The following is a 124,541-nucleotide window of genomic DNA, read 5'->3' on the forward strand; positions in this document are numbered from 1 at the left end:
TCTGCCTACTCCAAAGGTTGGGAGGAGCTAAGTTTTTTCTATCTCTGGTTTGACCCAGAACCAAGGTTCATGCCTTCCACTCTTCCACATACGGGTAAGTCAGGTTGTAAAAATACAGTCAGAGTCTCCTTTGAGCTACAAACTGACTCAGACTATCACTGCCTGGTATCACCACTTGGATGCATTTGAGGTGTCTCCAGTTTGGCATGGTCAAAATTAAACTCCTAATTTCCCCTAATTTGAAAAGAAGCATCTGCACACAAGTCTTTTCTCATTTCCAAGTAAGAAATTTAGAAATGGACTGTTCTCCAAAACAGTTCTGGAAATCTACCCTCACCCATCTTGACCTCCCAGGAGGAAAACCTGAGGGCCTGACGGTCAGGCACAGCATAAGATGTCTAGGAAAGTCTGGCTAGGAGGGCCCCGTGCTACTCACTCACCGCTGGGGAAAAGTCTGCATCCAGGAGAGTGATGGGGGAAAGGGCAACCTTTAGGATCTCCCTCATGTCTCTTTTTCATGGGTAACAAACCCCAAGAACTTTCTCAAGCAAAAAGGGCAAGTTTATGATGCAAAGGAAGAGCTTTTACCTGGAAGGATAATCAAATCATGACAGATTATTTGCAGATGACTTTGGCAGTGTTTTAAATTTCTTTTCTGTGGTGTCTATTTCTTTGGGGATTTTTAGACTTTGTTAATTGCTGGAATTTAACTCTATTGGAAATAGAATAATTATAAAAGAGCTTTGCTAGGAATTACTGCTGGCTTCTATTCTGGAGAAAAGTTTGGAAGATTTCTATCACTGGATTTGCTAGAAATGCTACTCCACTGCAGAAACCTTCTTTCTTTCCTGTTTCTCAGTAACTATGCAAAGTTCAGGAAAGGATTCTAATTAATCCTTTTGAGTCAACACCTATCCCTTAGAACACTGTTACTAAAAGATCCAGTTCTCTGATTGGCCAGTCATTTACACATGCTTGTCATGATTGTAAGAATAAAAATAAGAAAGATCTCATGGTAGGTTTTAAAATCTTTTTTTAAACAACCATTAGTTTTAACCCCTTTGTTATTGGATTTCCTTGAAGATGATGATGGCTAAGTTATTTATGATGATGATGATGATGATGATGATGATGACCATGATGAGGGTGGTTGTCATCTATTCCCCAAATTCAATGCCTGTGTGAAGTATTTTTTATGCATAATCTCATCTGGACAGTGCAACCACACTTCAAGGCAGGTACTGCTTACAGACAAAACCAAGGTGTAAAGAAGTTAAAACATACCTAATATCACACTACTACTAAGCAGGTGAAGAGTTTGAAAAATCACTGAGTTAACATTTGCATTAATTATAAAGGCCTACCTGGCAAGCACAAGGTTCTCTGTTTCATTCCTCATACAAAAAAAAAAATGCATTATCTATTGTTACATAGAAAATTAGCCCGTTATCTCTCAGTATCTATGCATCAGAACCAGATATGGCTTTGCTGCCTCTGGGTCCTTTCAGAGTCTGTAATCATACTGTCAACCAGGGCTGTAGCCTGACTCAGACACTCACCTGGCTGAGGTTCCATTTCCAAGTTGACTCATAGAGTTGTTGCAAGGTTTAGTTTCACATGAGCTGTCAGACTACGGGATCTATCTCTCACTCACTGTTGGCTAGGGATCTACTACCATAGTCTTTGGCCACAAAGGTCTGTCCACTGGGTGGCTCACAGCATGGCTGCTGGCTTAGTCAAAGTCACAGGTCAGAGGGAAAGTGTGCAAGGTGAAATTTACCATCTTGGTATAAAGTACTCTTCAGTGTGTTATGTCATCCTTTTGCCTTATTCTGTTGGCCAGAAGCAAGTCACTAGGTAGAGTCTACACTTAATGGAAAAGGACTGCATAAAGAGTTAGAGACCCTCGAGACTGTTAGACTGCCCACTGGGTATTCTCCTTTTTTGGGTAAGCAGAATGCCTTTATCTGCAAACCACTTAATATTGTGGAGGGACTTTCTCTTTCAACTCTCCAAATTCACTGCTGGTTTGTTTTGCCCCCATGAGATCTCCTGATGTATTCATTTCCAAGTCTTATCACAGTCTTCCCCAGTGCTTTTTTCCCTCCTCATCTCTACCACCTCTGAAATATTTGAATCTGAGAGGCATCACATACTGTGATTATCTAAGAAGAGCTCATCCAGTCCCCTCGTTTTGCAGCTAAGAGCACTGAGGCACAGCAAACAGAATGGGTCTTCCTGAAATCCCTCAAGAAGCCAGAGGCAGGGATGGGACTCTGAACCTCATCTCGGCATATCCCAACTCACCAGGAACCTTGCTGGGAAATCAGTCCAAACTAGGCACTTGGACTCTAGGGAGACTGCTGGCATTTCATCAACATACAAATGAGGGAAACATTTAGGCAGCTCTTCTCTCCTTTCCCCGTGCTTTTCTTCACAGGGGGCTGACTTCATTCCCTCCTAGGAGCAGAAAGGACTTACTTGTTAACTGAGCAGCAGTGAACAAGTCTTTTTGTGTGAAAATCTAAGGAACGCTGCACTGTGTCTGATGTGGTTTCAAGGTACACAATGCCCTCTAGTCCTGAGTCCGGGTAGTTCCAAGAGGAAATTTTTGAAAGTAATGAAGGAACACAAGGTGTACACACATACACACACACACACACACACACACACACACACGCACACGCACACACGCACACGCACACACACACACACACACAACAAAAAACCCAATACCAAATTTAAGTCTTCAAAACAAAATTCTTCAAGTTGATAACCCTTAGGAGCCAGGAGCTCCCAAAATTCTGTGTAAATTATGAGTACAATGTAAAACTTTCTATGAAGAGTCTAAACCTCTTACTGGCTTTTAAGAATAACCACATCTATGTTACTAAAGAAAGAGGTGAAGACCCACTAATTTGAACTTTCAGAATAGCTAGAACACTTCCACTGGCTCAAAACAAATGTCCCAAACATCAACAGAGCCTGAGTTTCTCCTACACATTTGCACACACACACACCCAGTCTGAGGGATAGAAACCAGGACCTTTACGCCAAGCTATAATTCCATCCCTTTTTTGTTTTGCTTTGTTTTTGTTTTGTTTTGCTTTGTTTTATTGAGACAAGATCTAAGTCACTAAGATGCTTTGGCTGGACTCAAACTTGCCACCCTCCTGTCTCAGGCTCCTGAGAGTAGCAGGATTGGGTCACTATGCCGAATCATGCTTTTTTAGATATAAACTAAATTCAGACATCCTCCCTATTCATCCTACCTTTCAAAGTATTTTATTCCTTCCTATGGGTTGTAAAACAGAACCTGGTATTTATACTTCGGGGTTCGGTAGTTCAATAAATATCTACTAAATGCCCTGCACCGTTCTAAGTATTGCACTAACCAACCAAAGTGGATGGTTGTTAATTTTGTGCCATTTGATAACCATCTCCCATGCTTTTGACATCACTTCAATTTCCTTCTAAAAACCATTCATTTTCCTATTTCTCAGCCATAGTCTCTGGGGTTAAACCAAACCTCACTCAGTACCAGGGATGAGGTTCACCCTTCCACCCATAATTATTGCTTAAGGGAGAAATATGGTTTACTTGCTAAATCCATCAGGAGAGAGGGCCTGCATTGGCTCGTCACTGGAGTAGAACCCTAAAGCATACAGAACAAATCTACAGCAAGGCCTGAGACTTGGAACCAAAGGAGAGAAAGAAATGAAGCTTAAAGGAAGCCACATTGGAAATAGCTCAAAATCTAGACAGAGATAAACTGGTTTTATGTCCCCTCAACAGTTGCTTACTAAATAATCTGCCTTGAGGAATGCATAATTCAGTAAGATAATGTGTATAAAATATTAAACATTATGCAACAATGCTATCAATACACACACGTATACATATATATTTCTTGGAAGAAGGAAGAAGGAACATTAGACTTCCCCTGTAGATAGTTGGTATTTTGCCATAATAGATTAGAAGAATTTTAGAACACGGTTAATCAATAGGAGGAGTTTCCATAAGAAAAGACCAGTGAGATCCAAGAACACAACCAGGGAAGAGTCTAAGCTTTCAAGCAGGAAGGTTGAGAATTCTAGAAACTGATTTTGTACGTTACTGCAATTCCTCAGATCTCAGCTTATTGGACCACAAGATAAACTCATGTTTACTTCTTTAACTCTTTGAGATATAATTGACATATCATAAAATTTACACTTTCAAACTTTATGACTTGGAGTTTGGACATATTTTACCAAGTTCTACAATTATCACTAAGTAATTCTGGAACATTTTTCTCATCCCCAAAAGAAATCTTATACCCCTCGTCAGTCACTCCCCATTCATTCGTCTTTAGTTCCTAGCAACACATACTAATGTACAATACTAATGTAGTTTCAACTAATATAGACATTGCTTAAAAGTGAAGTCCTATGACATTGTAGCATTTTGCATCTGGCTTCTTTCACTTAGCATCATGTATCAGAGTTTCTCCACGTTGGGGCATGTATTTGTACTTCATTTCATCTATGTGTGAATAATATTCCATCTGATGTACAGACTACATTTTATCTATCCATCCACCAGTTAATAGACATGTGAGCTGTTTCTATCTTTTGACTTGTAAATAATACTTCTACAAACATTGGTGGACAGGTTTTTGTGTGGCCATGTTCTCAGTTCTTTAGGAAATCTATAGCAGTAAGTCTTACGACTGTCATCCCACCCATCTTCTCTTCAACCCTTTCTCCTGTATCCAGAATAATCTTCCCAATGTTGAATATATATTCTTGTTAAACCTTTACCATAGTGCCCCATTGATCTTAGAATAATGACTAAATTCCTTATTATGACCAAGGAAAGGTATATTTTCCAAAACTGTTCTTTAAAGTATAGTAGCTCACTCTACACACAAGACCCCAGAAACTCCACCAAAAGACTTCTATATTTAATAATCAAATTGAGTCACATAGCTGGATACAAAGTCAACACTCAAAACTCAATAGCATTCCTGTACACAAATGACAAACTCATTGTGAGAGAAATAAGGGAAACCACATCTTTCCAAAGAGCATCCAGAAAAAACTTAGTAATCTATTGAACAAAAGAATTAAAGGATCTATACATTGAAAAATACAGTATTCTGAAAAAGGAGATTGAAAAGGGTATCAGAAAATGGAAAGCTATCCTTGCTCATGGATAGGAAAAACCAACGTGAAAATGGTCATTCTCCCAAAATTGTTATACAGATTTAATGCAATTACAATCAAACTATCATTAGTAAACCTCAATGATCTAGAGAAATCATCCTAAAATTCATTTGGGATCAGAAGAGAACTAGAATAGCAAAAGCAATTTGGGACAACAAAGGCAAAGTGGGAGGCATCACAATCCCTGACTGGAAGATACACTACAAAGCTACTGTGATAAAATCAGCATGGTACTGGAGTAAAAACAGACCTGAAGATCAGTGAAATAGATGAAAAGCTACAACCACAACTACAAACACACTCAGCCACCTTATCTTTGACAAAGGGCCATACAATACACATTCACTGGAAAAAATATAGCCTCTTAAACAAGTGGTGCTAGAAAAACTGGCTTTCAATATGCAGAAAACTAAAACTAGACCCATGCCTCTCACCATTCACTAAACCAAAGTCAAACTGGACCTAAGATCTAAATATTAAAACAGAAACACTGTCTGCTGGAAGACAATGTAGAAATCTTGGAGATACTGAGGTAGGCAGAGAATTCATGAACTACACACATACTACACAGGAAAAATTTCAAAGAATCAACAGCTAGGATCTCATCTTATTAAAAAGATTTTGCACATCGAAAGAAACCACAAACAGAGTAAAAAGACAAGCCACAGAATGGGAAAAAATTTTAGCCAATTTTCCCTTAGACAAAGGACTTCTATCTAGAAAATGTAAAGAACTGAAAATAATCATACTCCCCAAATTCAAAGGCCTAACCCAAAAATGGGCATTTGAAATTAATATGCACTTCTCAGATGAAGAAACACAAATGGCAAATAAATATATGAAAAAATTTTCAACATCATTGGTCATTTGAGAGATGCAAATTAAAAAACACCGAGATTCCATATATATCACTCCAGAAAGAATGGCTATCATCACAAAATCAGCCAATAACAAACACTGAAAGGGGTGTGGGGAAAAAGAAACCCTTCTCCACTGTTAGAGGGAGTACAGACTGATGCAGTCACTGTGAAATCAGTGTGGGGATTCCTCAGAAAACTAGGATTAGATATACCTTTCAACCTAGCTAATTCCTTTTCTGTAGATTTTCCTAGAAGACCTGAAAACATCATACCACAGTGATATGTATGCACCCATGTTTATAGCAGCACAACTTGTAACAACTAAATCTTGGAAACAACGGAAATGCCCATTAACCAGGGAATGGATAAAAAGATATGGTATTTTTATATAATGGAATACTATTCAACTATGAAGAAGGATAAACTTGAGACTTTTAGAGGTAAATGGATACAACTTGAGACAATCCTCACATGTGTAAATATTGTATTACTTTTGTAGTGTAAGAAACTGAAAAAGTAAGTGAGATCCAAAATGTACAATAGATATTATGAAATGAGAAGAAACTATTCAAAAGAAAGACAGGCTTCTGGGAAGGTGGTAGAGTAGTGAGCAGTAGAGGACCTCTCCAGATTTGCTGTTCAGATACTGGAAAATAGCAATGTAAGAGAGAAAAAAATAAGGGAAGTGGGTGCCCTGGGCCCAGGAGGGGTCTGAAGTGAGAGTTGAAGCCCATAGAGAGAGAGAATGCAAGAATCCCGCAAAAATAAGAAAACTAGGCCTACCACATCCCAAGGAGAAGAAACCATACTCCTTGGTGAGTCAGCTACCCCAGCCAGAAAGACAGGAGGCCACACCCCAGAGAGCACCAGTGGGTCACACCTCTCACCACCCTGGGAGCCTTGGATCAGGGGAACCCAGGTGCCTGGGCCAATCCTCTGCACCATGGTGGGCAGTCAGTGTGGGAAGTACCTGGGACTCGGCAACCGGCTGATTCAGGGGAGTATGGGAAGTGTCAAGATAAAGGATCGACACGCAGTTGTAGACCTCCAGCCCACCCAGAACAAGTCCAGGAGACACAGACACAAAATGAAATGGAAGTCACACACCTGAAGTTTCTGAGATGATAGCAGCTGAAGTAAAGAAACAACTTAGTGCTTATATTGTTTAACTAATTTCGCATGCCTATAACTCACCCAGAACAAGTCCTGAAGACATAGACATAGAAGAAATTCGAAGCCACACTTCTGATTTCTCAAATGGTGGCAACTGAAGGAAAGCAATGACTTAGTGCTTGTATTGCTTGACCAACTTTGCGTACCTGTATCTGGTAGTCTGAGCAACTATTTCGAGGACAGCAATATGCAATAGAGTAACTATTACTGATTTCTCTACTATCTTGTTTTTTGAAATCTAAGCTCATTTTCACTGTTTTGTTTTGTTTCATTGCTTTGTTTTATTCTCTATAAAACAGATTTTTTAAAAACAAAAGAAGGAAAAGGAAAAATATACTCATATTCAAGGTAGTTTTATATATATTCAAGATAGTTATACTACTAGTTTCTATTAGTTCATTGAAAAGAAAAGTTTGTGATTACATTGTTTGATCATTTTCCATGTCTATAGCTTGTAATCTGAGTAACTACTTTGAAAATAACAGTACACAGTGTATCAACCATTGTTGCTCTCTTATTATCTTGTTTTGAAATTTTGCATCATTGCCTTTCTTGTTCTTTCTCTTTAAAATAAAAAAAGTATAATGGCTAACAATAATTTGGAGATCCCATATGGTCATCTAGTACCCCCAACAACGTGTGCACAACTCCTCCCCACTGAGGTAGGTACAAAGCTCTTCTATCTCAGTGGGTAGAACATGGCAGAAGTAATGGCTCGTGACTTCCAAAGCTGGATATAAATGACATTCTGGTTTCTGCTCAGTTTTTCTCTCTCAGAACACACATGTTTGGATTCCTAATCTATTGTATAAGAAGTCTAGCTACCTTGAAGCTGCCACGCTAGAGAGACCACAAAGGGATATCATGTACAAATTTTGCTAGGGGAGCCCTGTCTCCTTCTGCCTACAACTGAATCTTTCCAAGCCCAGGGAAGATAGTGACTGAAGGATCTTCTGATATTTCCAACTCCAATCACACTATGATTTGGGAACCATGGGAAAGACTCAAAACAATAACCACCCAACTGAGCCTGATCAACGCCCAAACTGCGAAATGAATTGGCACAGTTGTCATTGTTTTAAGTCACTGCTTTTGGATGTTCTGCTATAAAGTAACACATAGAAAACAGATTTTGGTCTCAGAAGTGAGATATTGGCCTAAAAAAAAATCCAGAACACAGCCATGGCCTTGAAATAGTACAAGTTACAAGGGCTTGGAGGCATCAGTTAGTACAGCCTTTGTGTCCTCACAAAACTCCTGGTGAGGGCTTGCTAATGTCAGGAAGATGTTATGACCCACGTTATGCAGTGACAGAAAGTTCAGCATGTACAGTCATCCAAGGGGAATGGAAAACAGAAAAGGTACATAGAAACTGAGGGATTCAGATGAAGACTTTAGAAACCCAGGCAAAATGCTGATACTGGTTTAAAATGTAAAGGATCCTTATTTGCATGTTTTAAAATAATTGTTTCTCATTTCTAGCCTTTCCACACAAGAAAAAAAATCTTAAATTAAGAAATGAACTTAAAACAAAACAAAAAAGAAAAAACTTCAGACTGGACTACAAGATCTTATTTTAAGTTCTCTGGAAGATTTAATGTAATTCTCCACAGAACCTTTCAATGCGTCAAAGGTCTCTAGGATCTTACAAGCATGCCTAGCAGATATTCTTCACTGACATCATTAAACTTAGAATAATCAACTTGATTCACAGCAGTCTGACTTAAAGCCCTAGATACAGAATTGTTTTCACTAACAAAACTTGGAAGGAGGGATTCTAGCTGATTGAACCAAGTAAGACTCACAGGAAATCTTCTAAGTTTTTTAAGAAAATTACGTTGACAAAAACCACCAGGTTGGAATAAAAGAATGTAGAGATTATACAAAACAAAAAGAGCTCCTACACACTCCTCAAAAGATACTATGGATTGAAATCGGGTTGAATAAAACTATTCAGCTACAAGCATCAAACTGTGTTACAAAAAAGGACGTAGAATTCAAAAGATAGAACCAAAAGTCCATGCCAAGGAGAATCATTTCCTAGGAAATAGTACCAAATATTATTAATAATAGGCACCTGAGTGTATCTCACATTTTTTATATACTTGTGAACACAGTATGACCCATATTTTCCTGCTTTCTGAGTGGGAATATCTATGATGATATCTCTATATTTGTCCCAACATTATATGTTAGGTGTTGGTTGGGCAAATAACTTTTCAGAAAGCTTCATTCTCACCTGAACGTGACTTAAATGACAAAATCTCAAACCTCAGGTCTGAGGCTGCTAACGTGAAATAATGTGATACAGAAGCATCTTGAAAGGGGTGAGTGTAGTTTGCCAGGGGGGAGTGATATGTGTGGTAACAGCTAGAAGGCAGACTCTTACGATTATATTTTGCAAAAATGTCTGCAACAGTGTTTCTGGCTATTGTAGAAGAGACTAGTCACCAGCACCACCCAACATAAGTTGGTGTCTATGACCTTTTTTCTTGAATTGATGTTGGCCTCCATGACTGCACAATGAATAGAACGTGACAGGCTGGTGTTTCATGATTTCCGCAGCTCAGCCACAAAAGTTGCCACAGCCTTGAATCTATACTGCATCCTTCTGTGGAGCCCAAAGCTGCCCAGTAATAAGCCTGGCTGTCTTAGAGCCACCATTCTAGAGAGCCACATAGAGAAAGGGAAACATCTAAAAGGTCAAGCCATTCAGTCCCCAATTGCTTTAGTCTCACAGACTCAGGTACCAGAAGTACAAATAGGCCATCAGATGATATCAGCTTCAGTGAAGCCCTGACAGAACACAATATGTCCTTTAGCCACACAGATCACCCCAGCTAGAACCACACAGAGGAGCCAAGTCTACTCCAAAACTACAAGAAAAATAAGCAATTGATGTTCTGCCAATACCTGTGGAGTCATTTGTCATAATGATGATCAGAGTAATGAAGTGTCAGGTTTCCTGTGGCCCCAATCCTACAAATGTCTCCTGAGTCACCTTGATCTCATTCCCTCCTCTCTCATCATACATTAGCTAACTAGCTTCACCTAAGTGTTTTGTTTTGTTTTGCTTTTGTTTAACATACTGTTCTCTCCTTCTTCTACAGGGACTACATATGCAAAGTTCCCTCTGTCTATACTAATCTTACCAGCTTTCTCTAGTTACTTCCTACTCAGCCAGATTTGCTATCTTCAAAGAAGTTCTCTCAGACTAGGCAAATTATGTTTCACATGACCAGTGTGTGCCTTTCCTTGGCAGGACTTTTCTTTTCCAATGCCAGTTTGGAAGTATCATGAAGTCACAGAAAGTGTATTTTTGGTTCATTGTTCTGTCTCCATTGGCCAACACAGAGACTAGTTCCCTGTAGACAGTCAATAAACATTCTTTCTGAAAAAATGAAGAATAAAATATTATGATCCCTAATTTCCTCAGCAGTAAAAGTAAACTAGAGAGAATCAATATCATGGTTATAAGGAGGAAATAAATGGTAACATCATCCAATAGAAGTTTAACAAATGTCACTACTTAATAAACATCAGTTCTCTTCCGACTTGTCTCACGCCAATATATCCAGTCAAGTAGACCAGCTGCCCGTTGCATTCAGAAAAAAAGAAATGACTAAGAGGGAAGATTGTGTTTTTTTCTTTTACCTTCAGCTTTTCCCTTCACGATCACAAGGCTGCCTATCTGAAGTTTTTGCCAACACATCCTTCGCTCTCAAACTTCTTCCGAAGTACCATCTGGAGACTCTTTCCAAGATATTGGACTAAATGAGAATCAGAGGTTGAGGTGACACCAGGAGATGAAACCGAAGCTGGACAGGAAGCAAGGCTGTGGTACAGAAAGAAGAAGCATCAGGTACAGGAATTTAGAGACTGAAGCTCGGACTCTGTGCAAAGAAAGCCTGAATCAGCTGAAAGACTTCTGTCTTCCCAGCTTATGTAGGTGGAATCCTGCGTGCATTAACTCTTCCAGGAAGCACCATTCCCTTTTGAATATAGCTGTGTATTGGCTGTGGAATTCCTCCCTGTTCAAATGCCATCAAAGCCATCTTTTTTCTTAGCTCAATTATAACAAACATCTTCATTGGCATTGGATAAATAAAAATGGGAAAATTAAATAAAAAGTTGAATGTTTTAAATTTTAAATTATCATTGTTGAAAGAGATTGGTACAATTTGATATGACTTCTTTATTTTTTAAGGAAGAAGAAAATGAAGAAATCCTCAGGATAGAGATTAGGGTGTGGGATGGGCTCCCAGAAGAAGCCTGGAATATTACTGCTGTCAGGCTAAAGCTCATGGGTATGGGGGGAGTAGAGATGGTGCCAGAGCCCTCTTTTTCCCCCTTCCCTTTTGGTAATATTTTTTCAAAGTGCATGCCACACTACATTATGCAGCTTTTATTCTTTTCAGTAACTCAAGATAGTGACAGCTAGATTAGTCTGTCTCAGTTTTTAGCATGCCCTCAAATCACCTCAAATTCTTATTTTCAGAATCAGTCTATTAGGCACCATCTCCAGAGATTCACAAAGTCTCTGAAACAAGTGGTCTGAGGAACAGACTTTGGGAAACACCAATTAGAAAAGCTCTATGATTCAGACTTGACAAATAAATCTCCATTCACAAATTAAGTCTGATGGATTGAGAGTGTCTGCTGAAGCTCTAGATTGAGACAAACTCCAAGCCCCCGCCATTGATTGGTGATGTCTGCCATAAATAGGAACAGGAAAGGTGAAGCACATGGGTTGTGTGCTTCTTATCCCACTCCAGCCATTCTTTGAGAACATGTGGACAAAACATCTGGACCAGGAAAATTAAGATATATCCAGCCCACACTGTGATAAACCATGTGAAAATGTGGTTTATCACAGAGGCATGAGCACAGTGCAATGACAAGAAAATAAAAGGGAGAAAGGAACAATGGCCAGACAATCAAGGAAGACTTTGTGGAACAGATGAAATTTGAGCCTGACCTTGGAGAAGGAATGGAAATTTTCCAGATGAAAGGAGGGAGATAGGGGTGTGCATCTAAGATAGAAACTATTGTTCAAGTGTCAGGGTCAAAGCTACAAGGTAAGTACTAAGACCTGCCTCTCTACATAGTTACAGTCAGACATAAATCCAGGCGGAAGCCACTGAGCTAGCATAATCTTAGATTTTATTGGCTACATACTGAATTTCCAAAACTGAACCACAGATCAAATATAATTGGGAAACTATACAATAATTTCCACAACCCATTCTCTTCCAATCACAGAAATAAATCTAAAAGAAAAAAAAAAAAAAAAAAAAAACTTGTTTGTTTGAGCTTTACTTTTGTTCTGAGAGGCGACCAGATAGTTAAATAGCTCATCTGTTTTATTTTGCTTTGCTCTGCTCTGCTCTGCTGTACTGGGAATTAAAACCAGGGTCTTGGCACTGAGTTATATCCCTAGCCTTTTTAATTTTTTATTTTGAGACAGTGACTCACTAGGTTGTTAAACTGCCAATTAGTACAGGAAGGGCTCAAACTTGTGATACTCCTGCCTCAGCTGCCCGAAGTGCTGAGATGTATGTACAGAATTATGTGCTATCTGGCCCTGCTCTCCATGTTTCTTTAACACTGGGGCTATGCAACTGGAACTATGCAGGTTTCACTTTTTCCTCTTGAAAGCTGTTTACCGAGGTGCTGAAACCGCTCCCCTGCCTGGAGGCAGGTTTGTTTAGCTGAGGTGCCCTAACTCAATTAACTATAGACAAAGGAGCACCATTATGCAAACAACAATTTAAAGCCATCCAACTTAGTGGTTTCCCTCCAGTTGTTTCAGTTTATCTGATTTCTTTGCAGTTGTTCTCTGATAATAGAAGCCAAGTTAAAGCTCTTAGAACTACTGGAGACAAGATGGGTTTTGGAAGTCACCAAGAAGCAAGGAGTTCTAGGGAAGAGAGCCATTCAGAAGCCACACAGGCCTGAAACAACGCTCAACAAATAGAATGTTTGGGTGATTCCCTAAACCAACACGGAAGCTCTTTAAATTTTTATGTAAGTAAAACTAAACCACAGAAAACAAAGCAAAGAAAATAACGATGGAGTTTTGTTTTGCCTTTTTTTTTTCTCCTGAGCACCTTGAATATATCCTTTCCTTTGTTTATTTCACAAATATTTGCTATGCATCTATTATTTGCCAAGCCCTGTTATATGTACTAGGGATGTGGATGTGAACATTCTGGGCAAGATTTCTGTTCCAATGGAGCTCAAATGAACACAGGAGACACAGTAAACCACAGGTAAATGTTAATGGCAGCCACTGTGGAGAGAATAAAATTGAGTTCCTTAGGAGAGAAAGACAGAGGAAACAGAAAGAGGAGTCACCTGTATCCTGGTCAAGCAGGTGGTAACATTTAAAGTGAAGAGATGACATTTGAACTGAGACTAAAACCAGTCTTGCAAAGATCTAGGGGGCAACGTTGCCATGCAGGAGCAATGCTCTAAGGTAGGAATAAGTTGTAAAGTGTCGAGAAACACAAAGAAGGTTCCTGGTGCTGGCACACAGGGTGGTTAGGGAAAAAAGCTAGGAAATACGGTTGAAGTCAGGGGAAAGAGCAAATGAGGAGAACTTATTCAAAAGCAATGGAAAGTCACTGATAATTTTTGAGCAGAAAGGGGACAGAATCTGATCTGTGTTATTAATCATCACAATGACTATCAAATCAACAATAGAATGCAGAGTATAAAACAGGAACCAGAACCACTGAAGTTGACCAGGCAAGAGACAGTGGTGGCTTGGACTTGAGAAGACACAGAGGAAATCATGTCACTTAATTTGACAAAACTTACATAGTAAGAACCAGAATACCCATATACATTTCTTTAAAATTGAGAATTGTCGTGATTTACTATGCAAAATGGTAAAGTCACAGCACAAAGGACTAACAGAGCAAGATTCATTCAGGTGTTTAAGAACCAAAGTCATACTTCCTTCAGCATTCCTCTCTGCAGGAAGTAGAGTTGAGGGTCATTAGGAAGGTCGTGAGAATTCAGAGACACGGACTCCCAGGCCTTCGAAGTCATGATCAGTGGTGCAGCACTAGAAAGTGGGTATTCTGAATCTCAACTCCACCAGCTCATGAGGGAGAATTCCAGGAGACAGACACCCAGGATATTTGTGGGCTCTAGGTCACACTGGTAAACATGAAGCGATCTTAGAAATGTCAGTCTGAAAAGCCAGAACGTATTTATTGAGCACTTACTATCTGCCACAGACTTAATTCTTCCAAGTGTTTTGCATGTTGAATTCTCCAACAACCCTAGTTCTGGAATTATTTATACTTTAGAGATGAGGACTCCACTGAGCTGAAAGATTGAGATCTCTGATTGCTTCTTTGTCTCCCCAGTGAGAATAGGAAGTCCTTGAGTTAAAGCCCATGTCTTAAACCCTGTAAATCCTTAGATCTTGTGGTAATGTTGGTAATGCTTGCACATAGTAGGTACTACACAAGTACAGTGAATGAAAAGGTATTAAATTCTCTCTCTGTTTCTTTCTGCCTCTCCCCCAGTCTCACTGACCAAATGTCCCACATTGTTATGGATTAAGAACTAACAGTCAACGCCAGCTGGATTACATCAGCATGGTATGAGCAAAGATGCTCCACCTGAGGAAAGTTGCCAGGTTAAATAGGTGGAGAAGAAAGGCGGTATTGAGGGTTGAGGTGTTAAGGAGGCATTGTGGGTTCTCCTACGAGTTGTTATCTGAGCTGTTGGTTCTCCTGGAGAAGCTTTGGTCCTCATATCAAGCATTGCTTCCTGGCTCTGGAGGGAAGCCATGTGCTGCTTGGTCTCCAGGATGAACTCGTCATGCTGCTTCCTGGCATGTACCTGACTGTGCTTGTCGGAGGAGGAGCTCGGGGCCTCCGTGTCACTGAAGACGGCTGTGGTGTCTTTCAGGATAGCCCTGGTCTTTGTTGTGAGTGTGACTTCTCAGCTCCAGCGTAGAACCCTCATCCCACTAGCACAGCTCCTTCATCCTGCTGGCATAGACTTTCTGGCTTCCACTGCTGACCTTTGGGTTTTCCCGGCACGGATCCATAAAAGAGACTGGCGTGAGTCCTTCCTGTGTGCTCTGGACCTCCAGTTGGCTCATGGGAGGCATTGTTCTGAGCTCTGGATTTTTATCTGGACTCATGTGGGACATTGCTGTGGGATTTAGGCTCTTGACTAAATAATCTATGTCTGTGGTGTTGCGGATAGATTTCCTGTATTTTCCTGTGTTAACTCCCAGTGACCGTTAAAAAAATAATATTATAAACTCCATATCTTGATCCTAATTGTTCTCTGTGTACAACCTCTGACTACAACACACATCAATATACAGTTCTCTCTCTCTCCTTTTTTTTTTTTTTTTTTTTTTTTTTCAGTACTGAGGATTGAGCCAGAAGCTTTCAAACTGAGCTATACATCCTTGGTCCTTTCTTGCACTTTTCATTTTGAGTTGCCAAATTGTCCACGCTCGGCTATCATTTGCGATCCTCCTTCTCAGTCTTCCATGGAGCTGGGGTTAGAGGTGTACCACCATGCTCTGCTCATGGTACCATTATTTCTCACAACAACCCTACAAAGTCCTCTTCCTTCTCCCCATTTTGTAAATGAGAAACTGAGGCTTCCAGAGGCTTCATGTTTTAACTTTTTTTTTTATGGGTACCAGGGATCGAACTCACGACTGCCTGCTTGCAAGGCAAGTGCTTATGCCGCTGAGCTAAATCCCCAGCCCCAAGGCTTCATGTTTTAGAGCCAATGCTTTTGTTCTAGTCTCCCCAACAGTGAACTCACATATTCTACTCAAAGATGCAACTCGACTCACAGGACGTGTGAAAGGAAGTGGGTAGGTCCTGAGCTGTATCCAGGGACACAACTGCAGGACTATATCAATGATATGAACTACCTTGTGCTTATGCTCCTCTAAAGTCACAAGTGGCACTGTTTATTTAAAAAAGAAAGAAAAGAAGAAAGAGAGCGAGAAAGAAGACTTATTGTCCAAGCAGTCACTGAGTCTATGACACAGCTGTCCTGTGTCGAGGGTCAGCATTCGGATGGTTCTGATATGGGGAAGAGTTAAGCCTTGAGTTATTATCAGAATTAGGGCACTTTATTGGTTCCCACAGTCCAATCTTCTCCAGCCATTATGGTTTTGCTGAAACATTAAACTACTTTAAACTTTCATTTTCCTCTTAAAACTAAATTAGTTTGGAGGAAATTGTATTTCCCAAGCTCTAGTACCAGCCTCAGGCAGAGGGAGTTACAGTACAGTGCACAAATAAACAACAATCACAGCCTAATTACTAACTGGTAAGAGTGGTGTTTCTCAAGCTACATGTGCCTTGGAGTTTCTAGGGTGCTGGAGGGAAGCACCTCTCAAGAGGATTTCCTCAAGAAGTCTTGAGTCATTTCCCCGGCCATGTTCTCGATTCTCTGGCCATGGAAAAACAACAAAGGAATTCCTGAAACACACACTATGTTTCTGTACCGTTAGGTACTAAACCACGTTACTCTATCCTCGCTACTACTATTATGAGATTTCATTTTATCCATAAGAATCCTTGAGCCAGACATGGGAATGTATACCTGTAAACCCAGCATTCAGGAGGCTAAGGCAGGAGAACTGCCATGAGTGCAAGGCCAGCCCAAGTTACATAGTGAGTTCAAGCCCAGCCTGAACTACTGCCTCCAAAAAAATCAAAAGCAAAAAAAAAAGAATCCTTGACTGGGCATGGTAGTGCACCTCTATAACCACAACCCTCAAGAGGCTGAGACAGAAAGACTGCCATGAGTTCAAGGCCAGCCTGAACTCTGTAGCAAGACCTTGTCTCAAAAAATTAATGAATGAATAATAAACAAATATTTGAAATGAAGACTAATAAAGGAAGGCTGATTTGGTGAGGATCATTGTGTGCCAGAAAATATGCTGGGTGGTGGTGGTGGTGTTTTAACTATAACAGACATCTATTCTGTTGATCTGTCTACCTCCCTTCTTTGGGAAAATTCTTCTTTGTTCTAACCATACATACAGTCCTCAAGAGTGCCCATGTGATTGAAGCTGAGCTCACTTCAGAACCTCAAAGACTCATATTTTAAAGCTGGGCACAGCATAGGACCTCAGTTGTGTGGTTGAAGCAGAACCTATCATAGGACTTTGGTTGTGTGCTTAAATCTGAGCCAGTCATGGGTCCTCACATAGTATGTGATTAAAGCCCATTATAGGACCTCACCGTTCCAGCCATGATGACTGGTCTAAGGCACAGAGGCATGGTGGACTTGAAGCCAATCACACTCCTCACTAGGGGAGAAGCTAGAAAGATCTTTTACCTAGTCATCCAGGCAACTAAGAGTCATTCCCAGAAAGACAGAAAACAATTTGCTGGATCTAGAGCAGACAGCAGACAGGTGGAAAGAGCCAGAACACTCTCTGACAGTGTGCCCATCCTGCCCACAGTTGGATTCCTCTAGCCCATAACCCACTACCACCTTTGCCTCAGCTGAGTTTAGGCAAGATGGTTCCTCACATTTGCAACAAGAGTGTGATGAAGATTGTATCATCATATCTAACATGTACTGGGCACAGATTACATATCAGGCCCTGATCTAAGATTATTGTTTGTAGTGACTCTGTAAATCCACAAAACTTTATATGGGAAGGACAAATGACACTCCTGTTTATATTTAAGGAAACTGAGGCACAGAACTATCAGAGTGACTCATCCAAAGTCACAAACCTCGAGCTTCTTTAACTGAAAGACATGAACTGTGTAAATGTCACTTTTACCCATGCTTACTGATCACCTATGATATAGGGACTAAATCTTCCAGTTCACAGACAGAGAAAACAAGTCTTAGAGCTGAGGAGTCTGAATATGGTGGAGCTTGGATTCAGACCCAGTTCCAGAGTTAATGCTCTTTATCTCAACCCTTTATTACCTCCACACAAAAGCTTCCTGTTAGATTCTCTCAGCTGCTTCACTAGTTCACGGTGCTGAGCCGATCTCTTTTTATTTCTACAAATGGAAATATCTTTATTGTGTTTTCTTTTCCGCTGAATCTGAAGATGATACATGCCGCCTGATGTTATTCTCATCGGCAATGCCCCGGCCCACAGATGGCAAGGACTGAAACTTACTGTTATACAACTGTTCTGAACTTCCAGAGCTGATTGCCCCTGGCAGAAGCAGCCCCAGACAGACCAGAGTGTTTGATGCTGAGAGAGCTTGTCAAGGCCGCCTAGGCATTTGCTAGTCCCTTTTAATTTTGAGAAAGAGCAAGAGAGCCTGGGTGTGCAGAAGTGAGGGGAAGCCAGGGAGACAAGGAGAAGGGCAAAGTGAGATGAAATGGGGTTTTCACAAATCAGCCAGGAGTGAAACCAATGCCATGATTGTTCATTCCCCGGACTTCTGATGAGACAAGGCATTCTGGGATTGCTCTTGAAAATAGGGGTTTGGGCAGGTCAACCTTGTACACAAGGACTCTTCCTGATCAGGCACTGCAGTAGGTGTGGTCCGAGAAGAATTCCCGACACCTCCTGCACTCTACCATCCAGTCCTCATCTCATGAGCGGGCTGTGAAACAAATTGTCTGTCAAGCATTTCTACAAGTAGCATCTTTGGGATAAGAGGAGGTGGCTTCAGTATCCATAAACACATGACTGGAGTCTGGTGTAAAGATTATGAGTTTATTTGCAGCAAATGTTGACCCAATATACTTACCTGCTGCCGCTAGCAGCCCTACCACTGAGCTGTCCTCCTCCAGCCTCCCATTCTACGAATTCCATAAAACTGTGCTCAGAACAGACTCCACTCTCTCTGATGGGGGCTAGGAGAGGGGCTTTTGCATGGAGGTTGTACTAGGTTCCTATTGCTACTGTAATTTAGAGACTTGAAACAACAACAAAAAATTACTTCGCAACCTGTGTGTCTGGAATTGGCCTCACAGGGCTAAAATCAAGATGTGAACAGCATTGCATTCTGATCTGCAGATCAGCTTCTAGAAGTAGCCTATATCCCTTGGCTCATGCTCCCTTCCTTGCAGTCAAGTACTTCTCATGCTATCTTGTCTCTGCCTTGCTGTCTCTTCGGTACTTACTTTTAAGGGTCCCAGTGATTACAAGAGACTCATCTCAACTGTCCAGAACACTATCCGTGGATCATTGTCTACTGATGAGAAATCTTCATTTCTCCCAAAGCCACAACTCCCCTTTCCCATGTAACTTGACATGTTCAGGGACTACTATAATTAACATAGGTTTTTATCAAAATTCTTGAAAATGCACTGAATGCTCCTGCTGTTTCTAGAGATGATAAGAAGACTTGAGCAAAGAAAGCCAGAAATTACAACATCCACTTTTTTTGGTGCATAAATGTAGCTCTCATTGTCTGGAGAAATGCTACCAGGTATACATACAGAGGCACATGTGTGGTAGTGTTTGCTAAGCACTATTGATACAACAGAACAGTGGAAAACATCTCACTAGTTAGCAATGATGGTATCCGTTTACATGAATTTGTATGTAAGAATTTCCAAAGCAGCATCCCCTTTAATAATAATAATAATAATAATAATAATAATGCAAGCTTTCCATGCACACACGATCACCACACTCTTCTGTCCCAGTAATAACAAATACTTGCTTACATTGTTGTTGTCCTCCCAGCCTCTATACAGTCATAATGTGGGCACGGGTCACAGTTGGACCACCAGCATGTTGGCTCAAAAAAAGCTTCAGAGCTGTCAGGGCCACCCTGCCGGGAGTGGCTGTGCGCTGAGATGCATCTCTGCTTGGACCAGTGCAGAGTGCTGTTGGATCCCTGGGGTGTCTGCCTTTGGGAGCATTTGAGGCTTGCAGACCATGACTAGCAAGGATCAACTGGCCAGGACAGTGATTCCAGTTAGTGCCTTGTGGCAAGGACACCACTGTAGATGTCCTGACGCTCTGGAAACCAATATGCCACTGGGCTGTGGGTGGGCTCACAGTGGACGTACCAGTGTGCTCCTTCTCAACTAACTTTCTGGACATATGAATTTTTTAAAGCTTCATATTGAGGGAGTTAATTTTCCCTGTTTCTCCCGTTGAATGTCACAATTAATGTCACTAAAAAGGTTCTTTACCCAACTCTTTCTGTACTATGCATTTCTCTCTGCACGCTCCCTGTATTTCTTGTTCCCACCTCACTTTTCTCCCCCGCTCTTTCTCTCCTCTATTTCCTGTTGCTGTTTCCTCATCTCCCTCTGTATCTGTCTCCATTGCCTTTGTCTCTTTGTCTCCTTGTCTGTTTATCCTCTGTTTCTCAGTATCTGTCTCTCTGCCTCCTGTCTCACTCAGTGAATACATATGTATCTCTCTTGCTCTCTGTCTCTCTCTGTTTCTGTCTGCCTGTCTCTCTCTCTCTCTCTCTCTCTCTCTCTCTCTCTCTCTCTCTCAGTATTTGGTGTCCTCATCTAGAAATACAGTCTGTTCCTCTCCTTAGACCCCTCCGTACCTCCAGCCATTGATCTCTCTCTGAGCTCTGGCTTGGGAATCTCTCTTTTTCCTCTTTGTTTGTTTTCCCCTACTAATACTTCTGCCTGTTAGCTCATCTTTTATTTCTGTTTGATACACCTCTCAGTGACTCATTGTACACCAAAGGGAAAGAGGAGAGAGAGAGAGACAGAGACAGGGAGACAAAGAGAGAATGCATACAAACTGAGCTCTTTTTTTTTCTCCTTCCCCTCCATTGACCCCAGACCCTCAGCCTGAGTCCTGGGCTCGGCCCACACAAACCATACAGTGAGAGCTCCAGCAGCTAAATCAGTCCCACACAGAAGGGAAGCAGAGCCTTCTCTTCCACATCTAAAATGCCAGTGCATTTAGTAGGAGCTGTCACTGTTTTTAAATAGGCTGCAATGTTCCCAGTGATGGCCTTTGATTTTCCTCCAGAAAGGAGGAAAAAGAGTTTCTCAAGGTCCCTATATGAGTGCCATGCACCCGCTTACAGTCAGCATTTTTATTGTTAACTTTCTCCACAGGAAATTCTTCCACTCCAGAACTGTTTGGGAAAAGGACTAGGGGAGAAGAAAAAACTAATAATTATAAACCCAGCTCTTGCGGGTTGCAGATTTTTTCTTCCCATTTTATGTATATAGTCATAATCTTGCACACATAAAATTTAAGCACCACTGCATTGTTAGCATTTTGCAAAGAGAAATTTCCTACTGCAACATCACCAAGTTACTTGAAAGAGTTGCTGGAGTCTGTATTTACAGCCAACAGGCCCACACTGACTCATAACGCTCCAGGCAGAGCAGTAACAAATATCCTGGTTTCCTATTGTTCCATTCCTCATCTGTGTGACGTGCTGACTTATAAATGTGCTGCTTCTGTGACAGGGACTAAAGCCCCACTCTTGGACAGTTGTCAGAAAAGGTAGCAATAGTATTGAAGACCATTATGGGATGAATTTAACGTTGGAATTTCCCAGAGCTAGGATTACATCTAGCTCTTCACTTACTATATGAGTTACTTTTGAGTAAATCACTTAACCCCTCTGAGTTCTACTGTTAATTCCTTACATGTGAGATAGAAATATCAATCCTGTTTTTCAGATTTTAAAAATGGCATCAAATACTGTAGGCAAATGATCACAATATATACAATGCACACACCTTGCACAGTGTGATAGATGTCCATTCCTACCTTCCTTCTGGGTCTAGAGTAGGGTCTGGCAAGTATTTGGGACTCCATAAATGGTTGAAAGAGTATGGGGCTTGGGTGAGTCATGATCGGGATTAGCCTCCCTGCCTCTGGACAGTGATCAGGCTCCATAGAGGACTCAAAGCTAACACATTGAAAGGTCCTTCTTTTTTCCTACTTCCTAGTTATTGACAGGCCTTTCCAGCTCAACAAATTTACAGTTTTAGGGCTCTGAGAGCAGACTACTGCAGAGGATCTATATGAGTCAAGAATCTTTTTGATAACCAAAAACCTATTTGAAATTGCTTTAAGCAATAAAAGATAATGTTCGGTGACATAACCAGCACATCTACAGAGAGATGCCTTCAGGTGTAGCTAAATCTAGCTCAGTAGTTATGGTCACAATCACGCATTTAGTTACATTTCCTATAAGATGGCTTCAAAATGGCTCTCTTCACAAGGTGGGACCTACACTCCTAGATTCTAACAGTTTTAATTCAGCATAAGGATTGGCAATGGGCTCAATCCATCCTACTGCCTGTTTATGTAAATAAAGTTTTTTTGACCACAACAATTCCATTTCATTTTGCACTGCATAGACAGAGCTGAGAAGCTGCAACAGGGACACAGTGTACAAAGCTTACAGTGTTTACCACCTGCCCCTTTATGGAAAAAGATTGGCAACCCCTGACCTCCAACGAAGATTCCTACTTTTTGCCAGGTGCAGGTGTAAACTCTCGAGGGCCATTCTTTTCTTGAATCATATCACTGTGGCCAGAGATGATGAAGCTCTGAGTTGCTACTTTGATTAGAAGTTCCGCTAAGACTGCCAAGAAAAGGAAAGGGACCCTTCTTTCCTATTAAGAGAGAAAGGGGTAGAGACAGACAAAACAAAGGACACTCATTACCGAGCTGCAAATGGATTCACATAGGCACCCAGCCCAGGTTCACAGACACAAATGGCAGACTCCAGCTTTGCAAAAGCAGCCAGTGCTAGAAGATTCTCTTTGATATAAGTTTTCAGTCTATGCACATGTACTTCTGCTCTGGAGGAGGGACTCACATGGATCCCTGTGATCAAGAATTCCAGGGCTGTCTTCTCCAGTGATGATTCAGCAGAAGACAGAGAAAACAAAATGAAACACTATTGATTCTTCATCTGGAGATACAGCCAAGGGCGGAGGCTGAGTTGTTCAGGGATCTTAAAGCAGAGCTATAATCTGAAGCTGTAAATGACCCTTTTAGATGCTGCCCAGGCACTCCCTTGGTGCCAGTTACAGGACTAAAGATTCAGTTCCTTACTCAATGGGGTCATGAAAGTAGCCCAAATCCAAACACACTGCAGCAAGAACTCAAATGAATGGCAGGTGTCACTCCTCCCCACTCCTCCAAGAGCACAGAAGACAGAGCTAATCAATCACAGAGCTCTTTCCCCACAGCTGAAGGCAATGGCCATTCACTCACCACCAGCTGATAGTACAGTAAAGTCAATTTATTTCTCCTGATTACACAGACCCTGCTTCTTCATCTAGCCACAAAGCAAAACCTGCAGAGCCTCCCGTATTTTAGACATCTCCTTTTCTTCATTCTTCTATCCATGTCTAGATATGATAGTCCCCTATTCAAACATACTTTATGAGAAACTAACTAAATGTCCACCAACAGGCTGACAGAAGGTGCCATATACACAAAATGAGATATTATTTAGCCTTAAAAGGAAGGAAATTCTGACACATGCTATGCAATATTATTTTAAATAAAATAAAGCAGGCCCAAAAGGATAAATATTGTACAACTCACATATATGAGGTCCCTAGAAGAGTCACATTTATAGAGAATGAAGCAATAGAAGTTATCAGGGCGGGGGGGTGGCAAGACTGGAGCGTTCATGTTCAATGGATCCAAGGTCTCAATCTGGAAAGATGAAAAGTTCTGGAGGTTGATAATAGTGATGGCTGGAGAACTATATGAATGTGCTTACATGCCAGGAAATGATACACTTGAAAATTGGTTTTATATTATGTGTTTAAAGAATTAAATGGCTTCACACATGCAATATGACATTTAGGTTCTTTGTCATTCCTATCTGTAAATTCTAGCTCTTAATATGTCTCATATTTCCATTGCTTTTACCATAGGTTACTTCTCTAAAATGGAGTGTGGACTAAACAGTAGTTGCTATATCCACTCCCCCATTCTATAACCTTTTGGGGTTTTTGTTTCGTTTTTGTTTGTTCACTTGTTTTTCTAATTCTTTGAAGACTCATTTTCTACTCCACATGAACTCAATATCCTGCAAACCTCACTCCGTACCCACCTTTCTCCTTTAATCCTTACTAGTTCCAACTGGAGTAGAATTTATCTCACCGCCCACGCTTTCCAACAGCACTTTGTTTTATGAGCTCACCTCTGCTTACCTGCTTCTAAGCTATGCTGGGTTCCAGTCTCTGTCCTCTACCACTTCACCTTGAGTTGCACCAAGTCAGAAGTGCAACTCTTACGAAACATGTTCCCAAGCTTCCCATGCACCCAGGACATTTTTTTTCATACATTCACACACACACAAGCTCACCAAAGAGTGTATGTAAAACATAGGCTCTGGCCCAGGAATTTGGGTTCATTTATGCCCTGTGATCATAGTTACATTTTCCCAAACACTGCTGTAGTGAGTCTTAAACTCTAGCCTGTGATAATATCAGCCTGAGGTTGAATGAAATAACAACTGACATTAAGGAGAATGCTGTAATGTGTACCTTGGTATAACATATCTTCAAATTGCATTTCTTTTTTTATTTTATGTCTAATTTATTTTTACTTAGTTTATGCAAATTACTGTTAAATATTGTCGTTGTATAGGTTGATTTCCCACAAACAGCATAATTATGAATTCTTATCAAGCATTGTCCTTTTCTATTTAATTAGCCAAACCTGGGCTATTTGAACCAGTGAGATTACAAACCAGGAATAGGTTCCGTATACATGTAATTAAAGCGACATGATTTTCAGGCAAGTTGCAGGGAAGGTAACACTGATCCCCCATCCATTCATTCTAATGAGTTCATCCCCTCCCTCCCAGCACCATGCCATGCAAACAGACCCTGGGGACTACACAATTAGATTAGATGACCTGCCAATTAGAATAGTGAAGTTGATAATCTGGGAAGCTAAACCAATAGTTGTTGATAAAATAACTGTCAAGTGGTACAAACAAAAGAAAGAACTCTAATCCACTAATTACCCCTGGTCTTCTCCTTATTTATCTGCCTTCTCCAAATCCTTATTTAAGAACCTCAAGACTTTCTCTTTGACCATCCTGAACTAATCACAGTTAACCAAAAGGAAATATCCCAGATGCAGGCCATGCTTCATCCCCGGGCTGAAAAAGGAGGCTGGGATTGAGAGCTCAGCAGGCGTGGATCCCCAAGGTAAAATTCCTGCTGTAAAGTTAGGGTTAATGCTGGATAACCCCAATAGATCTTCTTTCCAGAGCTCTCTCTACATCCCCCGCTTGTCTGAGTAATCCCACTGCTCCCAGGACTTCTCATCATTCCCAGCTTCCTGGGCTCCACACCCTGCCCTGACATTTCTCAAACGTGGCATGACAGTATGAGGAATTGGGGGCTGATTGCAGATGACAGGAGAGCCAGAAGATCTCTGCCTATCCCCATAACAAATGGATACCTTAGGAAAAGATGTGGTCTCTGAAAATCTCTTGCTTGTAGACCAAAATTTTCTACTGTACCCTGGAATAGCTATCAATTAATATTATTAATATCCTTCATTGAGATGGATGGGAACACTAATTGCTTTTTGCCCACAAATCTCTCCAAAGTCATACTTATCTTTAGACAAATAACAACCTAAGGCTTTCAACATTTAGCAGTCATTTGGTTAAGTGGATAAGGAAGAAGGCAACAAGTTTAAATTCTGTGATTGAGCTTCCTATGAAATCTACTTGCCCCTGTGCTGAGACACCTTACTACTGTTCTCCATACTCCTGCCTCTCCAAATCCCCATTCTCTTCTCATCTTTCCCTTCTCTCACATCTGCAGCCACATGATTGGTTGTTTGGTTGGGAGCAGAGAAAAAGAGAAATCCCTTTGAAATGAAGTGTGGCCTGGTGGAAGAAAAGTAGCCCATGATGTCAGACACACAAGAAAGACCAGGCTATTCCTGAATGGGGTGACACTGAGATGTTGCCACTCCCTCAGAGCTGCCTCCATTTGGAGGAAATAAAAATAACTCCCCAAACTTAAACACACAAAAGCTGTTTACTCAGAGCTTGCTACAAAAGCAGAGTGGCGACCATTGCTTGTAGCTGATAGAGACCCAGAGACAAGCAGAGGGATGTGGAAGGACACTGTGTGCCCAGACTGGAGGTTGCTGGCCAGGGATACAGCAGACAGGCTTGACTTTCCAGTGCAGCATACTATGAGATTGGCTAAGGGAGTGCATTTGACTTTCTCTAGTTGATCCCAATTTGGAAGTGAAAGCAAAATTTGACAAGGTCATTCACTTACCAAGTCCTGAGTGCTCAGGACCAATCACTACAGAGACTTTGGTCTAGTTTCCCTGGCTGATAGCTATAGAGGTGGTGAGGCAGGACAATGTGATATGAGGTCTGGCCATTGCCCATCCATTTCCTCAGTTTCCTAAGTATCATTCCCTAATAAAATGATGATGAAAACAGTCCCTAACTGATCTGATTATAAAGAGGAAGAACAAGACATGATATTAAGAACCCAAGGCTTGGGGCTGGGGATTTAGCTCAGCGGCATAAGCACCTGCCTTGCAAGCAGGTGGTCATGAGTTCGATCCCAGGTACCAATAAAAAAAAAAAAAAAGAACCCAAGGCTACACATCAGGCATATATTCTTGAATTCAACAAATGGTCTCAAGCACCTGTTCTTGGTGATGGGAACACCATAACACACAATCAAGAAAGCTCCCTAATCTCAGAAAATACCTCTTCTACTGTCAGTGGCAGCAAATAATGAATAAAATAATTTCATACCAAGATAAATAGGAGGAATACAATAAGGGAGACATGGTAGCATAGTTTATCAATGAGTGAGGACAGCTGTTACTTAGAAAATGTGTCCAGGAAAGGCCTCTCAATGAAGATGGGACCAGATAGAAAGGAGCCAGCCCTAGTCATCAAATGACCTGGGGGAAGAGGAGTCCAGGCAGGGGAATAGAGAATGTACTAGCTCAAGGCATGACATTTCCAAAGAATGGGAGGAAAGCCAGGGTGGCTGTAGGGGGCTGAGTACTAGGGAAAGGGGAGGACAGACGAGACCTCAGAGAGGAAGTACTCACAGCAGGCTGGTGGGCATACTTTTTAGTTTATCTTTTACCTTAGAAGCAAAGGGAAGCCACTGGTGAGTTCTAACAGGGCAATGAAAAGTAACCTGATTCACACATGTAGCAGATCCTCCAGAAAGAAGAAACTACCATCAGGGTATGGACAAGAAGTGGAGATGGTTTGAGCTAGGCAAGCAGCAGAGATGAAGGGAAATTACCAAATCCCATGTGTATGTTCCAGGCAGAGCCAAAATTGTGAGCGAGTGCATGGGACTTAGGAGCAGAGAAAGAAAAAAGAGAAAACACAGATAGCTTCTGTGGTAAAAGTGGAGGAAGTCAGAGTTATTAATGACTATGCTGGCCAATTTGGGGAGAGGAATAGGGGTGAAGAGAAGACAGAGAAGAAAGGATTGTGGCTGGAGGAGAAGGGAAGAATCAGGGTCACCCCATTCTCCAGCCTGCTTGAAGATACATGGAAAATAACTTTGTGGTTCACAGTTCTGTGTTCTGTGTACACACAGACTTTTTTTTTCTTTTCCTGCTCTCTCTCCCTCTTTCTTCTGATCCTGATGTGGTGATTTGCCTCCCTGCTGCTCAATGCTGGCAGCTGCCTGGAAAAAGAATCCCCACGCCCTTCACAGCCCCTCCCTTCTCTTCCATGAGAGGGGGCCAAGGGTTTCTAGGACCAAACTTTCTTAATTACCTTCACAGCAGATCTCAAGTCCCTGGCTGACTCTCCTGAAAAAGAGAAATCGCCTCTAGATGTGGGGCCCAGGCAGGGAGCTGGCCGGTGATTGGCCGCAGATAATTGGGCCATTGTCTGGGTCTGTAGGAATGGGCTGTTCAGGAACATTAGCTAAGTCCACCGGCATAGTGCTGGGCTGAGGCTTGCAGAGAGACAGAATGAGCCAGGCAGGAGGCATAGTGGTCATCAGAAACTCCACTGGGGCCCTGGTTTCCCTCCAGGTCTCTGGGGATGCCAGGGAGAATAGGGACTCTTGCTTGTAGGAGCTACCGCATGTGTCCCTTCTCTCCCTTCTCCCTTCCCCTTTGGAATGAGGTGCTCAGAGCATTGTGTTCTGGGAAGCTCTGGACAAGTTCAACTGCCCACTCTGATACTTAATCCAGTTCACCTTCATGAAACTCCATTTTCTCACCTGTAACATGGAGATAATGATGCCACCTTGTCAGTTTGTCCTAGGGTTAAAGGAAGTTTTTATATAACCAGATCTCAAAGAATCTCTGAAATGTAACAGAGGCCCAATAAATGTGGCCCCTCCATCCTCTGCTTTTGATAGGACAACTCCTTAAGTGCTTCATGCCCTGGCACACAATTCAAGCCATCCAGGTCCTTCCTAAATTCCTGAAACAAGAAGTGGCCTCCCATTCATATGATCTAGCTCCCCCATCTCTGCCCTCCTGACTCCCTCCTGTCTCCTACTGAAGCCACCTGATGGGTTACTAATATGACCCTTTCTTCAACAATATAAGGTAATATAATAGTTGTTTCCTGTACACCAGGCGCTATGCTGAGCATTTTCCATACACTCTCTTGTCTTCCTCATATCTACCCTATGAAGCAAGTGTTATTAACACCCTCACTTTATATATAGGGAACAAAGGATCAGAAAAATTAAAACGCTTCCCAAGGTTGCGTAGTGAGTAAATGACAGTGCTGGGCTTGAAATCCCTGTCCTAACAGCAGCAAGTCCATCCCAGTCACCATGCTGTACAACAGTGATAGCATCCTCTGCTATGTGCTCCGCACTTCCTCATAACTTATTTTCTCATTCGAGTCTCATTATAACCTAGAAAACCCTCTTCTCTGTGACACCCATTTCACATCCGAAAAATATCCAGACCAAACAAGATAAAGTAATTTACCAAATACCAAGAGCTATAAAATAGCAAATAAAACAAAAACTTAGCTCAATTTATGGATTTTAACAGAGGGGATGTGGAAATGAGGGATGAGACCCATGTGGGAGTATAACCTTTTCCCATCAACAGAAACTCTCCCTTGGAGCACAAAAATTCAGTTATTCTAGACTCACATTGCTGGATGTAAACTCAAAGTTAAAGCCCCATTTCTAACTCTGGAATTAAAACATTCACTCTTGTGCTTGGGATGGGAGAATTAACAGCTGTCTATTATTGTCCAATGTTTGTCACATTCATTCTGAAGGATGAAAGTGAAGATACCTTCTCCGGATGAACAGTGAAAACCCAGGAGAAAAAGGGCTTTTTGGACTGTCAGTCAAACTTCTGTTCTGCTCTCTTATGTGACTGGTGATTCCTAAACCAGGAGATGAGCTGGGTGCTGAACACATCAAAAGAGCAGAAGACAAGAAATCATGGCCCTTCAGAGCACAGTGTGTCTGTCAGTCAGGGATGAGCTAAAACTCCTGGTGGGAGCTTGAAGTATGACCTTGGACAAGTGACTGTAGCTTTCTGAAGAGGAGCATTATCATATAGAAAAATGGTAGAAATAACACTTTCCTCACCACTCTTTGTGTGTGGAGTGGAACATCATGTGCAAAACCTTTGACCAGCTTCTAAGGTTTAGTAAGAGCTCAACAAACAGTAGTTTAACTCCAGATACTTCAGGGTAGAGGAAAGGTCCCAACAACTGAAGAATTAGAGAACTTGGACAAAAAGGTTTCTTTCTGTACATTAAATCAGTAGCAAGGGAGAATCTTCTGGTCATGCCAGTACTATGACAAGCAGACCTATCAGAACAACATCACAGTCATGAAAGGATTTGTATGAGAACAAAATAGAACACCACAAGGAAGCACCCCAGCATAGAGCAGGCTATTCAGTAAATTCCAGCATCTGTCCCTCCACCAGCTACATCATAGCCCGGTGTACAGCCGTGGGTACAGGAGACTTGTCATCACCCCACAGCCAGAACCACTTCTTCTCTGAAGGCTTCTCTCCTTGCAGCTTTCACTGTCCTCATGTACACCCAGACCTAGTCCTGGCCACCCTTCATCCCCTGCCAAACTCATGGCTCCCTTGAGATTCAGACTCCATCTTTCTCATTGGCTCATTTCCTCCTTACAAACCCAACTCCATCACCTTACCCAAACACTATCTCTGCAGCCTCTCCAAGACAAAGATTAGAATGTTTTCAATATGACCTAACTGTACTCCATGGTGCTTTGCCTGGGTCGTACCCCTCCCTCACTTCTCACTGACAAATACCAGCTCCTTGATTTCTTCCAGAACCCCCATCTTGTTGCACCCAGAAAGAGACTCCTTCTTTATTCCTGAAATCAGGCAACTGTCTCTCCCACTTGAAGAGCCTTTTGTGCTTTCTCAGCCTCTTCGTGTTAGTCCTGATATGGAAGTATTTGCATGGGTTTATAGCTCACTTCTCAGCTTACCAGAGCATTGAATACTGCAAATGCCCTCACACTCTTGGGAGTGAGCATCTCCACCCACAAAGCCCTGCGTCTGGCTGAGATGTTACAGGAGTTACTGTAGAAAGCTATCTGATTTTCAGTATGAAAGTAATTTTACCAGGGCTACCAGGTAAGAACTGAGCAGCATGCTTACTTGGAAGTGAGTATGAATTGTGGCAAAAATCAGAAGTCAGAGGCAAGGTAGTATCCAACAATTAGCCTGAGCAAGAGCAATCCGAGTTGGAATACTGGGAACAAACTGGAAATTAGAGTACAAGCGGGGTTAGGTGATTAGTTCATAGAAACGTTTAGGGGGTTAGCATCAAAGCCAACATGCATACCATTCCTTAATTGGTAGCCTGAAATGAATCATGGTGACAATATTTACACCACAATCATTAGAAGACACCACAAATCAGAGTTTAATTTAACTGTTTGTTTTAGAAGGCTGGTTCTTAAACATTTACTAGCCCACCACTGGTAAGTGATAGAGAGGTTATGCGCACAAGCATTGTAATCAGGAAGAATGGGGAATCTGAGTGAGTTATTTAACCTTGGTCAGCCTGGATTTTGTGACCTATAAAATTAAAACAGGTTGAATAACCTTGAAGGGATTCATTCACATTACACTATATTGGAGCACAATATCCAGCACATTGAAAATCTTCTGTAATGTAATAGCCAAGTTTCAAGTGTCACACCCAGGAGGCCAAAGATTTCTTTCCTTGCAATCCTTTTCCTATTCAGGCTTGATTAGCTTAAAGGGGACAGGGCAAGACAGGATGCTCAGGAGCAAAATGAAGTTGAATATATACATTTATTTTTCAGAAGTAATAAGTCAAGAAAAGATTTCTACTTCTTCTCATCCTTGCCAACTTATTTTTTGGATGTTTGTAACCAAAAAAATAGAATTCAGAAAGCCAAGTCATTCTAGGAGGATTTTTCAATAATTGCCTTTTTTTCCTTCAGATGTTCAGAGATGATTTCCGCCACCATCGAGATACAGATAAAAAGAAAGTCAAGTGTTTCGGTGCTGAGTCCCAGCCTGCCTCACGAGCAGGGAGGTTATAACAAGAAGATAGCTGTCTCCCAGAAAAGCTAATCCGTCGTTTTCATGTCCAACCTTTACAAATTGTGCCCGTGTGGCAGAGTTTGAATCACTCTCTCTAACAGCCTCTGAAAACAAATGCAAAACCTTTCAAGTTCATTCAAAGTCATTACAACACTTTCCAGAACTGAATCAATTACCGTAACCTCTGTGGGTGTGTAAAATATGAAATTATCAGCACCCTTGCGGAGCCACAGAATTGGTAAATTAGCAGAAATTGATTATGGGAGCTCTGGGAGCAGCCCCTGGTGTATTAAGTGTCTTGATGACAAACAGCAATATATTATTTGTGAGATTATTTTGATGAAATTGTCTTGTCCATTAATGGCGCTTTGCCTCGGTTACTGCTGATTTTGCCATCTAACAAATTGACAGGGGGGGTTGAGCTTCCCATGTTGAGACTGACAGAAACAAGACAATCCAATTGTTCTGATAGATCTAATATTCTTTTTATATCACAATCAGGAGAGAGTTTAGTCTTTCCAAATGGGCTCACTGTGTCTTCTCCTTTCTAGATACCATCAATACATTTCAAATAGATTCCTGCTTATACTCTTTGGTATGAGGAGAGCTTTTTGTCCTTTTCATTTTTTTATCCTTCTTATATCCTATTCTTACTGTCCTTCCTCTTCCTTGTCTTATGTACCCACTTTTTGAGACAGGTTAGTTAGGGTGCAGGATCACTGTATCCTAAGAGGTCAGTGTTCCTAATATAGCCCTCTCCCCTAGTTCCTGCTCTCTTGGGTTACATGTTGATCTGTCTTGAAGCAAGAAATTTGCTCAGAGTTGTCTTTACTATACTGGGAATGGAAGCTGAACTACCAAGGAATAGGGACAAAACCTCCCAACATGAGCCCTCTGAATTCCTATGAGGCTCACAATGAGGGCTCTTCTATAAGATCCTTGCCTTGTGTCAACCCATAGCTGGAAGATGGCAGCTCTGAGCACCTGACCAAAGCTAAGAAAGTGAGATTCCCTCCTGGGAATGTGACATTACAGGGCAGAGATTTAGAAGCTATATATCGCTAAAGCTGAGTCACAACATTCTGCTGACAAGCATCAAGGATTCTTGAGTTCATTTCTCCAGAATATCTCTGCCTCTTGCCTTATTTGGCTCTTGTTTATGCAGTATTTTCTGGGGCTTTTTGTACTATTCCAGTACTTTTCCAATGAAGTATCACTCCTTTTTTCACCTAAGTTCACTGAAGTCCATTTCTATTATTTACGAACTAAATAGCTTCAACACTGTAAATTCAGAGATGGTAAAAGCAATCAAACTGGACTGAGTAACCAGTAGCTTCCATCCTGCTTCTAGTTTGCATGTGTTGAGTAGAAAATCTGTACTTTGAAATCAGACGCAAGTTTGAATTCTAGCTCAGCTGCATGCTGGCAGAAGAGTTAAGAATCCTCTGCCTCATGTCTCTGTGTCTTGATTTCCTCCTCTATAAGATACAGATGAGGGCTGGGGATTTAGCTTAGCAGCATAAGCACCTGCCTGCCTGGCTACCACGAGGTCATGTATTTGATCCCTGTACCAAAAAAAGGTGCAGATGAAACTGCAAACTTCTTGGGGACATTTTGAGAAGTCCATGAGAGATAGATAGGTGCAGAGTAGGCATTCCACAGAGCTCTGTAAGTGAGAAGATTAAGGCAGAATTGGTCATATCTTCTGTGATCTTGCTGGACCCAGGAATTGTTGTGGTGACATAGGTGGTGACTCAACCTAACCTGACCCAGTTAAGGGTGCACCTTGATCACTGTCCAGTGGAGCACTGCTTAGAAGACCTCATCTTCAGGAGAATAGCATGACCAGCATGGGGAAGTTTGGTCTTACTCTCAATCACTCACGCATCCCTCATAAGAAAGCAACTTGGCCACTTTCGAACAAGCACCAAAAGCAGAAGAAAAGATTGGATTTGTGAGTCCCACATCACCACATGCATTCAATGCCTTCAGATTATGGCCTGAAATCAGTTCATTGTACCTACTTCCACACCTACTCCAACACAGTGACTAAATAATATGATCTACTAGTGCACAAGAAAGTGAATGGATATGAGTTAAATTAGTTTCCCACCAACCCACAACTGATCGCCTACCACCAACACTTTGAACTATGGATCTGAAAATATCCTAAGTCAAGACTGACACAAAATGCACCATATTGTCTTTGTTTGGTTTGGTTTGGTTTCGTTCCCGAGGATCAAACTTACAACCTTGTGCTTGCCAGGCAGGCACTTAGGCTACCGAGCTAAATCCTCAGCCCAAAGTGCACCATATTGTATGGTTCTATTTATATTAAATGTTGGACTATGGAAATCTATAGATGCAAAGAGTAGATTACTGGTTGCCAGAAGCTGAGCATTTGGGAATAAATGAGCAATGATTACTTATGGATATAGAATTTCTTCTTGAGGTGATGAAAATGTTCTGAAACTAATGATTATGGTGGCACAATTTTATGAATACTAAAAACTACTGAACCATACACTTTGAAATAGTCATTTTTATGATATGATAATTATATCTCAATCCAAAAAGTGAAAGTAAATGGTTTGAAAATAAGAAATAAGACAGAAGATAAAACGGAAGAAAGAAAGAGTTGGTGATAGTCTATTAGAGTGGGAGTGAACTCCTAGGAAGAGGTGGATATATTTAGTATGGAGATTAAGAGCATGGACTCTGCCAGGTTTGGTGGTGCTTGCCTGTAATCCTGGCACTCAGGAGGCTGAGGCAGGAGAATAACCATGAACTTGAGGCCAGACTTCCTGGGTTCAAGTCGCAGCCCTGCCCAGACATTGAAGAATAGTATTCCTAAGGGAGAACAGCAAATGCAAAGGCTCTAGGGTGAAGCTGTCTCACTTTACATGATGCAAATATTAAAAAGTTAAACAGATCTTCCTACCTGAGTCTAGAGTTATAAAGGATCATGTTTTGTAGATGACCAATTAAATGAGTTCGGAAACTGTGCCTTCCTGTGATTCAGGGGCATCCATGCAGATGAGAATCAAGAAGCCAAACCACACCTTCCCATGAGTCAGCTGGTGCATGGGCTGGGAAACAAGAAGAATCCTGAGGGCTCCCTCTGCACCCCACCCCACCCCCAAGCAACTGACTGATTTGGAGGAACTCAGAGTGAGATAACAGCAACTGAGGTGAAAGAAATGGCTTGATGCTTGTATTGTTCCATTGACTTTGCAGGTCTGTGTCTGTGCATCTATTTGGAGTATGGTAATGTGCATTGTGGCAACTATGGGGGATTGATTTCCTCCTGTCTTGTTTTTGACATCCAACGTTTTTGATCCATTATACTATTTTGTTTCATTCCTGTGTCTGGTAACCTGAGCAACTATTTTGAAGATAATAATATGCAATATAACAACCATTGTTAGATTCCTATCATCTTGTTTTGAAAATGTTGTGGTTTTCATTTCACTTTTGTTGCGTTTTTTGTTGTTGGTTTGGTTTGAGTTTTTTGCTTCTTGGTTTTTCTGTTTTTTATTTTTTTTCTCCTTAAAATTAAGAAAAATAAAATGACACTAGAAGTTTCAACAAGGCCAGGGGTCACTTGTGTCCCAATCAACTGAATTCAAAGTCAGCATTTCTATCTTCTAGGTTGTCCAATACAACCTATATCTAAACTTGAAAAATGAAATAGCTATGCAGCCAGCTTGGTGTTTTACTCACAGCAGGTGCACTCTGAGTGCTTAACACGTATGTGCCCTTCACTGTCTACCTCATAGGCCCTCCCATTTCCTGATGCCAGGAAACCGTGAGGTCATCCCTCCAAGGAAATAGGCATTTATCTCTGTCTGTTGGTGTAGAGTCAAGGGTATTAAATGTTTGCCAGCTGACTCAAAGAGGAGGCAGCACTGGAAAGTGGAAAGGCCCCACTTGTGTTGTGAAAGACACACAAATTCAGATCCTGACACTTCCTGTCAGTGCCTGAATGACTCCAGCTTCATCAGCTATCCAAGCCTCAGTTCTCTCCCCTCAACTGTGAGAGGGAAAGGAAGTGGACACTTCTCTTTGGTTCACCATGGTAAGCACAAAGTAAGGTGATGCATGGAAAAAGCCCAAACAGAGGATAAGTTTAAGATTTTATAAATAAAACATGGAATCTTGTGCGGTCTTAGCAGACCTACACTGAGTTCTTTACACTAAGCCCTTCTCTGGTCTTTCTTTTTACTCCAGTCATTAAGTGAGATACTGATTTTGCCCCTACTTAAAAAAAAAAAAAAAAAAAATCTATGCCCAGAGATGTTATGTTATGCTGTTTTCCCTAAGTCCCACCACCCATTACTGTCTCCTCCCAACAAGGGGTGGGGAGTGTGAGTCTGTGAGGTGTTTTCAACAAGTTATTTCTTTCCTTCCCCACTTCCTTTTCCTTTTCACAGACACATGAATGCCCTTTTCATTTGAAGGATTCCATGAGTTCTGATAAAGAAAGAAGCTGCATCTCATATCACCCTGCTAGCCCTTCCACTGGAGGATGTACCCCATGCTGTTCTAGTTAATAGGCATCAACCCCTTCCCCCAACATGCTCCTCACACACAGCAAGTCCTCCCAGAACATCCAATCACTGCCGGCCACCACCTGTCACATCACAGGGGGCAGCTGGCAGAGGCTGGGGTAGGCGAGCAGTGCTCTCATCAAGAGCCACACTGCAGGCTGCTGGCAGGTCAGAGGCAAGGGCTCTCTTGCACAAGCTCTGTTAACATAATGAGGGGATAACCTGATATTTAAATCACAGCCACAGTGGTAAATCTGCATTGTCAGCCTTCAACGTGATTTACAAAATAATTTAAAAATGCATGAACCTTCTTTATAAAGCACAGGGGTGCTAAGTTAACTTCTAAATATTTTATCAGCCAAGGTGAGCTCTTTGCCTTGCGGCCATCACTCACTGAGCCCACTCTCTGTGTGTGAATCTGAAGACCCTTCAGTATGAGATGTGCCCGCTCTCTTAGAAGGGGATATGGTTTACTTTGCCTCGTGTCATTTGAGTGATGCTTTTGTGCACCATCTTATGGGCAGTGGCTACTTCCAGTATTCCTGGCTGATCCTAGCCCTCCCTTCCTTCACTAGAACAAAGTAAGAGCCCATGGCCTTTGGGGGTCTCTCCTGCATGGTAGGGTAGGAACTCCCAGGAGAGAGCCTCATAGAATAGTCTGGAGAAGACAGCAGTAGCCCTAGCATCTTTACTCCCTGGAAGAGATCGCAGCTGGCATTGAGCAGCCAAGGTTGAGCAACCACCACTGAGATGGAGGAATGATAGGTGCTTGAATTCCTGTGAATTCATATCAGCACTTGTTTTGCACCTCTTCAAGTGATGAGGTGCTTCAAAAGGAAGTCCGTGCTTATTGCAGAGCCTTATTCCTCTCTAAATACACTGAAATTTCACTTCCTACACATTCTCATTGACGGTCCCGTCTACTTGAAATCAATCAAGTCATTCTAATCACAACACTGTACAGTTGACGGAATTTACATTAGTTTTGCCCAGCTCTAAGGTTGCTATCTCTTTCCCATCCTCTCATCTCACCTGGCAGCCTGTGCCTTAATTGTTCTCCTCCATGAACGTCTGCCCTCAGGAATATATCCGCCATCCCAGCATGACTGAATCCAATCGAGAAATGAGTAGCAGGTACCAGAGCCTGGCTCCTTTGGCTCTGCTTCACCAAACCTTTACCAAGATACTTTCATTCACCCATTGGATCTCAGAATTTTCTTTTCTGTCCCTACTGGGACTGGTTTAGATTAGTTTTTAGGACTCTTCCCAACTCCTGAAATCTAATCTAAGGAGGGATTGGGGAAGGGTCGGAATAATACCTAAAGTAGTTAGTCAATGGAAAATGCTGAAGAGGGGGAGAGAGAGGAAGGGAGAAAAGAAAGAAGGAAAAAGGGGAACAGAGAAGAAGGAGAAAGGAAAAACAGCCCATTACAGTCTTTTGAAAACTTTCTAATGCACCAAGCAGAAGTATTTTGAAAATGTAGACAACAACACTACTCTTTATATAGTTACTTATTACACGGTGCTGGTGTGCTGTTTGAATCACAAATTGCATGCTAATGGCCTAATTCATAAACCATTGACATTCTTTATGAGTCCTTAGCATTCAGAAATGAAGAATTTGTGTTCAAAATATAATTTGCATTGCAAAATTCAATAATTTAGTTTCTCATATTCATTAATGCTTAAAACCACAACACATAACTTATCCCATTCCAACTCCCTCCTTAGGACACTGGAAAAAGAAGTGCTTCAGCTGGGAAATCAAGTGCTGCTTTTATGGCCATATTTGGAACTGCATTGAGAACTATCATGAGGGGAAGCCACGCTGTTTTTCTCAAAGAGTAGATACTAAAAGATTTTGCCACAATAAGATAACAGAATTAAGAGGCTTCTCAAACCTTTCGCAGAAGTTTATTTAACCTTTCAATCTTGGAAACCTCATTTGAAGCCAAAAAAAAAAAAAAATCCTGCTAAAAGTGTACAATTTCGAGGAAAATGGGGAAAATTCAGTGGGATGACCAATGTAGCAATTGGATCATCTATGGGACTTGCAGTTGAATAGTCAGTGGAGTGATACACAATTGAATAGTTCATGGGATGCTCAACTACGTACTCTGTGAAACACCCCAAAATAAATTGTCAATCAGATGCTTTATGATAAGGACTATATAATATTTTGTGAACTAGAAATGGAGTCATTCTCATAGCAGACACCTCCCTTGTGAGATAGGAATCCTGCTTCCTGAATGTTAAGGGTCCAGGTTGGGTTTATGGCATCTCTAACTGATTTTGGTTCCTAGTAGGAGACAGGCACAGAAAAGTGATTGAAAGAAAGAACAAAGAGGTAGATTGCTCATGGCCAGGCTATTGGGTATATGAATATGCTTGTCTCCCTTGGCAGCCAGTCCTGTGGCAGTACCTGACTTCAGCTCCAACAAGCCTCCTTTGGCTTGGTAGGTTTTGTTGTCATATGTCAACACATATCTTTTCTTTTGGGATAGTGTGTAGGTGCCTAGGTCAAACCAGTAACAGATCTGAGTAGCAGGAGGTTGAAATTGACAAATGCAACTCCAGAGCCCAAAGTCCTGAGTTTCTTTCCATTCTTCTTCCAACCTCCTGTGTCAATGTAACCCAGTCATGCCCTCTCTTATGGAGCTTGTACATAGAGAAGTTTTAATGTTGTGACCTCTAAAATTTAAGACCACTAGGAACTAAGGTCTGACTCTAATATCATAGCCCTCTTTGGGCACTAGTTTCTGCTGTGTCCCTCCAAAAGCTGGTCTCTAGAAGACAAATGCCTAAGGTCGACCAGTTTAGGGCCATATTTCCAGGACCCAGGACAGAAGCACTTCAGAAAATAATCACTCATTCATTCAACGAATGTATTCTGAGCACTGACATTATGATGAGCTGTTCCCAGGCAGTAGAGGCCCAGTGATAAATAACCAGAGGAAGTCCCTGCTTTAATGAAACTTGCTTAGATTCAAAGAGACAGACAATAATCAAGGACACATAAATAAACAGAACAAGTTCAGAAAATGATTGGAGTAAAGAAAATAAGGTAATGAGTTGAGTAGCAGCTGAGACAAATGACACTTTAGGTGATCAAGACCATCTTCTCTGTCTTTTGATGGAAAATTTGAGTTGAGACCTTGGTAACCACAAGAAGCCAGCCACAGGTAGATCCCAAAGCAAAGCTTTCTAGGAAGAGGGAGGAGTAAGTGCAAAGGTCCTGAGATACAAACATGCACTGTGTATTACAGAAGATGAACAATAGCTCATGCAGTTGGTATATTGTGAGTAATGTGCCATAAATGGGTGGGGTGGTCAGAGGGGAGTGGGTCACGCAAATCTTTACAAGGACATTTCAGAGTTAGGGTTTCCTTCTCGGAGTGATAAGAAACCACAGGTGTTTTCAGCAGGTAAACGTTGTAATCTAGTCCATAACTGTGAATGTCCACTGAGTACTTCAGAGAAAATTAAATTGTTGGGGTGTAAAGCACCAACTGTGGGACCCTTGGAATGAGGTCAACCTGAAAATGCAACACCTACCCCTAAGACAGACACACTGAGGTATTTCCAAAAGCATTTTTATTGCAGTCCCTGCCACAGGGGCAGCTGGTGGGCCTGGCACCCAATGCCTCTTTATGAAGTTTGAAAGCAGCTCGTTTCGAGATTTGCTCGACTTCTCCTCCTTTTGTTCCTGCAAACCCGGCAGCCTTGTCGTAAGACCAAGTCATTCATCAGCAAATCTAAAATATTTATTGTGCATATTTTAAAGGCCGAAGTGCTACATCATCGAGCTCTGCCCAGATGGGGACAAGGTTTTGCAGTGCCAATGACTAGGATGAAGACGTGCCAGACAAAATTGCAGACAATTAATCTGTGCAAATGGAACTCTCCAAAGGGGACTGGAGGACGACTTAAGAGCCAAAGACAAACCAGCCCATAATAACCACCATTAGAATTCAAAATAATTTACTTATTTTTTAAAAATGGAAATCTTCATGTCCTTCATAGGTATCAGTTATCCTGCTCCCATGGGGAAAAAAATTGAAAGGTGGAAATGTAAGAGGTGAGGTAACAAGTGAAGGAAGACTTTGACCGTGTCTCTTGAGCCAAATTCCTATAACCAAGTCTCTTCAAGGCTCCTATATCCACATATGCTCCTCAGTCTTGCTCTCATTGCTGTCTTTCCATTGGCAGCAATGGGGTGATGGCCAGATGGAATCATTTGCGTTAGTACTCAGTGCATGTGTTGGAGGTAGAGACACTGGTAGGACATGTGACAAGGTGGTGATTGTTTAAGACTTGGAGTGAGTCCTTTGATCTTCAAGATCCTCATTTATTAAATTAGAAATGGGGTTAGATGTGGTCAACATTAGCTTCATGTGACTGTCACCATCATTATTATTGCTGCTATTCCTACAGATGTTTTCCTATATACTGGCAGTGGGACCCAGGTAAGTACCTAAGATTTCCATAAATGCAATTATGGTAGTGTCTTCCCCACTGGATTCTTGGGGAGATTAGAGAAGTTTATATATAACAGGTGCTTAGGTCATGTTCAGGTTCAGTGAACAGCTACTCCTATGATTCTCATCACCTTCAACTTCAATCCATTATTCAGTATTTGTCTTTGTTTCAGCTCTTTTTTATGGTTATATGGATTAATGGGTTTCATTTTGACATATTTTATAAATGCACATAACATACTTTGATCATTTTCAAATTTCCCCCCACTCTTGCCCTCCCTAGTTTCAACCTTCCAGTTGGGAGGGTTGCAATGTACATAATATATTATGCTTGTATCCACTTCCCTATTACCTGCCCTTAAATCCACTTCCTTTACATCTTATTCTCTCCAGAGCTGAGGCTGGGGCACCCATGCTCTGTGGCAGAAGATGTTGCTGGAGTGAATGAGAGCTGCAGCATCCCACCATCTGGTGTCTGCTCTTGTTTAATTCCTGAGCCCTCTGTGACTCAGTGTCCCTCATTGTCTTACCTACCTATCTTGTTGCTGACACAAAATAGCTGACATCCACAGATAAGGGAGAAAGGTTTATTTAGCTCACAGTTTGTAGAGGTTTCAGTCTATATTGGCTGGTTCCAAGGCAGGGTGGCACATGGTAAGGAACACTTCATGGTGGTGGAAAACAGCAAAAGCAGTAAAGAAGAAGAAAAGACAGGAGAGAGAGAGAAAACACTTTCTGTCTCTTATATTGTATCCAGTCTAATAGGTTCAGGGCACTACCAATCCAATCAGTAGAATGATCTAGCAATCACCCACCCTTAATTCCAGCACCTTTAATCTCAATATTGCACTACAAATTTATCACACACTCTAGATTAAACAACTTCAAAAAAACCCCCTATGACCACATGAGGCTTTGAGGGGACATCTAGACACAAGCTATAATGCTCATCAATAAATTAGACAATACATTATGGTTGTATATGTCATTAAAACACTGTTTTAAAATAAACTGCAGTCATAGATACTGAGGTATGAAGAAGAGTTAAACAGCATTATGTCAATATAAGGTGTTGATGGTTATTGTTTATTTAAGTAGAGTGGAAATTTTTTATTATTGTTTTGGTTCCTCTAGTCCTGAGATAACAGATAAATCAGAAAAATGTCAAGTCAGAGTGAAGCATGGATCTACAAGAACCAGGGTACAGAGTTTCATCGGGATTTTTTTTTCTCCTTTTGCAATCTTTGCTGAAAGACATTTGAAGTGAAGTTAATAATTGAAACGTAATGAATAATTGCAGTTTGGGGTCCATAGCACAATCATAATTGCCAGTTTATTACTTTTTTAATATATTTGCTGAGTATTAATAATATTGAAATAATGCAAGAAGATCATGGGAAATAAATGAAATATATCATTTGTCAAGGAAAAAAGATTTCCGAACTGGAGGCACTGCTCTTATGAGCTCAATGATGAATGCAGCTTTGCACTGAATCCTTCATCATAGGGACATCACCTGCAAATTTTGGTTCCTGCATAATTCTCATTCAGTCAAATAAAGATGACAGTATGGAAGACTTGCCATGCAGAGAGCCTTGTCATCATTTATGTACTTCTTCGGGGGTGTGAAACACAATCTAGTAAAAAGTTCCAGAGCCAGGGATAATAAGACCAAGGTTTCAGCCCTGGCTCTTTGACCAAGTCCTTTCTCCTCAAGCAAGCGTGGTCCTTGCTGTAGAATGACAACAAAAGGGATTGGTGGAGGTGGGGAGTCCCTCCCCTTTCATCCCCAACTGCCCATTCTCATTATTCTTCTCTGGGGCTGCATGTTTTGAAAGCTCATCATACAATGGAGTATAAGCAGTGAATCCCCAGTGCTTGTAATCTCTGGGTGCTTTGAGGGACTGAACATTATCATCTGTAAGATGAGAAGTTTGACCTTGAAAATAACTCCCAGCCTTCACATCTCAGTATTAGCAAGCCTTGATCAGGGCTTCCCATCCCTTGATCAGGGATGGGAAGTCATGGTTAGTTTATTACTAAGATTAGCAACAGTCGTGGAGTCTGCAGGGAGTTCCTAAAACATACACAAGTGGATTCAAAGGTCCCATTGATGAAGCCCTTCTTGCTTCATATGTTGGGACTCTCGTCCCTTCACCTACTGATTGTCTTAAGCATTTATAATGTGCTGGGCACAGAGCTAGAGAAAGGAGGGCCAGAGATGTTGAAAATGAGCTGAGTTGCATAGAATGGATTACCATTCCCAGCTGCTAAACAAATTTGTATCCAAACAAAGGTATTGTTTCCTTTTTTTATTGTAAAAACAGAACACTTTCATTTTTGCTAAAAATATATAGTCAAAATCATAACAAACCCACCACCTGCAGATCTCTATAGATATCTAAATTTCACTTCACATAAATGTGGTAGTATCATATAGCGCCAGACTCTCCTCTGATTCTCTTCTTCATTTTATGCTATACCAGAAAGTTCTTTCTAGGACAACAAAGCCTTCCAGAAGTTTTCTCTTGTATTGATTTACCGTTAATAATTCACCATGGACATCCAGACCACTATCAAAAAGCAGCTGTATAAAAGAAAAGAAAGCTTTTTGTGTGCTGAGATGGAACAATCTCCAAGATAGGTTGTTAAGTGTAAAACAGCAAGGTCAGAGCAGTGTCTACTTCACTCCCAGTTGGAGGGAGAGAGAAAAGGGGAGAGAACAAAGTGTGGGGGTGGGCAGTGTGCCGGTAGGGGAGTGGAACACGTACACATATTTTCTCTGGAGGAAAACCAAAGGAATTGGTTATGCTGGTTGCTTTGGAGGAAAATTCAGTGGCTAGGGTCCAACGTAACCGGGAGAAGTTTCATTACTGCACCTATAAAAGTTTCATACATGCAATTGAATTAACTTAAAACGTGTGTGTCACGCTTATGTTTTATGTTCTTCATGGGGTGTGTATATTTTTAAAGTGATTGGTAAATTTGGGTTATATTTAAATTATATCATTTGCAATGTACACATTTATCTATTTAAAAGTATTTCACCATGTCCACCCCATTGTGCACCCAAGTACCTGGAATATAAGGAAAAGATTAGTAAATATCTATCAAATAACTTGAGATGTTTGGATGAATAAACAAACTGATTATTATAATATCCTATTCCTGAACTGAATTTTTCTGTGACTCTTCCTATTCTTTTTTCAGTTTGGGTTTTCTGTCATGATCTGAGTGCTACTCAGAAGCATCCCACATAAATGAACAAAGTCCCCTGTGCATGGTGACAAACAAATGTCTGAGGACCCCTGGGAGGATAGCATTCAAGGTCCTGCTGACTGATATGATGCAGAACTCCAGGACAGCATCAGAAAGACATAAGATTCAGGAGTCATCCCCTCTGAGAAAGAATTGGAGATCCTGAGGTAGGGCGGATGGGTAGACAGGTGGGGAAGTTCTACCCTTGGCCCAAGCCTTCTTGCAGGAGTGAACATCTGCCACTCACTGAGCAAGACAAGGTCCAGAAAGAGGGGCCATCAGGGCAATGAAGTAGTCCCAAGTGCCAGGACAGATGTTCTGAGAAACAAGGTATACTGAGGTTCTGTTTTCAGGTTCTCTGCCTTGTTAGGAGATTCAGATCCTACTCAGTGAGGAACAAGAGCTCTGGGGCCTAATCTCCAGGGTCACGCACCCACTGAGTAGTGTTCCCTTAGCCTGTTTCCCCACATATAAAATAGGGAAATAATGAGCACACAGACCCGGAAAATCATTGTTAGTCTTGAATGAGGTAATACAAGCTAAAAAACTGGCACACCATAGCCACTCAGAATGGCTCAGCTAGAATTACAGTTGCAGAAGCATCACCGATTTCACTCTAAATTGGGGAGCTGGGGAGAGATCCAGAAAGAGGCTTGTGAGCTAACCAGAGCAGACAAAGCAAAATTGAGAGCCAAGAAGTAGTGAGGGTAGCTGGTATGATGACACATGACTGTAATCCCAGCACCCTGGGAGGCTGAGGCAGGAGGATGCTGAGTTTGAGCCCAGCCTGAATAACTTAGTGAGACTCTTCTCAAAATGAAAAATCAAAAAGGGGTGGGGGTGTAGTTCCATATGAAAAGATCAAATCCTTATGCCAGGCGGAGGAGGGAGTTGAGATGCCATTCCCCCATGCCAGCCGATGCCACTGGCCACTATCTGTATCTCAATATTACACAGGCCAGCAGAAAAGGACACAGCTCTACCCTCTTGGAGTTTTGGAATTTGCTGTCTGCTGGGAGGGGTGCCTGGGACAAGTGAGTTTGGCGTGGTGATGCATATCCATAATCCCAGCACACAAGGTAACTGAGGCAAGAGAATTGAAAGTTTGATCTCAGCCTGGACAATCAGCAACATAGTGAGACCCTGTCTCAAATATTAAAACAATTTAAAAATTAAAAATAATAATTTCACATACATATAAATATGGATGTAGCTCAGTGTGAAGATCCTGACTTCAATCTCCTATGCTGCAAAAAAAAAAAAAATCTGTTACTAAGGATTTGAGCCAGTTACATCTAACTCAAAAGTTCTTATTGTCCCAAACACAGAACACAATGCAATTTGTCACGTGTACAGTGACATTGAAAAAGGATATTATTAATAGGGCTTAAGGAAGAACCACCCCAGGCTTTAATATCTCAAGATAAAGGAGAGGAAGGTCCTTTGTAAACAGAGACATCCTCTAAGAAATCAGAGATAATCAGCTGACCAAGAGGATCAGGAAGGGAAAGGGTCTCATGCAAACCAATTTGTCCCTCTGTTACAATACGCAGCTTCCTTCTATCAGTCCCACTTCTTAAATATATTTGACAGGTCGGAAAATAATTAATTGTGTCAGTTTTATTAATGTTTTGAAATAGAAATTAAAAATGTGACAAATGAATGAGAAACACCGGTCTGTTTTAATGAAAATTTCATTCTTGCTATCAATAAATCACAGACCAAAGAGAACTCAACATGGGCCATGATGTTCCTTGCCAGACTGTATAGAGTGAACAATTCCACTTGGGAGCAAGGAAGATCTGGAATTCTTCAGGATCTAGGAAGCTAGACTTAAGGGTCTGAAGGGGCAGCCACCCTGGAGATGGCTTGCAGCGATGTGGCACCATGGCCTGATGTGGATTTACCTACTAAGGGATCCACCTCACTGCAGGCAGCTTCCACCAGAACAACAAGGTAATCAGAGAAAGGCACCTTAATGTTGTGTTGAGATACGGCAGAACAGAAGCATTTTACAGCAGGAGGAATCTGGCACAGGTGTTGGGGACAGTTCAGGGCAGGGTTTCCTGCCTAGAAAAGAGGTAAAGCCTAACAGCACTGCCCACTTCTCTACCATACAGGACCCATTCCCAAACTCTATGTCCAGTCATCTTCTAAAGTTCTGGTTTTCTTTTTTTGAAATATTGCAAGGGATACCCTAACCCCACCATGGAGAGAGATAAAGCAATTCATACACATGTGTGTTCAGTTTCACTGCTGTGGCTGCCCTGATGTCCTGAGCTGATACAAAATATCCTGATCATTTTGACTTTGGGGAAGAGCCATAAGTCACACAGTGCCAGGCCTGGTGAATAAGGTGCATGAGGACACACTGGCATTTTTACCAGGTCGCCTTTCTGCTGTAGGGCACTGGGTACCAGCACTCCTCACATTTCTGACCACACTGTGTAAAGACACTCACGAAAGCAGACTTCCAAAACTGCTTCAGGAAATAGCAAGAATGATGGGGGTAACTAGGTTTCAAGCAAACAGGAATGTTTTGAGAGGCATAAATGGTAATGCGTCTTTACTGTCATTTTTTTTTATAATTTTCTTGTAAAGAGAATAAAACCAAGCAGAATAAAACAGAATAAAAAAAAAAAACAGGGTAAGTGATACAGGGTTTCAAAACAAGATAATAGGAAATCAGTAACGGTTACCGTAATGCCTCTTCTCGTCTTCAAAATAGCTGCACATACCATCAGACATAGAGAAAGCAAGCAAGAAAGAACAGAATAGAACCAATAAAAACAAAGCAATCAATGCAATACAGGACTTCCGAACAAATAATAGTAAATCAAAAATGGCTCCCTTCCTATAGCTTATCTTTGAAATAGTTGCCCACAAAGGCAAGGCAGAAGGCATCACAATTCCTGAATTGAAGTTATACCACAAAAGCTACTGTGATAAGATCAGTATGGTACTGGAATAAAAACAGACCTCAAGGTTGATGAAATAGATTAGAAGATACAACCACAACTACAAACACACTCAGTCACCTTATCTTTGACAAAGGGGCCAAACATGTTCACCAGAAGAAGATAGCCTCTTTAACAAGTGGTGCTGGAAAATCTGGCTTTCCATATGCAGAAAACTAAAACTAGATCCATGCCTATCACCATGCACTAAAGTCAAAAGGGATCAAAGATCTAAATATTAAAACAGAAACACTAAATGTACGGGAAGACAAAGTAAGTAGTAATTTTGAAAACATAGGGGTCAGAAAAGAATTCATGAACAAAAATCAAACTGCATGGGAAATACTTCCCAGAATCAACAACTTGGATCTCACCTTATTAAACAGTTTTTACATTTCAAAAGAAATCTCCAACAGAATGAAAAGAAAACCCACAAATTGGGAAAAAAATCTTAGTCAACTGTCCCTCAGACAAAGGACTTCTACCTAGTACATATAAAAAATTTTTCAAAATCAGGCCTCCAAAATTCAAAGACCCAATACAAAAATGGGCATCTGAGATAAATATACACTTCTCAGATGAAGGAATACAAATAGCAAATAAATATATGAAAAAATGTTCATTATCATTGGTCATTAGGGAAATGCAAATTAAAACCACACTGAGATTCCACCTCACTCCTGAAAGAATGGCCAGGATCAAGAAAACCACCAGTAACAAATGCTGGAGAGGCTGTGGGGAAAAAGGAACTCTTCCTGCACTGCTGGTGGGAGTGTAGACTGGTACAACCACTGTGGAAATCAGTGTAGAGGTTCCTCACAAAGCTGGGATTGGAAGTCCCACAGCTGTTCCACTTCTAGGCATATTCCCAGAAGAACTGAAAACATCATATCATAGTGATATACGTGCACCCATATTTATAGCATCACAATTTGCAATAGCTAAATCTTGAAAACAAGCCAAATGTCCATCAGCCGATGAATGGATAAAAAAGATGTGATATTTTTATACAATGGAATACTACTCAGCTAAAAAGAAAGACCACATTGAGGCTTTTATAAATAAATGGACGTGACTTGAGACCATACTCATGAGTGAAATAAATCAAACTCACATGTGTAAATACCATTTGTCTCCCTAGTATAAGAAACTAAAAGAGTAAATAAGAGACAAGGTCTTTAATAAATATTATGAAAGGGTAAGAAACTGCACAAAGAGGAAAAAATAACTCAGGGAAAAAGAAAAGAGAAGGAAGAGAAACAAGATATAAATTTGTCTATACACTTAAGATTACTAATATGATTGTACTACTAATTCTATTAGTTTTTGGAACACAACAGATAACATCTGTAGGATTAGATCAGTTTTACATTACTATATCTGATAATTCAAATAAGACTTATGAAGATGACTGCAAAATAGAAATTATTATGTTCCTGCCACCTTGTTTTGAAAGCCTACATTGTTATTGTTTGGGGCTCTTAGATATAATTATTTATTTGTTGTTTTGCTTTTCCTCTAACAGAGAAAGGATAGATGTACATGTGTATGCTTGTATATTCCTAGAACTTCACCTAAAGAATTTACAAGAATTGATCTTAGTATGTGTGATAGTATGAACAACTACACAGAAGAAAACGAGACACCATGGTAGCCATTGATGACTTCCTATCATTTTGATTCAAAAGACAATAGTTCTTTTATTCTTGGTTTTGATTGGTTTTAGTCTGTTTTCAATTATTTGATTCCAATGTGTATAAAGATATGGACAGCTATTTTGAAGAAAACAAGAGACAATTATGGTAGCCATTATTGATTTCCTAGTATCTGGTCTTGAAGGCCCTTAGGGCTCTCATTCTTGTGTTTTGATTGTTTTTATACTGTTTTGATGTGTATTAACTTATTGTGTGTGAAGGTATGGACAACTATGTCAAAGAAAACGAGGCATTTATGGTAGCCACTGTTGATTTCCTGCAATCTTCTGAAATCCTGTGTTATTTGCATTGTTTTATTCTGCTCTATTTTGTTCTGTTTTGTTTTGGTTTGCTTTGTTTTGTTTTATTCTCTTTTAAAAAAAATAGTTTCCCATGCCATCAGTTATAACAAAATCAAATAAGACAAAACAGAATAAAACCAAACCAAAAAGACAATGAAAATGATACAGGACTTTAAAACAGTAATAGGGAATTAACAATAGCTACTGCTTTCAGGAGATCCCCCCATAGAGGCTATACTGTGCACTGTTATCCTCTAAATAAATGCTCAGATTACTGGCTTCAGGCTTGCAAAGTTAAGGAAACATTAAACACTACAAGCATCAAATTGTGTTTTACTTCAACAGCTATCATCTCAGCCTGTGTTTCTCTGGATCAGCTGGTCACTCACAGGGGATGGGAGAATTTGGCTATTCTTGTCTTCCAGCCCACACACCAGAAGAGGTTGACATCTCCTTCTCCTCTTCATGGCCTACACATGGTGCCAACTCACAGGAAAGTGCTGACATCTGGTTCTCCTTCCCACAGTCCACACATGGTGCTGACTCACAGAAAGGGGCTGGCATCTGGTTCTCCCTGTGGCCCATGACTGGTGCCGACTCACAGGAAGGGGTTGGTGCCTCATTTTTTATTTAAACACAAACCATATTTTTATCAGCCTTTGTATTTATTTCATATTTATAAAGAAATCCAGGAAGAATATTATGGTCCCCCTTGGCATCCAAGGTCATTTTTTAAATTTGTTTTTAATTGACTGATAATAATTGTATAAATTTATGGGAGATAGTGTGATAATTCAATATACTTGCACAATGTATAATGATCAAATCAGGGTAATTAGCATTTTCCTCTCCTGACACATTTATCATTTCTCTGCATGTTGAGAAGTTTCACCCTCCTGTCTTCTGGTTCTTTATGAAATGTACCTTACTATGCTGCAGAACACTGTAACCCAAGATTACTTTTAATTCCAAGTCTGCTCCTCGGTCATCATCTTGGGAAACTCATATTCCATTTCAGATTTGTAAAGGATCCCATCAATTTGCTCAGGAACTGGGTCAAATGTTCACAAACATTAAATACAGAAGAATGCTAGGGAAGGAAGTAGGGGGTTGAAAATGCAAATTCCTCAGGCAGAGACTTTGAAAGCTGATTTCTTCCTCATGTTTGAGTGCGGAGAAGAGGAGTGGGAATAAGGCTTGTTCATAAGCACCCAGGAGCACACTTGAATGCACAGGACAAATGAGCCTTAGCAAGAACACGGGGACAGCAGCCTGGGGGTGGTAGGTTCTTTGGAGTAACTGGGATATTTCAAATCAGAATCACCTCGAATCTCAACTCCCCACTCCTCCTGGCTCTTCCCCGAATCCTCCCCCTGCACCAGAGTGTAGCAAACCAAGTCTTCTGAGGCCAGATTGAAATGCCAGAATGTATGGAGATTAATCACAGAATAATACAAACTGCCGCTTATCATCTCTCATATATTTGACATAATTACCCTACAAGCACCATGAAAATGTTAGACTGTAATAACTCCCAGCCCAGAGAAAAAGCAGCGTTGCTGATAACATGGAAATAGAGAAGAATACAGAACAGAGCCCTCCGAAAACTTTTAATTAATTTTCGCCCTTTCAGCATAATTGATGTCAATTCAGGCTTTAGTGTTTCCAAAGTGCTTGGCCTCATAGCAAAGGAATTTAGGGCTGGTATGGATTGCCTATGGAGCAAAACTGGGCGCTGAAGGGGACTAAGGAGAGGGACATAGGGAGCCCTTTCTGCATCTTTAAACACAAAATCTAAACTCTGTCATTCTCCTTCAAAATTATTTCATAGCTCCCCACTGTTTACCTGGTAGAACCTCAGACCAAGGCCCCTTTGGTGTGAGGGAACTGAGAATCCTCCTTGGTCTGAAACTTCCACGGTCTCTCACTTTCCTGGTTTTTCTCCCACCACCACCATGAATGCCACTCTTACTGAATCACTAGTAATTTCTCCAATGCACCATGCTTTCATTCCTGCATGCCCTGGCACTTGGAGTGTGAGTGTGTGTGTGTGTGTCCGCGTGCACACACACACACACACACACACACACACACACACACACACATGCATTAGCACTAAGTCACTGTGACAAAAATACCCAAGGCATTGACTTAAAGGAGGAAAGGCTTATTTCCAGAGGTTGTGGTCCATGGTCTGCTGGTGCTATTGCTTCTAGGCATTTGATGAGGCAGACACATCATGGTGGAAAGGCATGGGGTTGGGGGAAAGCTGGTCACCTTACAGCAGCTAGGAAGCAAGAGGATGAGCATCCAGAGGGGAAGGGGTTGGAAGCCAGATAGAGTCTCCAAAGGCTATGCCCCCATGATCTACTCCCTCCAATGAGCCCCACTTCTCATTTCTATCACCTCTCAGAATGCCATCAGACATGATCTCATCAATGGATTCATCTACTTGATGAATTCAGAGCCTTCATGACCCAATCACTTCCCCAAAGGCAGTCACTAGAAACTGTGCCCATGCAGTTGAGGGAACATTTTGAATTAAAACGATAACATTGCTCAAAGTATCCAGACGCCCCATCGCACGCCCTTGGTCTACAAACACCATCTAGTCAACTAAACATGTTCTTTAAAACTTAGCTCCAGCATCCTCTCATCCCACATCCTGGAAGCCCTCTCCCTCAAGTGCAGCTGAGGTTTCTGCCTCTGGCTCCTAAAGCCTTTGACCTGACTCCAGCCCTGAGTATACTAGATTATATTGCATGAATTGGGGTGTCTCTCTCCCCTCTGGAGTGGGCCAGTTCTATGGCCCATCTGCACGTGTCTAGAAGTAAGCTTGTCCCCAGAGAATTATATGAAAACTAAACAAATAAATGTCCTCTAGAGCTCCTAGAGTAACCTGATAATTTGTTGATGACCATTGTACATGAGCCCCTGCAGTAACTTCCTCATATGAAACCACTTACCTTTCTTGATGAACTACCACAATTCCATAGTCAAGTGGACTTATATAAACCAGTATTTCCTGTATTACTTCACTGCCAGGAAACTCAAAGCAAACTGCCATGTTGATTCATCAAAATGGTTTTAGCCTAAATATCTGCTGATTTTCACTTCTCACTGTGATTTGTTGTTATTTTACTGCATTTCCAATTTCCTGGCCTCATTTTCTCATTCTATCCATCAGTCCTATTGCAAACACCTTCATAAATGGCAGCAGGAAAGAACAAGTAAAGAGGACATTAGTGGACCACAGGGAAGAGAGCAAGAAATCAGCCACCTCTTATGAGTCGGCGCCATGTACAGGCCACAAGGAGAACAACCAGACACCAACCCCTTCCTGTTAGTCAGCACCATTGCAGTCCACGGGGAGGAAAACAAGAAGCCAGCCACTTCCTGTGAGTTCATGTCATGTGCAGGCTGCAGGGAGGACAACCAGATGCCAGCCCCTCCCAGCACTCGGACTGGGAGACACAACAGCCAAGTCTCCCACTGCTCTGTGAATGATCAGCGACCCAGAGAATCACAGACTGAGGTGATAGCTACTGAAGTAAAACACAGCTTAATCCTTGTAGTGTTTAGTGTTTCATTGACTTTGCAGGCCTAAAGCCGGTGATCTGAGCACCTATTTAGCAGATAACGGTGCACACTAGAGCATCTATCCTTCTGAAAGTGGTAGCCATTGATAATTCCCTATTATCTTGTTTTAAAGTCCTGTGTCATTTTCATTGTTTTGTCTTGTCTTGTTTGATTTTGTAGTATCTGATGGCAGGGGCAACTATTTCAAAGATAACAAGATATAGTATGATAGCCATTTTTGATTTACTATTATCTTGTTCTGAAGTCCTGTATTGCATTGATTGTTTTGTTTTTATTGGTTCTATTCTGTTTTGTTTGGTTTTCCTATGTCTGATGGTATGTGCAGCTGTTTTGGAGACAAGAAGAGGCATTATGGTAACCATTGTTGATTTCCTGTTATCTTGTTTTGAAACCCTGTATCACTTACAGTGTTATTACTGGCTTTATTTTGTTTTATTCTGCTTGATTTCATTCTCTTTAAAATTAAAAATTAAAAATAATAAGTAAAAGATACTTCCTCTAATATTTGTTTTATGTCAGGCTTCACACACAAGCACAATTTTTAAACAAACAGTAGGTATAAGTTATTTAAGCAGTAAAAAAAAAAAAAAAACACTTAGCAAATATTTGTTGAGTTTTACCTGTACGTCAAGCCTTGAAGACAGGTCCAGTGTGTACAGGGAAGTCACGGTCTCCTCATCCAAGCAGTACACTGTCTCTGGAAGCAGAGAAGTGATAACAACACACAGTGGGGATCTACCTTGCCAGGAAGTGGCTTGAAAGAGAAAAGCCCAACCATGAGAGTTCCAGAGAAGTCGCAGGAAGCTTCCCAAAGAGGGTAGTATCTGACCAGAGTCTCAACAGATACACAGGAGTTCACCAATGGAGGACAAAGAACCTACTGAATTTCAAGTATCTCAAGGGATTCAACAATGTTAGAGAATATGTCTGAGCTGTGGGCTTGAGGATGATCCACAGGTTGAGATAGGACAGGACGATCATGCAGCTTTATCCCACGGGCCTCCGGTGCTCTGTGCCCTCTTGCCTAGGGGGACTCCTTTCAGTGCTTAGAAGTTTCATGGCAGCACTTTCACTGCAAACTGACTGAGAAAACACATCACAGCAAAAGCTATGGTAAGTTCAGTGGTGCATTTAAATTAATTTGTACTTTGTTCAACCCAATCAAATCCACAGACATTTGAAAAGTAGCTACATCCAGCAAAACATCCACAGTTCTCCTCAGAGATAAAAATAAAATATGAACAGCCTATTCTGTGCAGCCCTAACCTCCTCCTCTCTCTCCCCAGCATGCAGTATATATGCTATGCCCTTCCACTGTTCTCACAAGAGCTTTTCTGCTTAATTAGGTCCATGTTGCATCTTTCATTTGCTCTTCCCAATTGTTCTTTCTTCTAGTTTCTGCACCTATCATCTATTATTGTGCAGTAACATTTTGACATGTTCATCACATTCGATGACCCTAAAATGCTATAGCAAACAGAATAATCACCTAAAGAGTCTGTTAAAGCAGATGGTTAGGAACTTTCATTGTTGCTTTTCTCACTGGTGGGACAAAATACCCACCCAACACCCATGAGTTACAGGAGGAAAGGTTTACTTCAGTTCAGTTTGTAGCGCGCTCAATCCATAGTTGGCTGACTCCAGTGCAGAGGGGTATCAAGGAGGAAAAACACTCCATGGCAACGGGTAGGAAATGGCAAATCAGCAGCAGCATAAGCTGCTGTTATATCCAGACTGTAAGCAGCAGAAGCTGCTGCTCTATCCAGACTGTAAGCCTATTGATTGGTACCACCCATCAATAGGGTGCCCTAGGGTGGGGCACCCTTAATCCCAGCATCACACACCCTAGATTCAGCCACCTCCGAAAAGCCCTGCCTATGAGTTCATGAGCTTTGAGGAGAGAACCAGACACAAGCCATGCTCAGAGCGGGAATGTGATGTGAGCATTATATCTTCCAGTTAGATTTTGGCATGTTCATCTCATTCGATGGTCCTCAAACTCTAGCAAGCATCAGAATCACCCAGAGAGTCTGTAAAAACAGATGGTAGGGCACCACGCTCAGAGGTTCTAATTTAGTAGCTCTTTCAGATTCAGAGCATGACAATCTGCTTCTCTGACAAATTCCTGGTTTAGGGACCACACTTCCAGAGCACACCTGATCCAAACAATCTCCCTTCTCCTATTTTGTGAGCCCTTTGGCAATGGCTTCATGGGTTTCTTACGTAGTTTCACCCTTCTTAGAATTTCCAAACCCTTGAATTCCCAGAGAATTACTCAAAATGAATGAAATAATATTAGAAGCCCACATGCCTAGGCATGTGGCACAATCCTTACAAACACGGTACACACCTCCTGCTGTTTAAAACAAAGGGCACACATATCTCATTATGCTAACTCCTTTCAACCTGTTCCATAGTAAGTGAATATAATTTCTACTGCCTCTAATTGTCACCTGCCAGCACACGAAAACATCTATAAATGAAAAATCTAGACTCACATTTGTTTACACAAAAAATCAAATGTATAAGCTATGACCAGAGTTCTGTATAAACGGAGAACTGTGACTCACAGTCTGGCAGAAACAACCCAGAAACCAACCTGTTACCTCTAGTGATCACCATGTCTCACAGCCATTTATCCAGTCAACCCCAAATGGCCAGGATTTAATTAATTACTGATGACCTCCCTAACTTAGTCTACTATTTGTGAGTGTGTATGTGTGTGTTTGTGTGTGTGTGTGTGTGTGTGTGTGTGTGTGTGTGTGTGTGTACTACCAGTATTTTTGCACTGGTATCTTTTACATTTTCTTAAATTTTGGGGACAGGAGTTCTTGACACTTTTGGAAACAGTCCTGGACGTCCTCTTTTTTGAGTGTTGCACTGTCCTGGCTGCCTCAATGTCCTGAATTTATTCAAAACGTTGACCTTTCATGGTCATTTTGACTTTGGGGAAGAGCCAGAAATTGCACAGTGCCAGATTTGGTCAACAAAGTGAGAGGGGACGCACCGCCGTGTATTTATGAGCCTGCCTTCCCACTGAATGGTGCTCAGTGGCAGCATTCACTGTAACTTTTTATCACACTCCATAAAGACACTTGGAGACGAGGACTTTCAGAAAATGGGCAGAATGACAAGCCAAGTGTATGCAAGGTGGGCAGGAGTATTGAAGGGAAATGAACAGCAGTGTGTCTTTAACTGTAATGAATTTTTTAAATTTAAGCATTCGTCTTATTTTTTTTTTATCATACTTCATTTAATGATTGTGGTCCTGGGGCCCTCAGGCTCCTTTTGGTAATTCTGTTGAAAGCTTATGTGGCCTCACTGTCACCTGGTGCTGGGGCAAGGGAGAAAGGGCACCCAGGAATGAACATGTGAGCCAAACTGGGCCAAGAGCCGGGCCCTGAGACGTCACCGAGGGCTGTGTGGAGGACGAGGAGTCGGGAAGCATGGATCCCCAATCCCAGGGCTCAGTCAAGGGGTGATGCTGTAAGGGGGTGACACTGTACCCAGTGGGAGGCTCTTTTGTCCAACAGCACTTCCCATCACCCCTGATAGCCTGACTGTCTTTCCCGAGCACAGGAGGAGGCAGCACTGTCTTTCCAAGCCGGCAGCATCCTTCCGTGGCCTCCCGGTGAAGTCACAGTGCAGCAGCGGGCCACAATCATGGTTATTTAATTAGCATGATAGACTCGCATCAGGAAGCCAAAGGGCAAGTTCACAGCTGAGGACCCACTCTTAATTGCCGGCCTTGGGAGGCCCATCAAGCCTGTGACGGGCCTGTGGCTTGCTCTTTTGACCACCGACATCTGGATTTGCTGGGGCTGTGGAAAAGATTCCCAGTCCGGGTAGTAACAATCCCAGGAACAAGGTTCTGGCCAGAACATTCAGCCAGCCAGACTCCATTAATTTCATGAGGAAGTGGAAATGCACATTGCACCCTCACTGAGCGAGACACCCACTGCCTGGTGTGCAGATGAGCGTTGGACACCCTGAGTCTAAATCCAAAGCCCAGTGCTCAGTCATAGGCCTGATGGAGGAAGTGCCTCGGCCTCCCCTCTTGGCCACAGGTAGGTGCATCTATGAAAGAGACAAAACACCAGCACTGCTTCTCAGAGTACTAAAACAATGCATTTAAAGGGCTTGGCGACATGCCTACGGCCAGCTCTGACAATTATCACACATGCAGTCTTGAGTGGCAGGTGGCTCTTCTAATGCTTCTTAAGTTAAGGTCAGAGATTCCAGATCCTCCCCTCAGGGGGATCTGCTGCAGGGCTCCATGACCTCTTATTCTTATCTCCTTGGTAAACAGTCTTTTAAACTGTTTTTTTTTTCCCCTAACCACCACCCCCACCCACAAAATTTTAATAGCATAAATAAACTGTGCTTTGTGACTGTTTTTTTTTTATTGTGACCCTTTAGGGGGCCATAAGCTATTGTAATATCCAAGATCTCTTTCACCCTTCAAGAGCCAATTTTCTGAGCAAAAATAAAATCTTATATGTATCTCTTTGTCATGCCCATTAAAAAAATGCACTTAAATTTCATTGTGCATGTATGTTTATGTGTGTATAAAATATATACAAACATTTATGGGCTATGGTTAGTTTTACTTTAATTGATGGGTGTGATGATGTAAAATATTTACCCTTTCATAATGGAGGAACTAGTGTTAAATAAAGTGTATTAGTCAGCTTCAGTGTTGCTGGAACACAATACCTGAAACTTACAATTTAGAGGAGGAGTGCTTTAATTTGGTTCATATTTTAAGAGAATTCAGCCCACGGTCATCTGGCTGTACATCATGGCAAAGCTTCTCAGTTCATAGCAAGGAAGCAGAGCAGGAGAATAGTGACAGAGAGAAAGGGGCCAGGGATCAGATGGAATCCCCAAGGCCACCTGGCCATGGTACACACACACACACACACACACACACACAGAGGAACGTGCCCCACCAATCCCCTAGGCAGCTCTCAGACCAATTAAGTTGATACCCTCAAGCTGAACCATTGCATCCAACTTTTTCTAACTTGAAAAAAAAGGAGCCAGTAGTATCCCCAATTAAGAACACAAAATCTCAAGGTGAATGTGGAGTAAAGGGAGGAAAATGAGAACATACAGGTATCTAATTTAAATTTCAATCTTTAATCTGAAGAAACACATTTCACTCTAGGTATGCACATTTGAGAGACTTGATGGTAGCAGGAAGTGGTACCGCATGTTTATGTGCGTGTGTGGTTTGAGTGTGAATGTGTGTGAGTGTGCATATTAGTGCATGGCATCATTGTTACAGGAAACAGTAGCAACAGTTGGTGCCTGAGGTTTGCGTGTGTGTGTTTAGGTGGTGGCTCAGTTGATGACAAACTTTGCTGCTGGTGTGTTCTCTGTGCCCTGTCCTTGTGCTCCGGCTCTCAGGCCCTGAAGGCCCTCCTCCCACACTGTGACATCCACACCTATCGCGGCCCCTGGAGACACCTGTCCTCTCTGTGTATATGGGTAGAATGTCCCCAGCTCTCCCTGTGGAGGGACCGTGGGGAAGAGGAGGAGGACGACCTGCATGTCTGGGGCATGGCTGGTCCACACCTGTCCTGGTACCAGCTTGTGAGGCACAAAGATGGTCAACTCATAGTCCTGCTGCTCGGGAGCCTGCGGTTGAGCATGGTGGCCAGGACCCTGCCCTGTTGCTCATCCTTCTCTTGTTCTGCTGAGACCCTTCTATGGTTCTCCTGAGAAACAGGCCCTGGTCATCATTTTCTCTCCAAAGAAGAATTCCCTAGAGTTCTGGTCAAATTTCCCACTCTGCTGTGCTTAAATAATATTCAAGCTTTGAAAAAAAAAAGTCAAAGTTTAGTCAAAGGAACATCACACAAAGTCAAAACAGATTTTTCACAAATAAATAGTAAACCCCAATCCCAGTTTCCTGGTGGCCAAAGCAAGAAAGAGAAACTCCATCCATGACCATTCATACTGACAGCGCATGAGGAATACAGTCCAGCATTTGTTTCCATCCTTGGATGATGGTAGAAATTCTTCTCATGGCCTCTCACAGAGTAAGAACACCGCTGATACTACGGGCTTGCAGAAGCATCTAGAACAACACCTTTGGGGCTGGGATGTAGCTCCGTAGTGTAGCACATGCTTAGCATGCATGAGGCCCTGGTTTTGATCCCTAGCACCAAAAAATAAATAACTACATACTCCTAAATCTGATGTAATAGTGTGTTCCTTAGAGGTGTTTTGTTGAGCCTGAGCACTCACGTTCACATATCATTCAGTAAAAACAATGGTCATAATTGTCAAACTGTAACCAAGGCCAGGCACGGTGCTACATGTCTGTAATCCCACTACTCTGGGAGGCTGAGGCAGGAGGAGCGTAAGTTTGAGCTCAGCCTGGGCAATCTAGTTACTCATTGAGAACTTGCCTCAAAATAAAAAATATAAAAAGGGCTGGGGATGCAGCTCAGTTCGAAGGCTCTAGGTTGAGTCCTCAGCACTGAGAAAAGAAAACTGTAATCAAATGTCCTTCCACAGATGATTGGATAAACAGACGCACTACATCTATGCCATGGAGTAGTACTCAGTGGTGAACAGGAATGAACTCGATGCGTGGTTATGTGGATGAGTCTCAAAGACATTGCACTACAGACTGAGCATCTGGCTCAGGAGGTTAGGCGCCCAGTCCGCCCGGCCGGAAAGTGGGAGGTCGCTGGTCTGATCCCTGCATGCCCTCTAAACTCAAAGACATTGTACTAAACGAGGGAAGCCAATCTGTAAAGATTTTGTACTGTAGGAGTCCACTGATCTCACATCCTCAAAAAGATAAAACTGCGGGGACAAGCGAATTGACGAGGGGTTCCAGGGTCAAGAAAGGCTATACAGCGCCCCCTAAAGGTGAAGAAACGGTTCTGTCTCGATTTGGTGCTGGCAGCGTAAAATGTACACTCACAACGCATGCGCACACGGACAAGACCTAAGAGGTGTGAGGTGAGTTCTTTGCTTTGATAACAGACTGCCCCTATGAAAGATGTTACCACTGGAGAAAGATGGGTTAGGATTTCACAGGACTTAGTGGGCTATTTTTGGCCACATCGCGTGAGCCTGTAATTATTTAAAAATGAAGATAAAAAAAACAAACATGATGGCTGTGATCCAGGGTCCCTCCTGCTCCCAAAGATCTCCCTCCTCTGAAGACAAAGCCTGGTTATGTTGGTGAATCCCTTACCTCTTCCCACAGCTCCAGGTTCCTGGCGCCAGCTGCTGGACACCTGATCCACATTCTGAAGTCGCCTTTGATCACTCACTGCAGGTCTCTATGGCCACTTACACTGTCGGTATTTAAATACCCCCTGAGGGAATCTCCACCCCTTTATCCAGGTCCTTTGATGGTTGGTTCTGGTCATTTGCTAATCTGGTGGGATCCTTGCTCCCTGCCAGGTTTTCTCCAGACTTATGTCTGGCCTTGTTACCCACCCTGTGTCTGGCTGAGACACCGGGATGGAAATACCTGTGAGAGCCCAGGGGCACTGCCTGCTGCCCTCCCGTGCCTCCCTCCTGAGAAATACACAGCAGGCCCTAGGGCGTGGGCTCATCGACCCTGCTTTTCAGCCAAATATCGGGACCTGCAGTTTTATTAGCATCATTTCATGGTAATTTGTAGCTTGAGTTCTGGAAAATCTAGCAGCCGATGGTCCCTGTGGGCGCCAGTGGCTAGAGAACATGAACAGGAGAAGGGAAAATCCATGGAGCTCCAAGGAGCAGGTATCACCGTGCAACCATCAAGACTTTTTCTCTGCTTAAGGTGAAGATAACTTCCCGCTTGACCTCACAGATGCACAGTGCCTCTGAGGAGATGCCAGCCCCGAGGGATGTATAAATACAACAGTGCTCTGCACGTGAGGCTTGAACACGCTTCCCTGTTTCCTTGTTCCTCCGCAGATGTCACGTGTCCTGTCACCATGCTGCCCAACTCCTTGGTGTATTTTTGTCACCACTTCCCTTGATTCTAGGTATGTCACTTGGGTGTGCAGAGCAGTAGGAATTTTAGTCAGTCTCTGGATGCAGCCCAGAGACCACAGAGGACAACTAAGGAGCCAGCATCCTCTGTCCAGAAAGTGCCAGGGATTCTGGGATGCTGGGTGAACCTCCTTGAGCCCTGCTACGGGCTAAGAAGGTTCTGGGACGTGACTCCGGAAAGCTCCAGGTGAAGCTTGGGAGCCAAGAAGTGAGAATGGAGGCACTAGAGTGGGAAACTGAGGCTCAGCCCCATGAAGGAGCCTTTGGAAATCACCTAGGTGCCCTCGGATTGTCCCATCTGAGGACAAGAGGGCCAGGCGCCCTGAGGGCACCAGGATTAGGAGCTGCCCCCAGGCACACGAACTGCCCATGAGCCACTCCTGCCCCACTACCAGCCAGGCAGACTCCCAAACCAGAGGAGGCATCATGTGGATGGTCAAGGATGTGGACGGGCAGGTACAGCTGGGAAGTGGTGAAGGCCAAGAGAAGAGGGGCGTCTGCTGCAAATATCCCACTCCACAGCCACACTGTTCCTTTTATGAGAGGTGTTCCCTGACAAACCACCCACAGCTGAGCATCTTAGCACAGTGACAGCATCTCTTTTGCTCCCAAACCTACAGGCAGGCAGGGTTTGGCCCAGACAGTCTCTACTCTGTGCACCATCAGCTGGTCCAGCTCTCAGGTTGGGGTCTGAAGCATCATCTTGATGCTCTCTTATCACACATCCCTAAAGTTCTTAGGTACCAGAGTTACAATTTCAATACTTTTGGGGGGACAGGCTTGAACCCACAAAAGACCCTACGTGCCACTAAACCACTGCTCCTGAGCAAGGCACCCATCTCCAGGGCCCCAAATCAGGTCTGATACAGAACCAGGACCAAAGTTCCAGGAATGGAGAAAGAGCCAGGGGCTGCCCTGAGAGCTCCAGGTGAGTACCCAGCTCGTCTCTGGAGTTCTGAGAAGCTGCTACTTCTGAGCAAGGAGCCAGAAACCCAGCAGCTGGAGGAAGGAGGGAACCCCACAAAGAAAGGAAGGTCTTGCGGGGGACTGAGGGAGCTCTCTGCCTGCATATTTGTTCCTCTTCTGGGGTTTTGAGCATTCTATTAAATTAAGCGTTCCTAATTGAGGAAATAGAAATGAATGTGGAACGAATGTCAATATGCCGACAAAACCCCATGCTGTGCTCACCAGGATGACCTGCCTGAGACCAGGCAGCCCATACACAAGCAGTCAAGTGTCATGTGCTCTCCTGAGACCCTAGAGGTGGTAAGTGGGCAGCACCAGGCTGTTGATGGGGAGACAGGAGTGGGTGGGTTCACCCTGCAGTAGGAAGACCAGCTTTAAGTCTTGTCTGTGCTGCTTGCCACCCATGCGCTCAGGTACTCCTTCTCCTTACTGAGCTCCAAGGCAATGAGGTGGCTGTCCGTCCTGCAGGACTACAGGAGGACTCAGAAGAGACATGGCACAAGCCCTGGAAACTCCAAGATGCTCTGCACAGGAGAGGCACATGGGCCAGGGCCACCCATCCTAAAAGTGTTCCCAGAGAGCAGAGCAATCACAGTGACAGTAGCGGGCAGAGGAGACACCTCCTGAAGATGGCAGAAGGCAGGCGGTAGCAGCCCCCTGGAATTTCAGAGTATGGGTACAATAATGTCACTCACAGGTGCTACACCCGCCCTCCGGGGACATGGGCGTGTCTCATTGGATAGGTGAGAAGCTGAGGCTCCAGCCAAAGAAGGAGCTTTCCCAGGAGCTCTTGAAGGAGGCAGAAGGTAGCCCCTAGCCAGCGCCTGCCCTTATTCCATGGAGCATATTTTCTCTACTGCCAACGCCAGTACCACTTAGCAAAATTCTCATCTTATTCTGGCCCCCCAGGCTGGGGCCCAACACTTAAAGAGAACTTGTGATGAGAAAGCCCTGACTGCCAGAGTGCAGCATGGGATGGTAACGCCTTCCCCCGAAGAGGACCCCAAACCATACACACAACTGCTTCCCTGCTGGGACCCTGTAACAACCTGTCTATGTCATCAGTATTGCATCCCTGGTAGCTGGTGGAGGGCGTGGTTCAGGAAAAGACCTCGGGAGACGCCCATGGGAATGAACCTGAGGGAACAGCTTGGGGAGGTAGACAGGACAGAAAACCAGGGGCCTGGTTTGTAGAGCAGAAGCCCAAGGTCTAAGAGACGAGGACTTCCCCAATGCCACACCACTGAGCTGGAGTCCAGCAACCCGGAAACCTCCTGCCTGGCTGCTCATGGCTCCCAAGGCTCAGCGAGGCTGTGAAGTTTGGGCAAAGGTGACCAACCAGTGGTTGGCACACGTGCCTTCCCCTTCCTTTCATGCATCTTGGACAGAGGGCTTCCTCCAAGCCCCTGGGCCCACTCAGCCCCGTGCACGGTGGCCTCTAGGCTGCTCCTCAATGTCTCAGAGGCATGAGGTGTCAGGATGGCCCTGGGCAGCAGGGGTTGGGCTGGGAGGGCACAGTCCAGGCTCAGCCCTGCCCTGGGTGTATGGCGCTGGGGACTCTGCTGCAGCTCTCCCAGCGCAGCTGCCTCCCAGGCCTGGGGGAACCAAGCTGCTCCGATGGCCTTCTTACTGTTGTTTTATTTGGCGTGTGCTCCTTGTCCTTAGTAAAGAAAAACATTCGATAAAACTGAGTCACGGTGACACTCAGCTGTGCCACCCATGTTGACTTTGTCTTCTGGCTGCATCTTTTCTCCTGGGCTTGATTTAATCTCTTCTGGCCCCAGGAGTGGCAGCCTCTGCAGTGTGTGAACACTAGGGTGCAGGAGGCCACACCATCCAAGGCCCGGTGCCTGTGCTCTGTGACTTGTCCACCGAGATGCATTTCTCACAAAGCCTCCCCACCGCGGGCAGTGCAGACGGTCAGCGTCTCCTGTTTCCCTGTGTGCGTCTGTCCAGGCTCTCATTCTCTCCCCAGCAGCCCACCCCTTCCTCCCCCTGCTCCGGAGGGAACCTCACTTGTAAATATTTGAAAAGGCTCAGGCTGTTGTCGGGAAGAGGCAGAGATTGAGTCTGTGCCAGTGCTCGCAGAGGCTGATATCAGTGTCCAGCTGTTGGGTGTCATGTGCTGCGAAGGTGACAAGCTTAAATTCACTGAGAGTAGAAGCCAAGGCCACGGATTGCTCCCTGTCCCGCTGTAAATTAAACCCAGGCTGTTTGCTCTCCAGAGGGGGCCGGGGTACTGGTGCTGGGGCAAGGACTGGGTCACAGCCCAGGTCTCCGGCCTGCAGCATCTGCCAGGGCCAGCCTTTTGGGGCCGTTAGGTTCCTCGCCAGTTAGGCAGGCAGCAGGCCAGCTCTACAGGCTTCGGGGCAACCTAAGCTGTGCCAAGATCCAGTGTCAGCCCCAGCTCCCCCTCCAGGACAGGCACCAAAGTCAGCATCCAAAAGAGGCCAGACTCGCACTCTGCCCCTGACCATCAGCCCCAGGGAGACGCCTCCCCTGGCCCTCGCACAGAGGCCTGGCAAACACTGAATGGGCGAGTCACAGTGAAAGCGAGCTACTATTGTCTGCAGGTCTGTTCAGCAGAGGAGTGGCCAGGAAGCCACATCCACTGCACTGTTCACGCCGCAGTCCCCTCCCCTCCATGTCCACTTCACAGAACTTCTGACCAAGACACAGCAGCAAAGTTTATTGTCCGAGTGTCACACACAGATACACGTAATCATCAGGGTGTTAGCTTCACAGGGTAGGTTTTAAGTCATTTTTGTTCACTTCTAAATCCCTCCCTGGGGCCAAGGGTCAGGGGCAGAGTGAGGGTCTGGTCTCATTTGGATGCTGACTGTGGACCCTGTCCTGGAGCGGAAGCTGGGACTGACACAGGATCCTGGCACAGTCCAGGGCCCCGAAGCCTGCAGAGATAGCTGGCCAGCTGCCGGCCTGGCTGGCCAGGAACTCAAAAGGGCCCCAAAGTGCTGGCTCTGACAGATGCTGCAGGCCAGAGACCTGGGCTGTGACCCAGACCCTGCCCCTCAGTGCTTCAAAGACCATCTGGCACATCAGGCCCAAATAACTTTCTGTGGATGCGAGTGAACGTGTGACTGAAGGAGTGACGGTGCAGCAGTGGATGAATGAATGAATGGACAGATGCACGGATGGAAGCGCCCAGAGTGAATGAGTACATGAGCGAGCGGATGAATGGATGGATGGGTGGTGTGAGTGAGTGGGTGGGCGGATGGATGAGTGGCTGGACAGGTGGATGGGTGAGTAGGTGAACAGGGAGTGGGTGAGTGGGTGAGTGGACGGGAAGATAAATGGACGAGGGTGGCCATGCGCCTCCATGGCCCAGATGTCGCAGCCTCCAGAGCCTCCCGCAGCCCTGAGTGAGTAGGATGCTGAGCCAATGAGCAAAGTAACCAATGGCTGAGTCTATAGTGAACAAGTGAGCAAATGCCCATGCCAGGCCGAGCAGCCTCTCTGAGAGGAGAGCTGGACTGGCTCTGCGGCACACAGGTCCAGCCAGGGGAGGGCTGCAGACACAGACGCAGGCTGAGTCTCTCCAGCAACTGGACAGGTGCCCTCGGCCCTTTCTCTCTCCATTTATTCTTTATGAGTAGAAAGCTCTCCTCTGAGCACCAAGCACACCGCAAACAGCACCACGCCTCCCCTTGGCCGGGCCCTCCCATCTCTCACCGGACTTCCTGCGGGCACACCCACCCCTGCCCTTCAGTCCTCACACAGCAGGCTCAAGGCTTTCTTTCCACGGGCTCCTCTGAGCGCCACGTGTTAGGACTTCAGGGTGGGTCCAAAGGTCTCAGATCATACGGATGAGAAGGAACCACTGCCTTCAAGTCCGCACCTCAGACCCAGCTGGCCCTGACCCTGGTTCTCAGCACCAATCTCCTGGAAATGGAACCAAACGGGACCTCGGGCCACTAAGCACCTGTGCGTCACCTCCCCTCTTCTCCTCCTCCACTTCCCCTTGCCTCTCTCATTTCCTTCAAACATGTACAGGGGCCTCTGCATTAGCATCCCTTCCCTGGTCTGCGTTTCCCTGCCCGCAGTGCCTCTGTCTGGGCTTGGGCGCCAGGACTCCTCCTCTGAGAGGTCCTTTCTGGCTGCCCTTCTCCAGCGGCATCCCTGCCAGCCACTTGTCTCCCCCCACCCTGACTTGCTTTCTTCCTCACCCTATCCACTGCCTTTCACTGGTTCGTGTGCTATCACCTGTTTCTGTGGGAGCAGTGCAGGGCTGGGGTCTCTCCGCCATCCCCACCGCTGTGTCCAGGTCTGACGCGCAGCGTTCTCCAGTAACACCTCACTGGGTGAGTGGCTGAGGGCCTTCTCTGTGATTCTAACCAGACCATGGTGCTGAGGGGCCTCCATCCTCCAACTTCTGCCAACCTGGTGCCAGTTGTAACGCTCTCCTCCAGTTCTAACAACTGGACCTGCCTCTTATATAGCCAGGGGTCTTGGTGACGGCCCTGTAGACCAGGGCTGGGCGCCCAGAGGTTGAACCCAATGTCCTATGGGCTGATTGACAAGCAAGTCGGCCCTCTGACGAAGTTCCGCCATATGACCGGCAGGTGGCAGCAAAGACCGTCTTTTCTCAGCATGGCCTTCTCGTTCTGCAGAAGCCTGCACGGGTGTTTCTAGCCAGACTCAGCACTATGACACCTGCTTCATGCGTGGGTTTCCAGATTAAGCAAAAAAGCTGCCGCGACGTCTGGACCCTAGGATCAGATGGTGGTGGCCGAGTGGTGCAGGTGGTGATGGCAGAGGAGATAGAACGGTCTTGGAATTAGCCAGTTATAAATTTTGCGCCAAATTGCTCCTCTCCTTGGGCCCTCAAGCCAGTGCCTCTGCCTAAGCTGGTGCCTATGTCTCAGTGTCTTCCTCTGTGCCCTGTTCAGATTATTTCCACATGCCTCTCTCCCCCATCCTGTGACAACCCAGAGACCAAGGATTGGGTCCATAGTCACTGATCCTGGTTGCTTCCAAGTAGATAGTGCCCATCAAATGTTTGTTGAGTGACTGTCTAACTTACTCATAGTGAGGGTACACGTTAAGGGCTGAGCAGGTGTCAACTGTAATGGTGACGTCATGGTGAGGAGAGCAACTGATGACACAGCAGTGAGGATGACAATGTCATGGAAGGATGGTGGGCCAAGTGTTGGTGTCACAGGGTAATGTTGTGGAGGCAGCTGCATCACAGCAATGTGGGGTGTCATGGCGATGATGATATCACCATGACTGTGATGAAAACGACAGTGTCATGACATCAGTGCTCCCAGACTTGCTGGCCCAGGGGAGCCACCCAGGGAGCCCCTAACCTAAGGTCCCCAGCCTCTTACACACCCAGATTGTGTCGGGAGCTGGTCTCCCCGCCACTCCCACCTGGGAACCCAGCGCTGCCCACACTGGGAAAGTGACCATGCAAAATCACCAGGCCAGGAGCCACTACTTGACCTGTAGACAGAGCACGTGCTTGGGTTGGCAGCCCAGGTGGTGTGGTGGTGGATTTGAGGTTTTCTCCTCTCACTGTGGCCCTGACTGCCCTCACCTCCTGTGGGCAGCACCCCTGGGAAAGAACCGGTCAAAGGCCATGCTGGGGCCCCACTCATCTGACAGTTAGGAAGATCTCCCAACAACCTGGAGGGACCCTCACTGCCCCCCTAAACGTTCGCAGGGTCTCCTGTCTTAGGAATCACTGCACCAGGCAGAGTCCTCACCCTGCAGTGCCTCTGCCAGGAGGCCCAGCACAGGAGGGAGTTCCAGTGCCCAGAGTCCCGCTGCACCGAAACACCCGCACTGCGGCCTCATGAGGCAGGAGCCAGGCTCAGGCCTCCTCAGAGGAGCTCGGAGCGGAGCAAGCACAGGCCTGGGAGCCCAGAGCACAGCTAAGTGGCTGCTCGCCGCCGCACAAGTCCCTAACTCGCTGACCATCCCGAGCACTTCCTAACGAAGAACAGCTCTGCTCCAAAGGGCAGGGGAGGATGTGATGCGGGGAGGCGGCCCGGACCTGCAGTCACAAGACCTCGTACACTGCCGAGGGCAGCCGCGATTTAGGTCGGGCGGTGTGGGTGCAGCTCTCTCGCGCCCTCTCTGGCCTGCACAGACGCAGTACACGCACTCAGCACACGCACTCAGCAAGCCCGGCTTGCAGATGGCAGGAGACGGCGGCCCAAGCCCGGTCCACTGGCGTTCCGAGCTGTCCCTCGGCCTCCACCGGCGGCTTTGCCCACAGGGAAGAGTCCCGCCTGGTCCCAGTCACGCAGCCCACAGCCGGCAGCCGGCTCAGATGGCCTGGTCCCGCCCACGTCGCAGGCTGAGCACGCGCGCCCCCGCCAGGAAGGCCGCCCCGGTGAGCAGCTCGGAAGCAAAGCTGATCCAGCCCAGGGCCAGCGACCAGCCGAAGCGGATGTCCACCTGGTCCAGGAGCGCCCTCTCCTCCAGCAGACACAGTGCCTCGTGGAAGGCGGCTGCCGAGTAGGCGATGTAGACGCTGATGCCAGCCAGGGTCACCATGGCTGTGGGGAGAGCAGATCGCAGGAAGAAAGAAACAAATAGAACGGGAAAGATGATCAGAACCCAGGAGAAGGCCTGTGGGGGGGAAGGAGGGGCAGGGGCTGGGGAGGAAAGGGAGAGAGGACAGAGGAGGGAAACCATCAAGTCCGAGGTGTGATGAAAAATACGACGGATGCTTACTCTGTTACAGTAAACCACAAATTGCCATGGATCCCCTCAGAGGCCCCGCCTCGCCTGTGAACTGCACCGACCCATTGTTGGGGCTGCCTACATCCCCACCCTGGTTTTTATTTTGCTGTCCAGGCTGGCCTCAAACTTTCAGGCCTCCTGTTTCAGTTTCCCTAGTAGCTGAGATTATAGGCTTGAGCCACCATGCCCAGCGGCCTGCCTGCCTGCCTGCCTGTCTGTCTGTTTTAATAATAAGGAATCATTTCCGACACCCTAGGAACTCAGGAAGCCTACAGCAGCCATTCTTCTAAAACCACTGGTTCCTCAAACAGTTAACCCAGCCAGTATCGGTCATGCCTGGCTTTTGTTTTGCTTTGCTTCTCCGTGCTGTCCTTTTGAAGGGTAAAACTGTACATAGTTACAGTGCTGCCACGGGGCTCGGCTGGATGTGCTCCTTGTGGGCTGGCTCTGTCAAGCTGGTGAACATATCGCCTCCCACACTTGGCTTGTTTTTGTTGTTCATCTTGCCCTCTGTTGTGGACAGAATGCTTGAAGTCCACCCTCTCGGCAGTTTTCCAGTCCACGGTACTTCGGTGTTAGCCACAGTTCCTGTGCAACAGGGCTCTTGAATTTATTCCTGCATCTAGCTACAATTTCATTTCTTTGACTAGCATCTCCGGTCCTCTCTCTGCCTCTGGGAACCCAGTTTTATTCTCTGGAGCGGGGAGATGGCTTGTTAGACTCCACGTCTGAGTGGCTATGGCTGTGTACACTTGATGATCTGTGCCTGCGATGTTGGGGAGTGAGGCTGTCACCCAGGGGCCTCTTGTCTGCGGTGCATGGCCCTCAGCTGGAGCCACCCTAAGGCTGAGGTCAGAGGTCAGCTCTGCTGGGAAACCCAGGGAGCCCTTGGCAGCCGCCCATCCCGCTTCCTCCCTGGAAACTGCTCACCCCTCTTGACTGATACAATGGTGGGGAAACTGAGTCCCAACAGGAGATGGGGATCCCTTTCTCTGCTGAGGCTTTATAGGCAGCATCCACCGCCCAGTCTCTTCAGCAGCCTGGCCCTGGCAGGGTCAAAACTTACCTCCAAAGAGGAAAAGCGTCCCTGTGAGCAGGAGGAGGAGGTAGGCACGGAGGAGGAAGCTCAGGAACCCGGTCATTCCTCCAAAAACCATCAGGATCAAGCTGAGTGGAAGCAGGATCACAAACGTCCCATGCATGGCTTGGAAGAGATACAGAGAGCACCAGCATTCAATCAACAAACATTTCCTGAACACTCTTTATGGAGCAGCCTTGGAACGCTAGAGGGAAATATCCACACTATTGCCACCACTGCTCCTCACAGTAGCAGCAACAGAAAGGCCCAGGCTTATTGTGTACAAGGCCTATGCCCCCAGGCTCAAAAAACCTCGAGGTAGGTGGCCCTATTGGTGGTTAGTTTATAAATCAAAAATAAACCTTCATGGACTACCATTATGGTGGGCAGACATGTGAATGACAACATTGGGAGTAGATGACACACACCAGGGACTGAGGAATGAAGCTTAGGGGACACAGGCCAGCGGCATCCCTGGGGGTGTCGTCTGAACAGGAACCCGGGGGGACGGTGGAGGCAGTGGCCATGCAGACCTGGGACGATAGGTGCAGGAGCTGAGAGCAGCACAGGGAACCGCAGTGTGACACAGCCACTGGGTGGAGGGCCACTATGTGGAGGGGAGACCCCATGGGCTCTCACGCTGTCACCCTGGGGAGACTGCAGCCTTCCCACTGACTGACTTAGGAGCCACTGACACAGGAGTCAAGGGGTTATTTTGAGACAGGGTCTTGCTAAATCACTAAGAGGCCCACGCTGGGCTCAAACCTGTGATCCCCCTGCCTCAAACTCGCAGGAAACTAAGGCTACAGGTGTGTGCCACTATGCTCCCTATTAAGTCTTCAAAGGATTTCTCTTGTTGCTAGGTTGGGAGTAGATTGGGGTGTAGTGGGCTGATGATTCATGTCCACTTGGAACTCGTGAAATGGCTGTGCTGGAGAGGACCTTTGCAGATTTATTAAGGAATTTGAGGGGCCAGGGATTTAGCTCAGCAGCATAAGTGCCTGCCTGGCAAGCACTAGTACCAACAACAACAACCACAATCCCTGGTACCAACCAACAACAACAACAAAAAAAAAAAAAGGCAGGAGGAAGATGGCAGATCAGTAAGTAACAAGGTACTTGTTTGAGAGAAATAGCTCAGACATTAGAATTTACCACCTTGGAGAAGACCCGATGAAAGGAGAGGGATTCTCATGACCCAGGAAGAAACTAAAGAAAAAGAAAAAGAAAAGAAAAGAAAAACAGAAGGCTGGTGCCAGACACGCTCTCACTGGAGCCGCAGTCGTGCTGAAGTCGGGATTGGGTGAACCCAACAGAGAACAGAGCTGGCGTGGAGACTTGCACTAACCCACGTTGAGTGCTTGGAATTTGGTCCTCCCGCGGGAGGGGGCTGACTGGACAACATATTGGAAATGGGCAGGATGGGCCTGAACAAGGGAATGGCAGTGACTTCAGTTGGCTGCTCCCTGCCCAGAGCAGATTGGTGGGATCTGCTTGGGCTGGGTCACGACACTGGCTGGGACCCAGTAGCCAAGGAAAAAACTGTCCCCAAAGTTGTCTCAAACTGGTTCCCTCCACGCAGCACACATTAATGTGGTGAAGACCCCCACTGGTGGACTGGCTTGGAGGGGAGGGCCCAGCCTACACCATCCCTGCGTGCACCTCAATGACCAAGAGCAAACTGGAGAGGCCAGAAATCCTAGCCAGCGTGCTTCAGAAGAACCATAACCAAAAAGAAAGCACTGGGACCTCCACCATACACCTGTATGGAAAACCAGAAATATGACAGGAGAAAGAAATAAGAAAAAGCCTCCAGCCTGCAACCCAGAAAATATGGATCCAGGAGAGGTAAACACAGAAGAGATCAGGGGCAGCAAACATAAAATATCATACACAGCATCAGCTGACATAAAGAAATATCTTCATGACATTATAGATGAGCTCAAAACTAAAATAGCAATACAAGTAAAGCAAGATATAAGAAGATTAATAAAAGAAATGCTAAGCACTTCCCAAGAAGACAGATGGAACAATGGAAGAACACAAAAAAGGGAGAGAAACTTTCAATGAAGAATATTATAAAAAACTAGAATACATGAAACAGGTTCAAAGAGATTACTAGGAAATTAAAAACTCCATTTAAAGCTGGCAACATTGCCTGAAAGAAACTAGAGATAGATTAACAAAACTTGAAGATAGGTTTGCAATGTGTGAACCCAAAAGGAAAGATCTCTTAAAAATAACAAGGAAACAGACAATAACAATACAAAGGCTAGAAGACAACAAGAGGATCTATAACTTAAGAATAAAAGATTGAGTGAAGAAGCAGGGATAAACACAAAGGAAATATAAAGGCTATTCACAGAAACAATTAAGGAAAACTTCCCAAGCATAGGAAAACAAAATGATATTCAGATGTATGAGGCATACAGAAATCCAGCCACCTACAACTAAAACAGAGCTACACCCAGACATGTAATAATCAGGATCCAAGAAATTCATCACAAGAACAGAATATTAAAAGCCATCAGAGAAAAAAACAGATCACCTATAAAGGAAAACCCATCAAAATCACGACAGACTTCTCAACACAGACCATCAAATCAAGAAGAGCTTGGAACAAAGTATTCCAAGCTTTGAAAGAAAATAACCTCTAGCCCAAATTGATGTGCCCTGTAAAACTATCTCTCAAAATTAATGGAGAAAGAAGATGCTTCTTTGCATCATGACAAAGAGGAACTGGGGGGATTTGCAACCGCCAATTCAACCCTACAAAAAATACTGAAGGACATTCTAGAGAGGGCGAAAAAAACCACAAGAATTTCAGGAACAGTGCCAGAGAAGCATCAATGAATGGAGCAGACAGTGGAATGAAGGAGAAAAGTAGACAACCAATGGCAGAAAAATAGCATAGCAGAGATGAGGCAGAGAAGGTTGGCTATAATCTCTAACATAGATGGCCTTGACATACTAACAAAAAGAAACACAGAGTAGATCAGGAGATAGGGTCCATCAACATGCTCTGTATAGGAAGTATAATTAATCTGAAAGCGGGTTAAGTCAAATATGAGAAAACAATGCTCTATGTGACGGGGAATCAGAGAGAAAAAGGGCCAGCCCCTGCAGATAGGTTAGAAAGACATAACACTTTTGTGCAGTGGAGAACTACTCAGCTAAAGAAAAGCTTGAGGCTTTTGTAGGTAAAGGAATACAACTTAAGATCAAGCCCAAGGGTAAAAGGTTCAGAACCATTTAAGTAATAGCAGGTTGCACCCCTAACCCAAAGACTAAAGGAGTTAGTGGGACCCAAAATGTACAGTGTGCCCTGTGAAAGTGAAAGAGGAGGAATTGTCTAAAAAAGGAAGGCAGAGGACATTGTTAATAGAGTACCAGGATTTAAAATCCACATATCCACATAGCTATTATAGCTCTATTTACTTTGGTTATATTCTGTTCCAGTCTGTGTACTTCTACTAGACTTGAGGGCAAAATTTTGCTATTCCAAAAATAGCAGGATATACTATGGTAATCATCCTTAATTTCCTATTATCTTAATCTGAAGCCCTCTATTACTTACACTGTGTTATTATGAGTGATCTTATTTGAATCTGGTTTGTTAGGTCAGTGTTTTGTATTGACGGATTTTATTCGAATCTGTTATGATTGATAGTACAAGTCTGAGAGTAGAGGCAAATACTCTGAAGATGACAAGATTCACTAGGATACCCACTCTGATTTGACTATTACCTGCTTTTAAAGTTTTATAATGTCTCCAATGTTTTGTTTTTATTAATTTTGTTATGTACTGCTATGTTCAATTATACTATGCCTGATGCTATAGACAATTCTATTGAAGATAACAAGAGACATCATAGTAACCATTGTAGATCACCTTGTATTGTGATTTTATATGACTTTTTCATTTTGTGTTTTTCTAGGAATTTGTTTGTTTTGTTTTGTTTTTCCCTCTAATACAGAAGGAAAGATATACATGTAGAGACCCCTGCATGCACAGAACATCTAAACAGTTTATGAGAACTGATTATATAATGCACGATGAAATGAACAACTACTTTGAGAAAAAGAGACACTAAGGTACCCAGTGCTGATTCCGTAGTGTTATGATGTGAAATCCAGCAATACTACTAGTCTTTGTTCAGAGTGATTTTAGTCTGTTTTGTTTTGTTTGATTTGAACGTACATGAAGGTATGAACAGCTATTTTTAAGAGAATAAGAGACACTATGACAGCCATTGTTGACTTCCTTATTGTCTGGTCTTAAAGACCTGAAATGCCTTCATCATCCTGTTCAGATCAGTTTTATACTATGTTGTTTTGTATGAATTCACTGTATGTAAAGATATGGACAACTATTTAGAAGAAAACAAGAGACAATATAATAGACAGTGAAAATCTCCAGTTGTCTTGTTTTGAAATCTGTGTCTCTTATATTGCTTTCCTATGTTCTGTTTTGCTCTGTTTTGTTATGTTTAATTTTACCCTCTTTAAAGTAAATTTTTTTTAAAAAGGAATTTGAGAGCATTGCACGGTAGAGGCTCCCGCACCCCGTGAGCATTATCCTCAGAAAAGAAGAAAAGATAGGAGGAGGCAACGTGACAATGGAGCCTCAGGAGAGGCATCTGAAGGCAGGGAACCCCCAAGGACTGCTGCCACCACCAGCGATCAAGAGAGATGTGCTGAGCAGATCTCCCTGGGCTCCAGGACCAACCCCTAAGGGCCCCTGGGTTTTGGGCTTCTGGCCTCAAGAACTGCATGAGAATGCAGTGCTCTTAACCATTACCTTGGTGATTTGCTGTGACAGCCCAGGAAGACTCAGCAAGGGCCAAGCTGGAAGCAGGGAATATTTGGGGGACTTTTGCAACAACTCAGTGTAGGTGACAGTAGCTGCACCAGGATGGATCAGTTTTATAGTGCTAAGGAAAAGTTATATTGAAAGTAAAATGGGGTTGAGAAAAGAGAGAACCAGGATGGGACTGAATTCAGCGCTGAGCCCCTGGGTGAGGGGGGAAGAAAAGGGAGGAGGAGGTTGGGGTGGGAGGGCATGGGGACCGGGGAGTTATAGGTGCCCATCAGACTCCAAGCAGAGGCATCAGAGGGACCACTGTAGAGGCGCGCGGTGTAAGCTTGCATGTTGACGCAGTGGATGGGGAGCACATCCCCCCCCCCCACCCAGCCACGGGGTCAGGCCCTGCCTGACACTCTCCATGGCAACCACCCCCAAGGGAGGAGTTAGAGTTGCAAGGACATTTGAAGTTCAGTTGCCTGGGCAAATGGCAAGTGACAGCCTAGGACAGCGACGGGTGGGACTGGGCTGGTGATCAGCTGAGTGGATGAGAGAGGCCAGGCAAAGAACAGATCATAAAGATTTGTGCCCCCTTCCCCCAAATCATAAGTGTCCCCAGAGACTGAGGCACAAGCCAACTTCATATCAGGGCAAGTTAATCTTACCCCAAGGTCCAGAGGCAACAACAGACCCAAAACCTCAATGATCTTAACAGTAACATTAATAAAATATATACTATACTCAACTTATGATGGTTGAACCAATGATTTTTATTTTATGAATGTGCAAAAATAAACAGTACTCATTCATTACTGTCAGCTTTGAACTTTGATCTTGTCCTGCATTGATGCTACTCAGTCCGACAGTGAGGCATAGCTTCCACCTGTGACCATATATGAAGAGGTATTTAGTGGCTGGAAACAACCTCACTCTGCAGTGTGCGGTGTACCTGAGCAAAAGTGTTCAGTGGTTTAGGTATGTTGAATGCATTTTCGATGTATGATATTTTCAACTTCCAATAGCTTTATCTGGACATAATCCCATTATTAGTTGTGAAATATCTATCTATATACCTATATGTAATTATAAAATTGTAATAGTCTTGGGAGTAAAAATAGTGACAGAGATTTCCTGGATACCAGGCCCTGCCTTAAGCATTTCCTGTGCTGTAATTCATTTTACCCTCAAAACAATCTTCTGAGGTAACTACTCATGCCCCAACTTTGTAGATATGGAAACCGAGGGCACGAAAATTTAAGACACCCCAAGTCCCGGAGCCAGAAGACAAGAGCACCAGAGTTTGACCCCAGACTGTTGAGTAGGAGACTCCTGGGTGGAGAAGTTGAAACTTTATAAGGTGCCCACGGCTACATCACCCCAAAGTCAATCGGCTTCTCCACTGCAGTGTCCCACGTTGTAGCTGCAGCAGGAGCTGCTAACTTGTTCCCACAGCATTAGAGACCGGGGGTGAAGAAATCTCAAGGGTCACCACCATGGAAAGATGCTCCAGGTTCATCCTCAGCGCCTGGCACAGAACTCCTAATGCCTGCGCCTTCCTGGTGAGAGAACCAGAGCACCTTTTGTTCTGGCTAGAACTGTCTGTGGTGCATCCCTGGGCAGCTTCAGGATGGGGACGGATGAAATAGTTACAGGCACAGAACTTTCCCCGGACCTTTGCAAAGCAGAGAGGGCCCGGAGCACGCAAAGCCGAACATTTACCCCACCATGTTTACACGATGTAACCCCCCTTAAACCCAAACCCACTGGATCTCAGAGATCCCCCGCTGGTGAACTCGTCCCGGGCCAGCAGAGGGCGAAGGGGAGCCACACGCCCTCTCCTGCCCGCAATGCCCTCCCGTTTGGGGGCTCCTGGCTCATACCCTTTACAACACACCAGGAGAGCTAGGAGTTGGACTGAGAATTCTAGCAACTCTAGAACGCGAAGAGGGGGTGGCCCCGGGCTGGGCCTTTCTTTACCTGGATATACTGATCCCCACTAGGCGGCGCCCGATGCAAGCTCTCTGGTTTTTGCTTTCTTTAAAGATGAGGTATTGCCCAATTGCCCAGGCTTGAATTTGAGATCTCCCGCCCCAGGATCCGGACTAGCAGGGATTAGATTTGTCCTGCCTTAATTACAACTGTGCGAGCTTCTGGGATGGAGCAGTGGGGGTCTACCGACCAAGGACTTCAGCACTGAGAGACCCGAGAAGGCTGCAGTCATCCTCGGGTTTGATGACCAAAGGATTTGTGGGATAAACCGAAGCAAATTGCAAGAGATGCCCCGCACTCGGTTGCTGAGCCAAGAGGACTGTGAGCAGAGTCCTAAATGGAAAGTACTGTTTATCTGTCCTCAACTCTAAAAGGATCAAAGGCAATTTCCAAATAGTCAAAGATAAATACACCTCTGGAATGGGAAAGCAGAAAAGAATGAGCTGCAGAAAATTCCAGGCAATAGCAAAGATGGATAGGAAAGGAGGAAGAGAGAAAGAGGAAGGCTGAGGTCTCAGGTCTACACAACCACCCCCAATCTGACTCTGAGCTTCCTGGCAGCCAGAGCAGAAAGGAAAACAGTTGCAAAGCTCTTTTGCACCATGTTTGCCTAAGATGTATTGGTTTTTTACCATGAGCTGGGCACACAGCCGTTTACATCCTCTGACAGCAGGATGGGTATGAATATGAATACTCTCCCCTCAGCCTGCAGGGCTGGCCAAGTGTCATGTCATTTGCTAAGTGTTCACTCACACCACCCACCTCCATCTAGGCGGTCAGGTGCCTCCCTGTGTTCCCTCAGATTCCCATGGCCACTGCTCCTGACATTCATCATGAGTCTTCTCTTTACTCGTCGGATCCTGAGCTCATACACACTCGTTTCCCAGAGTTTTCAGCAGACTGGGACATGGTGTGTGTTCACATGCTGTGTGCTGATCAGCTGAATGAATGGATGAATAAGATTAGGGTTTTTTGATGAATAAGTTTTGATCCATGATTATAAGGCAAAAAACATGGGATTTTGCAAGGAGTAAGAAAAATCGAAGCTTGAAAGATGACTTTATGGTAATTAAAATATAGACTTTAGGGCCAGATGATGTCAACCATTGACTGAGCTCTGACTTGGGACTTTGGGAAAGTCACTCAGTTCCCCAGACTCAAATTTGTATATCTGTGAAATGGGGGCAGTAGTATGGGGCTCCACGCAGCACACGTGTGAAATTGCAGGCCACCTGGGGCCATTCGGCAAGATGTTCAGAACTGTGTCCCTTTGCACTGTGGTTTGATGGGATTTTGAGTGGAACCCAAGGATTTAAGTGCTGAACTGTAATTCCCATCTGGGATATTAAGAGGCTGGAAATTTAATCTGACTGTGGTGCTTAAAGCTGGCACCATTGGGGTGGTAAGGGTTAGATAAGGTCATCGGGGGATTTTATAAGAAGAGGGAGAAGGCAGTCGTGGTGGTGCACACCTGTGATCCCAGCACTCTGGGAGGCTGAGGCAGGAGGATCCCAACCAAGGCACAGGCTGGGCAACTTAGCAACCTAGCAAGAGCCTGTTTCAACGTGTAAACAAATTTTAAAAGACCGGGGATGCAGCTCAGCATGAAGGCCCTGGGTTCAGTCATCAATACAAGAATAGAAAGGAGGGGGAGAGGGAGAGGAGGAGGACAGGAAGGGGTGGGAGGGACCAGAAAACACAGACACACACATGCATGCACACGCGCTCTGTCTCTCTCCATGTGACTCCTGGGCCATCTCAGGACTCTGCCATCACTGGAGCCCCCTTGACCTTAGAGATCTAGACTCATGAGCCAAATAAGCCTCTTTCCATTACAATGCACCCAGGCTAACAGTGTTATTGGCAGTAAAAATGGACTAATTCATCCACCAGTGATAAAAACAGTGAAGACAATAAACTTTCCACCTCTGACCTCATGGTGACCACATCAGCTTGTCTCCCTTGTCTCCCTCACCCCAAAGACCTCCAACTTGGCAATTCAAGGCAGTAAGACTGAACCCCTGCCAGGGCAGCTAAAGAATGAACCGTGATCATGGGCCAGGCCTGTGGTCTGTGCTCCGCCTCCTTCCTCTCTCATCAAAGAGAAACCTCAGGAAGATGAACAAGAGTTGGTGTGGGAGCCTGGCCCTCCCATGGCATCCAACCCACATGGTGCCTGAGACAGGAGTTTACTCCTTCTGTAGAAATTAGTGAGGTTCCCTGGTGGCTCCTGGTGAGCCCCCAACCACAGAGTAGCCAACTTGAAATTCATGGTCAACTAAATGTCAGGGTAAGAACAGGCTCCATGAGAGAGTTGTAAAACTTCCTGCTGAAATTTGGCTTAGCTGCATGTATGCATGCATGTGTGTGTGTGTGTGTGTGTCTGTGTGTGTGAGTGTGCACGCGTGTGTGTGTGTCTGTGTGTGTTTTTGCCTTATTGTTATTTTTCTCTTTTTCAGAACTGTGACATTAGAGCATGAGCACTGATCCCAATTCTGTTCTACCCAGAAACACACGCATCTCCAGCATGTCTGCGGATTCAGGTAAGACGCTCCTCTTTGGGGTACGGATGTGATGCAGTAGTAAATTTCAGGAGGCTGAGTATTTGGAGGTGGCGGGTTTGTCACCATGGGGTTGGAATGAGGGTGAATGGCACTGACATCCGAGCTGTGTGACTTTGGACAAACTAGATCACTATGGGCTCCACCAACTAAACAAGGAGACTCCTGCCCAGAGATCCCTGAGGACTTAATAAATCCGGTGAACATAAGGAACTCGCTGCCATGTGCCCAGCTCCACGCTGAGTGCTGGTGCAGAAGGGATAAGTCACAGATAGCTGCTCCTTCATGGACATATGAACAGAGCACCCACAGGCCGTGACATCCAAACCACAGCCCCACTGAGAGACAAACAGCTGTCAGTATTCATTACACCACCTTCCATGACCGTCAGTACATTCCAGGACCAGTCAAGGCAGACTGACAGCTGTCACTCACATGTCTACCAGATGTTTCTGCAGCTGTTTATCCCAACCCTGCCGCTCACACTTCCTAGGGGTCTAGTTCAGCCCCAGCACCTGTCAGCTGAGCAGCCCAGGGCCAGCTGGTATGTTCTTTTGCAGCCTCAGTTTTCTCATCTGTTAATGGAAATGCCAAGCACGGCCACTCCCTGGGGTTGTGTGCTGAGGATCAGACACACTGAAACAGCCAACCTGCTGGCACAGTGCTTCCCCCATGCCCACCCTGCATGGTGTTAAGGTCATTATATTATTGCTTTCATCTCCGTCCTGAACTACCAAGAGGAAAAACATGCATGCAAGTGTATAAAGCTTTCAGCAACCTGGAATTCTGTTACAACCAAATGCATACCTGAGACCTGATTCCCACTCAGCCTCCAGTGAGCCCTGGATGGCAACAAAGGAAGAAAGAGTCTCCAGGGTCTGGGAAGTGGCCTGGCACCCACAGCCACACTGGCTTCTCCTGGATTCCATCGAGGTCCTCAGAGAGGCAACACGGGAGACAGACTACTTCCAGGGTTGTTCGTCACCCCCAAAACAAGCTCAGTCACCCCCAAAACACTAGACACCTCCTCTCCCTGTTAGCATGAGCGCTGCTCCTGTATCAGTCATATCTCCAGCCTCGCTGTGTCTGCCTCCCTCAGACAAGATGCACTGAGACACTGAATCATAGAGAGACTTGTTCCCACTCCTTGCACTACCCAATCCTGATCAAGCCCCTGCTTCCCTGGAGCCCCGACTTACCACGTCCTCTCCCAAGTGCAGCAGTCCTTTCTGACAAGTTACCGAGATGCTTGCAACCCCCACAGTGTGTGTTCTCCTGCACTGCAAGGAACGGTGAACCTCACTTGCTCAGCAATGGGGCTGACCCCATGGCCTAAGGCCGGAATGCATGACAGTGGCCAAAGGGAGTGATGCTGGGGGTGGGGGGTCACCGAAGGCCAGCAAGGTTCAGGAATTGTCTTCTTCACTGTTGTTTTATTTTGTTTTGTTTTGTTTTGTTTTGTTTTGTCTTTTTGAGACAGGGTCTCACTATGCAGTTCAGGCTGGTCTTGAACTCACTTTGTAGCCCAGGCTGGTCTGAAACTCACAAGGATCCTCCAGCCTCAGCCTCTCAAGTGCTGGGATTACAGGCATGTGCTGCTAGTGATAGGTTTTTATACATCCTGGAAAACTCAAGGATTTTCACTTACAGTCTAGAGCATATGCTCTGTGCACAAAGATGGCTAAATTAGTACATGAGGGAAGAGAAGCAGACTGGCTGGATGGATGGGAGGAAAGGAAAGGAATAGAGGGCAGGAGAGGAGGGAAAGAAATAACACCCACTGGGCAGTGAATGTGTACAGCAATTGAAACTGATATGACAGAAGGACAATGTTGAATCAAATGTGAATCCTGCTTCCTTAGAATTTATAATGTAGACCAGAAGCTCAGCTGAGGATGAAGTATGTTGAGGATCAGCAGTGCTTGAGGTTGCGGGGCTGGACCAAGTCGAAAGGCCCACAGCCTTTCACTGAGTGCAGTGAGTGAGTCACAGGGGAAAGAGCTGGGTGTTCAGAGTGCAGTGTGATTTAGCAGTGTGAGTCCAGGCTAGCTGCCTCTCTGAGCTACAGTTTTCTCCTCTGGAACACAGGATGAACCACATTCACCTTGGCAGGAGGATTTCCAGTGCCCTGGGCTCAGGCTCCACCCTCACATGAGCCCCAGCCTTCTCCCTTGGCTCACAGAATCACATCCTTCCTCCCCACCAGACCCCAGCAGGGTCCCTGGCAAAGCTCCACTCTGATGGGCCCAGCACATTAGGACAGATCCAGCACCAGACTCCAAAGCAAGGTTTCCAGTCCTGGATTCTAGTCTCAGTCTGCCCTTTCCTGTTGCAAGGAAAGTGCCCCAGAGTCAAGATCAGCCAAGAACACTTACTCTCTGTGTGACCTTGGACAAGTCCCCTCACCTCTCTGAGTCCCATCTGTATCTGTACAAAAGAGGACATGAAGACCTCCCTACAGAGTCACCATTCAGACAGGCCAGATTTTCAAAAGCACTTGACATACCTGCAACATATTAATTCATTCGGGAACAAATGCCTGAGGGTTCCTGATAGGACCAAGCTCACCCTAGAGCATGGGACCACCACTGTGAGCAAGGCCCTCACCCTTCTGCAGCTCACAGCCCAGTGAAGGAGATGGGCCAGCCAGTAAGCTAGGGACATGTGTGATTGTCAGGCTGTGATGTGCCACAAAAGGAGCCCACCAGGAATGCAGGCGAGCAAGTGGCTGAGGGTGTAGCTTAGTCTCCAGATGAGGAGACTGAAGTAGTTTCTTGTGGCTGCCACAAGAAACTACTTTTGGGTGGCTCACAAGCAACAAGAATGTATCCTCTCAAGACTCTGGAAGGCAGAAGTTGAAAATCATGAAGCCAGCAGGTCTGTGCTCCTGCTAAAGCCTCTGGGGAGAATCTTACTCCTGGATTCTGTTAGCAACTTAAGGGCCCCTCAGCTTGCACAATTTCATCCAGTCTCCCTCCACCTTGCCTTCTCCCCTTTGCCCTTCCTCTCCTTCCAAGGACACTCACTGGTCATAGGTCTTAGGCCCCATCCAAAAAGCCCAAGATTTCTCAACTTGAGAGTTTCAACTTAGGTACATCTGCAAAAGACACTTTGCCAAACAAGGTCACATACACGGACTCGAGCTGAGGACAGGGGCACAATGTCCTGAAGATGACACAATGCAGCACACTGTATGTTTTGGAGAGTGTGCAACTATCATGTGTGGTGTGAGCAGTAGCTCAATAGAGGACAGTCGTGATTATCACACAGAGAAATCACAATAGAGAAATGCTAACAGGTAGTCTTTTCATCAGAATAAGCATGCATGCCCAAGGAGGGAGAGCTCTTCGATTCAAAAATGCTTTGCTGCTGGTGAAGGGAAAGGCAAATCCACAAAGAAGAGCAAAGATGTTCCCACCAAGGACAACTATGTCTCTTCCTTTATCACACTATTGTGTGGTGGGAGGACCAGGCTCCTCTATGGTGCTCAGTGAAGTGACATTTGAGTTCATGAACTGAGCAGAGATCACTGTCTCCAAGAAATGTTAGAAGCTCTGACAAAAGAAAAAAGTCCCCTGAACCATTTACCAATGGATAGAAGTATCACCATCTATTTTCCAACCTTGTCAAGTAACTTTAAGACTCCAGAAGTTCTCAGAGAGTGGTCCTATGATCCCAAGGAAGGATGCAACTTTTTAAATTCTTTTTCCTTGTGTCCACCCTTGAAGGCAGGGGCTCTAACATAGTTACTTCACAGTCTCCAAGATACATTGCAGTGACATGAAAAGAGCAGAGGTCAGGCAGCAAGGCCCGCATTCAATCCTGGCTCAGCTTCCTGCAGAGCAAACAGTATCATCTCTTCAAAGCCTCAGTTTCCTCTCTTCTTAGCTGGACTGTCACAGAGTCCTGCAAAAAGTCCAGCCCTTGTTAGGTGCACTGAGAGTGCAAATAAGTGTTTCCTCCTCATCTTCGAGTGGCCCAGTCACCACCGGGGAGGAATATTGAAAGGGGAAACTGAGGCAGTCTTGTCAGTTTCCCAGGATGGAATAGCTAAGAAATGTCAGCTGAACGTGATGATACTGAAGGTTTGCAGACAAGGTGCCCAGTCAGCCTGGAGAGTCACGAGAGGCATTCTCAGGGGAAGAGCCCCAGCTGAGACTCAGGGGTGAAGTGAGACAGTGCGAGCCAAGGGGAGAGGAGACAGACTATGCCAACACCCACAAGCAGGAGACAGAGGAAGGAGCATGGACCTCAGTTCTTGTAGCCAGAGGGCTGGCAGAAGTCACAGAGTCCTGCAAGCCACACAGAAGGAGAACTCAACCACCCAGGCAGCACTTTGGGGTGAAAAGGTTAAAACACAACCCATCTGGCTACCACCAGCCTCTGCTCCTTCCTCTCCTCCCTAGAGGAACCTCCTCGGATGGCTGGAGACACATCTCCCAGGTTTTTCCCCACAAATGTATGTATCGTCTATAATATATTCATATATCTCTCCAGCTGTACAGGGCACACCTGACCACACTTCAGCGTATCCAAAAATGGTGTCGTGTTGAGGCATCCACAGCATCTCACTGGCATTTGGAAGCATTTCTTTTGCATTAATAGCACATAAAATAAACCTGCATCTTCAGTGTTTGTTTTATCCCCATAAGAAAGGCAAAATATTGATACTAATAATTTGGATCCTACCAGTCACCCAGAGACTCATGTTGCAGGCATGGTCCACAGTTTGGCACTCTTTGAAAGTGGTGGTGACATTACCAGATGGCATTCAGTGGGAGGTCTCATGTCATTGGGGGTTCTCCAAGGAGACTGGGGGACCTTGGTTAGTCTACATCCTGCTCCCAATCAATACACAATTTTGCCCCATGACACATTCCCCCCATGATATCCCACCATAGACCCAAAGCAGTCATGGACTTGAATCTTCAATCTCCTCTCAATCTCCTCTCTTTCTCTCTCTCTCTCTCTCTCTCTCTCTCTCTCTCTCTCTCTCTCTCTCTCTGTCTCTCTCTCTCTGTCTCTCTCTCTGTCTCTCTCTCTCTGTCTCTCTCTCTCTCCTTCTCTCTCTGTCTCTCTCCCTTTTTTCTCCACCCCTATCCTCCCCCACCCCCGAAGAGCCTCACGCTAGCTACATCCCCCACCATTACAGACACATACCACTATGCCTACAACTTTCTCTCTTTATAAGTTAATTATCTCCAGTATTTATTACAGTAGTGGGAAGCTGACTAACACAACTTGGGAGCTATAACAAACGCCATCAAATTTCCCATTACACTGTAATTTATTTGCTTCATTCCACAGTACAGCTAGGTGTTCCATTCACATTAGGTATATTGTTCTTACAGGCTACCCTTAAAATAAATAGACACATACATCTATTTCCCTGTCCATGGGCACTCAGCCTGTATCTTGATTTTCTTTTTACTATTTCAAAAATGACATGCTAGACCTTTTCTAAGAAGCACCACATGGACGATGCCAGAAATAGATTTACTTTGAACATAAATGTTTTATTTCAAAATGTGGCCTTGACTTTCAGTGGCAACCTAATCCTTGGCCATCATGTCTTGTATCCCTCCCTCTCCCTGGCCTCCTTGCCCACAGCACTGATGTGCATAAATCACGCGGGGACCTCCGCCTGGGCCCAGGCAGCCTCCTGGGTCCCCAGCCCCTTCTCTCCTTCTGTCAGCTCCACTCTCAATTTGCACCAGGCATCGTGGGAGGGCTGGTTTTAATTTTCCATGCCGCTGCCACAGCGTAGCACCCAGAAAGATAGAAAACCAATCTTGTGAAGTTTCCATCACAAGAGCCGCTGTCTCTCTCAGTCTATGGCCCAGGATCCAGCTTCTGCCGCTGGCATGCTGTGCTGGGCCATGCATTTTACCCTCTGGGTCTGATGGCTTTGTCTGATCATCCTCATGGCCCTTGGCAGAGGAAGAGGCTAGAAAAGGGGAGGGAGCCCAGTAATACTTTCTGCCTCGCCTTCAGGAGCGCCAGCCTTTCTTCTGCCTCTGAAGCACACCTGGCTCTGTTTGTCTTTCAGCTTTGTGCCTGCTGTTCCTTTGGGTGATGCAGGTCTCTGGGTCCCTGTCTGAGGGAGAAGGGCAGCAAGACACCAACCACCCAGAACACTCGAGGAGCTCCTCCTCAAGGCTGTCCTGGCCTCTCATCTTAACACATTAGACTAATATACTATGAAGCATCATTCCAACAAGTGGAAGCAGACTTCTAGGGTTCAAATCCCAAATCTGCCAGGTACTGTATAAACCTAAAAGCTTTGCCTCACCTCTCTGCACCTCTGTTTCAATACCTATAAGGTAAGGAAAAGAGAGTCTGAGAAAAAAGTTCTCTCTGGAGGTGATTTGCAATAAGCATGTGACCCAATGGGACAGCTGGGCTTGAGGACAGAGTACATGATACCTTCTCCCCTTCTCAACTACCCACACAGTCCAGGTGTCCAGGGGGAGTACACAGTGGGGTGCTGCCCTGACTCAGATGAGCTCACAGGAACCAGTTAAGAGTCTAGGAATCTTGTGAACCATGTGTCATCATGTGAACAGCTCGAAATTAGCCACAGTAAAACTATACCACAGACTTGAAAAATGCAATGGATTTTTCTTCCTCCTGGAGATTCAGTTGTTAAATATTTCCTAGCACAGAACTGGACTGTAGCTATCCTTCCGTCCATCCATACATTGATCCATTCATCGAAGTACATATATTACATAATATCTAATATTTGCTATATCATACAGCCTGCATTCACTTGCATCCTTTTTCAGAAAACTTTCATTCATGACCTATCTTACACTAGGTTTTAGCAGGTTAAGACAGACATGATTCCTGCCTTCACAGGGTTCACAGTCTAATGAGAGAGCCAGATTTTAACATTCTCCCTTTAAAAAAGTGACATGTCCTACACTATAAGTTAGAGTTAACCAAGTCAAGCTGGTGGGGTGGGAGCCAGGAGCCCCAGGAAGAAGGAACAGCACGTGCAAAGTCCTGTGGTAGGAGGAAGCTTTGCATGCTCCAGGAACAGCTCCAAGGTCAGCATAGCTGGAGAAGAAAATGCAGAGGAAAAAAGAGCCAGAAAGGTTCTCCCTGTGGACCATGTGAGGGACTCATCTTTATCCTACAGTCTTTAAGTCTCAGTAACCTACCCAAGGAGCTACATGGCTAAAGGTATATGGGGCTCAGTCCTATTTCCTCACCACACCCTCTCTGAGATCCATCTCTGGGCCTCAGTTTCCTCATTGGGAAAGTGAATATAAAATGGAGCTAATACCTTCAGAAGGTGGATGTAAGAGTCCAATGAAGAGATGAGAAGCCCTTAGCTCCTTATCTGGAACAGGACATTTATTTTCCTCCTCCACGAGTGTTCATTCAGCCTGTTTTCTTTCTGACGTGCAGTCCTGAATTTTTACCCAGTGCCACGCATTGTGCTGGGCACTTGGCAACCAGTGACCAATAAGTCAGATGCAGTGGCTCCTGGAGGAAGGCACCCTGCCTCCCTTGAACCAGCCCCCCAAAATTTCCTGCATTTCTATTCCTGCTAAGCCAGCCTGGGGTCCATGAAATAAGACCTCCCCTCTGTTACCCACAGCTCCCCAAACTGATTTCTGAGCTCCCGGATTCCCGGGCTTCTGCATGCTGCTGTGTGCTTCCTCTGTGCTCTCCGCAGTTAATCTGTGAGCTTCTGGAGGCCATGGTCTTAATCTCCAATAAACCAAGCGCCTGGCACATAGAAAACCATCAGGCAGGGTTGGTTTGAATGAATCCTAAACCACAATTAGAGATGGAGCAAGAGGCCTTATTTATCCCCAATCCTTTCTCATTCCTTGCTGTCAGAGGACACCCCAGTGCCCCATTTGGGGAAGGTCGGTTCCTCCCTCCACTCACCCTCCCTGGACTCACTGAGAAGTTGTCGACTTGAGTCGCTGACTGTCACGTTCTCTTGCCAGAAGGGGTTCATCAGCGGGGTGCAAGGACTCCTCACTGGAAAGGATGAATGGAAACTAGTGAGCTGGGGGTTGGGATTCCGAACCCCATCCTGTGGTTCCTCACTATCTCCCTCTTCTAGGGTGAGGGGAGCTCTAGCGCAGGTGGAAACGCAGCTGGGCATCTCCAGAAGAGCTTTGGCAGACTCAGCCCTCACTCCCCACCCCTACCACGCCTCCCTAAACATTGCACTGCGACTTGGGGCTTTGGGGAGGAGTGTATACCAAGCAACAGGTCCGAGGAGAGTTGGGCCCAGCGCAGGGGGCGTTTGCAGCCACTGCCCCCGCCCCGGTCCCCAGTGTACCCTTACCCCGGCATGTCCGCCAGAGGCCAGAGTGGGAGCTCAAAGGTTCAAGCTGGCTGCTGTTGGTTGCCCCCGGCCGGTCCTGCGCCGCCGGCCCGCGGTTTTCCAGCCGCTCGGTGTCGATGATATACCAGAAGTCCGTGCCGATGGCGGCGGCCAAGAGCACAAAGCTGAGCGCCCCAGTCAGCGCCGCCGCGCCGGCCAGCGTGCCAAGGTGCACCCTCATCGCCGCGCCCGGACCAAGCCTCAGGTGCTTGGCCCCCAGCACCTGCCCGAGCCCCACTGGCCAGTACCTCTCCCTGTCCCACCCGGCCTCGCCAGGGAGCTCCGACTGGAACCCTGGCCTCTGGACCTCCGGCCCTGGCTGCGCGCTCACACCCTCGTCTGAGCTCTGGATCGCACGTGCTCCTCTCCCGAACCCGGCGCCCGGGACGCTCCTGCCTGCTCCCTCTCACCTGCGCACAGCGGGATCCCGCCTCCGCCTTCAGATCCTCCCCACCCGCAGCCTAACCCTCCTCCTCCCGCGGGCTGCTAGCCCGCTCGCATCTTCTGGCCCAAACTCTGCGCTGCCTTTCCACCACCCGCCCGCGCCAACCCCTACTCCTCACTTTCCTGCTGCACTCTCGCGGTCTCGCCTTCTCCTCCCCAGCTCCCCTTGCACCCCGCACACCGCCGCCTCGCTCCGGTGCCTGTCCTAGCCCGCTCTCCCACAGCTCTTGCCCGGGCACCGTGTCCTAGCAGCGCAGGAGAACAGAGCTCCGAGTGCGGGGGCAGCCTGGACCGAGGGCGGCGCCCAGCTGGCGCCAGGGGCCGAGGCGCGCGCGAGAGAGGCGGTCTTCCCGCCACCTCTGGGAGTAAAAGGGAAGGGCGAGGGACGCGGTACAGCCAGGCTTTGCAGATGCTGCTGTGGCACCCTCCCTCCACTTCCAATCACCTTGCTTCCAAAATCCACTTTCCAGTAATTCTGAGCTGGCTACTAAAGGGAAAAGGCGATTTGTTTTTTATAAAAGTTCCTTAAAGTAATCCTAGAGTAGGCTTAGAGTAGGTTCTCTGAGCCTACACCATCCACGGCCGAAGTCTTTCTTCGCCATGATAGCCAATGCCACCACTGCCAACACCACCATCACCACTGCACCACCGTCACCACCTCTGCACCAGTGTTACCATCATCTCTTCTTTATCTTCACCAGTCCCCTTCTCCATTCTACCATCTTCTGAGCCAGAGCAAAACCTTCTGCTCTTCTAAGAGCTACTCTTGAGCCTTCTACATGCCTGACACTCAGGTTAACGTTAAGAATACAGACAAGAACACAGTGTCTGTGTCTGTATGTGGTGTAGCCTTCTTCAAAACAAGGCAATCAAAGAAAATACTCATACGTCAGTGATACACAGTGGTAAATGAAAGAGAATTCCAGATGCTGAAGATGGCCAGGCTTGGGACGTTGCTAAGGTGCCCCCGAAGTTCCCCTTGTGCATGGGAGATCAAAATCCTGGCACCCTTCTGACACACTCTTGGGGAATCACGATAGGAAGACCCAAAGTTGATACTTTCTGATCAAGTGGAGGAGATAATCATTAAGCAAAGTGCTTAGACCCACTGAAATGCTGCCAGGAAAGTAGCAGAGAAGTTCTTAGCTGGTTTCTCTGAGGAAGTAGCATTGTTGCAGAGACAGGAGGAATATACAAGCATTTAGTGTTTCATTGAGCATTTCATGTCACAGTTCTAAAAATAAAACCCTGAAACACACTGATGCTATCTGCTCCAGAAGTCCTCTTTCATGAAGGTCTTTGGTTGTACTGTTGTGGCTGCCTCATTTTCCTGAGTGGATTAGACTTATTTCAACACTGGGGAAGAGCCAGAAATCACACAGGGTCAGATCCAGTGACTAAGGTGGGTATAAAGGCTGCCTTTCCATTGGATGGTACCTGACTGCAGCCTTCACTGTATTTTTGATCACAACTCATGGATACACAAAAGAGGTCTTCCACAATTACTTCAGAAAGCAGCAAGAGTGATGGGATAAATAGGCTTAAAGCAAAGGAGAGTATTTGAGGCGGATTAATGGCAATGTGTGTTTTATTGCAATCAACATTCACCGTATATTTCAATCACATCTCATTCCTAGCTAGCGTGGTAGAGCATTAATCTTCCCTGCTGTGTTCTGTTTGGCTCCTGCCTCAGGAGCTGTTGGTTTCTATCAGGCCTCTTCAGTTGACTGGCTGTGTGATGATACTGGCCAGTGTTTGATGTGCTCCTCCTCTCCCTGGAATCATTAAAAAACATTACTTTCTGTTCTTTTTAGAGTGACTGGGCACGATTCAAGAAGATTATATTAAAATCCCCAGGATAAATAGAATTCTCAAAACCGACAAGGTTATGTTTGCACACAAGCTTAGAAGAAGGTCTTGCTATCATGTGGGGACCCAGGGAGGGGTGATGCCCATACTGTTACCAGATAAACAGAGGCTTGCACCTGAAATCAGAAAAGCAAGGCTTTTTCTACCAAGCATGATCTATAAGGCTCCATCCAAGCACAGTCTCGGGGTTCCTTCCACGAAAAGCACCCCCACAGCTGGGCAGCTCAGAAGCAAGCTCACCTTGCAAGGTCCACACACCCTAGCCTTTGTGCTCCATGAATAGATGAAGTTCTTTCCCGGTCTGGACCTTCATCCTGACTGTTCCCTTTGACTGGAGCACTCTTTATCTCCACTTTTTCTTCCCTCTCAACTTAAAAAAATTACTTCTTCAGAAAGCACTCATGTAGCACCTTGATTTGGGTTAGAGTCTCTCGCAAGCAGCTGGCACAAATGTGAATGATGCTCTCCCAAGTCCCTGGGACAGCCCACATTTTTCAGCTCATCCTACCACGCATCTCATGGCTTTCTACTCAGGGCTTTCTTCTCAAGTGAGAAGGCTGGGGTTACTGGGGAGTTAGGACCCCAGGAAAAGCACTCTACAAATGATGAATGGACTGGAAAATCATCATCCCTACTATCTTATCCCTCAGGAGACATGTGCTCCTTCATCTCCCAGAAGGGGCCCACAGTTCAGTGACCTGTCTTAGAGAAGCCATGGATTTGGATTCAAGTATATAATATGTATAAAATAACGTATATATACTTTATTTATAAGCATGAACTATTTATTTATAGGCCTAACTTCAAAAGAATAATTTGCTTTGGATGATGAGGATGATTCATAAGCCAAGGAACAGTGCAGATAGAGAGCTAGGACATTCAAATAAAAGGGGAAAGTGGCAAATTAAATATTTCCTATGAGAAAATCTCTAATCCCAAAAAGAAGACAATCAAATTAACTTCTCGCTCATTTGGCTAAGACATCATTTATTCATCTCACAGTTCCAAAAATAAAACCTTGAAGTGATTTATAAACTTATGAAATTTTATGTGTCATGTGTTTTACATGGCATAGCCATGGATTTTTATCAGAGTTGAAGCAGTATGAGAACACAAAATCAGGAATTCAAGGTATGCCATATACCAGTTCCTTGATTCCATGCACAAAACTTACAAAACTTTCTGCCACCGGACATGGAACCCAGGACCTTTACACTGAGCTGCATCTCTAGCTCGTTTTTTTTTTTTTTTTTTTTTTTTTAACAAAATCTCACTAAATCGCTAGGCTGCCCAGGCTGGGTTTGAACTTATTATTCCTCGGCCTCAGCCTGCCACAGTGCTGGGACTACAAGACTGGGCCACCATGTCTGTGTTTCTGTGCATAAATTTGAAAGTGAGTGAATTAAAGTTTTATGTAAAGAGAAGATGAAACATAGGATACCAATGGGGATGAAATTTTGCAGAGCACATTACATTTTTATAATGTGGCATCTTATGGGGTGGAACTAGCAGAACTTGTATGGCCTGAAATAATATGACTCTACAGAAAATACTCTGTGATTTTTGCATGCTCATACATAAATAAATATCCTTAAAAGACTAAAAATGGCACATCCTATATTGGTTTCCTTCCCTTTTCTTTTTTCCATCTTATTTCCGCATTCTCAACCTGCACAAAATCACTATTCAAGTAAAATTACTGTCTTTAAATCTTCATCCCTGAGTCTCCTTCAAAAGAAACTCAGTCCGAGGCTTATATTTTAGCAGTTCTCCATCACAGAGACCATGGCAATTAATGGCTATTTAATAAAAGTATTTGCTGCAGCACATCCGTCTGCTCCTGTGAACTATAAGCCTCATTCGGGCAGCATGATAGATACTACAGGATGACTCACTCAATGCCATTTTGATTTATACATTCCCCCTGCATAGTTCAGGTTAAAGCCATTGCTAGCCACAAGGTATAATTCTGATCAGCGAGGCAAGAGTATTTTGGACAGGAATTCCTGGAGAAAAATGACAGACCTGGAAAGAAGAACCCTTTGGTCCACTAGAAATGTAGATGTGATTCTGGAAATACAATTAGTAATCATGAAACCAGTTAGTAATCATGAAAATAAACCTCCTTGTGAATGACATAACCAGAAAGCCACAGGGAGCCTGAGTCCCAGGTACCATCTCTTATGGTTTAGATCTGAAATTTCCTCCAAAATTCTCAGGTGTCAGAAGTGGGCCTTTTGGAAGGTGATTGCACCATGCAAGTGCTATACTCAGGAGAGGTTTTGTGAGCTCAATACCTGGAAGTGCCATTAGAAGGTACGGCCTGGCCCTTCTTGGTACCGCCAATGGAACTCATGACTTCATGCTTGCCAGGCAGGCACTGTGCCACTGAGCGATATCCCAGGACCATCTGGAAGGATATATTCTTGTCCTCAGCTCCTCCCTTCTCTCTCTGCTTCATGGCTCTCATAACACAAGAGCTTTCCTCTGCCAAGCCCTTCCACCATTCTGCTTCTGCCTTCGAGCCTGCTAACCATGTACTGAATCCACTGAAAAGTGTGTGCCATATAAACCTCTCCTTCTGCAAGTTGTGAGTGTCAGGTATTTTGTCCCAGCAATGGGTAAGAGATTAATAATACACCATCACTGAACTGCTGTTCCATCCTTGTGTTGCCTGTTTCCAAAATTTTTATTAGGAGATAAAAATAAATCTCTGTATTTTTAAGTCACCAGCTTAAAGTTCTCTGTTACTTGCAACTAAATACATGAGAACAGGGATTATACTCATCCTGTTCAGTATGTATTACTGGCACTTAGGTTAGTGCAAGACACACTGTAGATATGTGATAAAGATTTGTTGACTTAATAAATGAATAAATGAACGCTGCCAAAAAATCTCTTCCCTCAAACACAGAGCTTATTTTGTGTAGCAAACCCATCAGGAACAAACCAAGGGCTTGGAGACATGTAGCCTGGATATCTGTGCAGTTATTAAGATTGCTACACTACAGAGAACTGCCTCTGTTTATTGAGTTTCATAAGGCCACAGTGATGCGCCAGTCAGTAGGACTCCAAAGACCTGACCTGTGCATAACCATTTAAGTGAAAACCTCCCCCTTCCATCAGAAACCTGGGAGTCACTGGCTGCCACTCTGTATCCCCCATACAGAGTAATCACCTTAGAATAAAAAGGGAGCAGTGACCCCAGACCCCATCTTCCCATTACATGCCTGGCGTGACTCCAAGAGATGGAGGCTGGGGATAGTCTCTATTTCAGGGGGCCTTTCCAAATTGGAATAAGATTCCAAGGCCGGAAAGGAACTGCTACCAAGCACATGTGGTAGATAGCCAAGAGCTTAGACCAGGATGCGGTACACTGAGATCCAGCACCAGTTTTGTCACTTGCCTGTATAAATATCTCAGTCCAGCTACTTCCCTTTCAGAGCCCAGTGTACTCATCTGTAGAAAGGGCTAATAAGAGGCTTCTCTTGAGAATCCAGACCTGCCACCACTAAGTCCGGTACTGAATCCTTACCATGTGACGGGCATATTGGCTATGTTACCTTCTTGAATCTTCACATCAGTCCCAAGAGATAAGGATTCTTCACTCAGCCCCATTACAGATGGGGCTGCCAAGGCTCAGAGAGGCTGACTGAGAGAATCAGTATCACACAGTTTTTAGTGAGCCAGGATTTATAAGAGCCAGGATTCAAACATAGATTTTTCGAGCCCACACTTTAAACGTGCCATTGGTTTCACGCATTGGCGTGCCAATACTCTAGAGAAGGCCAGTTTTAATACTTATTAACTTGTGTAGCCTAGCTATCGTTTTGTGTGGGAGATTAAGTGGGACATTTCCAAAAACCAGACAGACAGCACTTGGACTTTGAGGCAGCCTGCCAGATTCACACTGCCCCTGCAGAGCTTGGACAAGGTCAGAATCCTCAGAGAGCCTCAGTTTCTCCACCTGTAGAGAAGGCCTAAAGATGATCCTGACCTCAGAATTAAGAGGATGAGACCTAGAAGGACTCATGGGCAGGGCACAGCAGAGCCTCGGGTGCTCCACAGAAAACAGCTGGCAAAAATCAGCTCCAGTCAGGAGCATGGGTCCTCCATACAAAATATGACTCAGGAACTCAGAGTTTGACCCAGCAGGGTGACACAGCTAGCAAAGCAGGTACTTGGCATTCCAGGCCAGGCCTGGCTCCACCGACACTGTTGCTGCTGCCCAGGCATCAATGTGAACAAGTAGGTCTAACCTCCTGCCTGCCCCAGCACCGCTGCCAGCCGATGACCTGCCTGGACCCTTCCCCGCTCAAAGCATTTGCAGTTCTGGAGGAGACAGCCTCTCTACACATTGTTAATGCCAGAATTGCCACATCGGTGCACAGCACCAGCCATCAGCCAGCCCCCTGCTGTTCTCCAAAGCCAGGGCACGAAGAGGCCAGGCTGGAAATTCACTGATAGGGATTCTGAATGTCACAAAAGACGCAGGTGGGCAGGCTCCCTGCTGGCTTTCCCGTGTCATGTTGTGTTGACACTACCAACCTCTGGGGGCACAGGCACCCACTTCTCCAGACTGAAATTGCAACAACAGACCGTGACAACAATTCAGTCCTTCTCCCCACTGTGCCTCAGCAGGGGCTGGATAGAGATGGGGTAAAGACACTGGAACTGCTGGGCTGGAAGAAACCACAGCTTCTTGTCTTAGAGAGGAGAGAAGTGAGACCCAGAAAAACAAATAGAACCATTACTAAGTCCTTACAGGAGACAAGAAGCTGTTACTATATGCCCAATACGAAGGACACATTCACAATATGACAAGGTTCCAGCTTACTCCAGGCAACTCAGTGGCCTGGGGAAAGACAAAAGGAAAGAAGTATGTGGTATACTGTATTATGTAATAGAAGCAGATCACAATAATGCTACTCCATAGTAACTACCATTTGTTGAGTAGTGACATAAAAATCCCTTACCATGTCAGGGTGTTTAAGTAGCCCCCTTCTTGCCCTCTCCCTCACCCCTCTGCTGTATTCTCAGCAAATTGGTGAGATTTCATGTGCAAAGCAATCCTGTATTACTTTTTTAGGGTTGCTGTGCCAATGTATCAAAAATGCAGTGGCTTAAAACAACACAAATGTATTCCCTTACAGTTCTGGAAGCCCAAGGGCCGAAATCAAGTCTCCTTGGGCTTATGTGAAGGCATCACATGGCTGAGCACATTCTGGAGCCTCTAGGAAAGGATTCTTTCCAGTTTCTAGCTGTCCCCTGAATCCTCTAGCATGTGAATCCTTTCTCTGTCTGCACAGCCAGGGCCATCACCTTCTCTGTCTTCTCTGTGCTCTCTCTCTCTCTCCCTCCCTCCCTCCTTCTTATAAAGTTCCTGAGAGCACACTGAGCCCCAAAGCCATCCAGAAAAATCCCCCACTCTGACACCCTTAACTGAATCACCCCGTAAACTCCCCTTTGCCTTGTGAGGTGAAATAATCACAGGTTTTGAGAATTAAGGTATAAAGGTCTTTGGCTGGCCATCACTCTGCCTCACTCCAGGAATCCTATCCAGGTGAATATCCATGGTCACTTGAATGTAGAGATGAGGAAAACAAGGCTTAGGGAGGGGCTGGGATTTGTATATGGTTTATCCATGGGCTCATCTGGTGGAAACTTGGTCCCTAGTGTGACCATGTTTAGGTGATAGAACCTTCAAGGGGTGAGGCCCACCAGGAGCCCTTAGGTCACTGGCAACCCTGCCCTGAGAAGGGATTAAGGTAGTTATCATGGTACCCTGACCTGGTTCTCTCAAGAGGGCTTACGAATTTTTATTTTTGGTGCTAGGGATTGAACTCAGGGTCATATATATGCTTGGCAAGTGCTCTACTACAAAGCCACAGACCCAGTACTCTCACAAGGGCTGGTGTAGAAGGACCAAGCTTAGCCCTGCCCAGCCTGCTAGCTTTCTGTTTGGAGACGTCTTCATTTTCTTCCCCACGTGATGCCAACATTGTCATCACTATGATGTGATGTGATGTGATGTGATGTGATGTGATGTGATGTGATGTGATCAAGAGGGCCCTCACCAGAGCTGAGCTGATACAGGCTCCTCGAATCTCCAGAACCATGAGCTCCCTACCTGTTTTCACTTTATAAACTGAGCTGACTTTCGTATTTCATTATAGCAGTGGAAAACTGACAAAAGCAGCAGCTAAAGTAACTTAGGCAGAGTCACAAAAGGGGGAGGTATTTGAACGCAGGTTCATCTGATCCCTCAGAATAGTCTGGTCTTCACTCTGCTACAAAAATACAATGGAAAAGTCAATTGCAGTCTCTTGAAACAAGGCTTGGGGGAAAATATTGTGCCAAATAAAAAAGCATTCTGGGGCCGAGCTTTATGACAGCTGACCACACCTTCGCCACTGCTCTCTAGAGAGGCATCTATACATGCAATATCAGGGGAAGAGATTTGATAGCAAATGTCCCCAGAGCAAATCAGGCCAGTTTCCTCAATAGTTCCATTGCATCAGGGCAAAATAGCTTCCCAGAAGACTTCAACAGATCAGCCAGTTATCTCCACCCTCCTCCAGGTTGTGGGACTGTTTGAGTCTTCTCTGGGTATCCAACTCCCTCTGAAAAAAATGGGCCTAACTGATCCCTATTAATACAGTGCATCTATCACCTCCTCTACCCATTTTCACTCTTCTCTCTAGATGTAGAGTTCTGTGTTGTCTTTCATAGACTTTCTGTTCTAGAGCAGCTGTGAGTGCACAGTGAAGCTGGGGGGAAGGTACTTGTCCCCTCATGCACAGCCTGCCTGTCCTATACACCCCACAACGGGGCTGCACTGGCTACAGTGATGGACCTTCACTGGCACATTGTGAACACCCTGAGCCTGGAGTTTTGTTCAGAAACATTTTTCCAATGTTAAGCAGTATCTTAACTCTACAGCAGGCGAGGGAAATAAAGCGTCTAGACATAGGCCAGACAAGGCTGTCCTTGTACAGCCTTAGCTATTACTTACAGTCTGAACAGAATCCCCCAGAGGACTTGCAGTCAGAGACTCCTGGGTCATCAGGCTGGTGTGGTGCAGAAATGTTTGTTATAAAAATAGCATGTTACTTTTTTAATCTTCGAGGGAAAAGAAAAAAGAAATTCAGCTATTATCCTACAACCAGGGTGGCTCATCAACCTGTCAGGTGCATTTCTTTCAAACATTATTTCTATAGATAAAGTAATAGCATCAATTGAACTTTTTCTGGGTGCAGGACCCTGTTCTGAGTGTTTTATATATGTCACCTCCACCCTCACCACAATCGAATAAGGCAGGGATAGAAACTTCATCAGTTAACAGGTGAAAATGTGGAAGTAAAAATAAAGATGAATCAATAAAAGGATAAATACACATAAACACATATAAATAGAAATAGAAGCTAGTATTGTAGATAAGAGTAGAATTCTGGAGGCAGACTGCTAGGGGTGCTTTTATTTTTCTATAACTTTATCTATTTTTTACATAGGTAGTATTGGTACCATTAGTATAATACATAAGCTTTAAAATTCAAAAGGCAGGGGCTGGGGATTTAGCTCAGCGGCATAAGCGCCTGCCTTGCAAGCAGGCAGTCGTGAGTTCGATCCCTGGTACCGATAAAAAGGAAAAAGGAAAAAAAATATGTCAAAAAAAATTCAAAAGGCATATAATGCCACACTGTGAAAAGATCCCCTTCCTTTCATGAATTCAGCCATCCAGAGACAATTGCACTTAGTAATTTACATCTTTCCAGAGATACTATATGCAAACAAATGTAGCTGTACAGATGCATGCATGTATGTAAACATATTCTTATTTTTTTTAATTTTATTTAAAGAAAGACTAAACAAAACAGAAAATAGGTAGAAATAATACATACGTTCAGAGAAAAAATACAGTAAGAAATCACTAGTAGGGGCTGGGGATTTAGCTCAGCAGCATAAGCACCTGCCTTGCAGCAGGCGGTCATGAGTTCGATCCCTGGTACCAATAAAAAAAAAAAAAAAGAAATCACTAGTTGATGTTTACATATTGTCGTTTTACAAATAGTTGTTCAAGATACAAAAATGGAACATGTAAAGTGAGAATTCAAACAGCGAGACTGCAAACAGTTCTGTTCAACTGTCCAGCAAAAACTTAGTAACATGGTTGTCAATCCTGTACACTTAAACATACATGCGGTTATCCATATCTTCATTTATGTTTAGATTAAACAGACTAAAGTAGGTTAAAATCATTCTGAACAAAGAATAATAGTATTGCTGGATTTCACATCATGACACTCCATGATCAACACTGGATACTGTAGTGTCTTCTTTTTTTAATTTAATTTGAAGAAAGACTAAACAAAACAGAAAACAGGTAGAAACAACACATAATTTCAAAGAAAAAAACAGTAAGAAATCACTAGTTGATGATTACAGATTGTCTTCTTACAAATAGTTGAATGCATTCTTATTTACATAATGACAGTATATTGCACACTTTGCTTTGATAATTCTTTAAAAACTTCCCATGGGGCATTACCAATCAGTCAAGGGTGGGTTTTAATTTATCAAATGTGTTACGTTGAGATAACATGTTTCTGGTTCCACCTGTATTGAGTCACTGTGACAAACAAATAGAAGGATGCAGGTAAACACTTACCCAGAGCCTTGTACACGGTAGGTGCTCCTGGGTAGCACATTATTAGACCTGCAATCATCCTGCACGTTGAGTTTTCCATCTTGTGCTCTTTAACTAAAACTGCCTTGCTCAATGGATAGCATATGCAAAAATAAAAATAAACCTCAATCCTTCCTTTGCACCACCTACAAAAATTAGCTGTAAATGAATAATAGAGCTAAACATAAAAACTAAAGCTGTGGGAACAGAAGAAAACATAGACAAAGACTCCTCAGATAGAACACAAAGGGTACAATCCACAAGAAGATAAGCAATGGCCCCCAATGCAACCTGCTAGTATTCACACCCTGGTGGAATCCACCTTTCTGTGAGGGTGATAAGAGCAGAGATTTGCTTTTTTTCACACAGCAGAGCTAATCAGATGTCCTTTCTGTGATTTCACTAGTGAGATCATTATTGCCATCTCGCTTGCATTCTCATGTCTTTGCCCTCTGGGTTTGCATGCTTATGTTTCAAGGCTGACATCACCAGAAAAGGAAAGTGGCCTCTAGCCAAAACCAGTGTGAAACTAAGACCCCCAGAAAACCTAATTCTGCAACAACCTGAGTGAGCTTGGAAGAGGCTCCTTCTCTAGTCAAACTTGCAAATGAAACTCCAGCCACAGTTGACAACTTGATTCCACCCTCATGAAAGAAAGTGAAGCTCAGCAAAGCTGTGTTCTTGCTCCTCACACATAGAAATGATGAAGATACCATCGAGGCTCTCCAGAGAGACAGTAAAATAGGCTAATGAGAGGGAATTTGCTAGAGGAGTTGACTGGCATCATCACAAGGCTGAGAGGCCTCACCACAGTCTATCTGCAAGCTGGAAGATCAGAGAAGTTGGTACCAAGACTCAGCCTGAGTTTGGAAGACTCAGAACCATGGAGATCAGCAGTACAGCCCTCAGACTGAGACCAAAAGCCTGAGAACCTCTGATAGGCCAGTGGTGCAGGGCTCAGAGCATAAGAACCTGGAATTCTGATGTCTAACAAAAGGAGGAGAAGAATGGCCTACCCCAAGAGTGGTGGATGAGACAGACAGATAGACACACAGACACACACATGCACATGCATGCACAGAAAAAGAGAGAGAGAGAGACACAGAGAGAGAGAATGACAGAGAGAGAGAGAGAGAGAGAGAGGCAACACCCACCTTTCATTTTCCATCTAGGCCCTGAGCCATTCCAAAGTTGTCATCCACATTGAAAGTGGAGATGGATCTTTCTCTTTTCCTTTACCAGCTCACACAGCATTCTCCTCAGAAAACAACTTCCAGACATGCTCAGAAACTGTGCTTTCCCAGCCATCTAAGCATCTCTCCATCCATTAAAAATGACACCCAAAATTAACCATCAGTCTGGAATAGTTGATGTGTGTCCTATTAAGCTCCTAAGTTTGTGGCCATCTGTTACACAGCAACAGATAACTAATACAGCCTAATATTAATCTAACTAATACAGACAACTTGTTTCTGGAGAGCAGCTTGGACTCTGTGTCAAGGACTTTAACAGGTGAACACCCTTCAATTCTGCAGTTCCACTGTGAGAATGTGCTCAGGAAAAGCAGAGGCAATTGCACCAAAAGGTACATACAAAGACACCTATCAGAGTTCCCTAGTCAGGTAAAAGCATCTAACACGTATCAGGGACCAACTACATGCCAAGTGCTCTGTACACTGGCACACACAAGCCTCACAACAATCCTACTCTAATACAGCACCCCTATATTACACAGCGGTAAACCCAACAGCCAAGAGAGGAAGCAACGTGCCCCAAATCTATCTGATACTGCTCATTAAATGCCCAGTACAGTATGTGGTATAAAGGTGGTGCTCAATAAATCACATAGTATAGCACATAGCACAATAAATCACACAGCTTCAAGCTACAGAAACTCACTCTCAAATATTTTAAAACAAAAAGGGCTGGCAGAACTAGGGGATTCAGCAGTGTGGCTGTCGCCAGGCATGACTATATCTGTAACAGGAACCTAGAAGCCACACCTGCTGATTTGCATCTCTCCTTTCACTCCAGATGTCTCCTTTATTACCTTAAAACTTTGAGTCTGATCAATGCTCAGTTCTGCAAGTAGGGAAGTAACGAGTGTCTATTATGCAGGGTTTCTTAGCCCTAAATTTACTTGACCTATTTCATCCGCCTTCACAACTGAGGACAACAAGATAAGAGTCACTAAAGTAATTTTCAGGATTTGCAGGTACACTCAATTGCCAGGTTTCAGAACCCCCCCCCCTGCCGCCACCCCAGGGGTGATGACTAGAAGTCTCCAGTCACTGTGCTATACCCGTAATAACCTCAAGTTCCAGGAAAAGCAGAGCCTCACAGACCACCTGTGATGAGGTCACCCCTGAGGTGGGAGCAATTACTCCAGGATGGGAGCTGAGCATGGCTCTCTCAGCAGGAGCTACCATCATCTCATGATGGAACTGAATTGCCCCTTCAAGCAATGATGGCTCTCCCAAGACCATGATTTGACCTGAATTACCTACACTGCTGTAAAAATCTCTCCAACTATACAAATCCCAGCCCTTGCCTTTGTCCCTTTTTCTATAAAATCCCATAGTTTCTGTTTGGCAGATTTTGAAACTCTTGTGCTTTCCAGCATGTCCTTGCTGGTTAAAGTTCCTTTTCCTGTCCTTTACCACTGCTCATCTCCCTGACCAGCATGATAGGACGAGTGGCCAAATCTGGTCTGTTGGGACCCTCAGAGCCAGGCCTTTGCCCTAAACTCTGGTAACATACCCAGGAGCAGGAAGAATATCCTTCAGCCTCTGTCTATACCACTCCATAAGTTCAGCTTGCTTCTGTTTTTCAGTCTCTCATCACATGGCAGACAAAACCCCTGGATTTATCTTCTCCTGGCCTATAAAGATCCCTCTTCCAAGACTGATAGACTAATCCCAGAGAAGGATATGATTGGCCCTGTTTGGGTCACATCCCTCTTCTGAAATTATGTGCCATGTGCTAATTAGGGATCTCTGATTGGCCACCTTGAGTCATGTGACACATTCCCAACGGCATGATTGTCACTCATGACAGGCCCTCCTAGGACCACGGAGGCAGAGCAGAGTAACTCCTTTAGGAAAAACTGTGCAGATATGATTTTCCTGGCCACCCTGTTTAGTGACTGTTTCTCCAGCATGAACACACAGAGGTGAAGATTGCAGTCAGACTAGGATGGTCATCTCAGGATAGACTTCTTTCCCATTCATTACACTGTTACACTCACCTTGTCTCGCACCTCCCACTCTAACCTTTTCAAACTTCAGAGGAGCTCAGGAGATGAGGACTGAAGGCTGCCAGAAAACAATTCTTCTACCTGACAGTGTGCAATAGAAAGCCACTGATAAAAAGGCTCTGATGAACACAAACCAGCTGGATGCAAAGGTCAGAGCCAAGCAGAGCTAATGTACCCCTCAGGGCAACACAGCTTGTAGGCTGTGGACAGCATCAACGACACAGCAAGCCTATTGAAACTGAGGGTCGCTAACTGCTCCCCCAGTGAAAGAATTATTAAATGACTAAGGCCTAGTGAGTGCTTCCTGGATACCAGGCCCTGACTTAAATGCTTTAACTCGATGATAAACTGCCCTGTGCAGAATGTGCTATTAGTATTACCATTTCATACAGAGGAAAATTAAGGCACATAGAGAAACAAAGCAATTTAGTCAAAGGCAGACTATCTTGGCCATGCTATTATATTCTCTGGGCCACATGACCCTTGGCTGGAACCAGTAGAAACCAGCTCACCATGGACCGTCAGTGAGTGCTGGTTGCTGGCCTCTAACCCTCAACTCATGGCCACCCCAAGACTGAGTGCTATGGAGGTAAAACTCTAAGGAGAAGGGACTCAGAGTGTCCCCTCTGTTCTCTGCTCTCCCAGATTAGAATTAGGTCCTGCCTGGTGACGCTACCTGTCCATCAAAGGGACAGACCTTCTTCAGCTCAGACACAGATTCCGAAGCACCAATTAATTATACACATGATATCCACTGTTTACTGTGTCCCAGGGACTGTGCCAGGTTCCTGCATGTACTATCTCACTTAAACTTCATGAGAAAGTGGAGCTGGCAGGGGCTCATCAAAGACCACATGATGCATTAGGATTTGAACTCAAGTTGGTTTAAGTCCAAAGCATAACACCTTGACCAGCATAACACACCGCCCTTAGTATTCAAGAACCATGTCACTGTAAGGTAGCCTGGCACCCCAGACTCTGGACCCAAATTGCTTGGTGTTGAATCCCAAACCAACCTCTCTCTGGTAACTATGGTTTGAATGTGTCACCTATAGCCCACGCACCAGTCTTGGGAGGTGGGCCCAGTAGGAGGTGCTGGGTCAGAGGCTGTGCCCTCGTGAAAGGATGGACAGCATTATTGTGGGAGGGGAGCAGTTACCCCAGGAGTGGGTTGGCATCAAGAGAGATCAATGCCCTCTTGCTCTCTTCCTGCACTTGCACTCGGGCCCTTCTACCTGCCTCCAAGGGTGACACAGCAGGAAGGTCCTTGCCAAATGCCTGCACCTTGACAGTGGACCTCATATCCCACAGAACTGTGAGGACTGCACTTCTTTTCTATGTAAATTCCTATTCAGTCACATTCTGCCACCGCTATAGAAACCAGATCCTGGAAACTAAGATAGCAGCAGTCACAGCACAGGGACCTGTGACGATGCTCCTCCCTGCCCTCTAGCCTTGGCCTCGGCACTGATGATGACCCGGGAATGTCGCTTTTCCTCAGAAAGGGTGAGGTTGTGACCTGCTTTTAATTAATATCATAGAGCAAAGGCAAAAGGATGTCATCTGAGTGGTCATATTACAGAAGACTGAGGCCTCCATCTTATAAGGGAGTCCCTTGCTGGCTTTGATGAAACAAATGGTGTCCAAAAAATGAACTTACCTAACAAGCATGTGAGACAGAAGTAGATCCACCCTCTCAGTCAAGCGTGAGATAACATCCTAGCTCAAGCCAATCCCTCCACTGAAACCTAACTAGACCTTGAGGAGGGACCAGCTAATCTTAGTTTCCTGACCTGCAGAAACTGCAAGGTGATAAACATGCATTGTGTTAAGTTGTCAAACTCCTGGTGATATTGATATGTAGCATTAGGAACTTAAAACAAGAGCTGTGTTACCTTTAGCAAAGTACTTGAGGTCCCTGCACCTCAGTGGTCACATCTTTTAAAATGGGGGTGATGCTAATAATGATATTTATTCCACAGGGTTGATGTGGGAGGATTAAGTGAACTCATGAACAAGCAGTGCTTGGCCTTGTATGATCATGCCCGTATTACTTATGACAGCTTACAGAGCACCTGCCATGTGCCAGGCCATATGCTGGGCCTGGGAAACAGAGCACCTGCTGTCTCTCCGCTCTCCCATGGTCCCACCTCCCCAAGAGAGATGCATCCTCAGGATGGGGTGAAGCTAGAGATGTTTCCTACTGTGATGGAGAGGGAAGGAGTCTCCAGGCTTGACTTGGGCACAGACACTTCCAGAAGAATCCCTGTGCCTGTCCTGGGTCTATGATACTCATTTTCACAGCTACCTTCTCTTCATGGCTGGAAAGGGTGGTTTTTATTTCAGTATCTCAGAGAGTTCTTTTAGATATCACTTTAACCAAATGAGTTGATCTAAATGAAAATATTATGTGAGTAACAGTTGTCATCTGCATTTTGGCAAAAATCACAAAGGAGGCATTGGGGGCAGATTTTATAAAGTATATCTGTCAGGGACATGCTGCTCAAAATGATGGCCATTGGTCCTGTGTGGCTGTTTAGTTTTAGATTAATTAGAATTTTAAGAATTTTACAGTGTAGTAGTTTGTAGCACACATGCAGCACATAGCATGCATTCTGTAAATACTAATTAAATGAAGAAATAAATTTCTTAGCACTCAATTTCTATCAAACATGGAAAACAAATATCCAGCAAGAAGACAGACAGAAGCCTCGTGTTTTCAGAAAAATGGGCAAAATCATGTTCATCTGCAGTGTTCCTCTAAGCAAACTGTACATCAGTATGGCCAGGCAAGACCCTGCTGGAGCCAGGGGCCCTGGCCCAGAGCAGCACATCAGTGAAAGAGAAGTGAGGCTTACACATATATCTGTATATACAAGAGATCTGTCAGCTTTTCTTTAGTGGGCCGGAGAGTAAATAATTGAGACCATATCTTCGACAGGCCAACTCCACAGTCCTGCCATCACAGCAGGAAAGCATCACTGCACCTGTAAAGGAGTGGGCCTTCCTGGGCTCCAGTGAGGCTTATTATCTTTACAAATGAACCTAATGTGGCTTGAGGGCCATGGCTTGCCAGCCTCTGGTCTATATGAATTCTTCAAGGACTATTGTTTAAGGACAATAGGAGAAGAAAGGAGAATGTGTTTATTGAACAAGCATATGCAGGCACTGAGATGGACCATGTCATTCAGTTCCTAAACAACTCTGACAAGTAGGTGGGCATTGTCATCCCCATCTTAATGATGAAGGAAACTGAGGCTCTGAGAGATTAACTTGCCCAAGCCACATGGCTGGTAGCACTGGGAAAGAGGACTTGAATCCAAGACTCCAAGGTGCAGGACTTAACGACCACACTGAGCTGCTTCCTTCTCCTGCTTCTCATTCCAGATTCTTAACTCTTGTGTGCCCTTGGATCTAACCTCCCTCATTAGCTCCACACATGGCCCTTTATCCAGAAGAACAAATCACTGCCCAGTGATCAAGTTGCCTGTGGCACTTCAGTCTGGCTCTCTGAATTCCTCCACACCTACCTGAGCTCTCCTCCCCTCTCTCACCATGCAGTTCAGCACTGCTTTGTCTGGAACACATTTGCCCAGCTGGGAAAAAAGAAATCGAAAGTTTTGTTTTTGCACAAGCTACCCTTCTCACCCATGGCTAAAATTCCCTCAGAGAACAGCAGTAGTGTCCAAAGTTATACAAAAGTCAAGCCGGCAATTTAGTTTTCCTCCAGCCAAGAGCTATGGAGTTTGCACTCAGGGCTGGCAGCCAGCTATTGACCAGCTAGAAAGTGGTCAGACAAGGTACAGCCTCCTCCAGGAGCCCATAGAAGAAAACCTGGCCCTTGTAGGTACATGAAGTTTCCTTAATTCAGCCCAGCAAGGAAAGGGGGAGGACTGTCCAAAGGAGGCAGAGTTTGAAAGACGCACAGGAATTTATCAACAAGCAAATCAAAAACAGGTCTGCACACAATCAAAATTCTGGCATGGCTGATTTTGCACTTCCGAGCCTCAATTTCCCAATCTGAAAAATGGAGGCAGTGTTGCTACTTCTTCCTGAAGGTGGCTGGGAGAATGAGAGATGATGTATGTAGGAATGTAGCAGGTGCCCCACCCTCAAGCCCAGAATCTAGGGTGGCTGGGTGGGGCCAGTTGGGTGTGAGGACTCAGATAGTGCAATCTGAATTCCAGGCAGAGATCTGGAAATCAACCCTGGAAGACCATGAGCCACTTACAAGCACCAGAGCCACTTACAAGCCCTTGGTTGCTCTGTATCAATTAGATTTGGTTTGCACAATGTTCTGAAGATGAAAGAAGCTGCTGGTGAGTCATATAATCAAAGTGTATTTGTAAGATCTGAAAGCTCATGGTGTATCAACTGGAGAAAAGAAAAATGTAAGTTGGAGGGAGAAAATAAGAACAAAAGATCACAAAATCCAGGATCAGAATTACCCTGCAGTAATCACTCCTACTCTACTGCTTTTGAGAGAAGAGGTGCTGGCTGTGAGGCAGTCCAAGTGAAAAATACCGAGTAAGCCTGCCCCACTGTTCCTATGGAGAGACTATGCTCTGTAGGCTGTCCCAGGCCCCACGAGGTGGGTGGGATTCCATCCCAGCTCTGCTCATGTCCAGGCCCCAGACTCTCAGCCATGACCTCTGTTAGACTACCAAGGTCTTTTCTGACCCTGATTCCTATAGCCCATTCACCAGCCACCAAGTCCAATGTTTCAAACAACATATTCTTGGAGGTTCCTACTCCGTGCAGCTATGACGACAACCAGAGGATTCTCAGAAACAAGCAAGAGAACATTCCTGAGAGATGATCCCTCATCTTCCTTCACAGGATGATCCCTGACCCACAGTCATCCGTCTCATCACATTTCTTGAATGTCAAGGCCACAACCACACAGATTTCTTTCAAGGTGCCACTAAAAATAGGTGAGGACAGCTCTGCATGAGAAATTCTTTGGAGCTTGACTCTACATCCCTCACAATGAAAAAGAAACCTGGTCAGATGAGCTGAAAAACTTCAATGATTGTACCCAGCGTTTCACCCAGATAGGACTGGACAGAGTTTAGAATGTCATCTGTTCTGGGCTTCACTATAAAGCTCGGAGAAGTTACAGTTGTTTGAACAAATTAACTCATGATTTTTGTTCAACATAGCCTCATACAGTGCAAAGAACAGGATGGAATAGCTAAAATGAAATCAGTCCAACATCTATCACGTTTATTTTGAGTCAGTACAATGTGTTCACTCCATAATATACAGTATCACACTGCAATGAAATGAATGAAACTCACTGGACACAGCACTGATTCATTTTTTATAATATTGAGCAAAAAAATTTCAAACACAAAAATAGTACACAGCATAGACTCTTTTTAAAGTCTAGAGGAGCCAAGAGTAAAAACTATATTGGGCCAGTGCCTGTTTTAGACAGATACACTATATAGACAGACAAATAACCAAGTTTCATAGAAGGAAGGATGGCTGTTATTTCTAAGGGAGACAAGTATAAATGAAGAGGGGCCTCCTGAGTTGGTTAGCAATTAGATGAGCATTTGCTTTATAACTCTTTGTGACTGAGTAAATACACATTCATCACGCATGTTATATAAATGCTGTATTTCATAACAGAAATGTTTAAGAATGTCATTAGGCAACCACAATTAAAACTGCAATGAAATAGTACTACACTCTTGAAGAATGGCCAAAATCCAGAACAAAGGCACCATCGAACAAGGGTGAGGATGTCGTTCTTTGTTGACGGCATTGCAGAATGGCATGCCACTTCAGAAGACAGTTGGGCAGCTTCTTACAAAACTAAACATGCCCTTACCATATGGCCCAGCAGTTGTGCTCCTTGGCATTTATTCAAGCAACTTGAAAATTTATGGGCACACAAAAACCTGCACACAGATGTTCACTGAAGCTTTATCCATAATTGCCAAAACATGAAGGCAACCAAGATGCCCTACAGTAGGTGAATGAATCAACTTTGGTACATTCAGACCAAAGAATATTATCTAACCACAAGATATAAAAGAGACTTAAATGCATATGACTAAGGCAACAAGCCAACCTGAAAGCTATGTACTTTATGATTCCCTCTATATGACATTCTGGAAAAGGCAAAACTGTGGAGACAGTAAGAAGATCAATGATTTCCAGAGGTTAGAGAAAGACAGTAATGACTAGCAGAGCTCAAGGGATTTTCAAGGAAGTGACATTATTTCATATGATATCAAAATGGTGGGACATTGACCCAGATCTTAGAATACATACCACCAAGAGTGAATCCTCATGGAAACTGAAGACTTTGCATGACAACATTGTGTTAGTATAGATTCATCAATTGTAACAAGTGGGCCAGTCTGGTGGGGTGTCACTAGGGGAGCTGGGTGGGGAGAATCCAGGAAGCACTTGGGAAATCTCTGTATTTTCCATGTCTTTCCCTAAAATTGTTCTCAATACAAAGTTCATTAATGTTTTTAAATGTGTTGAGAAGAAAAGAGCAGGATTTTAGGCACATAACCCAACCTCTGTGCACCTCAAAATATGACCAATAGCACTTCACTTGCATAGTTGTGAAGATCAGAGCAATAGAGTAAACAATATGACCTGGACATGGGTTCATATTCCAATGTCTTTAGCCTCTTACTTGACTAGAAAAAAAAATCCATGCCCAAGCTTGAAGGAAATAAATACATTTTAATTAAAATGGAAATAGCGGATAAAAGACCCAAAAGGGCACAAGACACAGACAACAAACAAATTAAAAACGATGCACATGGAATTCCAGAGGGTGAGAGGTTCGTGAAGAAAATACCTCAAGGGAATGTGCCTCAGCCCCCCTTTGCCCACATCCCATTGCTGCTGATCTCCAGATTCACAGGTCTCTTGACTCCCAGCAGATTGTTCAGGGATCCTATAAGAAGTGCTGGGAGGCAGGAGGAGGGAGGGAGAAGGTTGAAATGGTACACAGCTTTTCAAAATCTCCCACTGGCGTGTGTCCTCCCCATGGTCCTCTCCAGGGTGACTTAAGAAGGAAAAGAGAGCTGTGTTCTGACAATTGGAAATATTTATTATTCTCCCAAAACCAGCTGCAGAACAGAACAGGGTGACTTCTCCAACTCATCTCAGAACACTTTGATCTGGCTCTCAGCAGATGACTAACATCATCTCCTCTCTACTAAGTGCGTGGGGCATCAGTAATGATGTCTCTGATACTTCCTCTCCCCAGTGGCACCCAGGACAGCAGCACCTCCAGTAGCGTTCAGTTACATCTCCAGGGTCTCCTGCATTCCGTGAAGCGTCACCCACCCCTTACAGTGTGCCTAGAGGCCAGCATTGTGACAGCTGGACAAGGTCCTTCTAGCACAAGATACAGACAATGCACATATAAAAGATAACGTACATGACATTCCAGAGGGCAGAGTGTTCATAAAGAAATATAGCAGACTATATGACTGAATATAGCAGACTATGTGGCTGGTGATAGGTTGGGCAGGGAAGGGCTGGCTGAGCCAGTAGCATTCAAGCTATAAACTGTAACATGAGAAGGATTCAGTTGTTAATTTGAAAGCTCAACTGGGATCAGGCATTTTGACCCAAGAAACAGCAAATTAAGAGGACCTGAGACGTGACTAATCTAAGTCCCCACATTACTCTCCTAAGCATCACAAACCAGGTAACTTCAAACCATAGACATGTTTTCTCTCATGGTTCTGGAGACAGGAAACACAAATCAAGGCATCAGCAGAGCTGGCTTCTCTGGGAGGTGCTGCAGGAGAATCCTCCACTTCTCTCTCCTGGGTTCTGGTGGTGGCCAGCAATGCTGGACATAGCTTGGCTTGTCACTCCGATCTCTGTCTCTGTAGTCACATTGCCTTCTTCTAGCTGAGTCTTCTATTCTGATAAGGACACCTGTTACTGGATTTAGAACCCTTCCTAATGCAGGATGGTTCCTTTCAAGGTCTGCCACCAACTGCAGCCAAAAAGACCCTATTTGCAGCTAAGGCCATACTCCGAGGTTCCAGGTAGACATGAATCTTTAGAAGATAGTGTTCAACCCACTACAGTTCCTACATTGTACAATTGTCACACACAGAAGGTCACCTGCAAGTCCTGTAAGGGCCATAGCAAGCTAGGGAGGACACAAGAGAGTGTCTAGGGATCCTAAAACCTTTCCCAAGAATAACAGTCACATGTGCTCTGGAGACCTCCCCAAGACCCCTCAGCCGTATCATTCCCATGCTTACCAGCCTAACTTCCTAACACCTGCCTTGCTTGGCTTGACAGAGCCACTCTGTTTATACCCAGCAGATCAAAGACAGAAGCCCTGAAAAAATAACTGGACAGCTGGTGTATGATATTCCAGCATCCTCGCCCTTCCAGTGAGTTTTCGCAGAGATTCATGTTTTATACAGGAACCAATAAATTTAACGTCTAAAAAACAGAAACTTTCATGCACTACTGATGATATGAATGCAAAATGAAACTGATAAATGCAAACTAGTTTGACAATTCCTCAAAAAGTGAAACAGATGTACCGCAGGACCCAGCTATTCCATGTCACAAAAATAAAAGGAAAAGAAAATAGGTACTTAAAAAAATGGGCATCTGAGATAAATACACACTTCTCAGCTGAAGAAATACAAATGACAAATAAATACATGAAAAAATGTTCAGCATCATTGGTCAGAAAAATTCAAATTAAAACAACACTGAGATTCCATCTCACTCCAGAAAGAATGGTCAGGATCAAGGAAACCACCAATAACAAATACTGGAGAGGCTGTGGGGAAAAAGGAACTCTCCTGCACTGTTGATGGGAGTGTAGACTGGTGCAGCCACTGTGGAGGTCAGTCTGGAGGTTTCTCAAAAAGCTGGGATTGGAAGTCCCATTTTACCCAGCTATTCCACTTCTAGGCATATTCCCAGAAGAACTGAAAGCATCATACCACAGTGATATATGTGCACTCATGTTTATAGCAATACAATTTGTAATAGCCAGATCTTGGAAACAACCTCAGTGTCCAACAACTGAGGAATGGATAAAAAAGATATGTTACTTATATACAATGGAATACTGCTCAGCTATAAAGAAGGAGCACATTAAGACTTTAATAAGTAAATAGATGCAATTTGAGACCATACTCATAAATGAAATAAATCAAACTCACATGTGTAAATACCATATTGTCTCCCTAGTGTAAGAAATTGAAAGAGTAAATAAGATACAAAATCTCCAGTAAATATTGTATGAGGGGAAGAAACTGCTCAAAGAGAAAAAATTACTCAGATAAGGAAAATGAAAAGGAAGGCAAGAAAAAGGATATAAATTTGTATATATACACTTAAGATGGCTAAGATGATTGTACTACTATTTCTTTTCTTGGAACAAAATAGTTAACATTCATAAGATTAGATCAATTTTGCATGTTTCTGTCTGGTAATCTGAGTAATTCTTTTGAAGATTATGCAGAATAATAACCTTTATTATGTTCCTACCACCTTGTTTTGGAAGCCTATTTTGTTACTGTTTTGAGTTCTTAGTTATTGTTATGTATTTGTCTCTTTGGTTTCTTGGTTTTCTTGTATTTTTGTTTTGTTTTTTCCTCTGATACAGAAAGGATAGATGTATATATATAGGCTCATACATGCCTAGACCTTCTCCTAAATAGTTTATAAGAATTGATTTTATTATGTGTGATGTTATGAACAGCTACTTTGAAGAAAAAGAGACATTATGGTAGCCACTGATGATTTACTATCATCTTGTTTTGAAGTCCAATAATGCTTTTATTCTCTGTTTTGATGGGTTTTCATCTGTTTTCTATTATTTTGTTTCAATATGTGTGAAGGTATGGACAGCTATTTTGAAGAGAACAAGACACATTAAGGTAACTATTGTTGGTTTTCCTATTGTCTGGTGGTGAAGGGCTTTAATACTTTCATTGTCTTATTTTGATCGGGTTTATACTATTTTGTTTTGTTTGAATTCTTTGTGTGTGAACACATGGACAACTATTTTGAAGAAAACAAGAGACATTATGGCAGCCACTGTTGATTTCCTGTTATCTTGTTTTGAAGTCCTGTGTTACTTTCATTGTTTTATTTTGATCTGCTTTGTTCTGTTTTGTTTTGTTTTATTCTCCTTAAGATAAAATTTTAAAAAAGAAGAGAAAATAGGTGCTCCAACAAAATACGCATTATTAGTCACAGCAGCATTGTTCATACTAGACAAAAAGTGAAAACAGCCTGCCTATTCATGAGCAAATGGATCAATAAACAGAATGTGATGGTCTGTGCAATGGAATAGTGTTCAGCCATAAAAAAGGAATCAAGCGCAGACACATGCCACAACATGAGTAAGTCCTGAAAGCAGAATGCTCAGTGAAAGAACTGAGGCACAAAAGGTACCGGTGGTCATTTCATTATTCATACTGTCCTGCATTTGACCAGTTACAGCTCCTTTGTACCTTTACTTTTAATTAGATGTCTAACTGCATAGTTCTCTAACTTGCTTTTATCTTCTAAGAATACAGCTTGGTGAAGTGAGTGAAGACTCTCAGATTATCTGCAGCAGCGGAGGAGAGTTGCTACCTGAATTTGCATATTTCATGTTCTGTGTCCTTCCTTCTCACAGCTATACTGCAACCTCAGTAATGCAATAGTATTTAAGAAATTAGAAAATTAAGTTTCAAGGAAGTAACTGCATAAACACTTAGCATGTGAAAGATCTCCAGAATTAGGTACAGAAAAGTAAATATAATTGCTCACCACTGAACTGGGGATCTAGACCTCACTCTGAGCATCTGAACGTGGAACCATAGCAGCAGCCACTGTGCATGTAAAGCTGCTACTAGAAGTTAAAGGAAGACAGAGGACAAAATTATAGTCACCGCTTCCTGCAGTCCTGAGGGACAAGCTCCGTCCTCAGATGGGCAAAGTCTCCCAGGGCTGACAGAAAACACATCAAGCATTTGGTAAATGCATGACCTTTGCAGAAAGGGCTGTTGTGAATAACTAAGCTAATAATAATCACCTGATAGCAATTTCCTGCAAGCTGGTTTCCTACCACATATCTGGCAGTTTGTCAGCCATCCCGTGATTTATCATTAGGACAGTGGGAGTAAGAGACAGTCCGGTGCCCTGAGCTTGCACATTAACCCTTGCCTCATCAAGCCTGGGAGAGATTCTGAAAAAGGAAAAACCTGCGAGGGGAGTCACACAGGACCCTTCACTCTGAGACTCCACACAGCATCCCTGGGGACATGTCAGGGTCCTGTGTTTGCATTCCAGGTGACACTGAGCAAGGGACATCACCTTTCTAAATGCTGCCCACAACAACCACGCTCCATGGCCCTGCAAAATAACACGGAATTTTTTTCTCTTATTCCCTTAATACATTGCTGTGTTGCAAACCACCCAAAACTTAGTGTCATGAGCCACAACTCTTCTCTTCTGTTCACGGATTCTGTGAGCCAGGGTCTCAGTCCATTCAGGCAGCTACAAGTGAATGCCATCAACTGGGCGGCTGATAAACAACAGAAATTTATTCCTTGCAGTTCTAGAAGCTGACAAGTCCAAGATGAAGGGGTCCAAGATGAACAGATGCTGTGGATGGTGAGGTCCTGCTTCCTGGTTCACAGACAGTGATCTTTTCACTCTGCTCCCTCGTGACAGAAGAATGAGAACTGTCTGGGCCCTCCTTTGTAAGAAAACTGATCCCATTCACAAGGGGTCCACATCCAGAAGCCTTAACCCCAGACACCCTCATGCTGAGGATTAGACTTCAACATAGGAATCTGAGGGGACCACAAGTACCCAGACCAGGCAGTCAGGATTTGGCCAAAGCTGACAGGGCTGGGTCCTCTCTGCCCTGCATGTCTGGAAGCCTCAACTGGGGAGACTCCAGCAGTTGGGGTAACTCATGGCTGGGGCTACAAAGGTATGCCCAGATCACACATTCCAAACTGGGAGCTAATGTGAGTCAAGCTGTATGGAGATGTGTCTTGATTCTGTTTAGAAATAGGGTATGGCATGTGCCATAATGTCATGTGTTAGTAAAGACAGGCTCACTGGGATTGTGTAGGTCCCAATCTAATCCAGTGGTCCTTATAAGAGGGATATCTGGACAGAGATACAGAAGACACCAGAAAGGTTGTCACATGAACAAGGAGGCAGAGACAGGAGTGCTGTGTCTATAAACCAAGTGTTGCTGGAAGCTACAAGAAGCCTGGAGAGAGGCAGGAAAGTCTTTGTGGACAGAATGTTCATGTTTCCCCTACACCCAAATTCCCTTGTTGTTCTAAGCCAGTATGACTGTATTTGGACATGGAACACTAAGGAAGTAATTAAGATTAAATGAGGTCATAAGGATGGAGCCCTAACTCAATAAGATTAGTGTCTTTATAAGAGACTTCAGAGACCTTACTTCATCTTGCTCTCTGCAAATGTACAAAAAGGCCATATTAGTACACATCAAGACGGCTACCTGTAACCCCGGGAGAGAGCCCTCACCAGACCCCAATCCTGCTGACACCTTGATGTTGGACTTCCAGCCTCCAGAACAGTAGAATTTTCTGTTGTTCAAGCACCCAGGCCATGGCACTTGTTAAGGCAGCCCAAGGAAATCAAGACAGCAAGGTTCTTTCCTAATGCTTTCAGTTGGAGCATTGCTCCTGCTGACACCTTGACTTTGAACTTCAGATCTCCAGACTTTGACAGAATAAATTCCTGTTGTTTTAATTCACCCAGTTCATGGTACTTTGTGGTAGCAGCTCTAGTACACTAACAATTTCATCATGCATTTTTCTCACACTTGATAGAACGGTTGCAGAATTGACTCTACCAGGCCTGCTCACCAAGGTTCTGCACCTTCCTCCTAGTGGATTAACAGGCTTCATATGTAAACGCTGGACTCCCCCAGAGCAAGCATCCCAAGAGAACAGGAAGAAGCTCCATGATTTATATGCCCTAATCTAGGAGGCAACACAGTCACTTGCTCCATTCTCTTTGGTTCACAACTATTGTAGGTCCTTGCAGATTTAAGGAGAGGATAAGAGGAGGTTGAAAAAATTTGTTCCATAACTCATATAATAGATGGAAAAATGTATGTCCACAAACCTGGAAATAAAGATATTTGCAAGAAGACAAATAGGATGCACAGAGAAAGACACAGAGACCCATGAAAATGGAGGCAGATGGAACCGTACTGCCCCAAGCCAAGGAGTTAGTGGAACCACCAGAAACTGGAAGTACTAAGAAAATGTTCTCCTCTAGAGCCTTTGGAGGGAGTATGGCCTTTCAACACCTGGATTTGGAGCATAGCTGCAAAATATTACATTTCTCTTGTGTGGTGTTGTGTTGTGTTTTTAATGCTGGGGAATCTAAGGATCTCAATTACTAGACATGGGTTCCCTGTCAGCCCAAATTTCTCTTATTTTAAGCCACCAAATTTATGTCACTCTACTGTAGGAAATTAATATACTTCCCAGGGCGCCCATCCATTAGAGGGAGTGGGGATTTGGCAGATATGTGAAGGAGAATACAATATACAGACGGGCTGTTCTGAGGGCTCTATTGATAGACCCCATGTGTGCAGATCTTTGGGCTTCTTGAATCCATGAGAAATTCCCATTGTTTAAGCAGTAGGGGCTGAGGATGCTTTGTAGCTGTCTTTGGTGGAGAGGCAACTCTAAGTGACTTTTCAGTAAAAAACCCCCCACAAACACAATACAGCAGGTCATCAACATATAGGATCAATGCTTAAACATTTAAATGTTTATTACAGTAAAAGACATTTGACATTAATCTCCCTCAAAATACTCTCACTTCCAACAACATCCTGACCCCCACCTCTCTGGCCACTTTCTGAAGCATTTCTGAGGGTATTCTCTTGACAGTGTCTTTGTCACTGAGTAGCATCCAACAGAGGAAAACACTCATAAAAATATTACAGTGTGTCTTCATCTATACCCTATTCACCATATTTAGCACTGTTCAACTTCTGGCTTTTCTACAAAGTCAAAAAGACCATAAAAGGTAAACATTTTGAATCAATGCTGGGCTCACGGGCAGCCATGGCAGCATAATTATAGACACTCAAGAAAAAAAGATTTCCAGAACTGCTTCATAAAATGGCAAGAATGATAGGCTCTCTTGAGGGAGACTGATGGCACTGTTTCTTTTACTGTGATAAATTTTGTGTTTGTCTTATTTTTAGCACACTACATCTGTGTAAAGTAGCACTGCCCCGAGGAGCCTGCTGTGACGATGGAAGTCCTATAGGCGCACTGTTCCACATAGTGGCCACCATCCACATCTGACTGCTGCTCTCTGGAGAGGAAGCTGATTGGATGAAAAAGAAACTGAGTTTTTTTAGTTTAATTGCACTGTAATTCATTTAGATTCAAATTCAAAGGCTGTCTGCAATTAGTGGCTACCTTCTTGGACAGCATGGCTCACAAAAGCTGAATGAAATTCCTCCTCTTTGTCATAAATGTCTCCTGTAGAATGGAGAAAATGGATGCCCACAAAAACAGGTGGGAAGGGCTGGGGATTTAGCTCAGCAGCATAAGCACCTGCCTTGCAAGTGTGCGGTCATGAGTTGGATCCTTGATGCCGATAAAAACGAAAAAGACAAAAAAAAAAAAAAAAACAGATGGGAAAGATGCTCTAGGGTGAGACCTGCACTCAGGAGCTATGGACCCATGGGGAAGTTATAACCTCTCTGCATGTCTGTGTCCTCATCTATAGAATGGACAGGTAGTATCACTACTATTTGATTGAATTAGAGAATACAATGAGTTCTTAGATATGAAGTACTTTTGTGCCTTCTCTTTGGTGATCTCTGTTGTATTTGTACTTTTATGAGCAAGATTATTTGATTGCTATGTGTGTCCCCTATTTGTTCCATAAGTGCTGGCCTCTAATGATTCCATCCAACACTATGTTACCAGCATGTAACACAGTGCTTGCAGTGAATACACATTCAGTAAGGAACTAAGGAAAGAACAAATGGCTCAAATGGCTCAGCTGATCAAGCAATGTCAAGGCTGCTTGGTTAATCAGGACTTTCTAGGGGTCAGAAGAGATGAATAACCAGCTTCCATTACACAGGCAAGCAGAAACACCAAAACAACACCCAGGATTTGGAGGTAGATTTATTTACACTGATGAGCACTGGTTGGGATCGTTCCCAGAATATGAGGCCCTGATCTCTGGTGATCTAGGGCTTTTATGGGATAAGCAAGCAGGAAGTACAGACACAGAATGGCTTGCCAGTTGGTGATTGCTTTATACAATGTGCATCATAGTGGCCAACTATACATCACAGTGACCATGTGTTTTTAAGAGACAGGGGCAACTGGAACTGGAACTGGAACTATTACCTGGACAACTAAGAAACTAAGGTATGCTGGCAGTGGGTGGGGGGAATCCCTTACACCATGAAAGAGGCTGAAGGAATTAAGTCTAGGTGTGTCTACCAAGACCGAAAGCTTTGACTGCGACTTACACATGACAAGATGGATGTTTGTCCTCATCTCACTTAAAGGCCTGAGGCTGGGGAATTCAGGTGCACAGGGCAAAGACTGCTACGGAAAGGCCCAGGACCTTCCAGCTGACTGCTTTGCCATCCTTAGTGGCCTAAATTTCAGGATGCATAATGAATGGTGGATGACACAAAGGTGGAAAGACCAAGGATCCCCATCTCCTCTTGAGGGAGGGTCCTTAGAATTGCCTCAGGTCACTTCCCCTCACCCATGTTCCAATGAAAGTAGCTTTCACTTCTGGGGAGGCATGTGTTGGTATTACACAACTAGAGAAAAACAACATGGGTTCTGCTCACAACGCATGGAGGAAGCGGAGTGAGGTGAGGCCAGAAGGATCAACAAGGTCAGAGGAAGAGTTTAAACTTGGCCCTGAAGATAGCCTATGAGGACATGAACCACCTCAGCATCACAGTAACAGTTTGTCCAGATCCCCAGCTAATCCCTGCTGAACTCTTCCATACATTTGGGCACCCCCAACGTGACCAGTGATGTTAAATCTGCTTTCCTCCACCCCCTCTCCACACCCATGAATATACATTTTCTTCCCTTCATTCTTGCAACAAATCTTCACTGAGCTGCTACCAAGGCACCAGGCATCAATCTAGTACACTACATGCCAAGCAAACGGAGCTTACATTCTGATTGGACAGATGGATAGCACATAAATAGGTAAAATATCTATCCAGGTATGATGGCACAGGTCTACAATCCCAGCACTCTGGGTGACCGAGTCAGGAAGATCACAAATTCAAGCCTAATCTGGCCAGTTTAGGGCCTTAGCATGACCCTGTATCAAAAAATTAAAAAGGCATGGGGATGTAAGAGCCCTGGGTTCAATCTCCAGAATCGAAAAAATAAAAACAGTTGCTGGGCATGGTAGTGCACGCCTGTAATCCCAGCACTGAAGCTGTGGCAAGAGGATCGCCAAGAGTTGGAAGCCACCCTGAGCTATGTGGTGAGTTCAAGGCCAGCAAGACCCTGTATAAAAAAGTAAACAAACAAACAAACAAATAAATAATGCAGCAACGAAAACAGGTAAGATATCAGGTCTGACAAAAGGTGAGAAATATGACAGAGCAGAACCCACTGTTCTGTACAGTAATGTGCACTGATACGAATGAACAAGTGAATGAATGAATGAATAAATCAGGGCAGGTATCACTGTAAAGGCTGAGCAAAGATCTGGAGAAGATGAGGTAACAGAGCGAGACAGGCAGTCATCTAAGACTGAGACGTGTCAGGCCAGTGGGTCAGCTGGAGCAAAGATTTGGAGGGGATCCCGGCTGGAACGGGAGGCAGCACTGTCGGTGCAGATCATGAGGTGAGCAGGAGATGCGATGGGGAGTGGCTGGACGTGCAAAGGCTTGAATCAGGAGGGAATGATCTGAATTTTGTCTTTATAAGATCCTTCTATCTACCTTATACTCACAAGTTGGAAGATGCAAATTTCCAGAAGTGTGAATGCCACCTTTCTCAGACCCTCGCCACCAGCCCAACATCTCCTGGGGTTAATTGACAAAGTCCTCTGTGAACTAAAGAGAGAACAAGACTAGAATGGCATCCCGAGGTACCCAGCTGGCTCTCTGTGCACTGTCCTGGGAGATTTTAAGAAATACAATGTTTCCTTAAAAATATTTTTTTCTTATTTGTGTTGCTTGGTCACTCTATTAATTCCTGCATTTTATCCGCAGTAACCATGAAATTGATGTTGACTCACTTCTGTTCTGAAAAGAGAAATCTGTTTAAAAGTAATTAAAGGATACCAGCTGCGGCTGTGTGTGTGCACACACTTGCTCCGACAAGTACACACATTTTACATTGACTCTGTCTCCTGTGTGTTTGTACTCCTGTGTCCATTGTGCTGTGTTCTGTGTGTGGGCATGGCTCTGCTCTGCACATGTCTAAGGTGCCCTACTGTGAAGTATGCACTCAAACGGTCCCCATCCCAGGTACAGTAAGATCTGGAATTTATACCATGCACCAAAAGCACATGCCCTGGCTACCTCTGCACAGATGTTTCCTACTGCTCCTCCCCAGGCTCACGCCACTCCTGCCTGGCTGACTTCCACCCTGCCCCTGGGATACACTTAGCACAGAGATGCCACAGGAACTTAGCCCTGCTTTTCCTTCTCCATGGAATGCTGTCCTCCAAACGCCTGCAAAACCCAACTCGTCACTTCCTTCAGGCCCTTGTTCAGCTTTTGCCATAGCAGCCTGGCCTTCCCAGGTCCTTCGATCACTCTCCATTCCCCAACCCTGCTCTCTGCACCATCCATCACAACCTGGCCTCCTGCCCAACAGAATGTAAGTTCTATGAGGACAGGAGATTTGTCTCTTCCCTTGTTTTATCCCCTTTCCTGTAGCCCCACACACCTACAATACAGTCTGATTCACAGCAAGTACTTGAAAAATATATGTTAAGAACAAATATATCCCAGTGAAGCTTGGGGAGTCTGAAGGCCTGCAGATGCACTTTTGTGTACATCTGTCCTGGCATCTACATGGGCACATTTCTGTGAAGGTGTATGCGTGATCTGTCTGCCTTTGTCAATATGTATGCCTGAATCCTTGTGTACAGTATTTTAATGTTCCTGGGACACGGAGAGAGTCACAGAACAGACAGCAGGAAAATCAACCAACACAGGCAGCAGCTCTTGTAAGGTGTACAAGGTAGCTTTGGGCAATGCAGAAATCTGCTATCCAGAAAGACGCAATAGTCGTGACCATCAGCATTGTGCAAGTGTCACCCAGCTTTAGGGGACAAGGATGAAAGTTCAGCCAGCCCTGGAGCCTCACATGGGCTCCCCGCTCAGCCTTTGCTGTCTGTACCTCCTGATCTAGAAGCCCCAGAAGCCCTAGATGAAACATTCAGCAGAGGCCCACTGGACATGAATGGAAGTTTTGAGATTCATGCTAAAGCCTCGAAGAAACTTTAGGTGCCTGCCACTCTCAGGTTTCATGTTGCTCACAAATTAATGTAACATTTGCATCAGATTTCATTTCCTGTTTAAGACTCTAAGACAAATTCCAGGTTTCCCCTGGTATTAAAGACTTACTGAATAAATGAATGAATAATTCCAAGTATTAACATCTAAAAATAAGGACAACAGCAAAAAGGTGATCATAAATGGCCAGCATACTGATAGTTAGCAGCGTAGGCTCTGCAGCCCTACATTGCAGATCAGAATCCAGGCCTTACTGAGACAGATAGAAGAAATAAAAAGTAGGCAAAAAGGAGACAAGGAAATTGGGATTTGAAACTTTTAAGCAAAATTGCAGCTTCAGGACACAAAAGCTACTCAAGCCTTTTCTCTTTCCAGAAAACTCAATGAAAAATAATTCCTAAAGGACTTAAAGAAAAAATAAAACTATAAATTGGACTCTGGGCCTGTCCTTTTCACCTGCAAATTGTGATTCTACCATCCTCACAAAAGCAACAATATTAGTGTGCAGCATAACTCACTTCAAACACATGTGAATGGTTTGCACTCTGACATAGCTGGCCAGATGACTGACATGACAGTAGGGATACATACCCTGGATCTTGAAAATATCCCCAAGATCTCAAAAACTAACCCTGCTCTGATTCATAATGCCTCTCTCTCTCTCTCTCTCTCTCTCTCTCTCTCTCTCTCTCTCTCTCTCTTTCCCCATACTCTATTTCTTTGAGTGTGTCTTTTAATTTCTAATAAAATCTTTCCATGCCTCTTATTGACTAGTCCTAAAAATTATTTTGGTGAAGGCAAACCTCCAGTCTACGTTTATCTTGTTTTAAATTCTTCATCTCAGCTTTGGGAACCTCTGACCCCCAGTCCAACTGTTAAGGGAAAAATAATTCCCAACCTGTTAGATATCAGATATGCCTGAGTTCGTGCCTTTACAACATCAAGGAATGATGTCACAAACCAAACAAGGAAGTGCAGAGTTTTATTGGTAATGAAAAGATTAGCTCCTGGGTTTTCAGGAAGGGTCCCAAATGTCAAAGTAAGTCACAACATGGGTATAATGTTGGTGAAACATCAATCAACCTACAGGATTGCAACTATAGTACTTTAGCTAATATTGTTCCAACAAAGAAGTAGAGTACATGGAAAGAACAAAAGCATTCATAGAAATGGATTGGAATATGGATCTAGATGTTCCAGTCACCCAGTTATGTGTCTGATGCATAGCTGGGTTCACTGAACCAGGTAGTATTAAGTCAGTATAATCTCAAGTTGCTGTTTTTTTCTAAGGAGGTTTGCAGACTTGGCTATTGCATCTGCATCTTGAGACATGGTACTCCTCAAATTTACCTCTGGCCACAATCCTGTTGTAGCTTGTCTTCTACATGGACTCCCTCAAGGGACCAATACTTTGCCAGCTACCTACTAATTTCTAACTTAATTATCCATAATACGATGACATTATCACTTACTAGCAGGGAAGCTTTGTATTACCAGGAGCCTGGCCACAGGCCTGAAGTTGGGCTGGAGTATCTAGATTCATTCACCCTTTGCCATCAAGCATATGGGAAAATATCTATTTGTGGTGGTGCAAGACTGTAATCCCAGCTATTCGGGAGACTGAGACAAGACAATTGTGCATTCCAGGCCACCCTGGGATACACAGAAAGATTCTGTTTCCCAAAAAAAGTACAAGAAAAAACTATAAAACTTGGGAAAAATGAGATTATAATTGGGCAGCCAACCACCTTCCTCCACTGCACAGAAGCACTTTTACTTATAGGAGGGATTAGAACAAAAGTAAGGAAATATGCCTCTGCAGATTTTTCCAGAAAAATGCTGTAAGTCTGGTTCTGTTTGAACTTCCTAGCTCAAAGAGCATAACACTGGATTGCACAAACACATGCCTTATTTTTCTACTGTAAATTTTTACTTTAGTGTAATAGTAGTTGGCTGTGCATCTCAGTACCTTTGCCTGACAGATACAGGGAGCAATGTTTGTGGTTATCCACTTAGTATGATAAGAGGCAAGGTGTGAGCATGTGTGCAAAAGTGTCAAACCAGGGCTGGGGATTTAGCTCAGTGGCATAAGCGCCTGCCTTGCAAGCAGGCAGTCGTGAGTTCGATCCCCGGTACCAATTAAAAAAAAGAAAAAAAGTGTCAAACCAAGGTTTTCATTGACATGATGCTTCATTTAACAAGTTTGATTTTTGTTTACTTGAGCATCACAGAGGATATAGTGCACTCACAGTACTCTACAATTTGTTTTGATTTTTGTCTTTTGATTTTTCTGGTAGAAGTAGCCTAATTCAGTATAATGGCACATGAAAAATCAGACTTGCAAGTTTTGGAAGAAGTCAAAAGTGAATGATCAGAGTACTCATGCATGATAATGAAGATGATCCATACATGTTTTTAAACCAGATGAGTGGTGTGGGTGGATAATGATGATGATAATGGTGGTGGTGGCTGTAATGATTTGGCATTGGCCATGTGAACCAAAGTTCCTGTGATAGTGAAATGGAGCAAGAATAAATTGATACAGACATAGGGAATGCAGATGATGAAGAAAACAGCAATGTGAGTACATATTTGACTAATTGAAATGTTGCAAATTAGTCCCATAATCAAATGGAATGATCCAATGTTAGAACTAGGTCTGAAAATATAGTGAGGGTCTTGGCAGGCATGAAACATATTGGACAGAATGCCAGCACCGTCATTCAATGTTGGAAATTGTGAAGATGAAACGCTACAAGATGCTGTGAAATATACAAATGTTGGGAGCCACTGAAGCTCGAAATTGACCACAGGTGCAGGGCTGGGACATAGCCATCCCAAGAAGGAAGAGTACCAGGGCAAGCCACAGGAAAGAGCTGCTTCAGCCCAGAAAACACCTGCCTCCAAGACAATCCAAACAGTGGGTTGCTAGGACAACAGGGTGTCATGTGACATTAAGTTGCTAAAAGGTATAAACAAATGCCCCTGCAGTGAAAGGGGCAGTTCCTTTTTTCCCATCAGGAGAGCAAGTGCTCCACCTGACACTAGCTTTGTCTCTTTTTTATTTTTCTCACCCTCTCACCATCCTTCTTCCCAGAAAACACCTAGAGCTGCACAGGTCATGGCATACAAAGGCTGAAATACAAGTAAAACACTCTGTGTGCACCATATGGTGTGAACCATATTCGAAAATATATTTATTATGTAACACTCACTACCTGAATGAAAGCATTCAGAAGTCTGCTGTACTTATCAAGCATTTCTCATGAAAATCGCATGAATGTGAAAGACTTGTGAGAAGTGATGGATCAAAATATGGCATAAAAATTTATGCCCTTGTAGATGCAAAGATTTATTATGCTTTCAATTTAGAAATTTATCCTAGAACTTAGCCATTAAGTCCTTATTTACATAATAATAAACCAAATGACCCATTTCTCCTACCTCCCAAACTAATCAGAATGTGACATCAACAACTGGCTTACAGTTTTCAAAGGATGTTAATTTGCTAACGAAGCACATGTTGACCAGTGCAGGAATTGTATGCAGGAACAAAGCAGAAATTCCAAATGAAATGTTGTGATTGCAAAACAGAATTGTATAGTACAATCATTGGATTTCAGAAAGATTTACACTGGCCTTATACATAGCAAAACAAACGGGTACTGCTGATGTAAGTATTTCATATGATGGAAATATTAACAGGGAAATCTCGATGAAACAGAAACCTGAGATGCAAACTTTCTACAATAAATCCAAAGGCGGAACAGACGCTGTTGATGATTTATGAGGCAACTACGATGTCACTGAAAACACAAAACATTAGCCAAGGGTTGTGTTTTTCTCAGTCCTAAACACGTGCAGCATAAATTGTTTGATAATTTACAAAGAAAATAACAAATGCAAAATACCATGTAGAATTTTTCTTAGAGATTTGGCACTGGAACTCAGAAGCAATTATTTACAGCAAAGAAAAAAACAAAATGTTTCTGCCCTGGGAACTATGCCAAGGAAAAAATGTGTGGATCACATTGACAAGTTGACAGGAGACCAGCCTGCTGCAACATCCCAAAGATGTACTATGACAACAGGAAAACCAAAATGATGTCAGCTATGCCCTACAAGGAAGGACAGGAAAACAAAGCATATATATCCGTGTGGGCGATACTTGTATACTTATATACAGAACATGCAATTCTCATGTGTGAAGACTGGTTTGGACATAACAATAGAAGCAAAGATTGGTTTTTTGTAGAGTTCTATTGATATTTTCATTGTAATTCACATAGGTTTTTATTTCTGATATTATCTCTTACAAAAAAGCAAGTAAACACCTTAAGTAAAAATGCAACTGTCTATTCTAAGCACTCATTTCATATTTGATATTTTGTTTTATTGATATTTTATTTCCCTGCTAAGTCACATTGTACAACACAGTAGGAAGCTCCTGGCAGAACACAGAAGAGAAGAGAGGTGACAAGAATGGCTGCCACACAGGAAAGGAACGCTAAGCACAGGTGCTGTCAGTGAAATTGCGGCATGTACATAGAACATGCAGTTGTCAGGTGAAGACTGCCTTGGATGTGGCAGTGGAAGCAAAGATTATTTCTGTGATAGATTTTGTTTGCGTTTACACTGTAGCTCGCATAGGCTTTTATTTCTGATGTTATCTCCTAAGTTTTGTAAGCAAATACACAGCTGATGTGAAAATGTTGGTGTTTATTCTAAACACACAATACATACTAAGAA

The 124,541-nt window shown here is 44.2% G+C and overlaps 1 protein-coding gene across 1 annotated transcript; it reads right to left on the minus strand.

Annotated features, from left to right (window-relative positions):
• Positions 1–64,195: 64,195 nt before the first annotated feature.
• Positions 64,196–87,732, minus strand: Tmem114 (transmembrane protein 114). Its single transcript, XM_003477740.4, has 4 exons — positions 86,991–87,732; positions 86,597–86,677; positions 69,311–69,448; positions 64,196–68,057 (listed from the first exon to the last, which is right to left on the minus strand). Exons 1-4 carry the CDS (start codon positions 87,208–87,210, stop codon positions 67,825–67,827), a joined length of 672 nt encoding a protein of 223 aa, XP_003477788.1. The 5' UTR covers positions 87,211–87,732; the 3' UTR covers positions 64,196–67,824.
• Between the last annotated feature and the right edge of the window lie 36,809 nt (positions 87,733–124,541).

Source organism: Cavia porcellus, unplaced genomic scaffold (assembly GCF_034190915.1).
Source record: "Cavia porcellus strain 051 isolate PalLab524CR breed Dunkin Hartley unplaced genomic scaffold, mCavPor4.1 scaffold_16, whole genome shotgun sequence".
Taxonomy (NCBI): domain Eukaryota; kingdom Metazoa; phylum Chordata; class Mammalia; order Rodentia; family Caviidae; genus Cavia; species Cavia porcellus.

What these genes read in the sequence shown, in the direction of transcription:
- Tmem114 (XM_003477740.4), bottom strand. Translation starts at nt 87,210, where the DNA reads ATGAGGGTGCACCTTGGCACGCTGGCCGGCGCGGCGGCGCTGACTGGG. An exon ending in CCTCTGGCGGACATGCCGGG is followed by an intron (nt 86,678 to 86,990) that starts GTAAGGGTACAC and finishes CATCCTTTCCAG; the next exon opens with TGAGGAGTCCTTGCACCCCG. An exon ending in GACGCTTTTCCTCTTTGGAG is followed by an intron (nt 68,058 to 69,310) that starts GTAAGTTTTGAC and finishes CTCTCCCCACAG; the next exon opens with CCATGGTGACCCTGGCTGGC.